The 131117-nt window shown below is 43.2% G+C and overlaps 3 long non-coding RNA genes across 9 annotated transcripts; 1 reads left to right on the top strand and 2 right to left on the bottom strand.

The window, feature by feature from the left end:
- Positions 1-26016: 26016 nt before the first annotated feature.
- Positions 26017-28575, bottom strand: LOC120100818 (uncharacterized). Its single transcript, XR_005500953.2, has 3 exons — positions 28460-28575; positions 27487-27562; positions 26017-26559 (listed from the first exon to the last, which is right to left on the bottom strand). It is a non-coding gene; the product is annotated as an uncharacterized LOC120100818 (long non-coding RNA).
- Positions 28576-31713: 3138 nt separating this feature from the next.
- LOC134485913 (uncharacterized) lies at positions 31714-32914 on the bottom strand. The gene is made up of 2 exons (XR_010064280.1): positions 32718-32914; positions 31714-32437 (listed from the first exon to the last, which is right to left on the bottom strand). It is a non-coding gene; the product is annotated as an uncharacterized LOC134485913 (long non-coding RNA).
- On the top strand, positions 32432-117945 carry LOC102547111 (uncharacterized). Of its 7 annotated transcripts, none has more exons than XR_005500948.2 (6): positions 32432-32634; positions 33340-33444; positions 50511-50606; positions 78069-78354; positions 108249-108374; positions 108626-108998. It is a non-coding gene; the product is annotated as an uncharacterized LOC102547111 (long non-coding RNA). The 7 variants fall into 7 exon arrangements; XR_005500952.2 differs by lacking the exon at positions 78069-78354 and adding an exon at positions 37950-38034; XR_591091.4 differs by lacking the exon at positions 78069-78354 and adding an exon at positions 35129-38034.
- The last annotated feature ends 13172 nt before the right edge of the window (positions 117946-131117 follow it).

The raw sequence follows: 131117 nt of genomic DNA, 5'->3' as shown, positions 1-131117 counted from the left end.
CTGCTGCTGCTGTCAGCACTGACAGATGCAGAATGTCAGAAGCCCGGGAGGAGCGTCAGATTCAAAATGGGAGCTGTGAGCTTTACTGAGGGGTAGTTTAACTTTCCCGCTGTCATAAGGCAGGGAGTTACAAGTGTTAACTACTACACACTCGGACTGTGGTTGAAATGGAATTTAGAGTTCAGATGTAGACCTATATATCTAGACACAGTTAATGTTTAAAAGGCAAATGAGGCTGCCTGGACTCTTCCGTAGAGCATTGCCCAAGTGGCTAGAACAACTGAAAATCCACCGCATCTCGAACCATATTGAAAAGTGAACTCAGTGGAGGGAAAACTATAAAGAAACAACTTGTTAGAAATCTTTTAAGAGTTTCTTTTCAAATGACATTCAATAGGAGGGGAATGGATTTTTTCAAATGTTTTTTTTAAAAGTGTGTTAAGGGCCAGGCTTGTGAAAGTTAAGCCAGAGAAAACCCAGTGTAGAAGAAGAGGTTAGCACTCAGCCTTAAGCTGATGAACTATTGGTCTGTGAGAAGAAGACAGAGTCAGGTTTCTTGAACATTGTGACCTCTTGTACTTTTTCTACACTCAAGGGCAGATCCATACCCACAATTAGCCAGCATAGCACAAGCAAGGGTTTGAGTGGGATGGAGAACCTGAAGTTGGATAGGCGACTAGGTAGATGTACAAGGAGTTGGGAGAGGGGATAAATGTGATCAAAACACATTCTATGAAATTCTCAACGAATAAACAAAATTTAAATAAAATGAAAAGCAAGCCAAGCATGGCAGTGCACACCTTTAATGCCTGCACTCAGGAGGCTGAGGCAGAAGGCATCTCTGAGTTTAAGGCTAGCCTTGTCTACATAGCAGGTTCCAGGAGAAATGTTGTGTTAGGAGGGGAGGGAGGAAGAAAGGGAATGAAGGCAATGGAGAAAACCCATTGCAGACCATGCATTTGACAAAGGCCTGTGGTGCTGGCTGTGTGTCTTCAGTGTATAGTACACAACTCCAGTAGGACCAAGTCATTACCTGTGCAGTCCGCCTAAGCATTTCCCTAAACCAAGGAGATACCGGGGGAGGGGGAGTAGAGAAAGGAGGAGAAATCACTAACAGGAAATGGCTAACACGCTATTAGTCTTTAGGAAAATGCAAGTCTTAAAGCCACAGTAAGATGCCACTTCTCACATTCGAGGGTAACATTAACAATGTCTAGAGGGAAGTGAAGAAGCTGAAATGTCATTCATGGTTGTGAGAGTGGAGAACAACTAGATGCCTTTTTAAAAAATTAAATAGGGGCTGGAGAGATGGCTCAGCAGTTAAGAGCACCATCTGCTCTTCTAGAGGTCCTGAGTTCAATTCCCAGCAACCACATGGTGGCTCACAACCATCTGTAATGGGATCTAGTGCCCTCTTCTTGTGTATCTGAAGACAGCTACAATGTACTCAGGTACATTAAATAAATAAATCTTTAAAACAAAAAAGTAGGATTGCCACATGACTTAGCCACTCAATATGCCAAGAAATCTAGAAAACCACATGTGCACACAGCTTTTATAGAAATATCCTGGCAGCATTTGTAATTGCCCTAAGTGGATAGAATCCAAAAGTTTACTGAACACTGCTATTCGCCCATTAAAAAATTGAGTGTACTACTTTTAACACATGCTATGGTATGGATGAGGTCTTGATTGAAAGGAGCCAGCACAAAATGCTGTATCTACCTTGACTTGCGAGTTTGAAGTGTGCCGGAGGGGCCCACGTGGAGATGCTCATACATTAGCAGCTTGCAAGGGGCTAAGGGACAAGACCATGGGAGCTGACTGGCGATAGATACCTTTTGGGGAAGATAAAAATATTCTGATTAGTGGTGATGGCTCTATGGTATTGAATATTCTATCAAACCACTGCATTTTACTCTTTAAAGTTATTGTTTGGTAAACTTAATTTTTTGGTACATTTTAATAAAAAAAAGTTGCAGAAGGTGAACCTGAAACATGCCAGTTTGCTCATCTTAAATTCAAATATTGACATCGTACGTGATTTTTGAAACGTAGAAACACCACCACCTGGCAACCTATTTTGAAAGCAGAAGGTAAGACATTTTTTCTCCCTGAAAACTGCCCATAGAAGTGGTATTAATTGTCCAGGTTGAGAATATTTATCTATCTAGAGTTTTATCTTCTCTATATGATGTAGGTTGAACTCTTGTGTAGAATGTACAGTCAGTGATACTGAGTTCTGGAAGTAGGTTACCTTTCTCGTGTGTGGGAGCGGTCCAAAGCCAGCGGTGCATGCCCGGGGGTGGGTCTTCCTCTCTTGCCCTCCACTTTATTTTCTCATGGAGTCTCTCATGCCTTGGAGCACACTAGTACAGCTTGGCTGGCTGGCCAGCAAGGCCAGGGATCCTCTGGACTCTTCCAGTGCTAAGATTGGCAGGCACGTGCCACTCAGCCTGGCTTTTACATGGATGATGGGGGAGCCAAATTCGATTCCTCACGCCTGTTTCACAAACTCGAAAACAACTAAGTCACCCCCCCAAGCTATTTTTTTTTAAGTTAGATATGTTGTTTAGTATTACAGCCAGACCTACATATATGGTCATTTTGGGGTCATAATTATATTTAAGGCTGATTATCAGTCATGATTATGAAAAGACTGTTTTGCTCGAATTACTTTAGAAAATAGATGCTGTCATATGGGTCCAAATATAAAATGGACATGTTAGCTGACGATATAAAACATATTAGCTGAGGATATAACAATTGCGTTAATAATGACATGCCAATCTATCAAATCCAGCTAACATTAATTCTGATGAATATTGAAAAATGAAAACATTTTGTGCTGAAAATACATAAAAACTCATCATAATACTATGCTTATAAACATGAGCTAAACTGGAAGAAATTCCAGATATGGACAAAAGCATTCACATGAAACATTTGCTTGCTTCAAGGGATATATAATTTTCTGGCAAAAAGTTGGGGATTTTTATAATTAAAACCAGCAAATTCTGAGCCTGCCTAAAATTTTCAAAAGTTTTATATTTTATATAAAGGGTATAGCTTTGACACCAGGAAAGTAATTACATACTAGTATATATCATGTTCTTAGGTATTGTAACTTACTTTTTTCTGGTAATCAAAATTAAAGCATACTAATATTTCCTAATTAAGGTAGTTTTACTGTCTTCCAAACTATTTTCTCCCTTACCGGTTAAACAGAACAGTGTGGTTTCCTCTCTATGCTGTGTACAGTGTTTAGTCTGATCTCAGGGGTGTACGCTGTCAGTGTTTGCTGCTCTGCAAGGAGAAGGAATCTGTGCATGTTGATAACACTCATGCAGGCATCTTTCTAACTGACCATGCTTCCTCTGCTTTGAGTTTTCTGCATATACATTTATACCCTTTGCCTTTACTTCTTATTTAGACTATTAAAGCTCTCTTTCTTTTTCTTTTTTTCCCCCATTTTTGTTAAATTGGGTATTTCTTACTAACATTTCAAATGTTATTCCCTTTCCTGATTTCCTGTCCATCAGTTCCCCTAACCCCTCCCCCTCCCCTTCTATATGGGTGTTCCCCTCCCCATCCTCCCTCCATTACTCCCCACACAACAGTCCCCTACACTGGAGGTCCAACCTTGGCAGGACCAAGGGCTTCCCCTTCCACTGGTGCTCTTACTAGGATATTCAATGCTACCTATGAGGTCAGAGTCCAGGATCAGTCCATGTATAGTCTTTGGGTAGTGGCTTAGTCCCTGGAAGCTCTGGTTGGTTGGCATTGTTGTTCATATGGGGTCTCAAGCACCTTCAAGCTCTTTCAGTCCTTTCTCTGATTCCTTCAACAGGGGTCCCATTCTCAGTTCAGTGGTTTGCTGCTGGCATTTGCCTCTGTATTTGCCGTATTCTGGCTGTGTCTCTCAGGAGAGATCTACATCCGGCTCCTGTCGACCTGCACTTCTTAGCTTCATCCATCTTATCTAGTTTGGTGACTGTATATGTATGGGCCACATGTGGGGCAGGCTCTGAATGGGTGTTCCTTCAGTCTCTGCTCTAAACTTTGCCTCCCTATCCCCTCCTATGAATATTTTTGTTCCTCTTTTAAAGAAGGAGTGAAGCATCTGCATTTTGGTCATCCTTCTTGAGTTTCATGTGGTCCGTGCATTGCATCGTGGGTAATTTGAGTATTTGGCCTAATATCCACTTATCAATGAATACATACCATGTGGGGTTTTTTTTGGTTTTTTTTGTTTGTTTGTTTGTTTGTTTGTTTTTTGTGATTGGGTTACCTCACTCAGGATGATATTTTCCAGTTCCATCCATTTGCCTACAAATTTCATAAAGTCATTGTTTTTGATAGCTGAGTAGTATTCCATTGTGTAGATGTTCCACATTTTCTGTATTCATTCCTCTGTTGAAGGGCATCTAGGCTCTTTCCAGCTTCTGGCTATTATAAATAAGACTGCTATGAACATAGTGGAGCATGTGTCTTTGTTATATGTTGGGGCACCCTTTGGGTATATGCCCAAGAGAGGTATAGCTGGGTCCTCAGGTAATGCGATGTCCAATTTTCTGAGGAACCTCCAGACTGATTTCCAGAGTGGTTGTACCAGTCTGCAATCCCACCAACAATAGAGGAGTGTTCCTCTTTCTCCACATCCTCGCCAGCATTTGCTGTCACCTGAGTTTTTTTATCTTAGCCATTCTGACTGGTGTGAGGTGGAATCTCAGGGTTGTTTTGATTTGCATTGCCCTGATGACTAAAGATGTTGAACATTTCTTTAGGTGCTTCTCAGCTATTCAATATTCCTCAGCTGTGAATTCTTTGTTTAGCTCTGTATCCCATTTTTCAATATGGCTATTTGGCTCTCTGGAATCTTAACTTCTTGAGTTCTTTGTGTATTTGGATATTAGCCCTTTATCAGATGTAGGATTGGTAAAGATCTTTTCCCAATCTGTTGGTTGCTGTTTTGTCCTAATGACAGTGTGCTTTGCCTTACTGAAGCTTTGCAGTTTTATTAGATCCCATTTGTCGATTCTTGATCTTAGAGCATAAGCCATTGGTGTTCTGTTCAGGAAATTTTCCCCAGTGCCCATGTATTTAAGACTCTTCCCCACTTTTTCTTCTGCTAGTTTGAGTGTATCTGGTTTGATGTGGGGGTCCTTGATCCACTTGGACTTAAGCTTTGTACAGGGTGATAAGCATGGATCGATCTGCATTCTCATACATGCTGACCTCCAGTTGAACCAGCACCATTTGTTGAAAATGCTATCTTTTTTTTTTTCCATTGGATGGTTTTGACTCCTTTGTCAAAAATCAAATGACCATAGGTGTGTGTGTTTTCATTTCTGTGTCTTCAATTCTATTCCACTGATCTATCTGCTTGTCTCTGTGCCATTGCCATACAGTTTTTATCACTATTGCTCTGTAATACTGCTTGAGGTCAGGGATAGTAATTCCCCCAGAAGTTCTTTTATTATTGAGGACAGTTTTAGCTATCCTTGGTTTTTTGTTATTCCAAATGGATTTGCAAATTGTTCTTTCTAACTCTATAAAAAATTGAATTAAAATTTTGATGGGGATTTCATTGACTCTGTAGATTGCTTTTGGTAAAAATGGCAATTTTTGCTATATTAATCCTGCCAATCCATGAGCATGGGAGATCTTTCCGTCTTCTGCATTCTTTTTCAATTTCTTTCTTCAGAGACTTGAAGTTCTTATCAAATAGATCTTTCACTTGCTTGGTTAAAGTCACATTGAGGTATTTTATATTATTTGGGACTATTATGAAGGGAGTCGTTTCCCTAATTTCTTTCTCAGCCTGTTCATCCTTTGAGTAAAAGAAGGCCACTGATTTGTTTGAGTTAATTTTATACCCAGCCACTTTGCTGAAGGTGTTTATCAGGCTTAGTAGTTCTTTGGTGGAACTTTTGGGGTCACTTAAATATACTATCATATCAGCTGCAAATAGTGATATTTTGACTTCTTCCTTTCCAATTTGTATCCCTTTGACCTCCTTTTGTTGTCTGATTGCTCTGGCTAGGACTTCTAGAAGCATATTGAATAAGTAGGGAGAGAGTGGGCAGCCTTGTCTAGTCCCTGATTTTAGTGGGATTGCTTCAAGTTTCTATCCATTTAATTTGATGTTGGCTACTGGTTTGCTGTATATGGCTCTTACTATATTTAGGTGTGGGCCTTGAATTCCTGATCTTTCTAGAACTTTTAACATGAACAGTTGTTGGATTTTGTCAAATGCTTTCTCAGCATCTAACGAAATGATCATGTGGTTTTTATCTTTGAGTTTGTTTATATAGTGGATTACTTTGATGGTTTTCTGTATATTGAACCATCCCTGCATCCCTGGGATGAAGCCTACTTGATCATGATGGATGATCATTTTGATGTGTTCTTGGAGTTGATTTGCAAGAATTTTATTGAGTATTTTTGCATCGATATTCATAAGGGAAAATGGTTTGAACTTCTCTTTCTTTGTTGGGTCTTTGTGTGGTTTAGGTATAAGAGTAATTGTGGCTTCATACAAGGAATTTGGTAGTGTTCTATCTGTTTCTATTTTATGGAATAGTTTAGACAGTATTGGTATGAGGTCTTCTATGAAGGTCTGATAGAATTCTGCACTAAACCCACCTGGTCCTGGGCTCTTTTGGTTGGGAGACTTTTAATGACTGCTTCTATTTCTTTAGGAGTTATGGGGTTATTTAGATGGTTTATCTGTTCCTGATTTAACTTTGGTACCTGGTATTTTCTAGAAAATTGTCCATTTCCTGCAGATTTTCATGTTTTTTTGAATGTAGGCTTTTGTTGTAGGATCTGATGATTTTTTTGAATTTCCTCAGATTCTGTTGTTACATCTCTCTTTTCATTTCTGATTTTGTTAATTTGGATATACTCTTTGTGCCCTCTGGTTAGTCTGGCTAAGGGTTTATCTATCTTGGTGATTTTCTCAAAGAATCAGCTTTTGGTTTTGTTGATTCTTTGTATAGATCTTTTTGTTTCTACTTGGTTGATTTCAGCTCTGAGTTTGATTATTTCCTGCCTTCTACTCCTCCTGGATGTATTTGCTTCTTTTTGTTCTAGAGCTTTTAGGTGTGCTGTCAAGCTGCTGATATATGCTGTCTCCTATTTCTTTCTGCAGGCACTCAGCGCTATGAGTTTTCTTCTTAGCACTGCTTTCATTGTGTCCCATAAGTTTGGGTATATTTTACCTTCATTTTCATTAAATTCTAAAATATCTTTAATTTCTTTCTTTATTTCTTCCTTGACCAAATTATCATTGAATAGAGCATTGTTCAACTTCCATGTATATTGGGCATTCTTTCTTTATTGTTGTTATTGAAGACCAGAAGCAACAATCACTATTTCTTAATATCTCTCAACATCAGTGGACTCAATTCCTCAATAAAAAGATACAGATTAACAGACTGGATATGTAAAGAGGACCCAGCATTTTGCTGCCCACAGGAAACACACCTCAGAGACAAAGACAAACACTATCTCAGAGTAAAAGACTGGAAAACTACTTTCCAATAAAATGGTCTAAAGAAGCAAGCTGGAGTAGCCATTCTAATATCAAATAAAATCAACTTTCAGCCAAAAGTCTTCAAAAAAGATAAGGAAGAATACTTCATACTCATCAAAGGAAAAATCCACCAACATGAACTCTCAATCCTAAATATCTATGTTCCAAGTACAAGGGCACCTACATTCATAAAAGAATCCTTCCTAAAGCTCAAAGCACACATTGCACCTCACACAATAATAATAGGAGATTTCAACACCCACTCTCATCAATGAACAGATCATGGAAACAGAAATTAAACAGAGACATAGAGAAACTAACAGAAGTTATGGACCAAATAGGTTTAACAGATATTTATAGAACACTCCATCTAAAAAGGATATACCGTCTTCTCACCACCTCATGGTACCTTCTCCAAAACAGACCATATATTCTGTCACAAAACAAGCCTCAACAGATACAGAAAGATAGAAATAATCCCATGCATCCTATCAGATCACCACGGACTAAGGCTGGTTTTCTTTTTCTTTTTAAGATGTATTTATTTATTTTATGTATTTAAGTACACTGTAGCTGTCTTCAGACACACCAGAAGAGGGCTCAGATCTCATTACAAATGGTTATGAGCCACCGTGTGGGTGCTGGGAATTGAACTCAGGACCTCTGGAAGAGCAGTCAGTGCTCTACACCTCTGAGCCACCTCTCCGGCCCTCTAAACCTTGAGAGTGTGTGTGTGTGTGTGTGTGTGTGTGTGTGTGTGTGTGTGTGTGTGTGTGTGTGTGTCCTTTTTGCTAAATTCCATTTCAAGGTGTGGCTCCTCTCATCCAAACTCAGGGCTGTGACCTCTGCTCACCCACATCCCTTTACCTCCTGATGACAGTCTGTAGCCTCTCTTTTGGTTTGTCATTTCAAAGAAAAAACTTAAATGTTTATTTTCTCTGTTGTCCTTTTCAGTTATTTTATTCACTTTTGCTCCGTCTTCATTCTTCTTTCTACTTTGCATTTTACTTGGCCTTTTTTCCTACCTTGTTGAAATGGTCCTAAAGGGATATTTTATACATATAAGAAACAATTTAACATGTTAATCTTTACTTCATCTACGTTTTCTTATATATGTTATATGTTCATTATCCTTTTTGTTCCATTCACTTTTTAATTTTTTCAAATATATTTTGAATGAAAGTAGAATTATTTTACCTGCCCCCTCCATTTTCTCTCTACGTCCCCTCCGAGCCACCCTCCCCTGAACCTCTCCCACATTCTCCACACTCTCAAGCCGGCAGCTTCTCTTTGCTTCCTATTATTACGTGTGTGTGCACAAACACATAAAAATACAGCCCATTGAGTCTGTTGTTTGTTTGTTTGTTTGTGTCTGAGCATTGAATGATCAGTAAGAGGGCTCTTCCTGGGGAGAGGCTAATTCTAGTTCTCCCTAAACTCACCAGTTTCCTGTAGTTCTTTGTCTAGGGTGGGGACTCCTACCTTCACACTAGCATGTTCATTCAGATTGCCGTTGTTCTGGTCTGGCTCATGCTGCCATTTATAGGAGAGGCTTCCTGGTATTCTGGCTTTTACAATCTTTCCACCCCATCATCTGAGCCATAGATGTGGGAGCTGTGATGGGGGAGCAAATGCATCCGTGATGCAGGAGCTGTGGTGCAGGTGCATCCGTGATTCGGGAGCTGTGGTGCAGATGTGTCCGTGATGCGGGAGCTCTGATGCAGGTGCATCTGTGATGCGGGAGCTGTGGTGCAGATGCATCTGTGATGCAGGAGCTCTGGTGCAGATGCATCCGTGATGCGGGAGCTGTGGTGCAGGTGCATCCGTGATGCGGGAACTCTGGTGCAGGTGCATCCGTGATTCGGGAGCTGTGGTGCAGATGTGTCCGTGATGCGGGAGCTCTGATGCAGGTGCATCCGTGATTCGGGAGCTGTGGTGCAGATGTGTCCGTGATGCGGGAGCTCTGATGCAGGTGCATCCGTGATGCGGGAGCTGTGGTGCAGGTGCATCCGTGATGCGGGAACTCTGGTGCAGGTGCATCCGTGATGCAGGAAGTCTGGTGCAGATGTGTACCTTTGGGGCTGGGCTCCCAACCGTCAGCTCACTTCCAGCATTTTCTAATTTCCATAGTGACCTTTTGTGTTCCCTGGATCAATTGGATGCATATTTACAAACATAAATATTTCTGTCATTTTTTTATTTCTTTGCATCAAAAATGTATCCTGTATTTCAATCCTTTGACATTTTTATGCTTACTTGTTCTGATATACAATAATTGTAGTAAATTGTCCTCTTTCAAATGAAGAAATGAAGTCTCTCCTGTAGTTACTGTGTAAAGCTCTCTACATGTTAGGATGATAATTTCTTTCATACCGCTGGTAATCATCTGTCACCTTTCTGATGTTTGATCTGTGAGCTATATAAGCTTCTGTGGCATTTATGAATTTCTGTCTTCAGTCTATTCAATGTTTGCTTTATGTGTTTTCGTCTATTTCTCCATGTTTGAGTTTGACTTATTTTCATTTCTCTGAAGTGTGATCCACTTGGAAATATGTTGTTTGCACTTTTGCCATTAATGTTTTCAACAAGGGAGCGTGGTGATGACGTGTCCTTCTTACAAAGAATGAGCAGTGAGGACAGTTGTCCAGCCCCGCTGCGTCTCGTCGCTGCGTCTCGTCTCTCTTTGCCTCAGTCCTCAGCTGTTAGATGGTGCGCTTGCCATGAAGCCAGTCACTCTGGACTACTGGCCGTGTAGCAGCTGTGACCCACTGGTAAATCAGGCCACATCCTCACAGCAAGCTGAGGTTCCAGCCATATTGGTTCTTTCTCCTTCTTTCCGTCTGTGATCAGGGGACTTGGAATCTGCTGGCTCTGACTGGATTTTACATTAGCCTGTGACCTTCATCTGTAAAAGATCCTAGGATCTTACATACTGGAGATGGGCTAGTCTTCCGCCTTATAGATGCGGTACTTCCTCCTGTAAAAAGAAGGTGCTATGGGTCATGTCGCTCTCCGGCCTCCAGGATTTTTAGATAAAAGTGGATAGTTATAGCTGGACATGCCATTTTCCTTCCAGGGGTTTGGTTTTTCTTTTTTGTTTTAACAAGTAGGGAAACCCTTTTCTTGTGTGGTAGATTTCTTGCTTATTTTAAAAACTGTCTCTAATCCTGAGCCTAAGCTTAGTGCAAAATCCTTGACTTTGATTCGTACCCAGTAGCCTGAGAAACTTTCACAGAACTTTGGTGGTTAGCAGAGGAATGAGCAGACTCCACAGCTCACTGCGGTGTGCATAGTTACTGATAGTTACTGAGTCGACTTTTTTTTTTTTTTTTTTTTAAGGAGTCACTTTCTGCTGAGCATGTATTCTGAGCAATTAGCCAGCCAGGTACCAATGCCACCGAGGCTCAAATGGCAAGTTACTGCTATGAGGATTTAACAGCCAACCCTCGCCCCATTTACCAGACGGGGGCGCCTAGGATCCCTGACAGCTGGTGGCAGCCAGGCTGAGACTCAGCAGCAGCTACCTGACTGGACTCTGCTGCACCCCTCTGCCCTCCTTGCCCATCTTCTTGCCCTTTTCCTGCCTGGTGCTTGATCTGTGGGGTCACTTTACCAGCCGAGTCACAACACGGGGCTGACGTCACACTCACCTTCCTGCGCCTTCAGCAACAGCACCCCCACCTCTTCTCTAGCCTGGCAGCTGGGAAGGAAAGGGGTGCCAACTTATTTTCTAACATTTCAGAACCTCCATTCAGAGCCTTCTGGGGTGTTCTGGCACTGAGGAAAAGCCAGAACAGGAACCCAGTTAGATCCAGCCCACCCTGGCCTGCACCAGAAAATCTGGGGGAACAAGAGCAGTCTTTGTAACTCCCACATTCCATCAAGATGGGCTGAAATCGGGTTCTGTCAGCTCCCACACCACCCCCATTTTCCCCCGCTCCAAAACCAGAACCGTTAAATAGCTCAACAGACTTTTATTCAGAACTAAGACTTTGTTAGCACCAAGTATTTGATCCAAGATTCTCTCTTTCTGTGGGAACTTGCATGGGCACCTCTTCCCCATGCTGCTGCAGCAGAAGCAGATGGCCATCTTGGAGGGGGTCAAAAGTCTGGGACTTGGACAGGTTGAGAGCTCTATTTGCCAGGCTGAATTGCTTGTAGTTAACAAGCAATTCAAATGCTTCTCTTCCTCCTCCTCCTCTTCCTCCTCCCCTTCTCCTCCTCCTCCTCCTTTTCCTCTTCTTCCTCCTTCCCCTCCTCCCTCTCCTCCCCCTCCTCCCTCTCCTCCCCCTCCTTCCCCTCACTCCTCCTCCTGAACTTATCCTAGGAATCAGCAGCATTGATTCATGCATAGAAACAGATCTGGCCAGAAAGCGAAAGTTACCCCTAAAGTCAGGGGCACCCAGTGGAGATGAAATCTAGTGGGTCTGGGGTAAGCAATTAGCCTTCCCCTTGGGCTTGATGTTTCCTGCTTTTCTGGGCAATGGACCGCAGTCAAGGTGCCATTGTGTGAGTTAGAGCTGGGGTATGCACTGTCTTCTTTCTTGCCTTTTTGACTGTTTTTTCTCCATCCCCTGGCCTGAGCCATGCCTACCATAAACATTCTACCTGTTTCGAGTCTTGCTAGTTAAACTTCTTAACGTCAGTTGGTTAATATTTATCCGCTTTCTATTACGGAAAGGAAAAGAACTCATTCATCTTGTCGCTTCGGGGGTGAGGGCTTGGAGACACAAACTAGCTTTGCGCTTTCCTGCCTGAGTTGTTCTAATTGTCAGACTGCTCTCCGGTTGGAGAACCGACAACAGAGCGAGGCCTGGCCGCTTGCTCTCCTATCTTGTGGCAATAGGGACCTCAGGAGTACTGTCAGCAATCCTGATTTATTTCAAAGCCTTCCAAAGAGGCAAACAATTGAGATTTTCCTCTTTGGGGAACTCCTAGTAGGGGCAATGGCACTTTGGGATTGAGTATGAAATTATCTGTGTAGGAACCGGTTATAGATCTCTCCTGAGAGACACAGCCAGAATACAGCAAATACATAGGCGAATGCCATCATTAAACCACTGAACTGAGAACGAGACCCCTGTTGAAGGAATCAGAGAAACGACTGAAAGAGTTTGAAGGGGCTTGAGACCCCATATGAACAACAATGCCAACCAACCAGAGCTTCCAGGGACTAAGCCACTACCTAAAGACTATACACGGACTGACCCTGGACTCTGACCTCATAGGTAGCAATGAATATCCTAGTAAGAGCACCAGTGGAAGGGGAAGCCCTTGGTCCTGCCAAGGTTCGATACCAGTGTAGGGGATTGTTGGGGAGCGGTAATGGGCATTGGATGGGGAGGGAAACATCCTTATAGAAGGGGAAGGGGAGGGGGCTGATGAACAGGAAAGCAGGAAAGGGAATAACACTTGAAATGTAAATAAGAAATACCCAATTTAATAAAAATGGAAAAAAATTATCTGTGTAGGGGGTCATGCTGGGAGCAAAGCCTGGTTCCTGTGCAAACTTCTGTGGAGGGAGAGAGGCAGGCTGCTGCTTGCAAGAGTCACTTCACAGAGTGCAAGCATAGCTCCGCTGGAGGAGCCACCAGCCGTGCTCCGGTCCTTAGATTCCCTATAGTTCCAGTTCTGAATTCTAATGTGATCAGTGCCACAGTCCGTGGGCTCACCATAGCTGGCTGGAAGAGCCGTATCTGGGTGAGCTGTGGAAGTAACAGATAGAGCATGGGTCCCCTGAACAACAGCTAAGGTTCCCCGACAGATAGAGCATGGGTCCCCTGAACAACAGCTAAGGTTCCCCGACAGATAGAGCATGGGTCCCCTGAACAACAGCTAAGGTTCCCCGGATGTAGAAGATGAGATCTGGGTTTCACATAGTGCCCAACCGAGAGGAACCAGGGTCTCTCGCCATCTAGGTGTCACCTGAGTGCCACTGGCAGGCACTCTCAGATCCCTCCCGCTCACAGTCATTCTGTGAACTTCTTGCACTGTCACAGGTGCGCCTGCCTTCTTCACACTCAGGGACAATGAGATTTAGTAACTCGTTTTAATGAGGTAATTATATTTTAGCTCTGTTATGTGCAATTATGCCCTCCCTCAAGTTGTTTCAGCCAGAACATGTGGGTGTTGACCTGTTGGTCGGTGTTGCTGACCCACTGGGCCCAGTGGCTGGTCACATGCTCATACTGAAGCTACCCCTGCTGTGGCTCTGCTAGTAGTTTAGTGCTGATACAGAGCAGGGACAAATTGTCATTTCCTGCCCCGCCCAGAGGAACTCCTGCCGGGTGTGTGGGTGGCCTGCATCTTCCTCATCAGCTTTCTGAGCTAGCAAGATTATTTATCCAGGCTCCAGAGCCCCAGGTAGTCCTTTAGTTTGCAGGGGCTGGAAAAACAGGCCTGGCTAATCATAAGCAAGCACCTGGGATGGATCCATGCCTGGGGGGTCGGGGGTAGAAGGAGGAAGCTCCTGCTACACCCATCTAGCTTTGCAGCTAAGTCTCAATGGAAATATATATATATATGTATATATATATATATATGTGTGTGTGTGTGTGTGTATAGTTATATATAGTTATTATAGTTATATATAGTTGTATATAGTTATATATAGTTATTATAGTTATATATAGTTGTATATAGTTATATATAGTTATTATAGTTATATATAGTTATTATAGTTATAATAGTTGTATATAGTTATATATATGTATCTATAGTTATATATAGTTGCATATAGTTATACATATGTATATATAGTTATAGTTATATATAGTTGTATATAGCTATATATAGTTATATAGTTATACATATAGTTATATATAGCTATATATAGTTATATATGGTTATATGTATTATTTATAGCTATATATAGTTATATAGTTATACATATAGTTATATATATAGCTATATATAGTTATATATGGTTATATGTATTATTATTTATAGCTATATATAGTTATATATATGATTATATATTATATATAGCCATATGTAGTTGTATATAGTTTTATATATAGTTGTATATAGTTATATAGTTATACATATAGTTATATATAGTTATATATATAGCTATATATAGTTATATATGGTTATATATTTTATATATAGTTATATATAGTTATATATAGTTATATATGTTATTTCATAAGTATGGGTGTCTGTCTGTTTGTATAGAAGTACATTACATACCTGCCTGGTGCCAGCAGAGGTCAGAAGAGAGTGTTGGGATTCCCTGGAACTAGACTTCAGTTGTGAGCTGAGCCATCAGTTCATTTAACCATCTCTCATGGTAACTTTTTAGAAGACAGTTTAAATTATGTGACATTTGCTTTGTTCAAAATATTATATCTAACTTATACTATGTGAACCAAAAAGCCTGACCAAGCAGGGACCAAGGCATCTCACCGCCCAACTTAATAAATGTCTTCAGTACATGTCCCTGTGTCCGTCCCACCCAACTTAATAAATGTCTTCAGTACATCTCCCTGTGTCCATCCCACCCAACTTAATAAATGTCTTCAGTACATGTCCCTGTGTCCGTCCCACCCAACTTAATAAATGTCTTCAGTACATCTCCCTGTGTCCGTCTCACCGGCCTATCTACAAGGGAGACTGCCAGGGTTCCATTCTTGTAAGCCTTTCCATGTAGGTATGTCCCTCACTGTTAGAGCTACAGACTCTTTGTAGGCTGCGTCTTTCTTGAGGTAACTTACTGTAACTTTCAGCTCATTGGCTGTTACGGGAAGGTCCATGTTTGCTGCTATGCAATATGTCATTGAGTCGCAAGTTACTTTCCTCTCCTGTCAGGCATATTTTGGGGCATTTTGTCCATTATTTTGTTTTGTGGACAGAACCTCCATAACAGCACTGCTCACACATACTTGGGTAATTGGAGCTTTTCTCTGCTTTTCTGTAGAATTTCCAGGCCCCAGAACTGAGGAGATTGTTTGCCAGAGCTGTTGAACTCCCTGCAGACAGGCAGTATGGTTTGCCATTTTCCAGAGCCCCATGGTGTTGTTCATTATCCAACACGACACAGTGACTGTGTTATTTTTTTGAACTGCATCCCACCTGTTGGCTATGGGGCCCTGGGAAAGTTGGTCAGTCTCTCAAAATATCACTTTCCTTCTTTGTAAGCTGGGGGTTAATCGATTGTAGTGAGGCATGGCAGGTTTGTTGGAAGAAAGAAAATACTCAGTGAAAGGCACACAGTGCCGGATACACTATGCTAAGTGCAGAGCTGCGAGGGGAGGGGATATTTGAACGCAGTGTTCTAATGGGTTGTGTTTGATCCCCACCCCCACTTATATGCAAAACTGAACCCTCAAGGTAATGGCATTAGAAAGGAGCCTTCTGCAGGAGATTCCACAATAAGATAGGCACCTCTGGAAGGAGATTAACGCTCTTACAAAAGAAGCCACGGGCTACCTGTTCACCCCTTCTACCTTGTGAGGAACAAATTAGAAAACCCCTCAGAGGCCTCTAATCTGCTGACACCTTAATCTGAGGATTCCTGACCGTGACAACTGTAAACGGCAAGCTCCTTTTATAAATTCCCACCGTATGATTTTGTGTTATTTTCATTTAAAAATTGATTAAATCAACGGATGTAGTAGTCCTTTGGGCAGCACATGAAACTGGAAGATAAAGAGGTTAGTGTGGCTGCTGCACAAGGGTGGCCAACAGATTCACGAAGCATCCCATAATCATGAAGAGATGGCTCAGCAGTTTAGAGCACTTGTTGCTCTTACAGAGGACCCAGGTTTGATTCTCAGCACCCACATCATCTATAACTCTTGTTCCTGGGGATCTGTGGCCATCTGCTGGCCCCAGGGCGTCTGATACCCTCTTCTGGTCTTGCCAACACTAGATGAACATGATACACATACATATATGCAGCAAAACGTACACAAAAAAAATACATAAAAAAAAGGAAAAGGATCTAACATTTACTAACTGGTCATATTAGTGAACTCGCTACATAATGAAAATGTAACATTTTACCCCAGTAATTTGTTACTGCTTGTATAACCTAAGGCAAAGAGGCCTTGCAAATCTTGTTTCAGGAACTTCCTTAGTCTTGTAAATTTCCTTTACTTCCTGAATCTGTCTACCTCTTCCCTCCAAGAAGGAATATTTCAACGCAGAGGAAATGGCTACATAAGAGGCAGATTTAGGGGTTGGGGATTTAGCTCAGTGGTAGAGCGCTTGCCTAGGAAGCGCAAGGCCCTGGGTTCGGTCCCCAGCTCCGAAAAAAAAGAACCAAAAAAAAAAAAAAAAAAAAAAAGAGGCAGATTTAAATTATTAACAGATCCCAGTAGCCAAAAACATAAGCAACTAACCAATGAATTCAAGATAGCAATTACTCAGATGAAGAGCTCTCTCACAGGCTGAGCTGCCTACAAGTCCTGCCAGAAGTTTCAGGGATGTGGCCAAGAGGCAACCATGCTGGATTTGAGTCACTCCGGCTCCTGTAAGTAACCCTAGTAAGCTTTTTCTTGGTTCACCAAGCAAGACTTGGGTGGATTAACTTCTTTGGTCTGTCTTCAGTGCCCTATATTGGGTCGGTAGACATTTGTTCATATTTACCTACGAAAAGTCACACAGCACTGTCCTAAAAAATGGAGATCCATATCATAAGATAAAAATATTTTCTGGTTTGTTATTACAGGCCGCAGTGGAGTGATTTACTTAATTAGCATGGACCACTGCTGCTGCTGTCTTCAGCATGCTCGCTCGGGCTTCCCTTGGGACTGTCAGGTCCTGTTGTTTCCTCCAGAGCCCGCAGGGCAGCCCATGTTACACTGAGGCTTTGTGACATCGATGGAGCTATCCTGCTGGGGCGCTGGGAGCAGTGCTCTTCACTCAGAACCTGTGGGAAGCGGCCATGTGTAGCCTTTCCTGATGTCCTCAAAGTTATGTGTTATTTCTAGTCTTTCACAAGTAAGGAGGCAGTGCGAGGAGTCTTCCTTTGTCCGAGGTGCCAAGCCTGATGAAGCCTGGTCTTTTATCTCTGGGTCAGTGATTTCTCTGCCTTTCCACACCTGGCTGCTCCTTGGCATTTATTTATTCCTTTCTCCTTCCCATGGTATGTAGCTTAATCCATCTTACCATATTTAAAAGAGAAGGAAATCCGTTTGCACCCCTAGTTGGCGATAGCCATTAGTCCGAATCAATGAACAAAGTTCACCCTCAATTTTGCTTACAAGGAAAGGCTCAAGAGTTAACCCTGGAAAGTCCCTGGTCGGAGGCACAGCTGTGTAAAGCAAATGGAACCATGCCTGGGTTTGCTGTTGTTGTTGCTGCTTATTCAGATAGCCATGAGTCCTCTTCTCCTGCCTGCAAAATTCACTCTTATTTATCAACACAGTACATTTCCAGTGCCCACCAGATTCCTGGCACGATAATCAGGGTTGAGGAGTATACATGGAACGAGAACAGGGAGAGGAGGCTGAAGGCTAGAATAGAGGAGAAATAAAACTTTTGCTTCCCCATTTTAACACGGCCTCCAAAATGAAGTCCCACAACCCAGTCTTCTCCCCAGGTGTTACTAGGAAAATCCCTCCATATCTTTCCTCTGGGCATGGCCTGCCTAGGCCTCTGGTCATGGCTCCAAAGATATATGTGCTCTTCGCCTGAGCCAATGCAGCTCTGTGCTGTTTCATGAAATGCCTTGCCTTGTTCTGATTTATTTAAGACCATATGGCATTTCATTTGATTTTCTCTGACTTCTTCTGTGAACCTGGTGGTGCCCCCGACCTGTATTTCATATCTACTTTACCTAATAATCCTTTACTACTTTATTTACAAAAAAGACTCTCTGAGTCCTAATTTAGGTGGGCATTTGGTATTGCACCAAGCATTGAATTCTAAACAAAACAGACATGGCTCCCACCCAGGAACTTATAGTGTTTATTTCTTAGCTCTCCATTGTTTGGTGACTGGGACTGGGGCTTACTTGACTCTGTGTTCTGGCAGGGAGCTTCCATCATCATCAAAAGTCCTCAATAAACACCCAAAATGTACTTTCTCCGGGATAGCCCCTGGTACCACAGTGTCACCTCCTGGCTCAGAGTTCTGCTCAAGTGTCCCTGCCTGGCCTGAGAGCTGCCATCTTCACTCTTAAGCAGGGTTCAAGTGCTTGGTTTACGTCTCTCTCCAGAAACCGTGTGTCCCTTTTCCACCTCAACCTCTGGCCTCAGTTGGGGCCAAAGAACTTATGAACCATTCAATCTCACACCTCTAGTCAAAGAACCATCTAGCTGGTGAAGACCTGTCTCCCGCATGTTCCCAAGGACTGTCTTTACGCACCTTCCTTGTGGGATTGCTAATCGAATGCAGACCCTTTGTATCTTAGATGGTTGTTCTCACACCAACTACCCAAGGCAGACACAGGTCTCAACAGGAACCAGGAGAGTTTGAAGGCTGGAAGGATCTCCACAGCAGGGATCAAAGCCACCTCAATGCTAGGAAAGAAAAAGGAACAAACCTGTTTCTAAAGCCACCAGAGAGGTGCCTGTAAGGGTGCAAGTCACTTGCATCTTCCTAGGAGTCTTGGACTAAGATGGGAACTTCTCTTTCTAAACTAACTGCCTGGCGTTTGGGGAGAGGATCTTATATTTGACTTCCCTCACAGTGGATTCACCAAGCTCAGGAATGTCAGGACACTGTCTGTCCCTGAGGCTTCTGATACACGAAGGGAAGTAAAATTATTCTTTTTTTTAATTTCCCCATTGAAGTTTGGTTCTGAAAACGTACCATCCTTACTGGCTTATGTTTTGTACGTTTGTTCCTTAGACTGTGGTGACATTTTGGGAGGCTGAGGGGATTGGTCACAAGGGGCAGGCCACTCTGCTTCCAGGCCCATTGTTCTGAGTGTCAGCCTTCACTTGACAGTCCCACATCCAGGGATAGAGCCGCCCACCATGCCTGCCCACTGTGATCAACCGACTGGAAGTCTCTGAGTTCACGTGCAAACGTGGATTCTCTTCCCTCCTGTTGTCTGTGCCAGGTAATTTGGTCCTGGTGATGTGAACGTTTCTGATATACCCACGGAGAGCAAAGAAGCCAGGCTACCAACATGTCGGTTACTAGGAGCTGATTACGTGTTTCTACCCCTGTCCCTGTTAGAGAAAAACAAAGGAAACACAGTGAGGTGCAGGTGGTGTGAGGTTAGAGTCACAGTGACCACTAAGTTAGAGATATGGCCCCTCTCCTCTACCTTTGCTCTCACAAGGCTGCTCCCCGAGACTCTGCAGCAGCTGTGCACATCTGTCAACAGTTCTTTCCTATGACTTCAGTCCACTCACCTCATAATTAGTTTCTTACTGCTTAGAAGTCTTAGAAAGGATGAGGTTGACTGGTGTGAAACTCTGTCACACTGGACTCTTCCTGGTCCAGATGGACGGTGGGCTAGAAAATCAGTTCACCATTCCTAACACTGCAGACGCACAAACAGCAGGAGCTGCCTAGTTTATTTATCCAGGACAGAAGCGTCCATCATCTTTGCGTCCATCATCTTTGCTGTTTTCTTTTAGAGCAGAGACACCATCTTCACTTACCCCCTCCCGAGCAACGCTCCTGATAAACACATAAACACGGTATGTGAACAGGGAAAGTTTGCTCCGCTTTGTAAAAACTCTCAGTTAGAGACTGGGGGATGGCTCAGCACCTAAGAGTACACGCTGCTCTTGCAGAGGACTCCGACTCTGTTTCCAGCACCCATGCTGGGAGGCTCAAACCACCTGTGCTCAAGCTCCTGGGGAGCCCACACCCCATCTGGCGTCTGTGGGCGCTCACACTCACACGCATAGTCTCCACACACATACAAGTACCTTGAAGGAAAGCAAATAAAGACCACATGAAATTTTAAGAATTCAGTACGAATATACATGATGAAATTAGTGTTTTGAGGCAATGCTCATTTCTGTACATCATTATGAAATAAATGTTATTGTATTGAGATAATTTCAAGGGAAGGGGTTGAAAATTCATCATTAATGAGATATCCTGATGATGTAACTCGGGCAACGACGTAGGAACATTCGACCTCAGAGATGGGGTACATATTTCATCATCTCATGACCCAAGAGAAATTATAAATTTCTTGATTATTTTTGTTTGAGCTCTTACTTTATACCCCATTAGCGCCTTAATATTAATGACACAGACTTAAACATTTATCGCACTAGGAAACATGAGAGCTGTCAGAAGTGCGTGCCGTCACATAAATAGATATATGATGTGTGCCCAGTGTGCAGGCTCAAAGCTACTCCCCAGTGCACAAGTCAGCGATGCTGAATTGTAGAAACAGCTCTGGGACACTGTTTCTTTTGCTGTTTTCAAGGATAAGTGAGAGCACGCCAATGACAGAATTCTCATCAATCAGCCTCATGTTTATGTCTTCAAAAAGAAACCTTAGTCATGACTTTCAAAGTCTTCCACATCATCTATTGTTTCCAAAACTGCATGTAATTTTAAAGCTTTATGAAGCCTTCTCTCTGCCAGTGGAAAGAGGTTTCTATAAACTGCCAGACCATTTGTTTCTGTTGTTTAGAACAGAATATCAGATACTCATTAAATTTTGTGTGTGTGGTGGGGAGGGAGTTATATTTAGATTTGATCTAATTTATATTATGCCCCAAAGATACGATCAGTGAGTTGGGATAATATGAAATTTCTTTTCACTTCCGTGTATTTTTATACAATGTGGCAGGTGCTCTTGCTTATAATTATCTAGTTTGGGGGAAGATTTTTAATAGTTTTTTTTAATACATATTGGGATAGTTTGTAAAAAGTTAAAATCATGGCAACGCTCATATTCATACATCATTATGAAAGTCAAGTTTTCATCTTGAGATAATAATTCCAAGGGAGGGAGGTTGAAAATTCATCATTAATGAGGTATTCTGATGATGAAAGGCTGTGGCTAATGTCATCGAAACACTGGCTCTTAGACATGGGGAGTAGGCATCTCTATGCTCGCATGACCCAGGGGAGAGCCTGACTTACAGAGAGGCCATCTGTTGTGATGGGTGGGTATCTGGATGCTGGAATCCTATGCCTGACACCTGACCCTTCCCGTAGATTATCCTGGCAGAGTCACACAGCTCTCTGTTGGTAAGGTGGGGATAATGATGTTCTGACCCAAATGGATTAAGACACAAAAATTATTGAACAACTCAGTTCACAAAACGAGGGTTTGCTGGATGTTGCTTGTTGGCATTTTCATTACTATTGTGTTGCTTGAGTTGGATTAGAGAAAATAAAATATAGCAGCTCTTTTGTCCCTACTAGGGTCTAAGCAATGACAGGAAAGGTCATGTGAAGGATGAGGACACAGCCGGGACTTGATTTCTTCATCAATAAAATGGATCTTTTCTCAGGATGCCTTTTTCTTCCTCTTCTCACATCCCGAGCTCCTGTTCATACAGTGTGCAAAGTCCTAGGCACACTCGTTCCTTTGGTATGGCAGTATTAAAATTAGGACAATATAAAGCACCCAGCAGGCGACTAAAATAAGTAATACCAATATCCTACATAACCTTTGGAGAGATGTTTCTGAAAGATGTTTTCTAGGCAAAATTTGGATCTACAAAGAATTGGGGGAAATGGATGTAATTGGGGGAAAGGTTTTTTTAAAAACCTTTCAAAGATCAGCTGCAGAAGACCAGAAATATCATGTTTTCATGTTCAGCTTCAATTCTAGGAATTCTTAGTTGAACATAGGCAGAGGAGGGAGGAAGGAGAGAGGGCAGCAGGGGGCAAAGAGGAACAACGTGCAGCTTGTATGTTGTGTGTAATTGTTATTTCAAGAAAATTTATTCTGACCACCTTTATTCAAAGAATAAATCAACAAATACCCAGAAGCATTCTGCCCCATTTTCTTATAGCTAGCATAGACCCAATAAAAACAACGAAGGCATGTTGTTTCCAGTAAAAATGGCTGCCTCTGTCTTCCCAGAGTTGTTGAGTACAAGCCACTCTGGTTTTGCAAAGTCCCCTGGCTTGGTAATTTTAGATACATAAGATTGATACCATATGCTATGCCCTGGGTCGGGAGGGCAGAATAAATGGGGGTGGGGAATGTAAGGAGTATTTTATGGATCTGCTATGAAGGAATATGAGAAACTGAAGACTCAAACGCCCAGCCCAGGCAGTAGTCTGATGGCTGGTCTTGCATCTGTCAAGTGGCCTGCCTGGTCTGGTCTTTAGTGACAGATTGGAGGGAATTTGCCACTTTCTTAGCAAGGAGTCCCTGGCTGCTGGGGTGGTTTGCCAGGTCCCCCTTGCCCTGTTTAATGCTCTTGTTTGCGTCGTTCGATTCGGCTCACTTGCTTTCCTGCCTCTGTTTTAGAGTCTTCATTGATTTCTATACATCTTTTCTTCTATTTCTTATCCTTCATCCTTCTTCTCTTTAATGGTTGCCCTGAATGTGTAACATTAACCATTGATTCAGCTTCAGACCAACAACAGCCAAAAGTGAGTACTTCATCAAGAGGTAGGTGGAGAATTTTGAACACATGATCTTTTTTAAAAAATGTTTTCAAAAATAGATGTTTATTATTTCTTTGAGAGTTTCATAACGCACAGTGTACTTTGATCATAATCACTTTTACTCCTCCCCTAGCTCCTCCTAGATCAACCCCCATGTCCTCACTACTTCTCAATGTCAGACACCCCCATCCCTTTGTTAAATAACCCACTGAGGCCATTCTGTACTGCTCGGATAGAGTGTGGATGTGTGGCCATCCACTGGAACAACCCACCAGGGTCCACACCTTTAAAGAAAATGTAGTCTTCTTCCCTCAGAAGCCATCAGCTAGCCATAGCTTCTCATCTAAATGTTGAGGTTCATGAGCTTCCCCCCATCCATGCTGGAATGTTGACTGGATTATGCAAGTATTGTGCAGCCAGTGCCACTTGCTTTGAGGTCACTAGTGCATCAGTGTAGCTGGATTTTTGCCTAGTTCATTATTCATTTCCCACCACCCTTATCCCTTCCAACCCCCACACTAGGTAGGAGAGAAAGGTTAGGGGGAAAGAGGGCACTGATATCATTAAATACCTCCTGCTGATTAGGGGCATTGAGTTCCTTGGGGCAAGTTTGATTGTCAGGAGAGCTCCAACCAGCAACCAGCAATCATCATCGCCGTCGTCGTCGTCGTCGTCGTCGTCATCATCATCATCATCATCATCATCATCATCATCATCATCAGCAGCAGCAGCAGCAGCAGCAGCAGCAGCAGCAGAGAAAGTAGAGAAGGCAGAGGAAAGCAGCGGCCACACCCCTCGGGGCTCTAGCATTTTATACCCTCTGAAGACTCCTCAGATTTCCAAATGTCATACACTTGCAGAAACTATCTGCAGGCAGCAAAATCACAGCCTTGCCTGAGCATGAGGTAAATCATAGTCTGCTGTTGTGGACATTCTGAAGCAGCCCCATATACCACAGAAACATTAAAACAAAAACACATTCCCATAGCATTTCTGTGTTTTTAAAGAAACAACAATTTTCACTACATAGCAACCCTGTCATGTCTAGAAGACACCATTTCAGTTCTCCCCAGTCCCTGGCTTTTATAAGGGTTGCTCCTTATAAGATACCTGAGCCTTGAAGGGAGGAGGTATCTACAGTTGTCCCTTTCCTCTCTATACTTTGACCCGTTATGAATTTCTGTATTAACTGCCATCCATGGCACAAAGAAACTTCTCTGATGAGAACTGAGTTTATTGCCTACAGGGTAAGGAAGCATTCAATCAAGACTGCCAGAACACGGACAGAGTACGTGCTGTCTGCAAAATAATACTAGGAGCTGGAGTGGGGAATCCACTCCAGCAGTGATGAGGTCCATGAGCAGAGGTCAGGTTGGGTACAGTGAGTGATATACCAGAACAGATGATCGCTTAACTGAATCCTTAAAGAGTAAGATCGACTAAGTTACAAGGGAATGTAAAACTGCAATGAATTGTGGGAAAAGGACCGATGATGGGGGATGAGAGGCGATGAAGTCATATGACGAATCCTGGGAAATCTGACTCTGAAGACCAGCATCAGGGTACAGGTATGAGTTTATTGCCCAGGGCATATACAGTGTTTGAGTCAATCTCAAGCCCCTAAATCCTCAGCCAATTGTATCTCACCACACCAATACTGTGCTCCAATGAAAGCCCTGCCTGGTGAGGTAATGCAGAAAGAGTGGGAGTGGGAGGAGCTATCATCACCTATGAGGACTTCCGTGAAGACCAGGAAGTGGCCACCGCCCTGACCTCAGTTCTTTTTTGCTATCTCACCAGCATGCAGTGTGCTGGGAGCCATCTTAGATCTAATGCAGTGTGTGGCAGAGCAGGACTCTGAGGAGTCTCAGGAGCCTGTGTGCTTTGCTTTCCATCCCACTCTCTCCTTCACAGGGTTGATTTCCACAAACCCCACAATGAATGTTTGTCAGGTGTTATTAGAGTGGAATTCATGGACGTTGTTGAGAGATAAACAAGACCAGGGTCAGGGGCAAAAAGCATTATATTACTTAGGGGACGCTGACTCTGCCTAAGATATAGGCAGCGGAGACACGTGGAGAGGTAGCAAGAATTGATATCTGTCCAGAAGATGAAACATGTTGATATGTCAGCATCAGGCTAGCACGTCTTTACTCACCTTTGTACATCATTAAAGTCATTTGCCCAGTTTAAATATGGGATTTCCCACAGGCTTAATTGTTAAAGGCTTGGTCTCCAGTGGGTGGCACTGTTTGGGGAGGTTCTGGAAACTGTAGAGTGCAGGTCCTGGCTGGGAATGTGTCTTTGGGGCTGTCCTTGCCCTGGCTCAACCCTGGCTCATTGTTCCCTGGCTACCATGGAGGAGTAGGCAGCTTCCTCTCTCAATACATTTCAGCCATGATGGTCTACTTTACCACTCAGAAACAACACAACCACCCAACAGTGGCCTATGACCCCCGAAACTATGAGCTACATAAATCCCCCCACCTTAAAATGCTTTTCTTAGATATTTGCTCCTGTGATAAAAATATCAACACACTACCATTCTCCCTTGGATCTAAGTAGTTAGGAAGCATTTCACCATGGATTTTCTGAACCCCTGAATAGATTAGGTATCTTGGTACTAAAAAGTAGGTGATGGGGAAAGTATATTGTCTATAGTCCCTGAGATTGTGTCAAATAATGGTTACTTGTTGAAAATTGTTCAACAGTTCTTAAGGAAGAATAACATACTCCTAACTGCATGTGTGGGGAGAGTCAAGAGCTATCATTGATGCAACCCAGTGTCATAAAAACATAAAACAGAGTTAACATTCTGAAAAGCTGAGTCCCAACAATTCTCAAGGAAAATAACCACTTCCTGAAATGGTTCAGTAAAAGAGATGAATTGTTTCTGTTTCAGTCCTAGCCCAAAAGTGATAGGTAGTAAAAGATAGTTTATATTTGATACCTATAGATTAACAATACATCCAGCTTGGTTAGGGTAACTGTGCTGTATTCTCTGAACAGAAAAGGCTGGGAAGAGAATCTGAGGTCTAATCAATGACATGACAGCCCTGCTTGAAATCACGTGCTGATAGGTAAAGGTGACTTTGTTTGGAGCCTTGAAAAGGAAGGGTTGGTCAAAAAGTGCCAACTGGCATTAATTCTGAATATCCAAAGGAAGGAGTAATCCCAGCTCGCTGATGTGGATCTTGTCATTGTTGAGCTGTCGAGGTTCTGGAAATAGATCATGTTTTTCTGCAGCTTGGATGAAATGTTTACCGAGTGTGCATGGATTGTCAGAGTTGCAACTTCTCAAATAATCTCCTTTGCCATCAGGAAAGGCAAAATGGTAGAGTATAATAATCTGCCTTGAAAACATGTGTGCTTCCTCCTACCCACAACTGCCAGCATTGGGAACAAAGACATTTTGTTGGTACTGTTGTTCTTATGTCAGGCAGGGGCAGAGCAGACGGCAGTCCTTTACTCACCATAGCTTGATGGCTGGCTTGGTGGCCAAAGCTGTCTTATGCCTAGGACTCAAAAATCAAATCAAATCAAATCAAATCAAATCAAATCCAGGCAATGCAGCATATGAAGAGGAAGACAGACAGAGACCTGCAGACCACCATGCCACCTACAGACCTGCCCTTCAGCACAAGGTATAGGTAAATCACAGACCCACCCCTGCCACTCAGTGCGGATGGAGGATGTCAACCAGAGGCCAGCCCCTTGGCCAGCCTTCAGCAGGAGTCACCCCAGTGTGTGAGCATGTGGTGGTCAGATGGGAGAGAAAGAGAAGTGGAGTAGCTTGGGCATTATGAAGATAGATGGAACTGGAGACTGAAGGTGGAGGGGAGTAGCCTGCTGTGAGTGTCTAGCCCTGCCACTGGGACAGCCTGAGATGCTATCGAGGGCCATGTCTGAGTCTGTGGCTGTGCAACCACAGGGATTAGTGTCAATGTCCATGGCTCATATTAGCACTAGAGGACATGTCCCATGGAGATATCCCTGAGCAGGATGTCCATATGAGACAGGGGCTGTGCAGAACTGGCCCTGCCCCTTACTGGATGCACCACTCTGGAGAGCAGGCCCTGTTCCTTGCTCAGGTAGCACAGTGGAGCTGACTGGTGGCAGGGGTGTGGATGAGCGGGTCCAAAGAACGTGAGTATGGGAGAACTGACCTCACCACTCATCTGCCACAAGGCGGTCTGGGTGCCGGGGTGATGCTGCCCCCGACTCTACCCCTTGCCACCTTCAACAGTTGGGAAAACTGCCCCACAGGGTCATGAACCTGGGAGAGCTAGCCCTGCCCCTCACTAGCTGCAGTACTCAGGAGAGTGGGGCCTGCACCTTGCCTGGACAGCACAATAGTGCTGAACCTGGTAGCAGGCTGTGCAGGGGAGCCAGGTCCAAGTGGGGAAAGTACAGGGGAGCTGGTCCTACCCAGAGGGATGATGCCTTACCCCTCCTTTGCCTCTCCCCAGGTCCTGTAGCAGCCGGAAAACAGGGACTCCACCTGGTCTTCATGTGGAGCTGGGCCTGTTGGGAGGGTGGGGATGGGTGAGCCAATCCTGAGAGCATAATCCAGGAAGAGCTGGCCCCGCCATTCCTCTGCCATGAGGTGACCTTGGGTGAGGGGGTGGTAGATGTCCTCCACCCCCTCATCCGTTGATACCTGAGGCAGTCAGGAACTCTAACTCGAAGGTCATGATGTTCCTGATCAGGATGTCCATATGAGACAGGGGCTGTGCAGAACTGTTATGACCTCGCCACTCATCTGCCATGATGTGCAGAGCTATCCCTGCCCCTCACTGGCTGTAGCACTTGAGAAAGTGGGCCCTGCACAGTACCTGGACAGCACAGTAATGCTGGCCCTGGTTGAAGGGTTGTGGATGAGCCATCCACTGATGAAAGCATGGGAACACTGGCTTTTCCAATCGTCCAGTATGAGGCGGTGTAGGTGCTGGGGTGATGTCCTCCCCCACTTCACCTTGCTGTCTACAGCAGCCTGGAGACCTGGGATCATAAGATCAGGAGAGCTAGCCCTTCCCTCTCACTGACTGTAGCACTTCGGAAGAGGGGGTCCTGTGCCTTGCTTGGGCAGCACAGTAGAGGTGGCCCTGCTGATGGGGAAGGCATGGGTGAGTCAGCCCTGAGGCTGTGAGAGCAGGAGAGCTGTCTCAGCCTCTCGGAGGATACAGCACTTGGGAGAGTGGGCCCTGCACCTTGCCTGGCAGCCCAGTGGAGCTGGCTCTGGAGGAGTGGGTGTAGGGAAGCCAGCCCGAGGGCATGGTGGCATTGGGTGGCCTAGCCAGAGCAATACTGGAGACCTTGCCCTAGTGGGCAGATAGGAGAGGGCCAGCAGGCTAAACAGCTTCCACCCAGGCCCAGATTCAGGACTCTGGATTGCCCCGACCCAAAAATCTGTCTGCGTACGGTTCGGACTGGTGAAAGGGCTGGTCCTGCTGATCCAAAGCTGCAGGATCTCCATGACACAGGGCAACAAGAGGATAATCAGGAGGAGTCCGGACAAGGATCCAACACTGATGATGTCACAGAAGCCAAAGATCTCGAACCAGACCAATGACTCGATTGCAATGAACATTTGCAAGTGAAGCTGTATGGATAGGAATCTACTGTGGGACACATTGTTACACACTACAGCTTCCGTGATGAGATGTTCTCTATGCTGTGTTTTTGGTGTGTGTGTGTGTGTGTGTGTGTGTGTGTGTGTGTGTGTGTGTGTGTTTTATTTTGCAAGCGAGATTGCAAGCTTTAGGACGGAAATGAGGAGATGGGGAGATGAGTGGAACTGGGATACATGGTGTGAAACTCACAAAGAGTCAATAAAAAGTTAAAAAACAAACAAACAAACCAAAACCCAAAACAAGCCAACCTGTGCACTGATGACTTGGCTGTAGCACTTCAAAGCCATATGCATTCCTGAGAGGGAGAAATCTGAGGGAGAACCAATTAAAATAAGGAAATAAATGTCTTGAACAGCAGCCTAGTTGAACAACATCACTCAGACAACACGGTGTTCTTTAGAATCTGGTCTACAGCTGGCTCAAACAGGACAGCAGGATAATTATATTCAAGTTTGGAAGGAGTTCCAAGGCACTCACACACATGTGAACCATCACGGTATTTGACCACTGTGACTCATTTTAAGTCCCTGTTATAGTTTCTCCACTTGTAAGACAGAAGCGACGTTGCCATCCATCTGCCTTCTAAAATAAGAATAAAAAGAATTACTGCAAGGCACTTGGCATGATAAGGGACATATAGGTAAGTGATTAATAAATGTCAGGTTTGCTGGTTACTAACTCTGCTCTGGAGCCCTTTGACCTCCGATGGAGGTTCAGGAAGCATCCGGACTCCACAGAACAATGTTAGCGTCTTCTTTGACAGGAGGCGTAGATTGATTGTTCCCATTATATAAGCAAGCTAGCCTCCACGTGGTCCAGAGCACTGTTCCTGCCTGGCCGGGGGATTCAGGCCAGACAGTGCGCAGTCTTCTTTGTAAACCTTATTACTTTTGTCCACTGAAGGAAATAGACTGGCGAGGTGGCTCCAGGCTGTGCCTTCTCAGATTCAACACCGTGGAGGTGAGAAGACACATGGAGCCTAGGGTGCCTGCAGAAATCAGAGGGATAAATCTCAGCTGAGGCCTCCAGGAGACAGCCAGGAGCCCTTGAATGGACTCTTAGGTTCCTGCTGTGGCTTCATCAAAGCAGAACCTCCTTGGGAGTCTGACCTGAAGTCTCCTTATCAGTGGCTCTCTGATGTCATAAAAAAGGGACCACCATCCTGACTTCACCCCTAATAGCTGAACTATCGTGAATGGATACTGTAAGAATGTTCTAGAATCCAATAAACAAATAGTCTATTCAGATCTAATCCTACATTAAATCAAATTAACCATTTAGTCAGCAGGATCCATGAAAAGTCTCAATATTTCCTGTTTCGGAATAAACTTTCAGGCAGCTGATAAACAAGTTTATAACCGTGTAGGGTCTCTGAGATATTGATTAGTCTGCCGTATAAGTGCACATGATATCCCAAGAATATCTCGGAAAGTTGAATGATGAGAGCTTCTGACTTTGGACTTACGGATGCACCAAGTCTGCACCAGAAATCCAAACTAAAACTTGTTTCTCCCAGATATAAACCTGGCATCAGGAAGCATTTCTCCACACACAAGACATTCGAGGGCTTCAGATATCCCACTCCAGGTAGCTAACCAAAATAAATGTGAAAGAACTTTGCTTTGGGACCACGAGGGAGCATAAATGTCACCTGCTTGCATGTGTGTCCTGGAACTGACTCTTCCTGAAAGAAACCTGCCTTTTGTCTGAAATGAAGTCATTCGTAGACAGTAACATAGCACATGAAAACTACTATTACTGGTCAGGCATCTGTATTAACACAGAAGAAACAAGAGGAGATGAAGTTTCTTATGACATCATACTTTCAGCCGACTTTGGGATAAACGTTTGGGCGTTTCATACGCACAGTTCTTTAGGGAAATCTGAAGACTTACGGTGGACATATTTTTTTTTTCAGACAAAATTTACCTTCTCTGAATGGCAACACATCCAACTTCCCCTTGTTTGTCGATGCAAAAGAATGCCACCCAAGGCAGCAGCCAGAGACAAAGAGAGGTGCTTGTACATTCACAGAACAAAAGTCTGGCAGGAAAGGCAGGGCGCAACTGCCCACACTGTGTGGAGTCGATGCTGAGAACCATGTTGCTTTCTTTTCTTCTTGGAAAATGGTCTCAAAGGAGTCGAGGGCACGGACTGCTGCTGCTAAGTAAAAGGTCCACGCTCGCCGCAGCCGTGAGTGCCATTAAGTTATACCAGTCCCGGAATAACTTTTCCTCTGAGGACCCCATGTGGCCTCCATTCTCTTCCTCAAAGTCCCAGCCCCCTCAGCCTTCTTAAAAATGTCGCCTATTCATTGCAAGGCTCTCACCCAAGGAAAATAGACAGAGGTGAAGGGGGTGGGGATGGGCGATACAGGGACCCAGAGGGGAGCTGCTTTAGAGAAAGGAGGGAAGGAGAAGGGGGCCCTCCTACAGAATACAAGGATACTTAAGAGCAGTCTGGCTGGAGGACGTTTTTATTTTTATTTTTTTAATCGAATTAGGTCTGAGAATTCATCTCTATTCGCTGGACTGTGCGAAATTAGTTGACAGGAATTAGAGAAAAAATTTTAAAAATGTACGTTTCCCTGAAAATATGAAGTGACCGTGGGCTGTAGGACTATAAACCACAGTAGTTAACGGAGAGGGCTGTTTTGGTAGTGTGAGACCCTGGCGGGCTAGGGAGGACAGTTTGGTCCTTCGATGCAGTCTGTGAAGTTGAATAACCTTATTTTGATTGCCACTTCACACAATGTGAGCTTTCAATCCACGAAGAGCCATAGCAAAGAGCAGGGGGCCATTTTGTCTTTTATTCATTCTCTAAGCCCAGCCGCTCCCCTACCCCATTCCTTGGTTTCCTCCATCTGGTTTTGAATAGCTGTCGTGTGCCAACAATATGTCCGCGCTAGAGTTATTATGCCCCTGTTACCAAAAGCACCTGGCAGTCACCTCTCCAGTGCCCCATGGAGATGGGCTTAACTCTGACTGAAAAGCATCCACTTGTATTTTTTTTTCTGATAACTTTAACAAGAACAGTCTGGTATTAGAGAAGTCTAACAAGTGATTTTTAATAAGAAGTTTTCAAGTGGAAAGAAAACAGAGCCTCTTGCGATTTTCTGGGTTGCGAAGTTGGCTTCCTCTTCCTCCCCACTTGTCCTTTCTTTGGGTTTACAGCCTCAGCAGGCGAAGTTGTCCTGTCCGGATGGACCAGTGCAGATGGGAGCTTTAATTGGTTCTACAGCGAGGCCCGGAAATACACTCTGTGGTCTAGCAACTCCCTGTGTCAGGTGATGGGGGCGGGGGTGGGGGGATCAGCTATCCATTACAGAAAAGTGTAAGAACTGGCAGGGGCTTTGTGTGGTGAGAAACTGCCTTCTCAAGAGGCAGAGAACTCTGTCAGTTTCTCCTTCTAGATAGAGAAGGGCCTAACTGTAGTATTTTGTCTGAAAGAAAATGAAACCCAAGAAAGTCACTGAAACAAGTCTCAAGCTCTGGGCACAGAAGCTCCGGGCGACCTAAAGTAGATGCAGAAACTCCAACCACGGACTTGACGGACTTGACAGACTTGACGGACCTGACGGACCTAAGGGACCCGACGGACCCGACGGACCCAACGGACTTGACGGACCTGACGTGGGTGCTGAACGTTGGTTCCCACCCAGAAGATGGTGGGAACCTGTGGGTACCTCGTTCTCGACGTGGTCAGACAAGATTCCTTCCTAAACACAGTGAGCCACAGTTCCATGAGAAATCCTTAAGGAATATATCTAGGGAGGAAAACATCGAGATTTAGTTTCCGTGTGGATGAGTCTTATGGAACAACCTCGTGTAGGTGAAGATGAAGCTAGACCCAGACTGGAGCAGAAATTCAAGCTGAGAGTATCTGGAACCATAGAAGTAACCATAGAGTAAGGAGCCATACGTGGTCAAGGGCTGACACTTTACCCCACGGAAGCTGAAGCAGGTGATTATCTTTCAGGGATAACTCATGGGTCACGGTGGTACAGGGACAAAAACATGTCTTACTGTTTCTGATCTACTACCCACCGTTCTTTCTCCTGGGATATTACTGATGGTTTGGTAAATAACTAAGAGTTTGGGTCCTTGTTAAAAGGAAGCATGGATCTTGGGAGAGCTTCTGAAGTGACGTCTTAGTCTGAGTGGCAGTTACACAGCTGTGACCATTGTCACTTGACAACTGGACTTTTCTATACATACAATATAGTTCAAGTATAGAGTTAAACATAAGGAGTTGGTGCAAAGGCTCAGCAGCTAAGAGTATATATTACTTTTGCGGAGGACCTGGGTTCTGTTCCCAGCTCCCACAAAGATGTTAACAGCCATCTACAGCTCAGTTCCAGAAGATCCAGCGCCCTCTTATGGGCTTATCAGGTACTACACACGTTTGTGCACAGATATCCGTGCAGGAAAACACCCATATACATAAAATACATTTTAATAAATAAATCTTTTTTTAAGTTATAAAAGAAGCACAATGATTGCCACCAGTTATATATTTCTTTTAACTGACCCTCTTTTGATCAATAATTTATTATAGGAAAACGAATAAGTAAATCATAAGAATGACTGGTTATACCTTGTTTTTAATGACAGTCTTCCGAGCTTTATGTATTTTTCAGCCAAGAAATAATTCTTTTCACTCCTGCAGGTGGAGACAAAGCTGTATCATTCAATCTTAGACCCTTTGTTAAGAAATGCCTACTTCTTGAATGGAACTAAATATTGCCTTTGACAAGATCCTGGTTACCACAAGGTCAGTTTGATGACGTTACTTAAGAAATGTAGTAAGTGAAGACAGTGTTTTAAAATTCTTTCACTTTCTTCTTCTCTCCCTGTTAAATTCCTAGGGTGACAACCTGTGACTACCGTTTTTAAAAGATGCTGAAGTTGGCAGCTTTCATGTGTGTAATCAGAACAGGACAAAACCTAGACTATAGGCCAGTTCAGCCAGACGGTCCTCCTTGTAAAAGTCTCCAACCCAAGCAGGTGGCCCTGTACCAGCCAAGAGCCTAGAACCTGTTGCATTTTTTAATCCCAGGACATGCCAATATCACTTGTCTATTGGCTTGCTTCATTTGTAAGCTGGGAGTAGTCACATACAGTTGTGAAACAAGTTTGACAGATATGCCTGACTTCTGGCTTTACCAAGAGGGTTTTCCGTTACTTTGGGTGAAGCCATTTTGGAAAAATTAGAAACAAAGCCAAAGCTGTACTTACAAACTTTGGGCTCAAGAAAGTGTGGGCAGGGAGGCAAGCATGAGGTAGTGTGGCTAGACCTAGGGTCAACTCAATCTAGACACAGTATGGATCATTCCAGGTAGGGGGGCTGATGTCAAGAAAGTGTATGAGATTTCAGTGCTGGCCAGGGTGTCACCACCACCTCAGTCGGCTGAGGGCATCTGTCCACGTAACTCAGGAGAGTCCTATAAGCCGGTCCCTGGCCCAATCTGCCCGCACTGAGCCTCAGGTGCAGACATAGCTTGTGGGTAACTGCAGAACTGGGTTTTGAGTGCTCTCTAAAGGCCTTTGTGGTGAGGGAGCTTTTTATGAAGTAGGCCTTTTAAATTGGGCCTTTTAAATTGAGTGGAAAGCCAGGCACCACACAGGACATGGGGGAGACACCACTGACTCTGGCCCCTTCCTCTTTCTTCTCTTCTTACCTACCATGTGCTGGTGAGCCTAGCTATACCGCGTGCGCATCCCCACTGTTAAGTTTCAAACCCAGGACGAGCAGCTGAGATGGCTGTTTAGCATATCAAGCCAGACCTGGCCTCTAGGTTCCCCAGCTCAGTGCCTACCCATTACAGGGTATGACTGGCACACCCTGCCTTCCGCCCTGAACTCTCCAGACCAGGAGCTGCGCTGCCCTTCCTCAAGAGGCTCTTCCCTACAAAATCCAGACGTTTCTCTACTTTGGTACCTCCTGACCCTCACCACAAAGGCCCTTTGAGAGCACTCAAAACTCAGTTCTGGGCAAGATGTGTCTGCATCTGAGACTTGGTACAAGCAGATTTGACCAGGGACCGGCTTATAGGACTCTCCCGAGTCACGTGGACAGATGTACTCAGCAGACTGAGGTGGTGGTGACACCCTGGCCAGCACTGAGGTCTCGTACACTTTCTTACCTCCTGACTGCTGTACTTGGCTCCCACGCCTCCTTTCCCCTCCCCATCTCCCCACATGGTTCAGGGTCATGACCACTCTGTACTTCCCAGATGTGTCTGTCACTGGCTATGCTCTCCTACTTATCTATAATAAACCTTCTCCTCCACTATACCCAGGAGCAGTCGTGTCCTGTCCTTTCCTTCCTTTCCCTTCCCTTCCCTTCCTTTCCCTTCCCTTCCTTTCTCTTCCCTTCCTTTCCCTTCCCTTCCCTTCCCTTTCCTTTTTTCTTTTCCTTTTTCATTCACTCACCATAGTCGGTGACTTTCTCACAGGACAGAAAGCAATGATGATCAGCCACTGACCGAATCTCTGAAGCCATGAGCCAGATCCAAATTAGACATCTTTAAAGTAAATCCGTTCCGTCATTGCCTGTGGTGGAATGGTGACTGACCGAGAGCTCATCCCCGGTTATTGTGGGGACTACAGCTGACAATATGAGCTGGGAGCCTTTGGGAACTTCTGAAGACGCAGGCAAGAGAAAGCCTAGGATGCTGTTAAGCCATTAAGTCTCGAGCATTCCAGTGGGAGCCCAGAGAACTGATACTGAGCTGCTCTGAGGGTCCTCTGCTCCTGGTCCGTGCCACTCACTCAGAGTCCTCTGCTACCTCTGCCAGGGGAGTACAGATGGACGCCATCTGTCCAGCACCAGGCTCTCTGTCTCACCCTCACAGACCTGCATGGTGCACAGCATGGAGATACGTGAAGATGGAAAGAGACACAAGTCCTTCTGGATTAGACACAGGCTCTTTTATTTTATGTTAGGCGTGGGAAGCCGTCTGAGGGTGGAGGTGTGGCTCCAGATGAATATGGGTCAGAGACCTAAGCTGGTGATCTCTCTAGAGGATGGCATCCGGATGGATGAAACCCTCTGTCTTTTAAAACAGGTCCCTTCAGTGCTTTGTGTCAGAGTACAGGCCTCTGTTGCTTGATCAGCAGGGTCCTCTGAAAGCTTCCTTGTGATCTGTCTTCTTTTCTCCCCATCCTATGGGCTTTTTTGGACTTTGTAACCTTGTAATTATCCAAGCTCTGTTTCCTGAGCTTTAGGCACAGCTAGGTTTAAGTTTGGAGGAGGCCCTGTTTATTACAATCAGTGACAATCACTGATTTCTGTTTTCAATGTAGAGCTTCTAACCCAGAATGACCAAAGTGTTTCCTCCCTTAGCCCACTGCACAGAGTTCTGCCATGGGAAAATCTGGTGCCTCCAGGCTCACACTCACAAACCCATCTGGAGCTTTTCCTGATGCCCCACTGTGTTCCTTGTACAGCTGTCCACCCTACTGAAAACATACTTTCATTCCCCATGGCTTTGCACACCTTTGTGTCCTCTTTCTCTTTCTTGTACACGTGACCTAAACCATATGCCATGAACCTCAAGACACTCATTTTGCCTTGGAGGGAAAATGTAGTTTCAGTTATTCAGATTTAGGTTTCCGAGTAAGTATTTTATGAGTATTAATGTACACACGAAGGTGGACTTTAGAGTATTAGATTCAGTGTTAGTTATGAGAACTTTTACTTTTAGGTGAAATTTTTATTTATTATACAGTAAGCTGCAGAGCCGCAGAGCCGTAGCAGGCAGAGAGCATTCGTCAGCCAGCCCCAAGCACCATCTGAGGCCCTCTGTCTTCTGAAGCAGGCCCTTCGATGCTGGCCAGACAGTACAGGCACCTTGTCACTAGGCCAGCAGACTCCTCTGAAACCTTCCTTATGACCTAGCTTACTTCTTCCCATACTATTTCTTTTTTTTTTTTCTGATAGATTTTCAGGACTCTGTAATCTTTTAACGACCTGAGATCTGTTTCTTGAACTTCAGGCTTGTTCAGTTTAAGTTTGGAGGGGGCCCTGTTTGTTTTGAGCCAGTAAAAGCCCAGCTGTGAAGACAAACCCTCGAGAGAGGCAAAGGTGACAGCTACAGCGTCAGCCTCTCCAGGGTGTCGATTCTCAGCGGCTGACTTGGGTTCTGGCTTCTCCTCCTTTAGTTCCCTCTTACCTTTGCTGCTCTCGTTTCTCGCTCCCTGTACCACGCATCTGTTTCGAGTTTTACCACTGCGATAAGAGTGTTTTATGCTGGCTTCTCTGAATTAAATAGAAAGTGCCGAGAGAAGTGTGGACAGTAATGGCCATGCCCAGTCCACACAGTGAGGGTGGGAGTGAGGCCTGCTGGAAACCGCACTAGAGTCCCTCCTTGTGTACCCTCCTTGGCACACACTGGCAAAGAACTTGACCGTATTCTGTCAGTGCTCGGTAAGGCTGAATGTCATGGTGGAAAGAAAAAATCAGGATAGTAGAAAATCCAGGCCACACATGCACATTGATGCTAGCTGCTTTTAGTCGGAGAGGTAGTAAAAAGCAAAAAGGAAGCAGCCAAGGGGAAGATCTGAAAACGGTACAATTTACCCCAAAAAGAAAGACATGTAACATTCCAGGCTAGTGTCACAGAACACAGCCATGACAGGCTCTCAAAGGCCTAAAAAAATTAAACCCACTTAAAATATTTTAGTTTGACAGTCTCTGGGTGACTTGCACACACAAGGAAACCTTCGGAACTGCTTCTTTACGATTCACTTCCCTCTAGTTAGGAATGCAGAACCTCATCTAGACGTGGTCTAGGGGCTCTGGTGCAACCCTAACCACTGACAGCCCTTCCTAGTGTTCATGGGATGCCGACTTTATAAGCACAGGTATGGGGGGCACGGGGCTGCCAGTGAACCACAGGGCAAAATCTGCAAGTAGCTCTGACAGGGAGATGTGAGAGTGAAGCCAAGGCTTCACGGTGGACCTCAGGCACTTACACACACCAGGATCATGGAACGATGCCAGTGGAAGCTGTAGCCACCCCCACCCCCCAGAGGTATGCGCAGGGAGACTGTACCCAGCAAGTCCACAAAGGCTGTGCTTCCAAAGCCCTTTGGAGCTCACTACTTGCTTTCCTGTACTCAGCATGATGGATGTGAAACAATATTCTTCAGTGTTTCCTCTGTGGCGGTGTTTACTTTCTTTGGTCTACACCTCTATTCCCCACCTCTGGAAATGGAGACGTTTAATTTGTGTTGTAGGGGAAGTTCATAACCTGCTCCATTAATTTTTTACAGGGGCCAAGAGCTAAGGATTTTCTTTGTTCCCCGAGGAGACCTTGCACTCAGACTTTTGACAGTGTTGGAACGGTTAAGACTCTAGGTACGTTTAGAGATGGACTGGTTTGAAGACAAACTTTCGAGAGGGGCAGAAGCTAAGGAGATGCCGTTGAGTATCTCCCTGTTTGCCTGCTGAAGACATAATTACCACATGGTGGTGCTTGGAAACCATAAGCCTTTAAGTTGTGCCTAGTAGAAGGAGCCGAGTGCCTCTGGAGAGAGTCTAGGGGCCTCGGCCGCTTCCTCTGTTTGTCACCTGCTTCTATCATAGTGTGCTATGGGATGTGACCAAACGCCCAGAGCAAGAACGCTACAGAACCACGCATGGAAGCCTCTGGAAATACCAGCTAGAATAAGCCCCTCCTCCTTCCTGCAAGTTCGTTTATACTCAGGTATTTGTGACAGAGACCACAGACAGACAGAAGAGCTATGTGTGTCTGTGGCGCTTCTATCAATAAAGGTGGAGGAAAATCCAACAGTGAGGTAGAGTAGCCCAATGCCACCGTGAAAGACAAGATGACCAAGGAGCACCAGGTCCATCCAAATGGTTTATACAAAGATTATCTCTGCACCAGATGCCATGAGTATGGGATGCAGCAGGGCGCTCACAGGGAGTTCCTACTCTAGAAAGAGGAGGCTTTTTAGTGGAAGGCGTTAGTCTCTCAAGAGGGAATGAATAATCTGCACAGGCAATGTCTGGACCCCCACAGGGAGATTCCCAAGCCCTTGCTCCCTTCAATTCAAAGTTAAGGAAACCTGTTCGGATGAAGATAAGGCCCTTAGTAAAGACCCAAGGATAAGAGGGAAGGTTGAGGGCTGTCCAATTAAGTTCCTTAAGAGGATAGAACTGGGGTCTCAGAATTGGCTCCACCCCACAGGCATCTGTCGAGGGGAGCTGGTGGCTCAGGAGCCCCCAGTGTATAAGTTCCCCTCAAGGACACTCTGGTGTTTGTGGCTGTGCCTAAGAGCAAAAGTCGATGTCGACATGTAGAACTCTGGCCCATTCACTTGCAGGAACTCCCGAGTGAATGTTACCTGGTGGACGGGTGAGCTGAACTTGATGCACTGCACAGACTAAGCTGGGATTGGAGAGAAGCCTGGCCGAGGGCTGGCGGCATTGTTAGTGACCAAGTGCAACCGCTTCAGCCTGTGACTCTGGCATGGCCATCAGAGGAGTCTCTGAGCCGTGTATCTTTGATGAGAGCATGGGTGCCATGCAGCACTGAAGGTAACTGAAGGGGCCCTTCCAAGGCTCTGGCCCAACAGTAAGGTTGGAAAGATTGACTTAAGAGTCTAGGAAACATCTGGACGTTGTCAGGATATGCAGCAGCACTTAAGCTGGTCCTACAGAACAAAAGAGCCTATACTCTTAGGCTCTTTTCATATTTTAATTATTCACTGTTTTATTAATACAAGAGGAGATTTTAGCACCACTAAACTTCATGCAATGTTTTCTTCCCTCGTTATTTACAGAAATCATTCCAATTAAAGATCAAAGCACACAAAAAGAAAAGCTTCTCGAATCAAAGCAGGGTTAGGGGTAGGTAGACGATGTCGGACTTTGTGGTTTGTTCAGCCTAGAGGAATGAAGGAAACGATATTTCAAAGTGAAGACTGAAGGGCAGAGCTCATCACCGAGGGACAGAAATATGATATATTGTACAGTGAGGAGGAGGATGCTGGTGAGGTGTGGTCAGGATAGAGCCTAACTGTGCCTCAGCCATATACATCTCCAGTCAGGAAATCCTGCATTGTGACAGCAGGAAGCTCAAGAGCACAGGGAGGTTCCAGGCCTCAGACAAACTTCTCAGGGGTGCGAGGGGCAGGGGGTGGGGACTGAGCAAAGGAAGCTCTGTGTATTCCAGTGAGAAGAAGGGAGGAAATTAGTTACCCAAAACAACTAGGCCCAGAGGCCCGGCTGCAGGGGAAAAAGCCCCCATATCCCACGAGATTTCAGGAAGCTGGTCCAGCCCTATGCAACAGCATGAATAAGGAGAGGAAGGAATGAGAAGGCAGATAAAGAGGTTTGCCGCAGCCCAAACCAGGCCGGCTTAAATACATCTGGCATGAAGCGGAAGAAGCATGAGGAGGACTGGGAAAAGGCATGTGGCTCTGCACAATAGTGGGGCCCCCTGGAGTGGGTGGGGAGTAGGAAGTAGGTCCAGGGCTTAGACGACCCCATCCCACTAGGACGAGAGGGAGCAGATGATCCGTTCACAATGAGCCTGCAGCATTCAACTGTGCAACAGTGGAAGTGAGAGTGGCTTCTGAAAGGGCTCTCAGAAAGACCCACCCCACCAGGTCGATTCTGTGGAAGCCTGCTGACTCAAGGACCCCACATTCTGGAGGTGACACTGGACTTTACCCACGGCAATACTATCCACTCTTTGTTGGAATCAAGCAGAAGCGTTTACTAGTTAATGAATTTCTATAACGCCTGTGAGATTCTAGGATGCAGGCACATAGAGAAGATTGGTTGAATCCAGAGTTTACCTGCTGCAGCCCTTAAGAAACCATCTTATTAAGAAGGCACTTAACGTTATTCATCATGATGCGAACCCTATCAGATCGTTTACTGGAAAGTATTCTGAGAAATTTACAGATGGGAAATGGCAGGCACCACAAGTCTGTTGGGTCTCTGCCCATTCTTTTCAAAGGTAGGAAATGTGCCTTTTCTTTGTGATATTGGCTCACCACGCTGTGAACCGGAGTGAGTAGACTGGGTCAGAGGTGAAGGGAGCAGAGCAAGCAAAAGTGTGTGGGTGATTACTGCACTCGGGCCTCGTTCCAGGCAAGGTGGTCAGCTTGATCTCAGCACAGTACTCTCTCGCCGTCTGCCAAGAGGATGAGGTTAATTGGATTGGCAGATGTGGGAGGAACTGATGTTAGCAGATCATTTAACCAAATGCTTTAGCGTCTAACTGGATTCTCTGTCAAGTGGTGTGCCTCTATGTGTGCATGCAATGCTCACAGCAAGCTACAAGGATTAGCCCATCTTACAGAAGAGAAACCCCCAAGTAATTTTGCTTTAGGGTACAGAGGCATTAAGACACACAGTAAGATGTATAGCAAACGCCTGATTTACTTCCCCGCTCTACACTTTAAAATATATTTACTGAAGGTCATTCATCCATGTGCATATATTGATTTAAAGATGAGAGTACTAGTCAGGAGGTAAGCTTCCTGCGGAGTTCCTAGTGTGTAGGAGGGAACTAGAGAGAAAGTACATTCATGTGGACTCTTCTCCAAGTGCCAGCTACATCCAGTCTTTTCTCCCCACACAACGGCCCTTCTAAAAACCATACAGACTGAAAATCTTACTTTCTGCCTCTACCCCGTTCCCTTCAGATGGCCCTCGGTAAAACTTTATTTCAGCTCTCTCTGTGAATACTCAGGAATGTGAACCCTTTGAAGCAGGAAATCCCACCATTGGGAAAATTGTTTTTGAATGTTGATGTGTGCTCCTGTTTGGGCCACCCCTGGCTGCCTCTGCTGTTATCATCATTGTAGTCATCATCAATGTCGTCGTCGTCGTCATCATCATCATCATCTTGTGACCTGAGCAGGACCTGTGCTTCTGGGGCTATTCCAGAGATAGGAAGTGATGATGATGTCTTGGAAACCTCTGGTCAGAAGCTTGGCTTATATAGAGTGTGGCCAGATGGCTTTGTCATCTGCCTTATCCACAAGTCTCCATTTGATAGAAATGCTGTGAAGCATAAGCCAAAAGGAAATTCAGATTAACTCTTCAGATAGTCAACACACACACACACACACACACACACACACACACACACACACACAGAGAGAGAGAGAGAGAGACAGAGAGACAGAGAGACAGAGAGACAGAGAGACAGAGAGATACAGACACAGACAGAGACAGACAAAGAGACAGAGACAGAGACACAGAGAGACACAGGGAGAGACAGAGAGAGACAGACACAGAGACAGAGAGAGACAGAGAAAGACAGAGAGAGAATATGCAGGGATACTGTGAAAGTTAAGGGAATAGATGTGCACTCAGTACTGAATGGTGTCTGGCAACATTACATGTTAGCTGTTATTGTCACTGATGTTTTTATGTGTTGCTTTCTGAAGATTTTGCTATAAATAATTAAAGGATACCTGGTCTAAAATAAGTCTCAAAGTTCCATTTACCGAACAGTTTTTCCTTTGTTGTTCTTTTCTCTTACATCTTCATTCTCTTTGTCCCTACCAAGTTAGTTACTTCTGTCAGCAAAGATACTCTCTCTCTCTCTCTTTTTTTTTTGTTGTTGTTCTTTTTTTTCGGAGCTGGGGATCGAACCCAGGGCCTTGCGCTTCCTAGGCAAGCGCTCTACTACTGAGCTAAATCCCCCAGCAAAGATACTCTCATGCAGAGGGCAATTAAAGTGTCCACACTCATGGTCGCTGATTTTAAAATGTGAAACTATGAACAGGTAATACCATGTGCACTATCAAATACTCAAGGACACCAGAGAATGGATGGCAAAAGCAAGGCATTTGAAGTAAGCGGTGAAGGGAGCCAGAGCGGCCTGTGAAATATCTTTGTGCGCATGTTCTGAATGAACAGGACTGATAGGAGAATGCTGGGGTATTTTTGAGAACCACAGTCTTTCTTGGCTCTTGGTGGACTTAACTTGGATGTGGGAGAGCTAAGCTCCCAGCAATCTGACTAAATCAATGCTAACCTGAGTGAGTGGCTTTTGGATACCTGTCTCCTGGATTTGAAGAATGAAATTCACGGAACACAGTGGGCGAGTTTTAGGAAGAAGTATCTTATTGTAAAGATCTTAAAAGAAAGAAGAAAGACAGAGCTCCAGTACATAAGAGGGGTCTCGGACCTGGGTATCATTAAAGGATGACTGTCTTAGACTTGACAAAGCTTTACCTGATGAAGAAATGGAGTCACCATGAGCTGGTCTGTCCAGTTCCTACTGTCGGTGTCCAGGCCTTCACTATGGTTCCCAGGAGCGAGGTTCCCAAGGAAGGAAGAAAGACATGAAAAAGTCATCCTGTCCTCCTGGCATCTCTGGTCTCCGTAAGTATGAAGCTACCAACCTGGGCCCAAGAATGTTTCTGGACTTCAGTTAACAGGAAAAACTATTTCAGTCTCTTTTACCATAAAGCTCCCTACACAATTTTTATCTCCTCTTCCTATCAATAAGCAGAAGGGGCAGAGCGACCATTTACAAAGAAGTAATGGCAATATCCACTCAAATGAAAATTGACATCTGTTTCGTTTCCTACCGTCCTACCACAACGTCTCTTGATCCTTATGTTTCTGCTTCGGGCTATTGACTGTGAGAAATCTTTGACCTGAAGATTTAAAATTCACAGTGATGGGGTGGGGTCAGAATGCTCATTTGTTAGAGATGTAAGTACCTTGCACATCACTTTAAATTTACACTGCAATCTTTCTCTACCTCCTTGTGGCATCCTTAAGGTAGTCAGTTTTGTGTGGGAGAGTGAAGGGAACAGAAATTGTAAGAGAGTTGTGTGGAAGGGGATCAATGCTGTGTTTCAGAATAGGAAATTTTTTATCTTGTTTTTCCTTTGGAGCTAAGGACCAAACCCAGGGACTTGAACTTGCTAAGCAAGTGCTGTACCACCGAGCTAAATCCCCAACTCCAGGAATTTTCTTAATATTTAGGGTTGTGTGTACATGTGATGAGTTATTGAATCCCTACTACTCTTTGTAACTCAACTAATTATTCAGCTGCCTAATCTCATTAACGGATTATTTCTGCAGAAGTGGCTTATTTGTATGATTCCTTTCAGTCTTTGTGGTGTGTGTGTGTGTGTGTGTGTGTGTGTGTGTAGCGCACGTGCTACAGACTGAACCTGTGCATGCCAGGCAAATGCTCTATCACTGAGTCACATCTCCAGCTTTTCTTTTTCAGTCTTAAATGTGCACTTCCTGAAGCTACCAAGAGTATTTGTTCTTGCAAACTCGAATAAGAGACTATAGACTCTTATCCCTCCAAGGCCCAAACACTGGAGAACACTGTTTTGATTTTTCTTTTAGGTCCATAACCAGTCTCTCCTGGAAACATGATTTTTACTTCCTTTTCTATTCAGCTGCTCTGTAAAACTATTCCTGTTCTCTTGGTTTTGCCACAGATAGGGCTTGCACAGCTGTTCCTTCTCTCTGTTTTCTTACTCTGCCATGTTTTCCACAATGCAACGCTAGCAAAATTCTACATAACCTCTGTGAAAGGATTAGAGGGTATGCATGTGGAAAGTTTTCATTTTAAAAATCTTTTCTCTCTTAAAATCTTTGTAGTTAAAAATGGAGATTTTTTATGGTTGGTTGGGTTGGTATAGCTTTCAATCATAGGGAAAGGTTGAAGTTACAACAAAAGATCTGGAAGATCCATTTTGAAGAGAATGGTTTAAAACAGAGAGAAAATGAAGAGGGTAGGAAGGGGAAGGGAGGAAAGGGAAGGGGAGGGGAGTGGAGAGGAGGAGAGTGGAGAGGAGGGGAGGGAAGAGGAAAGAAGGGAAAGGAAGGGAAGGAAAGGGAAGAGAGAAGAGGGGAGGGAGGGGAGGGGAAAGGAGAGGAGAGGAGAGGAGAGGAGAGGAGAGGAGAGGAGAGGAGAGGAGAGGAGAGGAGAGGAGAGGAGAGGAGAGGAGAGGAGAGGAGAGGAGAGGAGGCAAGGTTCGCCCACTTGGTCATCAGTGAGTCTCTCTAAGAACAGTTGAAACATACCTGACAGCGGACATTGGGTCTGACTGGCTGTAGTTTCTCTACTGTACCAGTCTTGCTAGATTCTGCCATTCTGCCATTCTGCTATATATTTTGAGCACTGCTACTCATCTAACCATCAAATAACTTAGTAATTATGGCTAACAAATTTGGAAGAATTCTTGAATTTTCCATACAGTCAGTTAGCTAAGTTATTTTCAATATCTAAAGTATTTCTTGGATATATAGATATAAAGCATTTTATGCCTCCGTTTTAAAATTTTTGCTTTGCAGACAAACTGATTTTGCACTGGCATTTCCTCTCACCCAAATAGTTTGCTTATGAATGGGCCCCCTAGCTCATTTGTTTTATATTATTACTAAGCCAATGTTTATATACTAAGAGTAAATGGAGCTATCATGCAGCATAGCCAGGCTGATTTGTTGTGATTTCAAGAGAGCTGAGATCTTTCCTGAAGACATGAAAACTAACTAAATGGAGAGAAACTTGAAGCAATCCCACTAAAATCAGGGACTAGACAAGGCTGCCCACTCTCTCCCTACTTATTCAATATAGTACTTGAAGTCCTAGCCAGAGCAATCAGACAGCGAAAGGAGATCAAAGGGATACAAATTGGAAGGGAAGAAATCAAAATATCACTATTTGCAGCTGATATGATAGTGTACTTAAGTGACCCCAAAAGTTCCACTACAGAACTACTAAACCTGATAAACACCTTCAGCAAAGTGGCTGGGTATAAAATTAACTCAAATAAATCAGTAGCCTTCCTCTACACAAAAGAGAAACAAGCCGAGAAAGAAATTAGGGAAATGACACCCTTCATAATAGTTCCAAATAATATAAAATACCTCAGTGTGACTTTAACCAAGCAAATGAAAGATCTGTATGAAAAGAACTTCAAGTCTCTGAAGAAAGAAATTGAGGAAGAGCTCAGAAGATGGAAAGATCTTCCATGCTCATGGATGACCATTTTGCCCAAAGCAATCTACAGATTCAATGCGATCCCCATCAACATTCCTACTCAATTCTTTATAGAGATAGAAAGAGCAATTTGCAAATTCATTTGGAATAACAAAAAACACCCTGACAGCAAAAACTATCCTCAAAAATAAAAGGACTTCTGGGGTAATCACCATCCCTGACCTCAAGCAGTATTACAGAGCAATAGTCATAAAAACTGTATGGTATTGGTACAGAGACAGGCAGATAGATCAGTGGGACGGAATTGAAGACCCAGAAGTAAACCCACACACCTATAGTCACTGGATCTTTGACAAAGGAGCTAAAACCATCTAATGGAAGGAAGAAAGCATTTTCAACAAATGATGCTGGTTCAACTGGAGGTCAGCATGTAGAAGAATGCAAATTAATCCATGCTTATCATCATGTACAAAGAGCTTAAGTCCAAGTGAATCAAGGACCTTCACATCAAACCAGATACACTCAAACTAATAGAAGAAAACGTTGGGAAGAGTCCCGAACACATGGGCACCGGGGAAAATTTCCTGAATAAAACACCAATGTCTCGGAGGCTGGAGAGATGGCTCAGTGGTTAAGAGCACTGACTGCTCTTCCAGAGGTCCTGAGTTCAATTCCCAGCAACCACATGGTGGCTCACAACCATCTGTAATGGGATCTGATGCCCTCTTCTGGCCTGCAGGCATACATGCAGGCAGAAAGCTATATGGTGTATACATAAATATAGTAAATAAATATTTAAAAAAAAAACACCAATGTCTCATGCTCTAAGATCAAGAATCGACAAATGGGACCTCAAAAAACTGCAAAGCTTTTGTAAAGCAAAGGACACTGTCATTAGGACAAAACAGCAACCAACAGATTGGGACAAGATCTTTACCAATCCTACATCTGATAGAGGTCTAATATCCAAAATATACAAAGAACTCAAGAAGTTAGACTCCAGAGAGCCAAATAACCCTATTAAAAATGGGGTACAGAGCTAAACAAAACATTCTCAGCTGAGGATTATCGAATAGCCAAAAAGCACCTAAAGAAATGTTCAACATCCTTAGTCATCAGGGAAATGCAAATCAAAACAACCCTGAGATCCCACCTCACAGCAGTCAGAATGGCTAAGATAAAAACTCAGGTGACAGCAGATGCTGGTGAGGATGTGGAGAAAGAGGAACACTCCTCCATTGTTGGTGTGATTGCAAACTGGTATAACAACTCTGGAAATCAGTCTGGAGGTTCCTCAGAAAATTGGACATCGTACTACCTTAGGACCCAGCTATACCTCTCTTGGGCATATACCCAAAAGATGCCCCAACATATAACAAAGACACATACTCCACTATGTTCATAGCAGACAGAAGCTGGAAAGAACCCAGATGCCCTTCAACAGAGGAATGGATTCAAAAGCTGTGGTACATCTTCACAATGGAATATTACTCAGCCATCAAAAACAATGACTTCATGAAATTCAGAGGCAAATGGAATGAACTAGAAAATACCATCCTGAGTGAGGTTACTCAGTCACAGAAAAACACACTTGGTATGCACTCACTGATAAGTGGATATTAGCCAAAAAGCTCGAATTACCCAAGATGCAATCCACAGACCACAGGAAGCTCAATAAGAAAGATGACCAAAATGCGGATGCTCCCACTCTTTCTTAAAAGGGAGAAAATATCCATAGGAGGGGATATGGAAGCAAAGTTTAGAGCAGCAACTCAGGGAATGGCCATTCAGAGCCTGACCCACATGTGGCCCATATATATATAGCCACCAAAACTAGAAAAGATTGACGAAGCTAGAAAATGCATGCTGAAAGGGACCGGATATAGATCTCTCCTGAGAGACACATCCAGAGCATGTCCAATACAGAGGTCAGTGCTAGCAGCAAACCACCGAAGTGAGAATAGGACCCCCTTGGGTGGAATTAGAAGAAGTATTGAAAGAGTTGAAGGAACTTGCAACCCGCTAAGAAACAACAATGCCAACAACCAGAGTTTCCAGGGACTAAACCACCACCGAAAGACATTGACTGACCTAGGGCTCCAACTGCATATGTAGCAGAGAATAGCCTTGTTGGGACACCAGGGGAAGGGAAAGCCCTTGGTCCTGCCAAGGTTAGACCCCACCCCCCCAGTGCATGGGAATATGGGGGGATGGATGTATAGGGGGAATACCCATATGGGGGAGGGGGAGGGGAAGGAATGGGGGCTTATGGACAGGAAACCGGAAAGGGGAATAACATTTGAAATGCAAGTAAAGACATATAGCTAATAAAAAATTTAAAAAAGAATGAACATGTAGGATATTAATACAAGAATTTTTTTTCTTTTTTGTGTCTATGCAATAAAGCCCATTTAAAGTTAAAAAAAAGTTCTATAGTGAGGGGGATCAATAAACCATTCTAGAACTCATCAACAGTGTACAAGAAGCTCACTTCAAGGCAATGCCTTTTATCATGGTGGCTATGTGTTTCCTCATCTGCTATTATGTGTTTCCTCATCTGCTATCATCTGAAAAGCACTGGGCTGGAGTTAGACTTATTTCTATTTGCTTGTGATTTCTGTACATATTTTTATCATATGAATAGAACAAAGCCACGTCTAGTTGTTTTTGTTTGTTTTTCTCTTTTGCTTCAAGCATCAGACCGACCCTTGTCACATCTACCTTTTTATTGACATTTATAACCAATTTTAACATCAAAACTAGATGACAAAACTTAGAAGTAAAAGGCTGGAAGGGTTTGATTGCCCCATGAGTAGGTGCAATGATTCCATTAAAGGACAGGAAAACACCCAAGCTCACAAGGAAACCCTAGGGTCTCCAAATTCTGCAATCGCAAGTGATTAAACAGTCTTGGTGAGAAGAGATCGGAAGATCTCTTCCTCTGGACATGTGGTGCTCCATGTTTTTGGTCTATTGAAGCATTGGTTAATTTGTATTGAAAAGTTTGGCTATGTATCAGTTGCCCAAGCTACAATATGATTCCAAAAAACAAACAAGGAACTTGTTTTTGGGGATTTTTTGTTTGTTTGTTTTGTTTTGATTTTTGTTTTTGCACCCTTGGCATTTAGACCAATGTGGGCATATAGAAACTGCTCAGTAAATTCTGTCCCAGCCAGCTATGGCTGTGGTGAGCACATACTAAGCACCAGGTGACTTCAACACCAAAACTTTATTTTCCCACATAGCTGGAGGCTTGAAGGCTCAGTTCAGGAAACATGTCAGGCAGTCTAGTGTCTTCTGGGGCTTGTTCCCTGGATGTGGATAGCTCCCTCTTGCTAATCCTGGTAAGCAGATGAGGGCTAGTCAGAAGGAGATAGTTAGAGAACAAGAGCTCCGTTGTATTTCTTGTAAGGACACTAGCTCAGTCTTTAGCACCCTACCATCATACCATCTAAACCCATAGATACTACATAAATTGGTAATAGATTGTTGATTGATAGATGGTAGATAGATGATAGAAGATTAAAATTAGATTTATTTATTATGTATGGAAGAATAGGGGCTAACAACTATTTATAATTCCAGTTCCAGGGGACCCTATGCCTTCATTTGACCTCAACAGGCACAAGACATACCTGAGGGCAAAAGGCTTATACACATAAAATAAATCTAACCAACACACACACACACACACACACACACACACACACACACACACACACACACACACACACACGGTAAGAGTGAAAGAAAAGGACAATAGTTCTCCCTTAAAATTTTTACATCTGAAACTTGTTTGTATTTGGCTGGAGAGGCCACTGATTTCCCCTTTTCCTAGTGACTTTCCACCCATGGCCCCCTTTCCATAATCTGAACTGGTCTGTCTCCAGGGATTTCCCTTCCCAGATCTTTTGTTGGAGCCCCTGCTTCCTTAATTTAGCTCTTGATTTATTCCCTTGTTTTTATGGATAACATTCTCTAGAAAAGGATGCCTGGGCATTAAATCTTGAGAGCCTTGAATGTTTGTAATGTCTATCTGGCCCTTACTGTTATGGCATGGCTCTCTTGTGACCACTCAGAGCACCCCCTTTCCTTCTGGTTTCCAAGTTAGCATTCAAGCTGTCTCACAGTACTTAAGTTCATATACACTTGCATCAAAGGTGACCTTTAGTCGTTACTGACGGCGATGTCTAACTTGAAGGCTATTTTTCTCCACATGTTTCCACCACAGTAGCAGGGTAGCTGATGAATACCGTGCACTGGTATTCTGTTTACCTCCTGTCCTTCCTCCTTGTGTGCAGGGAACATTGTTAAAAGTTCCAGAGCTATCAGCCAACAGCCAAAAAAGGCTCTTAGTAAGTTGTCTGTGGTCTGAAGCCTTCCCTTGAAGTTAGAATTGCTATTTACTTTCTTTAGAAATAGAAATAAATGATATCCCATATCTGTAATCCCAGTTACTTTAGAAGAATGGCAGGTACAGGGCCAGCCTGAACTATGAGCTGCAGCACTAGCTTGAAACCAAACCAACCAATCAACCAACCAATCAACCAACCAACCAACCAACCAACCAACCAACCAACCAACCAACCCAGTATATCCTCAGAAAACCAAAATAAATAAACCAGTTGTTCTCAACCTGTGGGTCATGACCCCTTTGACAAACCTCTATCTCCAAAAATATTTACATTATGATTCCTACAGTGGCAACATTTCAGTTATGGAGTAGCAATGGAATAATTTTAGGGTTTGAGGGTCACCGCAACATGAGGAAGTATATTAAAGGGTCATAGTATCAGGAAGGTTGGGAACCAATGGACTAAGCTAAGACCCTGAAATTGAAAACTTAATCTGTTAGCCACTATCTACTACCTTTCTATTTTCATTCTAGACTCTTCTAATTAACCCAGAATAATCATGCCATCTCACAGCATCTCACGGTCGTGTCGTGTCATCTCACAGAAGGGACAGTGGGAATGAAGAACAGGTATTCATATTTCGTTTTACTTTCCCTTCATGACTTTCATTCTCTCTTGTTTACTTCACAACACTTCATGTTCCCATCCCAGTGTTTTCAGTTTTAAATTCATATCTAAGACTCAGATCTATATTTGTCTGCCTGCACGATCAACATCACCTACAGTTAAACCTTCTGCATTTTGAAACTAATGGCAGAAATTGACCTTGATGTTTCCCAGGGGGACAAATTCATAAATATAAAAACAGGAAAAAAAATCCCTCACCAAGGTAGCAAATGACTCAGTACAGCTTCTGCAGCAAATGGGAGACAATCCACAAGGCCAGCACGCCACAAACAGCACAATAAATGATACAAGAGCAGGAAGGAGCATGGTGCTCACAGAGGGGCAGGAAGGAGCATGGTGCTCATTGAGTTGCTGCTGAGGCTGTTTATGTTTGTAGCACCCTTCTGGAGAAACTCAAGATGTCTATCACTTAAAACCATGCTTTGTAGTCAAAACAATACAGATATTGTTTTCACATAAAGGTGGTGTTCAGAACATTGGTAAATGGAATCTGCATAGATAACTTCTCAAAATATTGGCAATACTCAGCCCTCCTGATTCAGTACACCTCCTCGGTGGTGAGCTGTTAGACCAGCAGGTCAGTTTGAAATTTGAAGTGTCTTAATTACACTTTGACAAGCACAGAAAGGCTCCTTGGTAAGGCAGAAGGAGGAGTGGAGAAAGAGCTGCTCTTTACAGCATGTGAGCAGACATGGGTGTGGTGCAGGGCTTCCCTTAGGAGCTTGTACTGTGTTCCGGCTTTCTTAACCCGATGGGCTCTTCGGCCTCAGCCCCTTCTGCCTTCTGTCCTTGCAGAGGCCTCAGCATCCTGGGCTCATAGTCATCTCCTTGTAGCTGCTTCCGTCTTTAACCCAGGATAATTATTTCTGTTGCTAGAGATTTTAGTCTGGGCCCCAGCAGACCCCAACAGGCAATGAAGGCTAAACACTCAGTCCACAGTGTGCTTGTTAAAGAGAGTCATAACTGTGAAAACCAGAGAACGAGGATCTACTTCATGTGGCCATGATAGGAAGAGAAACAAAAGGAATCAGTGGTCCTCAAGCCTGCCTTTGAGTTAGTGACTTGAAGCTTAGAGTTAAAGAGGCCTGGATAACAGAACTGAGCAGTCCTGATCCAGGTGGAATCCCTCCCACCCATTGTCTCTTAGATCCAGTCTGTCCTGCTAGGTTGTCTGGCAATTGTTGAATCTTGGTAACATGTACCCACTATTCCAATTGTCTGTATCACAAAGGGAAGGGCATATGTCTCTTTAAGCATAACTGATTTTCTGTCAGGGCAGGTGCACTGCCTCCTCCAATCCCCTCAAGCCTCAACCTGCCCCATCTACAAGCTGTGCTATTGTTATTTAGAGTACACGTGTTTTTAAAGCAGGTTCTGAGCAGACAGGGTGTGTAGGCCAGTGTACGCCAGAGGTCTGGGCCCTGTGTCCACTCTCCCTCTTAACCACATGTATTCACAGTACTGGACCTGCATGCTCACCTCTTGGTTCTTCTAGGGCATTCACTGCAGGTTCTTGTCTCCCATGCTCCTTATGCTACGTCATGTCCCTGGCTGGCATACTGACACCTTGAATGGAGTGGCTTCTGCCAACTTCTCCTTTCTTGATCTTTCCTTCAGACCCCAATGCCACTTCCCTGTATACCAAGTCTTCCAAATCCAAAGCTTAGTCACCTTATTATCTGACCTACTTAGATTACTGTACTTGTTGTGCCCCAGTTTCTCCATGTAATGTAGGAGCCACAATAGTCTTAAAAAATAAAACAGATTTGCTGTGAGCCTTAAATAAGATCAAGATAAGGAACTCAGGCTTGTGGTTGACATCAGAGAAATCAGTCAATGTTTCGCATTGAAACAGTGATCGATTGCTAGTCTCATGGTTCTATCTAACACAAACATGATAATGACAGAAGAACCCTTTTCCTCACTTCAGGGCAGTGGGGTACTACCATCCTGTAACAATCATGGGATCATAGGTTTGCTAGCTTTCTGCATCTCTGGATAATGATTGGTTAGCTTGGAATCATGAAGAAAGAGAAGGGAAGCATAGATTCTCAGGAGCTGGCCCCAGGGTTAGTTAGTGTGGGGCTTGGTAACCATATCCCTCTCTCCTAGATATGTAATATTGTCCTTACAGCGTGGCTGTGCCATACCTGCAGACATCCTTGAACAGCTACGACATCAAGTGTTAACTCTGGTTACTTATCTGTTTTACCTGTGAGGGTAGTGAGGCTCAGAAAGAAATTTATCCTACTTCTTCGCTAAGTAAAAAGGGAGCAGAAAACAAGCAGCTCAAATTCTACAGTAGAAAATATTGTTGTTTTATTTTGTGTGTTTTCCTTTAATACCCCATTTTAATGGGCAGCATTCCCTTCTCACAACAGTTTCTTTGCATCTTGTAGATTTTCTGATGAACAAAATTCCCTCATTTGTTATTAATACCAATTACGATTTTTCAGTCATTTCAGAAGTGGTTGCTTGCATTACCCTACTTTTGTTTTTGAATGACAGAAAAATATATTCTTTAAAGAATAATGCTTCAGTGTGGAAATACATTGTTGGAGATTGGTTCTAATGCTTTGTCTTAATCCAGCTCCCAAAATCACATGAAAATCTGCCCAGATGCTAAGAGACCCTGTCCCCAGCTGGTTTTTGATTGATCAATAAAGAGTCAACGGCCAATGGTTGGGCAGGGTAAAAGAGGCAGGACTTATAGGATTCCCAGGGAAGAAACACAGAGGAGAAGGGAATTCTGCCACAAGAGGGGCGTAGGACAGACCATGCTATGATGGGAAAGCAGAGAGATTAGAATTAAGAGCCCGCTTGGGTCTGGGCCACCAAAAATAAAATATAGATTTAGAAGGCGCTAACTAAAGAATACTGGAGGTTTGGAAGTGCAAAGCTGTTGGGCTAGTCAAGACAAATCAAAATTAGGCTAGTGTGTGTGTGCACATGCACGTGCGTACATGCACAGGTGGGTGGGTGAGTGAGTGTGTGTGTGTGTGTGTGTGTGTGTGTGTGTGTGTGTGCGCGTGTGGTGTGTTTTTCATTCACGAATCCAGACAACTCTAGCAAGCTCACCCACCGGGAGCCAGAGTGGATTAATGATTCACTGCTACAATACGTAACATGTACTAGAAAGGGAGTTATCTGCTTAGAGTGGATTGTGAGCTTCTGAGATCCCTCACTGAACTTACACGATAACTCATTTTTATCAGTTGATGCGCACTTAAGTTGGTGGTAACAACTATGTAAATATTGACCAATAACTAGAAAGTTGCATGAGGAATATACACATGTGTGTATTTGTATAGGACATCTCTATTTGTATCATATAAATGCATTTATGAACAAGCACATATTCACACACTATAATAATACAAACTGCTCCAATACACTACTGCAATTCTAAATGAGTCTTCTTTTTGTTGTTGTTTAAGGTAAATGTTCAGGCTTCTTACATTTTTATAGCTGATTTCCTTCGTGTATTAAAGCACACTGCTGTGGTTTCATGCATAGCATGGTAATTTTTAGCTGTGCAAAGTCATTTTGATTGCTACCTGCAAAGCTCATAATTTTAAACCGTTTGAACTCATGATACCACTCAGATATTGCTCAAAAATGCAAATATTCACAATAGGAATGCCCACTAAAAATTATTTCCTTACAGGAATAGAACGAAAATAGAAGCGAAAAGTATGATAAAAATAAATGGGCATAAGAACTGAAACACCTTGGGGTGATAGTGAAAGGTTAAACAGGGCAAGGAAGATGGTGTTCTTATTGAAAGGCCCTACAAATTAATAGTCTAACCTTGACTGCTTCGAGCTGATTCTCATGTAAGTGCAAACTGAGAAAATATGTTCAGGTAGACCTTCAGGTTCTACTCGAACATTTTTAGAATATCCCCTGATGCTTATGATTAGGGACTCTTCCTCCTGACATACTTGGAGGCGGGCTATTTTTAAGCATCTGCACAGAATTCTGCTTCCTAGAGTTTCCACAGTTCTGATTTCTGCTCGTCAAAGTCAAGCCTCCAGCTGATTAAGTCAGAGGCAGGGGGCAGAGATGGTCCAATTACTGGAGGCAACGGAGCCTGCAGGAGTTAAAGGAGTACAAATGTAAAAAGTGTGAAGAGAATAAAAGGACAAGAGGCTTCATGTCTGTCTGTGGGAGATGAGGTGCTGAGGAGGTGACTTACCCAAAGTTGAAGTAACCCATTTTAGAGATTGTAAGACTGGTTCCTAAAAAGATTCATTGGTTTCTTCCTTCCTTCCTTCCTTCCTTCCTTCCTTCCTTCCTTCCTTCCTTCCTTCCTTCCTTCCTTCCTTCTTTCCTTCCTTCCTTCCTTCCCTTCTTCTTCCTCTTCTTCTTCCCCTCCTCCTCTTCTTTTCTCTTTCATTCTCTCTCTCTCTTTCATTCTCTCTCTCTCTCTCTCTCTCTCTCTCTCTCTCTCTCTAAAAGAGAGCAGGGTTTCAGTACTGTTGAGACTTGGGGACAGATACTCTTTTTGTTTCCTGCATATTTTAGAATGTTTAGCATCCCTGGCCTGTATGTAACCGATGTTTGTAGTTTCCCCTCATTGTGGAAAGCAAACACATTTGTAGTAAATGTCTATTGTCTACTGGGGTAAAGGGGGGTAGAAAAACCGCTGCTGGGAGAATGCCATTGAAATAAGGTCTTGTTTGATGCATATAATCAACTGGACACAGTGTTCTCTATCACCTGCTTAGTTTTATCTTCTGCTTTGTTGGTGTTTGTCTGCTTGCTTGATTGCTTGTTTATTTGTTCATTTATATATTTATTGAGAGAAGGTTTCTCTGCATAGCCCTGAGTGTCCTGGAACTCACCATGTAGACCAGGATAGCCTGGAACTCAGAGATCCACCTGTCTCTGCCTCCTGATAGTGCTGGGATTAAAGTCCTTCATCATCAGGGCCCAGCTTGTCCTCTGCTTTGAAGAAGTAAAGTGAGAGAGGAGATGGCAGATTGGAGGTTACCTCCTCCACTTCTCCAAGTGAAGAAGTGAGGATAGCAAGAACAGACTACTCCAGAGAGAAAATGATGACAGGCAACTCACTCACACAGAACACTAGGAAACTGAGCAACATACTTTTCCATTCATTTCATGTTTTGTGTGGATGTGTGAGTACACATGCACAGAGGTGTGTGTTTGTAGGTGTGAGACAGACTGTGTGTTAGTCCTGCCTTCTACCTTATTTTGACAGTCTTCCAAAGGAAGTCTGGGACTGTTGGATTAGCCGTTGAATTCCGGCAGACCTTTAAGGAAGAGCTATCTATCATTGGTGCTCCACAAACTGCTCTATGCAATAGAACGGGAAGGAATACTACCAAACTCACTCTATGAAGTGGTTATTTGTTACCATGGTACCAAAACCAGAAGAGGACACAACCAGAAAAGAAAGCTACAGACTTGTTTCCCTGATGAACATCGACATTAAATTACCCAGCAAAACAAACTGGATTCAAGTGCGCACTAAGAAGATTACATACAACAAGATTGAGGTTCACCCCAGGGATGCAAATATGGGTCAACATGCACAGATCAGTGAGTGGAACACATCACGGAAGTAGACTTAAGAGCAGAAATCATGTGATCATCTTAATAGATAAAGAGGAAACATCTAGAAAGTTCAACATCTCTACATCTCTTTATTATAAAAGCCTAGAAAAAATGAGAATATAAATAACATACTTCAACACAATAAAATAATAATAGTATTAATAACAATAATAATAATGATGATGATAATAATAAATGAATCAAACTTATAGCCAACATTGTACTTTACAGGGCAAGGGTTAGGGATGGGGTACTAAGACATTGGCTCTAAACCCTGGAATGAGACAGGAGGTGCCCACTCCCTCTCCTCTTATTCAGTGTAAGTGCTTGAACTTTTAGCTAGAGCCAAAAAGTGAGAGGAAATTAAAAAAGATACAGCAAGGAAAGGAAGAAGACAAATTATTCCTATTGGCAGATGGCATGATCTTATACCTAAGGATGTTAAAATCTATACTAGAATTACAATTAAAATAAATAATGAACTAAATTAAATCGTAACTAAAATAAAGAGCTTAGATACAATAAACACTGTCATGTAGCAATATGAAATATCAATATAAAAAGCCTGCAGTTTTTCAGAATGCCTGCAATAAATTTGCCCAGGAAGAAATTAAGACAATAATCCCATTTCAAATGAACTGAAGAAAAAAACAAACAAAACAAAAATCCTATGAATAAGCTTAACCAAGGAGGTTAAAAGTCAGAGATATTTGCACATCAATCAACTTCCACTACAAGTTATTGTAGCAGAATCTGCAATCACTGTTGTGGGACCCTATGTAGATCAGGCTAGCCTACGGGTCTAACAGCAGAGGAATGGATAAACAAAACATAGCATGTATCTGTGCAAGAGAAAACCTCAAGCCATCAGGAGAGCAAAGCACGCCCTTTGCAGGAAAATGGCTGTAACCAGCGAGAATCCTGCCAAATTAAAGCAGCCCCAGAAAGACAAATACTGTGTGCTTTCTTTCATTTCTGGTTACTAGACTTCATGTAGAAACAAAAATATACATGACACAAATGTAGACATGAAATTATCTGGGGAAAACAGGCGATTACTGGGAGGGAAAAGGAGGTGAAAACTTAGAAACATTGGACAAGAAATTTAAGAGAACACCAGAAGGTAGAAAGGACTCCCACACTTAACAATCAGAAAAATTAATATTTTTAAATGGCTATCCTTCTGAAAGCAATCTGTAGATTCAAAACCCTTTCCATCAAAATTACAATTCCATTTTCTGCAGAACTAGGGAAATACCCTAAAATGTATATGGAAGACACACAGTCAATGTGATGCTAAACAGAAATAGCCACGCTGAAAGCATCCAATGCCTGATGGTGCTACAGAGCTACACTAACAAAGATAGCATCATTCTGGTTCCCAAACAGAAACGTAACTCAGTGGAATAAAATAGTGGACCAGGAAATAAACATACACACAAACTCAAGCCACCAAATCTCTGGCAAAGACATCAAGAACATACATTGGAGAAAAGAGCCTCTTCTCAAGTGGTGCTGGGAAACTAAAGGTGCACACATCAAAGAGAGAACCTAGATTGTTCCCCACCTCATTACACACACACACACACACACACACACACACACACACACACACACACACAATTCAAAATGGACCAAAGACCTGAATGTAAGACCTGAAACGTTGAAATTGCTAGAAGAAGACATAAGGAAAGCACTCCATGGTACAACCATTGGCATGGGCTCTCCGTGAAGAACTCCAGTGGCCCAAGATAGCACAGGAAGAATAGACAAGCGGAACTGAAAGGCTGTGTAGCAAAGGCAATGGCAGAGTGGACATGGCCTTAAAGGACTCAAAAGCAAACACCCAAAAGGAAGTTGTTCAGCCAACAAAGTTGACATCTTGGAGACAGAAATATGATCGGTCAATATATACTGGAACTTACGTTTAACCTCCTTAGCGTCAGCTACCTTCCTAATCCCGTGACCACAACTCTAGGAAAGGCAGCTGCTTACTGGAGGGAAGTTTACCTGACATGGATGCTCCCAATCCTTTGTTTTCCAGACAAGGTCTTCATCAGGAACCATGCTGTCTTCGAGTCCACACTAGCCACACTATCGCCATATTTCCTCTCCTCACTGCACGAACTGGAGCCAGTGTTACCATGTGCGATCACAGAGTTAATTTATGTGTGAGCATTTTTTTTTATTTTTGGTAAAATATCTACATTTTTATATAACGGAAATGAGTAGAGAACAATGTCCTTTCATGTCAGTTAAATGTTATCGTTCAAACAGAATTGTAAGATATGGCATTGAAAATCGAAGCATTTAGCATTGTGCTCCACCCATGGGGGTGGGGGAGAGTGACTTGAGGAGATGCAACTCATCATGGAGTTGAGGGCCTGGTGGCTGGGGCGGGTTCCGTGGATGCAGGAAGCCTCTTCATGTCTTGAAGCTCACTTGCCATTCCCTTTTGGTCTCTCCAGCTCACCCCCTTACTTTATGGGATGCCGCTGTCCACATTCACGTTGAGTCTTACCCCATCTGATAATCTTCTCTATAAAAACCTCATATACATACCCAGAAGTGTACCTCCTAGGGGATTCTGAATCCTGTTAAATTGACAGTGAAAGTTAACCATCACAGCAATAAAAATTAAAACCACACCCGGGGGAGGGGTTGTTATCAAGAAAACAAGAAATAGCAAGTGCTGGTGGTGGTGTTGGGAAAGAGGAATTCTTATACACTGCTGTTGTAACTCTGTAAACTAGGCAGCCACTGTGCCGATCAGTATGGAGTGTTGAGGTTTGGTTGCTATGCATTGTAATGCTAAATTCTGTACCTTGAGCTCTAGGCCTAGGGGTGAATTTTCACATTTATAAGCTTTTGTTGTGTAAAGCTATTTCCTTGATTTAAAACTATTGGTTAAATAAAATTGTCTCCAGCCAGTTACTGGAAGCAGGTAGGTTTTGAGTTAGCTGCTTGAGGGTGGAGAAGAGAGAGAAAAGGGGACAAACAGAGATAAGTGACCATCATGAGATGAGTGGACTGTGAGCATGTGGCCAGGAGAAACGGCAAGTATCTGGGATACACCACTGGGGAGGCAGCGGGCCAGCAGTTAGAAAAGTAGACTTTTTAGAACAACTACTGGGGTTACCCACCAGTAGTTGTCAAAGTCAAGTAAAATAACCACCATCTGAATCTCACTTATTTTTAAGCTAGTTGGGGATAAGCTTAAATTGGTTGTACTGCAATAATAGGGGTTTCTCAAAATCTAAAATTAGAATAGAGCTACTAAATGATCCTGCTGCTGTACTACTGACATTAGTCTAGATGGGACACCATGCTGGATGCCCATCAACAAATGAACAGATGAGAAAATCACACACACACACACACTCACACACAACACACACATACACACACTCACACACACACTCACACTCACACATAACACACACTCACACATAACACACACAAACACACACTCACATATAACACACACTCACACACACTCACATATAACACACACACACACACACGATCTATTCAGCCATAACAGAGGATAAAATTATGTCATTTACAGGAAAATGGATGGACTTGGATATTACATTAAGTGAAATATATTGTACTCAGAGATACAAATATGGTGTGTTTTCTCTCATATGTGGGGATAGTGTATATGATAAAAATGGGGGAAGGGAATCAGCCAGAGTGGGGAGGAGGGATAAAGGAGAGTATAGCGGTGTGTCTTAGGGTTTTACTGCTGTGAACACACACCATGACCAAGGAAACTTTTATGAGGATAACATTTAACTGGGGTTGGCTTACAGGTTCAGAGATTCAGTCTGTTATCCTCAAGGCATAGCATAGCAGCATCCAGGCAGGCATGGTGCAGGAGGAGCTGAGAGTTAATCATCTTCATCTGAAGGCCGTTATGGAAGACTGGCTTCCAGGTAGACAGGATGAGGGTCTTAAGCCCACACCCACAGTGATACACCTACTCCAACAAGCCTATACCTCCTAATAATGCCTCTTCCTCGAGCCACGCATATACAAACCCTCACAAGGTGAGATACAAGAATAGAAGCAGAACATCAGCTCCGGTTCCCTGGGTGAGAATTTAATCTAATCTCTCCAAATGCAATGCCAGCTCCCTAACCTGTCAGAGGCAGTGGCCTCTCGAAAGGCTCTCTGAGTAGATGTTGAAACGGTATAGACTCTGCAAACAGTACTGTGTGCTTGAAAATGCTGGCTCAAGAATTTTCAAAGTTCCAGATTCTTGATCAGAGGGTCAGGACCTTCGCTGCCTGTGGCCAGGGGGTGGAAGAAGCAGAATTAATACACTGTAATTTTTTATTCAAGTAAGTTTTCCACCAGAATGCGCAATGAAGACTCAGGATTCCCATGCAAAAGCCAGGACATTAGGAGGGGTCTTTTAAACATGGGGATGGCATTCTTTCCTACATCTCTAGTCCCCCCTTCAAGGTTTCTGGGACTTGGGGAATCTCTTTACTTTCTCCAAGCAAGTCATTCTGCGGTCCATCTCATACTGACAAAGCAGCAAAACCAAGAACACCAGAAAAACAAACACCTCTTGAATGACATCACATTCAAGACAAACATTTTCAAACCCAACTCTACTTTAGTAAGTCTAACGGCCAATTGCAAGAAGCACCACGGTTTAATTTACTATTAAGGAAAACCTTGCACGGCCAGTGCAACCTGGGGAATTAACCATCACCGGACAATGCAGATTCAGAGGCATTGAAATGTAGGGACATTCAATTTTAGGACTGACGAGGCCATGAACCTCAACAGGTCTAAAGATATACACAAAGATAACGTTTGCACTATCTTTTTAGTACAATTTCCAACAGGTTGCTTTCTTCACGGGGACAAGCACACAAAGGCAAAGAAGTGATAACTCAGAACATGAATACGCTGGCGAGAGGAGAAGGACGTGAACTCAGGGGCTCTGGGCAGTTCTTCCATGACAAGGCTCTCTGTCTCCTGTTTACAGAAGTCTTTCACTGGGAAAGGGGCAATCAGTTGTAAAGAAAGGATAAAATGACAATGACAGAAAGCTATGCCAGATAGGCCAATGCACCCACAAGAGAAATGTTTTCTTCTACCGTGTGTGTGTGTATGTGTGTGTGTGTGTGTGTGTGTGTGTGTGTGTGTGCGAGTGTGTATACACATACACTAATATATAATGACATTTAAGAAGTAATATTTTTCATGGGAACCATAATCAATTTATGCCTCGTTTTTAATTACTTCCAAGCTGCTGATTATACATGTGTACATATTTCAAGCTGTTGATGTATGCATGCATGTGCACAGGCATTTGAAATTTTCTGATGGCATTGTAATCTCTGTGCAATAAAGATGGCCATCGGAAGCAGACCTGCGTATGACATTGTTCATTATGATGAAAGGCAAGTCAGTGAACAAGCCACAGGGTCCACCGAGATTAGGCGAGTGTCGTCATGCCTGCTGGAAAGTGATCTGGGTGCCAGCCATCTGGATTTGCAAACATACTGCTTGAGATACATCCCAGAAATGATTTCTTCTGGATTCACACTCACGTCACCAACACAGGCAATCACAAACACACGTACACACACAGTGTGTCCACCCTCCAAAGTCCTCATTTTAATAATGAGCCTTGTTTTAATCCTATAAAAAGCTCTCAACTGGAGTTCACTGGGAGACTCAAAAGCAAAAGCCATTAACATTTGCACTGGCGCTGGCCTCAGGAGAGAAGAGCTGTGGCATCAAAGACTGAAGTGTCTGGGTGGCCTCTCTCTTTCAGCTCAGCTTTGCCCTGCTTTGAGAACAGAGGGGGCAGGAGCTGTGCCAGGCTGCTGAGCTGTGGGAAATGTGTTAGCCAAGTCCAGTTTGGTTCTTCCTCTTCCTTCTCTTAATGGAGAGACAAAAGGGGGGGGGGATATCTTCCATTATTTCTTAATTTTCATATCGCAGCCCATTATCTCAATCAGCGCTCCGCAGTCGAATGAACTAATTTCTGGGGAAAATTCCAGCAGGTTCCTGAAGCTGTTGATGAGCTGAGGCTAATCGCCACAGTCAGAATTTTCTATCATTACCTGAAATGGATTATATGAGTTTGATTGGCAGGAGGGTTAAAGAACGAAGTAGCGTACAGACGTGGCGTGATGAGGGAGGGGGGAGGCAGGTGTCAGTGCACAGAAATCACCCAGAAGCAATTGAAGACCGATTTTATTTAAACTGGGCAGCATTTTAAACCATTAGTATGTATTGAGGAGACTGTAGGTGTGAGGGGGTTGGGGGTGGGGGCTTTGGAAAACAGTGTCTCCTTGTCCTCTGAGAGGCCCAACCAGCAACTGCATGGTATGCCAACTGCGACTGAGACAGACCCTACCATTGGACTGGAAGGGGATACCATCGGGCATCTGGAAGAAGCTGAGGAAGAGGGCGACCTCATAGGAAGCCCAGCAGTCTCAACTAACCCAGACCACAGGGAGCTCCCAGAGACTAAGCCACCAACCAGGAGACCATCCAGGAGCATATTCCGGCGGTCCAAGATCCCTGGCTCATAGGTAGCAGAGGTCTGGGTGGTATGGCCTCAGTGAGAGAAGATGCACTTAATCCTCGGGAGACTTGAGGCCTCAGGGAAGGGGGAGGTCTGGTGGGGGGGGAGCATTCTCTGGGAGGCAAAGGAGAGGAAGAATGGGATGAGGAACTGTGGGAGGGGGTATGGAGGGATCAACGGCTGGAATATAAATAAATAAAATAATTTTTTAAAAAGTAGAAAATACAAAGGAACACAAAATTAAGTGTTGTTGGCAGTGTGCTGTGTGGCTGTTCACAGAGGTCCAGCAGAAATCTTACAAAGGGTGAAGACAGGGAGAAACAGCCCCAAGCGAGGACAGGGCTTTGAACCCCCTCTTCCCTCTAGGTTAGTGTTCTACACAAGAGCGCTTCGCCTCTCTCTCTCTCTCTCTCTCTCTCTCTCTCTCTCTCTCTCTGCAATGCCTTTAGCTTCCCATCTGCGAAATGAGAGAAGTAGAAACTAGTTTGCCTCCTACGATGTTTTTAACACATAAAATAAAAAATACTGTTTACAAGTGTAAAAAAGAAGTGGTGGTCGATTTCAGTATGAGGGGTAGTGAGTCTTTCCAGAGTCAAAGCTAACTACGCAGGAAGTGCTAGCCTCACCCTGCCCCGCCAGCTGGCCAGTACCTCCCAGCTCTAGACTCTGAATCAAAAAGAAGGGGCGATAGGGGCTGAGGATGGGGACTATGGGGGCTAAGAGTGGGGAGTATGGGGGCTGGGGTGGGACTGGAAGGAAAGGAGGGAGGGGGCTGCGATCAGGACGTAAAGTGAATGAATAAACAAATTAAGGGCAAAAAAGAGTTAAGGGCAATCTGCTGTAGGACTCGATTTGCATCAGAAGAGAGCACAGTCTTCAGCCCTGGCAAGTCCATTAGAAGAGGCTTTGCATCCTAAACCCATAGGATAGGGAACTGGGGAAAGGTGCTATGGTAGGTGGTGAATCTCTAAAGTCCTGGCCTATGGGAGACAGAGTGCTGGCAATTCTCACAGTCAGGGATTTAAAAGCCATGGCCATGTGCCTAATCGGCCTACCAGCCATTTTTAGCTTTCTCTATGTTGGCGTCCATTTCTGCACAACTGTGTTGACTAGTTTTATGTCAACCTAAGAAAAGCTAGAGTTAACACAAGCTAGAGTTACCTGAAGGGAGGGAACTTCAAAGAAAATGCTTCCATACCATCTGGAGATAGGGCATTTTTTTAACTAGTGAGTGATGGGGTAGAGACTAACCCTTGTGGGTGAGGCCCTCCCTGGGCTGGAGGTCCTGGGCTCCATAGGAAAGCAGGCTGCACAAGCAGGGGAAGTGAGCCGAGAAGCAGCACCGTCCCTGTCCTGAGGTCTTTCGATGATGAAGTCATATGGATGCAAGGCAAAGGAACCCTCTCCTCCGAGCTTGCCTTTTTTTTTTTTTCCGGAGCTGGGGACCAAACCCAGGGCCTTGTGCTTGCTAGACAAGCACTCTACCACTGAGCTGAGCTTGCCTTTTGATCTCAGGGTTTCATCACAGCATCGGGAACTAATGCTAACCAAGCTAAGATAGCAGCTATACTATACGTGGCTTCAGTTCCATTAGCCTCTTGAATTTATTTTTACAAAGAGAGGCTCATATTTGCTATGGAGGAGACACGGATCAGTCTGGGGACATTCTGGGAGGGAGGGAGGATCAGGCCAGGGAAGAATTAAAGTCCTCAAGGCTTAGAAATGAGAAAATGCAAACTCCGAAACCTGTAATGATTCACACCAAAAGAAGGAAAGAGAATGAGAAAGGCATGGGTGGGGGGTGGGGGGAGTGGGGGGTGGGGGGGTGGGGGGGTGGGGAGGGGGGAGAAGAAATGAGCACCCAAACTGAAAGGGAATCTGGAAACATCTCTAGTCCTGTGCTGGGAAGGTCTAAGGCCTTATGAGTTTCATCGATAAGCTGAAAGAGAAAGGTACGTTGTTTGGCTATGAGCAGAGCCAGGTAAGAAAGTACACATCAGAGTAGTGTGTGGTATACGGAATAGAAGTGGGTTTGGTTAAAAAAAAAAACCTAGAGTAAAAATGATAAAATAAGCTAAACCCAAACATATTTCGAGCTCTTTAAGTTAAAATGGCAACAAGTCGGCTTGCTGCAGATGTCACCTCAACCAGCTCTCTAAAGGGTGGCTTCGGAGAGCATAGGACGAGATTCTCAGGAGGATCTGGTACAACTCAGTGAGTCACAGCTGAAAAGCATCCAAGTTGGCTCTAGTGGGTTCCGGAGCCACTGGGGGATGGTACTGGATTCTGGGAAAGTGACCAGAGGGCAGGTGTAAGAGCCAGCTCCCATCTCCCTTTTCCTGGCTCCTTGGCAGTGTGTGTGTGTGTGTGTGTGTGTGTGTGTGTGTGTGTGTGTGTGTGTGTGTGACTTTCTATTCTAAACAAAGAAATTGCCTCCCTCCACCTATGATAACACTACACACACACACACACACACACACACACACACACACACACACACACACACAGTGCTAAGAGATGGCTTAAAGGAGCAAATCGCAATAAATCACAATTTGGAAACTGACCAACATGAAACCTTCTTTTCAAGGTAATATGAATGAAAAATAAGTATTCAGGACAGAGCCTGACTTTGGTGATTAATTGCTGGTTGTCAGATTTCCAGCCACATGGGGGTGTGGGGGTGGGCAAAGAGGAAGAGAGAGAGGGAGAGGGAGAGAGGGAGGGAGCTTGCGGTCACCTAGTGTATTCTATCTGGATAAATCCTGTGCAGATGGGCGGATACACTCAGTTCACCCAGCAGCAACTTGGTCCTTCCAGGCCCTTTGTGTCAGAAAAAAGAAAACTTTGTCAGCAATCAGCCTTGGAGTAGGAGATTCAGAAATGGGAAACTGTCCCGGCTTCCGGTCCTATCTCAGAGGAAAGTGTGAGGAAGTGGGAGGCAGAGGCAGAGGCAGCCTGAGCTGGCAGTGTTCACAGCTCCATCTCCCCAGGATGCACCACCCTGCCATCAGCAAGTCAAGTCTTGATTTCTGTGGTTTTAGGACACATCGTGTTACCTGTCACTAGAGGCTCACATCTTCCAAAACATATGGACATTGAGTTCTGCCAATGAATCCGCTAGGCAAGGAAACGACTGTCAGCAAACTCATTGACAAGTGGAAAGTTATTGGACTTTCACAGGCCTCACTGAAAGAGAGAGAGAGAGAGAGAGAGAGAGAGAGAGAGAGAGAGAGAGAGAGAGAGAGAACTCGAAACTTACATTCTCTTCTGGTGTAAGACCCAACACGACAGCATCTCCTAGGAAAATGACATCGAGTGCCCAGTGGGCTACACCCATGTCCTGGATGTCTCTTTTATCCTGCACACAACCTCTAAGGTTTTGGTGCCACTTGAGATGACTTAAAACAAAAAAATATTTTTTGTGAACTTTGAACCCTTGAATCGATAAAAATCCGCCTATAGAGAGACCCACAGATGGTGGTATATCTGACTGAAAAAAACAAGCCTTGCTTCAGCATAGTCCCTGAAACAGTATTCGTCGATGACGAATTCCTAGGTAAAGGAACAATTTCCTGTAAATCAATGTACCTTACTTTAGATTTCAACTTAATGCCAATGGCCACATCTCTGTCCCTGGAAAACAAATGGCAGAAAAATTGCTCATGTCCATCACTGGAAAGGCCATGTGCTGTTTGGGGTGAGTTATTTAGACTCTCGTCCATTTTTATTGGAAGCCAGTATTTCTCAATAATGTTCCAATTAAACTAATAGAGCAGAATGCATCCAGCTACCGGTGTGATAACAGATGGAGACAGGCATATTCTTCGGGCTTTTTCTTTGTCCGATGCCTCCAGGTCAACGGACAGCAGCAGATGGTTTTAATGGAGTCATTGCTGTGTCGTAGCATGGCTTGGTTTCCCAGCTTCAGACATTCTCAGAGCTGTTTCAGCTACGAGGAGGGAGGATTGGAAAACAGGGCTGCTCACCACTGCTGAGGACAAGCACACTGGAGCCAGCTGCCAGGAAGCCGGTTTTCAACCTCAGCCATAACACCAGAAGCACTGAACTGAAGCTACTCCTTTTTCCAAATATCTTAAAACACCACATTTTAAGAATCTTTTTTGTAAAAATGTATAACATTTCTGTATGAATACACTCATCTTTTCAAACAGATACGGGCAACCCCCCTTTTCTCTTTTGCTTGTGTACGTGTGTGTGGTATGCATGTATGTGGGTGCACATGTATGCCTGTGCACGTTGAGGCCAGAGGTTGGCATTGGTTGTCTACTTCGATTGCTCTCCCTGGTGTGTACTGAGGCATGGTCTCTCACTTGAGCTCAGAGTTTGCCCATCTCGCCTGCCTAGCTAGCCAGCTTGCCTGGTGGATTCATTGTCTTCTCTTGCTAGCCACCTGCACATGGTAGGAATATATCTTTAATTCCAACAATCAGGAGGCAGAGGCAGACGTCTCTGTGAGTTAGAGGACAGCCTGGTGTATGGAATGAGTTCCACTATAGCCAGGGCTGCACATTGAGACTCTGTCTTAACAAACAAACAAACAAACAATAAAAACTAAGTAAATGAAGGTACATGCTATGTTCATAGATTGGGAATTTTGGTATAGTTAAAATGCCTGTCCTCCCTATGTTGATCAATATGTCATTGTAATTTCTTCTAAAATACCAGCAAAGATTTTTAGATGAATTTATTATAAAGTTCATATAGGAAATGGCAAACGTTAGAGTAGTTGAAACAATCCCAAGGAAGAATGATACTACAGAGTGCTACAGTTTTCCAGTTAGCAAGACTGGCATCAACTGGGAAACAATATAACCAGTGTGATGGGGCAGAGAGCAGCTCATCCACATCGATGAACCTTCAGATGCGTGAGGAGGGTGGAGTGATGGGAGTGGGGGTGCCTTTTTCAACAGGTGACAGCAGAGTGACTTGACATGGACAGGTTAAATAAATGACAAATCTTAAACTAAAGTGCAGATCTACAACGAAAATTAACTTAAAGTGGATGGTTGACTTAAGAGCCCAGTGATTAGGACACAGAAAGCTAAAACGGGATGGAGTGCTGCCACTCCACTGAGTGTCTCAAAATCAAGTGGGGACGGCAGCTGAGCACAGAGGGAGAGGTGGACTGCTCGGAGATTTCTGGTGGGAATGTATAGTTACTCTGGAAAAGCATGTGCGTTTCTTGTAAAATGAGACATTCATTTGTCACAGGTCCTGGCAAGTGCAGCCTCTCTCATTCACCTGAGAGAAAGGAAAACCTGTGCTCACATCCAAACCTGTAAAATGAGTGAGCACAGCATCTTTCTACAGAACAGTGTAGAGGTGGGAACGGACCAAACACCCCTCAGAAGGTGAAAGGTTAGACAGACCATCTTCTATTCCCACTAAAGAGCTGCTGTTTAGCCTATGAGAGAAAGTGTATTGATTCACAGGCATAGATGCCAGTCAGTGGGATTATCCTATGATTGCCTGTTTTCAGCATTTGTGACCTCGTCCTGTTGTCTCTCCTATTTATCACCGTTCTATCCATGACTGTAGCTCTCACATACTTGCCTCCTCCCCACTAGAACATTTGTGATCATATTGGAGCTGAGTAGACAATCTGGGATATCCTCTTCTCCTTCAGATCCTTAATTATACCCGCAGAGTATCTTTCACCATATAGTACAATGTATATGGGGTAGGGCACTGGTATTATTGCATGGTTAGTCTTCATAGCATCTATATTCTGCTTAGTACAATGCTACTTCTTCCATTTACAAAGATCTTATACACACAAAGTATGGAAATGGAGAACAGATTAGTGGTAACAAGGAACAAGATGGGGTACACTGTACGTGGGGTTCTGAACAAGAGTGGGAGAAACCTGAGGCACTGCAAACATAGACAGAGAAATGAAGATTCCCATCAGCAATACTTCATAGACAAATAACACTGGGTTTTATTTGTTGAAAGGAAGTAATAGACTAAAGAAACTGAATTTACTTTAATGCCTCATTAATATCTAATATTTAACATTTAGATATCCAATATGATGGTGTTGAAAAAGGTCACTTTTGACACATTGCGATCGGGCTTCTTTGTATGGGGGGTGGTTGGAGGAAGGGTCTGGGTGGGAGTCAACAGAAGTGTAAAGTCGACTCTTACAAGGTCTTCTTCTTGGGTCTCTAATGAAGGCCGGTTTAATGGTTGTAAGTGAGAAAAAGCATCTGAGCAGATCCTGTGCCACTCAATGGTCATATACAGTTGAGAAGTGGTCTTCTGTTTCTTGGCCCTCTGAGGGGGGAATGTATTAACTTTCTACCACAACAGTAAAGCATCCGAGACTATTGATTTTAAAGGGGGGAAAGGGGTAATTTGGCTGGCAGTTGTGGTTCGCGATCAAATGATTTCATTGCCTCTATTCGGTTGGTGGCAAGGCAGTGAGTGCTTCCTGACGAAGGTGTGCTGAGGTGACAACCACTCACCTGATGAGAAGGAGGAAGGGACCAGGCTCTCAAAATCATCTTCAAGGACCTCTCAGGAGGCCCCACTTCTTAAAGGTCCCACTACCTCCCTACAGCCCCATTCTAGAGACCACACTAACTCTGTCCTTATGACAATCCACTCCACTCCCTTTGCTTTCTCACACCTTTGTTGAAGCTGCATCGCTTGACTGGTCCTCAAACACTAAAGGCCACAGCCTCTCAAACCTTCGTGACCAACGCCATCTGAATCTCTACCTAACTCTTGGATCTGAAGACTTCTACGTCTCCAGACATAACTCCGTACCCATCACACCCCAATTACAACATACCAGACTGAACAGTGAACCATTAATCAGTTAAAGAGGGCAAAGAATTTGGTGCTGAGTGTGCTTACCGTTTCCTACAGGTGAGCAACCCACACAATACAGTGCTTAAGATTCTAACACTGTTCTCCCCAGGAGATTAAGAACCATTTGGGGAACTATGCCAGCATTACTCTTCCATAGCTGGCTTCTCATACCAAAGGATAAAGGCCAAGGCTGTTCCTCTCCTGCTTATTTTTTACTTTTTTTTTGGCTAGATGACAGACTTCCCTTTGGCCCAGGAGACTTAATGCAATATCAGCACCCAGTCTCACTTCCTAACCACTTGAGTATGAGATAGTTGATTCAAACCAGTGGGAAAATGGCTGTGTTCTGAATGGCTGGTGAATACAAGGATTGCGTCCCACCCATCTGGCCTTTTACTGTAGGATTAACATTTTAAACTGAGGAGGGAGATCCTATGACCACAGTCAACTTTACCAGAAACACCATAATTCATTTCTCCCTGGAGACCTTCGGTTGGTAGGCACTCTGTTGTTCCGGTGACTACCTCAGTTATAAAGGTGGAGAATTAATGGGTTTTAAGTGACATCTCAAAGCTTTAGGTAGTCCTCCCAAGCTTCTTATGGGTAGTAAATGGGTGGGTTTGGCATCACATTCCCAGGAACCTCCCTCCACAGAGTTCCATGCCCTTATACTCTGAAGCTCTTTTTCAATGTCTCTGCCAGATTTTCTTCACAAATGTCTTGTTCACTTTGGAATCACCATATGAGAGGTGTCAGGAACACCAGCCGAATGTATGCAGAATCACCCTTTCGGTTGAAATGCCTCAAGTGCACAGTATTATGTGCCCAATGGCACATGCTTTGAAAACCATTAACGGCACTTCTCTGGGACTCTAGTTGCCATGAGGCACACAGGTTGATGTCTGTTCTGCAAGACACGCAGCATCAGCTGAGAACATTGGCTTCTAGGCAGTGACATGCCATATCATCTGGTCTACTTTCTAGGGACTTCCTCACATTCTTCCTTGTCTGGATATTCTGTGTGCCCACCATGCTTGCTTCCGGTACCCAACCATCCAAGCTTGCTTCCCATGCCTAACCCAACACATTTTGCGTCTGGTTTCCACACATACCCAGCTTTCTGCTTTCTCTTATATTATTTCATCTCCACCTCCCCCCATTCACCAACTTGAACATAAACCTCTGATATCAAATGCTTTCTCCTGTAAACACCCAATTGAGGTTGCTCTCCCCTGTCCATTCAGCAAACATTTGTTGAGTATTTAGAACACAGCAATTTGTTGGCGAATAAACCAGTGTGCTTTGCCTGGAGTTCACAGACCACTGAGAGACATGGACAAGTGCAGGCAAACAAATGGGTGAGAGAGAACGAGCGAAGTGGGATAGTAACAGACAGAACCCATGCAAAGAAGGAAGGGACAATGAAGCTAAAATACAAAAAATGAAGGTGGAGTGGGTATCCTTTGGAAATGAGACAGGGCAACCAGCAGAGGAAAAGCGTCGGATGGATATTGATGCATCCTTGAAAAAAGTTTACAGTGGCTATGTATGGAGAAATCACTGGAAAGGGATGGGGGAATCAAGTGGGGCAGATGTGAATATAGCCATGGGGATAGTGCAGGGGGAAAGAGGGAAGATGGAGAGAAGTGAGAACAATGAGATGAGTACACATTAGGAGGGGCAGAAGCCAGCAACCAAGGAGCGGTCATTCCCAGGATTCTACCTTGAAAGTTGTGAAGAAAGGGTTGCCAATGAATTTGGGGCCCTGCTTGCTTCTTCCCGGCTGCTACAGTTTATGTCTGAAGTATGGCCTCCAGAGGGATGTTTTGAGAATGTGGTCCTTCATTTGCTGTGCTATTTTCCTGGTGCTGGAGGCCTGAGGAGATAGGATCTGGTTGACAGAAGTAGGTTAGAAGAGTTAGGCTTTGAAGATTGCACCCACCCTTGTTCCAGACTGCCTTACTCTGCTTTCTGTCTACAACCATTCACAAGCCACGGTCTTGCAGTCCAGGTATGAGGCTGCTCCACTGGGCTTTCTCTACCGACATGGCCTGGACTTCCTTGACACCAGGAGCCAGACAAGTCTTTTTTCCCTTAAGGTGTTTTCTCAGGTATTTTGGTCACAGCCATGTGGAAAATAAGTCACACATTAACGTAGTGCCAATCATCCAGTGAAAGCTCATGAAGTAGTTCTTAATGACATGGTTCACTTTATTTTTATTTTTGTTTGTTTCTGAGGCAGGGTCTCACTACATAGCTCCACTTGGTCTGGAACTCATTAGTACATTCAAGATCAGGCTGCTCTTGGATCCAGAAATCTGACTGCCATTGCTTCTCAAGTGCAGAGATTAAAGCCATGGGTCACCATGCCCAGATATAGTTTTCTTTATATCTTGCCTATTTGATAGTAAGTTACATACAGTCCTGAGACACTTCTCCTCCTCCTCCTCCTCTTCCTTCTTCTTCTTCTTTTTAAATCAAAGATGCTAGACTTATCAACACAGAAATAGTACATAAATCTTTCATTCATGTAATATTCTCCTGATTAAATATTCATATATTACCTAGGGCAATATTAACTTGGCATTCATTTCTAAAGAATCAGTACTGTTGCAGCCATGTTCTTTACATACGATGTAAACCAGAGGGAAAGTGGAAGAACCGTCCTGTACCCAAACACCAAGACTACACTAGAGTCATGTGTCTGGAATGTTGGGGCAAACTGACAATGGGAATTCTGGGTGGATCGCCCACACGTTGCACCACTAACAAGAGGCAGGAATCTGAACTTGCTTATCAAAAGTTGAGATGAGAGGAAGGTAAGTTGTAAATGGAAGAAACACAGTGACACCGTCTCCTGTTTTGGGTGGATGGATGTAGCTCTCAGGTCAGAATGCACAATTGTGTATAACTCTATTCCACGGGTCCTGAGAGTCTCCAAATGACATGGGGGCTTGAATGTTACTCAGTTGGAGAGTGTTCCAAGGACCTCTCTTCAGGTCCTGGGCCTGCAGATGCTTAAGCAGAAATGTTCAGAAGGATCTTATCCAATTATGCTAGGACAGATGAAAGTGACCTCACGTGAGAGAGGTGAGAAACTCCAGCTATAAATCTTCATTTTCATCAGGGGAATCCTTTATTAAAGAAAGAGTCTAGGCTGGGAGCTTAATTCAGTGGTAGAATCATTGTTGTGCATGAAAGAGGCTCGAGGTTCAGTCCCAGAAGAAAAAGGAGAAAGAGAAGGAGGAGGAGGAGGAGGAGAAAGGGGAAGAAGAAGAAGAAGAAGAAGAAGAAGAAGAAGAAGAAGAAGGAGGAGGAGGAGGAGGAGGAGGAGGAGGAGGAGGAGGAGGAGGAGGAGGAGGAGGAGGAGGAGGAGGAGGAGGAAGAGGAGGAGGAGGAGGAGGAGGAGGAGGAGGAGGAGGAAATAAACTAGTCTTTGTATAAATGCTCTATTGTATAAACATGTCCAAAAAGTTATGAAATCAACTTAGTGGTTTAACCTTCTGCTATGACTAACACAGCAAAGCAACAAACACAGGTTATTCAGTTTTTCCACTTTGGGAAAAAGAAAACACAACCTATCCAAACCATAATTTAACCCATGATCCCATGGTTCTATATGAGAAGTGGTCCAGGTTGAGGGGCTATTGACCCTCTGAGGGTGCTGCAGTCTGGTCCCTGCTGTGGGGATGGACTGTCTTAATTACTTTAGCTGAATCAATTTACAGGGGGAAAAACCCCAGTGACTAATTAGCTGCAGCATGGCTCTTTGAGGAAGTCACAGAATTGGAGCACAAACATTGGTTGGCCCTGCTACTTGTATAGCGCTGACAGATGCTTCACTGACTCCAACCACTGTGCCCTGTGCTGTCTGGAGTGGAACAGAAGATGCTTTTCTTGACCTTTCTAGGTAAATCATACGAAGCAAAAAGTACCCACTGGGAGTTCCCACTCCAGGAAGAATCAAGGCACCACGACCTTGTCTGCGTTGAAAAGCAAGCTTCGGGGAGGAGGTAGTTTTCCTTTTCTGTAGCAGTTGACAGAATTTACACACACACACACACACACACACACACACCCTTCTTTCAGGGCTTTGCTCTCCCAGTGACACTCAGACCAACCACTATTTCCAGGGTTAGGAGTTCCTAACAGAGGCACTCAGTTCTAACAGTAAATTCTGTTGCTGATTTCTTTGTACAGTTCCTAATAGGCAAACATCTAAAGCAGTGACGGCCAAACACCTAGTCAGTATAGCTCAGCTTTGTATTCAATTGGAAGGGATTCCTGAATTTATGCTTTTTCCTTGCAAAATAGCCAAATGTGGATCACCCAGATATTTTGTTTCCAAAGGAGATGCTTTTGCCTCTCCATGAGTTAGACTGGCCTTCCAAGTTCGTCTGTTGATCCTATGTGGATGAGTCTCCTGGTTGATCTTCTCCATTTCTCACAGGTACCATGCAGTTGCCAACTCCAGAGATTTATCTATCCATCTAGACCACTCCAAGGTTCTGGCAACCAATTCACAAAAGGATGTTGAAGTCAGTAGTCACTATCACACCACATGACAAAATTTATATCTACACACATATAGTACTGTATATGTGTTCATATACACTTCTCAGTTCAGGAATAGCTATCTGGGCGCCATCTGCAAGGTTCACAAAGGAACATTTTCATTCAAAATAATGTATGGCAACTAAGTTGTGGTGCCGCATTGGACAACAACAATGGAAAGTCTACAGAGCTTGCTGTTGAAAAGTCCAGTAACCTATGATTTCCCGCTTAGAACCAAGATGCTTGGTTTAACTCCAAGACTTTTTTTTTCTTTTTTTCGGAGCTGGGGACCAAACCCAGGGCATTGCAGTTGCTAGGCAAGTGCTCTACCACTGAGCTAAATCCCCAACCCCACCAAGACTTTTTAATAGGCATGGGCTTCCCCATTATTCCAGGTTGCATTTCTCTTAGAATGCATGGTGGCAGACAACTGTCAGTAACCTCGGCACTCACAGAAGCAGAGAGAGGGTCCAGACCGCATTCTCCCTTGTAGAGTTTGAGGTCAGCCTGGGATTCATGAGTTTCTGTCTCAACACCAACCCACAAACAAGTTTACTGAAGGTTTAAGAAATAAAGGAAACAGCATGCCTCTGAATCTTCTGCTGGAGTTGCACGTCAGAAATCATAAGATGCCTGCAGAAGGTCCCTAGACAAGTACCATGCTCTCCTCACCTGCAGACCTTTACGTGGGACCGTCCTTTGGAAAGGAAACCTGTATGTTTCGTTCCCTCCCTCAATCGGAAGGTTGAGAGAAAAGCAGAACCTGCCTGACTTGAGCTCCATCAAGGGCATAGTTTATTCTGGGGACAGGTTAAGCTGTATAACTTTTTCTGTGTTGAATTACTTGATTGAAAATATCAAATGATGTTGCCTCCATCAAAGTGTTGACTATGTACCTGACATTGTAAATTGGGTCTCTTAAGAAGTCAGAATGTCTATATCTAATTTTTAGAGTGTTATTTGGTTTTTAGAAACAAAGGCTTATCCCCCTGCATCTGCTCTTACGCCATGTACTTTAAATAAACATGCTAATGATTGCAGAAGAGATAAAGAGTTTTAAAGAATGACATTCTTTTCCCTGGAGTTCCTAACTCATAGACATTTCCAGGAATTTAACGTTATTATCATGGCAGCAGGTGGAATGAAGGGAAGGGTCATAGCGTTTGGGCAGTCCCTGCTTCCTTTTGTATTTGTGTCACGAGTCAGTTGAGTTATTTAGGGACCACGCTTTCTACTCAAGGCCTAGGTCCACTAAAATAGGAAGAATATGCATTGTTCACAGTGCTTGCAGAAAGCTGTGACACAAGTGTGCAGTATTTTAGAACTTGTCCCTTCCCCGGGGACAAGCTGTAGAAAGCACAGAGAGAGCTGGGTAAAGCTGGACTCCATCCCCCATACCAACTGCATCACTACAGGATTGGGTGAGCACTGTTAGGAAAAATATAGACGTATGTATTAGTTGTGCTTACCCAATTCGTTTTCCCCCTTGAAGTCATCTATTTCTTTCTGGGTGTCTTCTCTACCTGTTGCTTTGAGAGTACAAAGTGATGAAAGAGAAGGCCCTCACAGAAGATTAAAATCATTGTTTTTTTAATGAAATTTAATTTTTCATGATTAAATACAATTCAGAATAAAGGTATCGCCACAAGTTGTTTTGCTGATGTTTGCAGAGGCTGGCGCTGAAGAAAGCTAAGAGGGGGCTCACCCTGAGCTCTGAGAGGATGTGGGCTAAGGGATTCCATGTTTAGACAGATGGCTCTACGCAGTATGTGCAGCCAGAGAAAGCAAGTGTCTGCCTGGAGCTCTGGGTCACAGGGGAGCAAGAGGAAACTTTTGTGCCAACTCCGTGAGGTCATCAGGAGAACCGAGTCAGAAGACAGAACCTCAGTCATCTTCAACCACAGAGAGTCAGCAGGAAAGGAGAGTGGTTTCCGCTATAAGTTGGCTAAATGGCTTATTTTTCTGAAAGACAAGTATTTATGAGAATGAAGTCATGTTTAAAAGGTGTCAGAATATGAAGCAGTTGTGACAGATGAGTGGGAGGAAACTGCGAGGGGTGTTTATCCACGCACTTCCTCTCTATCTCCTGACCATTATGTGTTCTCAGTCTAGACCTGGTTTACTGATGAGGCTGTGCTCAAGTGTGTCAAGGAATGTGGCCATTGCTCACTGCTGCCTGGCGTAGGATTAGAAAGAGAAATGCCAGCATTGGTGCTCCCGGGTGTAGAATGAATTTCCCCGGAGCCCACTTTCTTCATCTTGAAAACAATGCTAGCTAGAGTTAAGTGAGTTATTCTAAGCATCAGGTGTAAGAGCGAGATTATTGTTCCAGGGTTAGCGCTGGGTACATTTCGTTCACTTGCTCGGAAGACCATTCTTGGAATTAGAGTCAATGAAAGCGTTCAACTTTCTCCATTCTTCAGCCCAGCATCCATTGTGCATTGGTATCTGGGGATTATATTATTGTGTTTCATTTACATAATGCATGCTATCTGATACAGTCTTACGGATTAGAGGCTTTTGCTACTAGAAGTTTTATGGTTGAGTCTCAAATACAGATACCGCATGACTTACAGAAAAGGAAAAAGTACACTTGAAAATGTCTTGCAGATATTCGATTCTATGTATACATATATATGTAGCCAACGTCCACATCTTAAGCAGCTGCCTCATAGCAAAACCAAACCAAAACAAAAGGAACCTGAAAAAACCATCACACTAAAGGAGCTGGAAGACTCTTTGAGACATTGTCTAACTTCTCAACCACGCCTGCATCCCTCGGATCCTCCTGGTCCACTTCCAGCCTCGTTGTGCAGTTTTGTACCTAACTGCTCGTGTGCAGATCTCAGTCTCCACAGATGTCCCCTGAGGAGTTTTGTGGGGACCAGCACTAGAAATTAGGGACTTCCTTTTAAAGAAAATAGATTTCCAAGGCCTCTCGATTTTTCACAGTTTACATAAGCCTTGATATAGAACACAATACGAAAACCTTAGCTGAAGTTTTGGAAGGAATTTGCAGAAAGGAACTAACCCAGAAATGTCAATTTTGCCATTTTCTTGTTTTTAGCGGTCAGTTTGTTTTTTTAAAGAATTATTTATTTTAGTTATATGACTACACTGTAGCTGTCTTCAGACACACCAGAAGAGGGCATCAGATCCCATTACAGATGGTTGTGAGCCACTATGTGGTTGCTGGGATTTGAACTCAGGAACTGTGGAAGAGCAGTCAGTGCTCTTAACCACTGAGCCATCTCCCCTGCACTGGTGTTCAATGGTTACAACTCATGTTTTAATCATCTTGGAGCTATGAAGACAGCTCTGGTCTGTGTGTGACCTCAGGTCAGTTAGAAGGGTAGCAAAGCTTGGCTTCATTTATCATACACTTTGGGGGTAAAAATCCAAATCTCAAAAACATACAAGTGGGTAAATGTTTAAAGTTTGCTTGCAAAACAGTATGCACTTGCCTGTGGAACAGGCCAGTGTAGACGTGTGTGATTACAAGACTAATAGAAAGTAGTTCTCAAAGACTAAAGTCATGGGCTCTGGAAAGGGCAAAAGGTACCACTTCCTTCCCTCTAGTCCACTCTTCCTTTCCCTCTTCCTCCCTCTGGCTTCTTTGCTCCCTTAATCAGTCTTTTTACTTTTCTTTTTCAGACTCCTCCTCCCCAACCCTAGCCCCGCCATCCCCCAACTCCTGCAATACAGGTTTCTTCCCATTTTTTCTTGCTTTCTACCATTTTCTCTTCTCTCTCCTCTGACCATATATTAAAATTTCCAAAATACTCCAGGAAAAGTGTTGACCACAGAAAAGAGATCCATTCCTTCTGTAAATCCCATTCTTAGAACAGTTACAAGAGTTATTATTTATTTTCAGTGTTTGCCTGTATGTCTGTGTACCACATGTCTGCAGTACCCAGAATGGCCAGAAGAGGGGGCAGTCCCCTGGGACTAGACAGCACAAATGCTTCTGAGCTGCGGTGTGGATGCTGGAAACCTTGCCTGGATCCTCCACCAGAGCAGCAAATGGCTGAGCATCTCTCCGAGTCCTGATGCTTAACAACTGTAAGGAGTACTGGGCAAATTTGTATTTATTAAGACTTCATAAAAAGGCCCGAAGGCCAAGGAATGACTCAAGAAGGGACAGCGTAACTGCAAATCAGGTAATAGCTCAAGTCCCAAGGCACAGACACTAAGTGTGGACATGCTTGTTAATACCCAGAATTCCACACCAGGCAGTGGTCACGAAAGCACACAGTGGAGTTACGAATTCTGTTTTTAATTTTCTTCTGGAAAGTTACCGTGTTTTGGTTTTTCTCAAACTGGGTATACAAATAGGTTTTCGAGCTTCGGGATTTTTTTCCCCTTCCATTAAAAGTCATCTTCCCATCATGGAAATTTAGAAACAATGTTTTGCTAAAAATTTTAAACCTGAAGTACTTCAAGTCTCAGGAAACTGCCTAATAGGCACCTAGAGAGTTCTGTCAATCACACGGAGCAGATTTGCTGTGTCTCTCTGGTCTCTAATCCTGTTAGAAGAATTGAATGGTTTATGTAAATAGTTAAAAGCCCTGCCGTAGACTCCTTTGTTATTTTTCCTCCTTACTGTAGAATTCAAGTTCTTGTTGAATTCATTTTGTGACTTCATGTTTATTTTCTGGGGTTGCATTTCTTGTACCCTTCTTTCACTGGAAACACATGGATAAAATGTCCTACTACTGGCCTGTTTCAGACGCAGATGTGAAGAGTATCCCAGGTTACAGAGCAAACCCTCAGAAAAGGGATTCATGGGGACAGTAATTAATCAATTACAGTTACATTTCAAAAAGATTTCCTACATTCAAAGTTTCTATTTCTTTAATAAGTGGTGGAAGATGAGTGATGGTTTTCACAGGTCTGATTCTTCTAAATTTGACACAGTCTCTCTCTCTCTCTCTCTCTCTCTCTCTCTCTCTCTCTCTCTCTCTCAATACATTTATTACTCATGGGTGCATGGGTGGCGGAGGTGTATACAGGGGTCGTGTGCTCCATGATGCTTGCAGAGACTACAACTTTCAGGGTTCTGTCCCGTAGGTCCTGGGGGTTGACCCTGAGCTGTCAGGCTTGGGTGCAGGTGACTTTACCAGCTGAGCCATCTTGCTGACCCCGTGATGTTTTTGTTAAATCACAGAATTAATGGGAACTGGGAACGAGAGCCCTGGCTCCCCAGATTTGGCTACTTGGAGAACCCAGCAGCCCCAGGTCTCCTGGGGGCATTGGAAACTGTGAAAGAAATATTTTCTTCATTCAGAGATAGGACAGATGCTAAGGAGCAGCAGACAAAATGGGGAACTTGAAGTTGAAGATAGGAAATGATATATACGTATTACTTCAGTAAGATTATGTGCTGCATTACCCAGTCATAAAGAGAAACTGAAAGCTGTACAGACTGCTGCAGCTTTAGAGCCCTGAGTATTAGTGGTCTTTCAGTTTTTATAAAAATATTCTAATGACCATGGGCTTTTGAAGGGTGAATAAAATAAGAGTGTGGTCCTAAAATTGAGGTGGCATCACCCATGAATAAATTTGCTAATTATTTCACCTTTGCTGACCTGGTTTTCTAGAGTGGGTAGCCTTTAGGATGCATCAACCTGCATCTGACACGGTTACTTGCAAACACGTCACGCCTGCGAATAGGGAGCCTCGGCACAGATCGCCTCCATCAGATTGGGCTGTGGACTGTCTGAGGGAGTATTTTTGTGATTTCTCATTGATGGAGGAGGGTCTAGACCACTGTGGGTGGTCCCACGCAGTATAAAAAGGCAGCAGAGACATCACAGGAAGCAAGGCAGCATGCAGGGGTCCTCCAAGCTGCCTCATTTCCTCCCCAGGGCTCCTTTCTTGAGGCCCAACCTTGGTTTCCCTTGGTATTGGGCTGTGTAACCTGCAGGCCAATGAACCCCTTAACCCCCTAAGTTGTTTTTGGTGACTTTCATCACAGCAACAGGAGAACAAATTAGGACAACAGGCAGAGCCAACGTGAATACACTTGGATAAAAGACAGTTAACTATGCCAAAGCGTGGGAAGAGGACCAGCATTCACTGCTGCTTTCTGATGACTAGCCTGATAATGAAAAATCACCATTTAGAATGTTTGAGAGCCAGTGTAACTTCGAATACCATTACTTTTTTTCTTTATTATTTATTGATTTTGCTAGGACTCTGCCAGGAAGGGTTTGTTTGATACATAATAATTTAAGATTGAAGAATTTTAATCTCCCCAGTAGGATACCAATTTACCACCACATGATTTGCCTTTTAAGAGTCACAATCTGTGACTCATGTTTTAAAATCTGGAATGGGTCAGAAAGTCAGATTAGGTACATCTAGGTAGACATGCTTCTGAGCCTCTTAGCTGAAATAAGAGCAGCCAGGTTAAAGTCTAGAACTGTTTTAAAGACACACACAGTCATCTTTTCAGAAACTCCCAGACTCAGATATGCCTTTTAACAGGCTGTCCTACATGATACCAAAGTTACCAGTTGACTTTGTTAGGCAAATTTATATATTGGTTGCCCAAAGGACAGAGGTAGAAAGTAAATTGTTACTTTCTTGTAAGGGTCTCATGTGTATACTTTGCTTTGCCTCTGTGTATTTAATAACACCAATCCCATTTCTTGGATATTTCAATTCACATTTTACTGATGAGAAAATTGAGAACTGGAAAGGATTAAGAAATTTTCCCAAGAACAACCACCTAGTGAAAAGTCTGAGCTCAAACTGATGCCTTTTTACTGATTTCAGAGCTTGAACATCAAACCATCACATGTCTCCAATCATCTATTGGCTGTGGAGTAGATAGCTCTCTGCAGAGTGTTTTATTTCTGTAAGATAAAATATGCTGACAAAGGACTTAGGCAAAAGGGGTTTGTTTCAGCTAACAATTCCAGGAATACTTATGGAACAAAATATTCAGAAATGTAAATGCCTTTCATTGAGGTTGTTACAATGAGAAACATTTTTATTGAAACACTCACTCAAGTTGAAACATCACAAAACTCAGTGTGAGATCATTGAGGGTAAGGGACCCCAAGTCATTTATTTATTTTTTTTTTTTTAAGATTTTATTTATTGTATATGAGTACACTGTAGCTGTCTTCAGACACCAGGAGAGGGCATCAGATCTCATTACAGATGGCTGTGAACCACCATGTGGTTGCTGGGATTTGAACTCAGGACCTCAGGAAGAGCAGTCGGTGCTCTTAACCGCTGAGCCATCTCTCCAGCCCCCAAGTCATTTATAAGATGGAACTGTAATACAAGAGTTTTTAAATCACAACATCAGCATTTGGGGATTTACAATTAAGAACCTCTGTTTAGAATATCTCCCAAAGCAATGGAGGAGCAGAGTTAAAGGCTTCACTTTAGGCAAGGGATTTTACCATCTATTCTTCATTTCTCCACTGTTAACCAGTGTTTATATTGTAGATTTGCTTGGGCATTTAATCAGTTGATACAGCCAAAACACTTGATTGGAACTCTCTGTAGACTTAGCCTCCACTGCAATCTGTTAGTATCATTAATGTAAACAGCGATGACAGAAAGACCACCGGGGTTCTTCTCTCCAGTTTTAAGCCCTTAAGACTTAACTTAGAATATATCTTTGCTTCCAGTTAAGATCTAAAACACTGAATCTCACTTTTCTGTTAGGAGGGTGTGACTGTGTCAGTGAGGACACTCAAAATTAAAGTACTGTTTCAGCAAAAAAAAAAAAAGTTGATTGACTGCCTTTTGGCTAATGGAACCTGTCTGGAATTCTTATACTTTAGAAATGAGTTAACTCCACTCTTACAGCACCCACAGACTCTAGCTTCATTACTTAGGAAAGGACTGACAGAGATCAAGATTAAAAGACAAAGAAGATACTGCTTAAAAGAGAATCCCAGGAAGCAAAGGAGGCAGTGCATGCTCACCGTGGGAGATCTGAGGTGAGATGAGGGGGTGCAGAGGAGTGCAGACGGTCTAACTTCAGATGGCCCAACCCCAACTCATAATATTTTCACTTTATTGTGTTGTGGAAGTAAAATGAATGCGATAGAAGTCATACCTTGGAGTTTTATCCTTTCCCAGGTCAGGGATACGCTGTCCCATGTGTCTTGAGATCCTGGGCTTCTGATGGTCTGGAAGGGAAACAATGACCATTGTGTGCACTGTCTTTGCTGCTAAGACTTGATGTTCACAGGTGGATTAAATGAATTTTCAATTACAATGAAAATTCAGTTACAATGGTTGTGTCCAGACACAACTGCAGTGTTAGCACAGATGTGGTCTGGTAGTGGCTCTTCAGTATTCTGGAACTAGTATCGGGCCAGTTTTAACCACCCTAGACCTGATGGTGAGGAGGCACAGAACATTATAGATACATAGATGTCTACAGCAAAGGGATCTTCTGGAACTAGAGAAGGCAGGGCGCCTGCCCTGACCTTGCAAGAGGGAGCTGGAGGAATAACAACTCCCAACTCCCAACCCCATCTGCACTGCTTTCTCATTTGCCAAACCCAGGTAGAAGTCAGGGAATATGGGGCCTATGGCCTTTCATCCTCAGGCTAATCCCTTGGGGCTAATTGACCATACAAAAGGGTAGACTAGGTCTGCAGGGCAAATGGATAAGAGTCAGACTGGCATACTGGTAATTACACAGAATGACCAATGACAGAGCTGTTACCTTTTCCTCTTCCCCTCTTCATGCTCCCGAAAGCTGGACATGCAGAAGTAAGATTGCTCTTCAGAGGTTAATCATGTAAACAACAACCCTATTTCTCAGAGGCAGATATGCCCCTTGGGTTAACATAGTTTAAGCTATTTCTAAAGAAAGAAGGTGGGGGTTGAGGAAGTAATTCAGCTGGTTAAGCTCATGGCCAAATGTAAGGACCATGTAGACTGATGCCCTGGCATGTAAAGAACCATGGATTCTGGTATGGTATTATTGCCCCAGGGCTGGACTGGCAGAAATGGGCAGATCCCTGGGCAGATCTCTTAGACTAGCCTGCTTAGTGACAGTCTGGATCAATAAACAAAATGGGAGGGCTCAGCCTTAAGCTCTCTGACTGCTCTCGCAGAGGGCTGGCGTTCAGCTCACACCACCTATTTGGTGAGTCTATAACTCCAGTTCCAATCTGGCGATCTAATGTCCTCTTTTGGTCTCCACAGACTCTTGAATATTCATGGTGAACACAAATGCATACAGGCACACACATATGCACATATATACATTAGTAAGTGAATCTTAAAGATGAAACGAAGCAGACTGTTCTGGTGGGATGGCACCTATACTGTCTTCTGCCTCACAAACGTACACAGGCATACACATGCACATTCAACACACATGCATGCACACACACACATACACACACACATACACACACACGCACACACATGCACATACACATACATACACATACACACACTCGCATACACACACATGCACATATACACACACATGCACACACACATACACCCACATACACACACACGCACACACACATGCACATATACACACACATGCACACACACATACACACACACATGCACATATACACACACATGCACACACACACACACACATGCACATACACATACACACACTCGCATACACACACACGCACACGCACACGTACACGCATGCATACATATGCACATGCACATACACATTCCCTCACACAGGCACAGAGGAAAAGAAGCTGGCCACAGCTCCTGCATTTTATTTATATTAATGATTTTATGTTCAAGTGTCTCCTGTATCTTTTACTTCGCATTGGATCATAAAAAAAAACAGAAAAATGACTCATTCCAGATACCAACACTAGCAAGCTAGAGTATGTGTGTTTTCTCTTAAGAATGTCAGGATTTCGAGTCATTTTATCATAAAATTATTATAGTCTCACATGTTTCTGAAAAAATAGCTTGTTCAATAATATAAACAACGTGGTGGAAATGTTTAGTTACTTACTGACCAATGCTTATCATTTTAAGTACATTGTACAAACAATGGTGACCTAGGGTTTGGAATGTTGTAGTGAATTCTGACTTGTTTTTGTCTCTGTGGTAAGCTGTTGATAAAGTGGTAAACATGGCTATGTTTTCCTGCCCTCACCTGCCTTGGAGAGTAATCCTGAGCAGTTAGCGCAAGTACAGCCTGGAGGTTTCAATAAATAATGTAAGAGCCCTGCTTTCACTAAAGGTCACAGTTCATAAACATTCTATTGTTATGCTTACTAAGTCCGTAGAAAATCAAAGCTGAAACTTTGTAAGGCTTTAAAACAAGTGGCAATGATTCCCTTACTCACTGGAGGAGAGGGTTATTTTGTGCTTGAGTGTAAATTTACTCCCTTAGTAGCTATAAAACACAAGATGCTGCATGAAAATATTGCCATCGGTTAACTCATGGGGAGGAGCATCTTTACAGAAGTAGCACCTGAATAGAATGAGCTCAAGCAGTGAAGGAAGAGGGCTGCTAAACGCCAGCTCCAAGTGGACTCAGGCTCCACCACTGATCCTGGAATAGTTCTAACCCATCTAACCACGGCCTACATCAGCCCTCACACAATGGCTTTGTGCTTTGCAGACCACCCGTGGGGTTAGGTTGTTTTTTGTTTTGTTTTCTTTGCTTGTTTGTTTTTTGTTGTTTTTAATTATTCGCTTTCTAAATGGAGTTTTAAAATTCTTCTTTCATGGGGTGGGTTGGGGTGGGTTGGGGTGGGGTGGGTCTTGACTTGTCGTTCTAGACTTTTCCTTCTCTATTGGCGTCAAACCTAAGGGTGTATGCTCCGTTGGCAAATTCGGCAAGGAGTTATTATTGAACCCTAGTGTCAAGTGGCTACAGCCCAAAGGGTTCATGGGAAAAGCTCTGAAAGAGTCCTTGGAGGGGTGAGTGCTTGCACACTTGGAGGAGGAGGGAGTCCGGAACGGCCGGAATAGTAAATCGCCAGGGTCTAGAAGAGAGCAACCGAGAACTGAAGGAAGATTGAAACCCCAAACCCAGAGATAAGAGGCAGTGATATGTCTCAGTGGGTGAGACCCATTCAATCCCGAGAACTCACATAGTGGAAGGAGAGAGCCAAGGACTTAGAGACTAGCCCAGCCTGCAAGTGGAATTTTAAACATAACAGCTAAGGTGACAACACCCTCAAGACAGAGCTGGCTCAGTGTTCTGGGGCTGAGAAGACTTCTTCAATACAGGCATTGTGCATCACTGGCTAACATTGACTGTGCTGGCCTGTTTCTGCCAGTCTTCACACGGGATGGTGCTAATCGAATTGCAATAGAATATAGAGTACGGACGTTGGCTATTCCATCACGGTAGCTACGGCATAAGATAGCATGCAGACTTCTCCGAACAGATAATATGACAAAGTCCAATATTATGAAGTCTATCCATGAATAAGATGATTCATATACAGATGGAAAACTATGCTTTTGGTCTGTTTTATTTTTTATTACTGTAATGATGTCATGTTTACAATGATCTATACTGATAACTACCAATCTACGAAAAGGAGGCAAGAGGAAATGTAGAACATGAAGCATTTATATCATAAAATATGAAATTGTATACTTTAAAAATTAAAGGGTGGTAACCAAAAATTATTTATAACAATTAAAAGCAAAAAAAATGAAAGAAAGAAAGAAAGAAAGAAAGAAAGAAAGAAAGAAAGAAAGAAAGAAAGGAAGGAAGGGAGAAAGAAAGAAAGAAGATAAAAGAAAAAGGAATCCACGGAAAATGTTAGGGTCACGCGGTTTTTCTTTTCCAATCATTGTACAGCATGGCATGTACAGAAAGCAAATGATAGAGACATCGGGTCACAGACTCAAGAGCTGGTGGCTGGGCTCAGTGCTTGATGTGAGCTGATGAGAACAGCCAGTTCACTCATGAAGGCACATTTTGATTAAGCTATTATTCCTAAATAAAAATGAAATGTCAGGTTAGGAAAAGCGAGAAAGCACAGAAGGTTCCTGCCTTGTGGAGTTCCATCGCCAAAGGAGATGTTAGCCATGTTGTTTCTACAAGGGTTGGCAAGGGTGGTGATGGGTAATGCACAAGAGCCCTAACACAGGCCCTGGGAGGGCTGCAGGGATGACATTCTTTGTCACACTAGGAAGAAAGGCTTTGTTAGTCTAGAGGTCTGTCTCATTTAAAAGTACAAATCAAGCCAAACAAACATAAACATCTTTGATGTCTTGTGTGTACTGGGTAGCTCTGTTAGGTATTGTAAACCTCAGGTTTTATTCACCTGACTAGGCTTCAAGTAACATTTGGATCTTTTAAAGGGACAAAGGTTTGTCATCACTGAGAATATGTGAAGTATTTTTAAACCTGAAAGTGCTCCCTTAAGAGGGGAGACAACTCTTGGAGCAGAGCAGCACCATTACGATAAATGTCAAACACCCCAAAGGGACTTAGATGAAGGGGGTGATACTCCCAGAGAGAAATCTGAGAGATGGAAATACATTCTCCTCTGAAGCAGCATCCTTTTATGGAAAAGCCAGTGTGCAGAGCTAGTTAGCCAGGATTTAGGGCTTTCTGGTACGAGTGCCTTTGTTTAAACACAAAACAATGATTCTTCTAAAATGGTCCGGTTAGGCATGGGAACTTGGATCAGATTTGGAACTGGATTTGGGTCTCAGCCCAGCCTCAAACTGTAATATCAGGATGGTCATTTAATCACACTCAGCCACCATCATATTCCTAATCATTTTATTGTGAAGGTTGCCAAACCAAAGGAAAAGCTTGCACAATGCGCATCTATAGCTCTGTCACAGAGTTGATGGATGGTTTCTACGTTCCCTATCCCATATTGTGGACCTGTGCACGTCCCGACAGAGACATCCATTCTGAGTCGACCTCCCCCACCAAATATCAGCATATAAGTGAGTATCTAGAGTTGAATAATTGTTTATACTTTTCTTCTTTTGATGGAAAAAAGGGCATATCTGAAAACACTGGCAGCTATGCAATAGAAAGCATCGTTGAAGCCCAAAAGCTCGGCTTACCCAAGATACAATCCAAGATACAGCTCAAGAAGGACAACCGAAGTGCAGATGCTTCAGTCTTTCTTAGAAGGGGGAACAAAAATATTCATAGGAGAAGATATGGAGGCAAAGTTTGGAGCAGAGACTGAAGGAAAGGCCATTCAGAGCCTGCCCCACTTGGGGATCCAGCCCCTATATAGTCACCAAACCCAGAAAATATTGATGAAGCCAAGAGGTGCATGCTGACAGGAGCCTGATATAGCTGCCTCCTGAGAGGCTCAGCCAGAGCCTGACAAATACAGAGGCAAATGCTAGCAGCAAATCATTGAACTGAGAATTGGGTCCCCATTAGAGGAGTTAGAGAAAGGATTGAAGGAGCTGAAGGGGTTTGCGACCCCATAAGAACAACAGTACCAATCAACCAGAGCTCCCAGGGACTAAATCACCATCCAAAGAGTACACATGGACTGACCCATGTCTCCAGCTGCATATGTAGCAGAGGATGGCCTTGTTGGGCACCAATGGGAGGAGAAACTGTTGGTCCTGCCAAGGCTGGACCCCCCAGTGTAGAGGAATGTCAGGCTGGGGAGGAAGGAAGGAGTGGGTGTATGGGTGGCGGAACATGCTCATAGAAGAGGGGAGGATAGAATAGGGGGGTTCTGGAGAGGAAACCGGGAAAGGGGATAACATTTGAAGTGTAAATAAAAAAATAGCCAATAAAAATGGAAAATAAAAAGGACCCTTGGAGGTCACCATAGATAATATGGGCTCATTCATAGCTGGTTATTTCTTTTTATGTATTGGATATAGCATAAGAGTTTTAAGATATTGTAGTGAGCAAGGACTAATGAACAAGTGGGAAAGACATAATTACAAATGACTAATACAATAGAGTTTTGAAGGGGGCTGTGACAGAAAGGCCAGGCTGCTCTGAGACCATGTGCACGAGGGAATTCAATTAGAGACCAGTGAAAGTGAGGGGAGCTGAGATTATGACAGGACCCTGATCCAAAACAGCAGAAGTTTATATGGTGCAGTCCTTGAAGAAACTCAGTGAGCAGCCTGTGGAAAGGGAGATTTATAAGTATGAAAGTGATTATTTCATTCTTAGGAGGCAGAAGTGAAGCCTCAGGCGGTCCTGTGGCTTCCAATGATAGTACCGTTAGGAAGGGAAGTTAGCCCAATCAAGGAACTGGACGTGTGAAACTAAACCTAGATGAGGCTCAGGATCTGGCATTGAGGAACTAAATTATGCTTATTTCTACATTATGGACCACCCTCAGAAGTTATATCAACATTTGTAGATAAAGCTACATAAAGATATTGTGTACATTCACCGACGATTAATTGCTATTTTTAATTTAACAGATTTTTGTTGAAAGCCTGGTGCACAGTAATTTTACTCAGACTAAAGGAGTAATAGCACACCCTTGGGACATCCATCCTAGTCTACGGCAAGGCGGGGCCAGCCCTTGATTTACTCTTGTTAGCCACCTGTTCCAGGAACCTCTTAGTTTTGAACAATGACTAATGATCATAAAAAGCAGTTAATATTTATGAGTGTTTACCATGTGCCAGCAAAGTCTTGAATTCCTTACTTGATTGCTTCATTTAGTAGGACGCCTAACAACTTTACTATTGTCCTGATTTACAGATGAAAGAACAGACACAATGAGTTCGTGGCTGATTCAAGCCATACCACAAGAGGAGGAGTCAGAGTTCCAGTGTAGGTGGTACTTACAAACATTGTTCCCACCACTATGCTATGTATTAGGTGACCGATTCATACGCAGCTGTGGTCCATAGAGAAGTGACATGCATCTGGCAGTGCTAAAGTCCTTATTACCCTAGAATAGACAATGCCAACATGACCTAATTTGTTAGCATCAATAAATCCATCTGCTTAAGATATGAGTATCTTGGATGAAGACACTCAATGGTCAATAATGTCAGACCTGTGACTGTAGTTTGGACGAAGTGGCAGAAGTCACCCCCTCTGTTTTGTAGTGGGCTGGCAGGTCTCTGAGGGGGTACAGTGACTTGTTTTTCTGGTGCCTCATAAACTCAGATTAATTATCATTGCATATTGTAAGTCATTTATGTTCATTCTAGGTTTTAGCCTAGAATTTTATGCAAAGCGACAGGCAAATAAAGAAAACACCCAGTATTTCTTTTAGCCCATTCTGATTTTCACATTTATTCTCTATTATTTTCCTCAACCTTTTTCTCTCTCTGGACATTGTCTCCTCTATTCTTACTCTCAACTGGTGACTTTCTTACCATTTAGTTGAGAAGATTAGAAGTGGTCAACACCCATTGCCCATAAGTACCTTTATGACATCTAACTGGCTTTGTATGTGAGGCCTGTGGTGTATGATTCCTCCTTTTAAGCAGGGTGAGGCATCTTGGCTCTTTGTCAAGATGAACCTCTGAACTCAAAGATGGAACTAAGATTCCATCCCTGAGTTCTGCGTGCAGGCCACGCCTAGCAGCTCTCTCTTCCCTTTCTTGAGTAGTTCCCCGACCTTGGGAATGGTTCCCTCCTCCCAACTTTTGGAATGGTTTCCTTTCTTTAGGTGTTATCTGCTCTGTTCTATAGCACTTCCTTGCTACCCTTCCCATCAGAGCTCTTAGTAGAGCTGGCTACTCTGGGTGTGTCCATTTTGTTGAAGGGCATCTGGGTTCTTTCCAGCTTCTGGCTATTATAAATAAGGCTGCGATGAACATAGTGGAGCACGTGTCTTTTTTATATGTTGGGGCATCTTGTGGGTGTATGCCCAAGAGGGGTATAGCTGGATCCTCAGGTAGTTCAATGTCCAATTTTCTGAGGAACCTCCAGACTGATTTCCAGAATGGTTGTACCAGTCTGCAATCCCACCAACAATGGAGGAGTGTTCCTCTTTCTCCACATCCTCGCCAGCATCTGCTGTCACCTGAGTTTTTGATCTTAGTCATTCTCACTGGTGTGAGGTGAAATCTCAGGGTTGTTTTGATTTTCATTTCCCTTATGACTAAAGATGTTGAACATTTCTTTAGGTGTTTCTCAGCCATTCGGCATTCCTCAGCTGTGAATTCTTTGTTTAGCTCTGAACCCCATTTTTTAATAGGGTTATTTGTCTCCCTGCGGTCTAACTTCTTGAGTTCTTTGTATATTTTGGATGTAAGCCCTCTATCTGTTGTAGGATTGGTAAAGGTCTTTTCCCAATCTGTTGGTTGCCGTTTTGTCCTAACCACAGTGTCCTTTGCCTTACAGAAGCTTTGCAGTTTTATGAGATTATTTATAAAAATAAAACCACAGAGAAGAGCAGCTGCCTCTTCCAATGGAGTTTGGGAAGTCTGAGTGAGATGCCTAGAGCTGTGTCAGCCAGCCACTGGCGTAGAGTTAGTTTAAAGACAAACCCATACTGAGTCAGGCCAAATGGAATGAGAGAATGGGTCCCTGATACGATCAGGAGCCTTTTCACCAGTTAACTCTGAAGTACTATACAAACAAACTGTTAGAGTGTGCAGGTTCGCCTCATTGTTTAAGGTAGTGGAGTCTGGATGTTTTTGTTTCCAGTGGCTTTTACATTAAGATCAACACAATGTGGAATTTTTTAGAGGAGGACATCTCAGTGAACATATCTACATTTAACTGGAGTGATCAAAACCGCACGTCCTCTGCTCTTTTTTGTTCTCTGATTTCTGTTTCAGCTGCCACCCAACCCCTGACCAATGGGTTGCTACTTGAATGTCTGTTGTGTGGATCACATCCCCCTTCCGCTCATTCAGCTGAGAAGCTTGACTGAAATTTCAAGAGAAACTTTGTGAAACAAGAGTATGGATTTTCCTCTTTATCTTCTGCCTTCTTTTGGTCCCCATAGTCCTACTTCTCTCATCCTGCTTGTTAGTTTAAGAACACGAAGAAGAGTGGCTCGGCCAGTCCCCTGTATCCACTGTACCCAGAGTGATAATGAGTAGGCCAGTCACATTGCAGTTCTCTAAGAGGATCCTGGAGCTCAAGTGTAAAGGTAGGGAAGCAGTCAGTTATAGAGGGCTGACCTGGGCAGCACATACAGGGGCTCTGAAGTCAGAGTGAGCTGGGCTTGTTGGATGAGTACAGAGAAAGACAGCAAGACCAGGACACCATGCAGGGTATGTGTGTAGGGAGAAAAACACCAAAAACCAAAATCCCCAAAACACCAAAACTAAAACAGAACAACAGCAACAGCAACAGCAACAGCACCCCCCCTCCAAAAAAACCAAAAAAACAAAAACAAAAACCAAACCAAACCAAAACACCTTCTAGTCGATCCTGCGAGGGCTTCATGACCATGGGAAAGTGTGGTTTAACAGAAGGGCTGGGTAGAGCAGGTTAATCTGATTTACCTTATATCATTTTTCCTTTGACTAGCTGTGGAAAAAAGATTGCAAAAAAGCAAGATAGGAAAAGGGGTGGGTTATAGTTTGGAAGCTATTTACACACTCGGCTTAGTCCAGAATGACTGTAGGAGCAATAGAGCAAAGGCATGTTCAGGAACTATGTTCAGGTCAAAGATAAATATATTGATGATTGGTTTGAGTTGGGACGTAAAAAGAAATGGGTAGGAAAGAAGGAAATAAAGGAAACTCAAGAGTTCTTGTTCTTTTGTTTTTGGTGTTTTGTTTTCTTTGTTTGTTTGTTTGTTTGATTGTTTTTAACCTGAAGAAGTAGAAGGGAGTTGGGCTGCTTACACAATATCTTCCAACAGAACACACAGAAATGTGCCTACCATCTTTCCTTTAGTAAGCATTAGATAGACAGACAGGCAGAGGGAAAGACAGGCAGATCGATATCCTAAAGTAATAAGTTACTTTCCTCTCACTGGAAGAATTTTCTTTACAAGCGGCCTATTATAAATGTAGACTTCTACCTAACATGATATTCTCTCCGAGTCTCCAAATTCTTGTCGGTGATCTTTCATTCCATCCTGCTTAGTTTTCATGAAGTAAATATTTTGCTCAATAAGTTGACTCTCTAATCAATTAAATAATTTCATACTTCACCAAGTACTCTCTCAATAGCATGTTGCCAGCCTTGATGATTAATCTGTGCCACTTGAATCTTGGCTTCCTAGGGGCCTTGCCCTTTCACCCAATACTGCGTTTGCTGTCTCCAATAATACTTTGTGTTACTAAGGATATAATGTTTGTTGGCTGATTGAGAAGATTACAGTAAAAGTGGGCATAAACTTGATTCTTGAGTTTGCCACAAAGTAGGGTTAATGAAGAGATCTTTATCTGAATGAAAGCCCAGGTTACTCCTACTTACCTGTACTTCCTTAGGCTCCTTGGAAACCTGGTACGCGTAGGTCTCTTTATTCCTGAATAGAGTAGAGCTGTTTCACAGGGCTTGTGGGAATTTTCCCCTTCAAATCACACTCCTACATGCATAAGAATTAACAGGCATTCATCAAACAAAGAGAAACACTACTTAATCACGCTTTCCTCATTTTCAGGGTCACTCTTAAAACAATCATTCTATAACTAATCCAGAAAACTCTGAGACTGGGGAGGAGGGGAGATAAAGCCTAGAATTTTCCTTTACAGTATACCTGAAAAACAAAATAAGAAAGAATGGATATTTTGGTGAAATTGAACTCAACATACATCTCAGCATTCTCAGTGTTCTCAATCTCTGCCTTGGAGCAATCAATTTAGGCTACCCAAACATCCTGATTGTTTTTGAATTGATTTCAAACATTGAAGCATTATGGCAGACATGTAAATGAGCCCATCTGTATCAACGGTGTATGAATTATTTATTTTTCAGATAAAATATCAGGCTAAGTTAAGAAAAGAGAAACACCTAGAAAGACATTATGCCATTATAGAAATGAGACATGCAGCTTCAGTGCCAGAATCTTTTAAAGGCATAAGGTCTAAAAATAGAAGAGCAGAGAAAAGAAACAGGCCAAGCAGGGCCAACTGAATGCCCGGGTGTGAATAGAATAGGAAATTAAAAAGAAAGCAGAAAAGGCATATAAATAAGCAGTAAAATCTTGCTATCAGAACAGAAATGCAAGAGACGTCATCATCAAAGATCATTAGAAACTTTGTATGTTAATAAATTAAAGTTTGCATAATCTTGAAGATAAGGATCACTCTATAAACATGATATCAGTATTGAACACAGGTCAGAAAAAGAATAATTGCAGCATAAAGTGTCTAAATAAATAAGTCAGAGCCCTGGAAAAGTATTTGTTACGTATATAACAGAGGGAATATCACAATTATAAATAATAAGCCCATTCAGATGAGGGTATCAGAATGAAAATAAAAATATCAAGAATAGGCACTGCCCAACACAGATATGACCGTGACCAATAATATTTACTTCTACCATCACCAAACCATTTTGAATTAAAAGCAAGCATAAGATATTGCTTCCCTTTTGTCAATTAGCAAAGATTAAAAATCAATAAAACCAGTGTCTACTGGAAACAAGCAAAAATCATATCACAACTATAAATTCATCTTGCCAAGATAAAATTTGGCAATATTGACTTCAAATGCTTAATATTTATTTAAAATATGTCTTTGGAAGCTAGGAAGATTGCTCAGTCATTAAGAGCAAGCCCTGCTCTTGCAGAGGATACTAAGCATGAGCTCCAACATCAGAAGCGCATATGTGTGTACATGTATGTGTGCATGCTTGTGTGCATGCGTGTGCGCATTCGTGTGTTCATGCATGTACACATGCGTGTGCATACACACAAAGTCACACATACTCACACAAAAAATCATTCACGCATGCTCACACTAATCACTTGCACCCATCATCAAAAATAAAATAAAATATTTTCTAAAACGATTCCCTTGGATACTAGAATCCTAACAATAAAAGTTAGGATGAAGTCATAAAAAAGTGGATGGAAGTATATGGCTCTTAAAAGTCATAATTCTATAGTAAAATGTATCATTGAGCTAACTTGTCCATTGTAAGTTATGTTGTAGAAGAGACTTAGTTAACAAGAGAGAATGTTCAGGTGCTGTTGTTTAAAGTCAGATCAGCAGTTTATAATCAGTTATAATGCTGCCCGTACCTACATGTTGGAAAACAAAGTTGCCTGTATGTGGAGAAGGTACGGAGGAACACACAACAAAATGTTAATGGGTCCATCTTTCCATGTTGTGGTTGTAGATGTTATTTAATAGCTGAATGTTAATGTTCTTCATGCTTTTCTCAGTTTATTTGTTGTAATTTAAATTAGCCATAGATCTTTGAGTCAATAATATCTATCACATGACAGATGGCAAAACCAAACGGAAAAGTGATTTGACAATGGCCTAAAAGTCTCCGTGTAGTCCAGGCTAAACTCGCTGAAATTGCCTTCCCCCTGCCTCTACCTCTTGACTGCTCAGATTGCAGGACTGCTCTCCCGAGATGGGCAGTGGAACCACTGTTAAGTCACTCTGTGAGCTTTAACAAAAAGATTCTGGAACAAAACAAGAATGTATGATAAATGTGGCTCGGCTGGTGACATCCACTCCTGAGACTGGGATGATCTCCTTTGCTGGCTGTTTCTGGAGATTGTTTGCAGAATGTCCCAAGCAGCCATCTGGGAAAGATCACCTCGGGGCAAGCCTGGCCCAACAGCAAACCGTCTACAGTGAGAGACTAGGTGGCTCCAAGTTATCGTGCTGCCTGTCACTCAGATGCATCTCCATACAATGCTCTCCAATTTCCTGAGTCCTGGGAAGGGAAATGGTCACGTCCGAAATTCACAGACTAGACAAAAACAAAAAAATTCAACTACACCACCACCCCTCCCCCACCATCACTATTTGGCACACAGCAGAGACACCAGTAGACATCTTTGTTTCTATTCTTGTAGAAAATAACTCCAAGGAGAGAAAGGCATTCCTTCCCAAGCATCACACTGTGAATTTTGCAAAAGCCAGCAGTGTTCTTGGAGTATACCGTCTCTTACATGGGTTGACACGGAGCTGTGTGTTCCAATGGCTGTGTGTAGTGGGTGCAGGGGTTTGTGGAGCCATTTCTGAATCTCTCTCAGTAGGGAATGCCATGAACTAAGAAATTGGAGTCTGGGATAGTATTGAGTCCCAAATTATGTCTACATTGAATGAATATCTCCACTTCGTTCAACTTTTTTTTTTCTTTTTTTCGGAGCTGGGGACCGAACCCAGGGCCTTGCGCTTCCTAGGCAAGCGCTCTACCACTGAGCTAAATCCCCAACCCCAACTTTTTTTTTAAGCTTCCTTATATTACAAGTAAGACAGATTTTGTGAATCACATACACAGTATAATCCTAAGCCCTAAACTGGTAAAGGTGGAGCTTATTGACCCAGTAATGAGGCAGCTGGTGCATAAAAACCATTACTTCGTGCAAGTTCCTCTCTAATAGAGAACTACTGGAGCTGAAAGCAAACACCTGTGTAACTTGCAGAGCTTCTCAGGGTGATTTTCTCCTGGTACTTGCTGAGAACTCCTTTTCCGGGATGCTTTTCCTACCACCTGACTTCAGTATCATTTCTAGCCCTTCTTCTAAGAACTCCTCCATGGCACTCCCATCAGAGAAAGAGGGTGCATAGCCAGAAGAGCAGAGTAGCTGACTTAGAGAAAGATGGACCCAAGGAAAAAAATACAACAAGCAATATAAAACTCAAGAGTCAAGCCTCATGCTGCCTGGACACCCGAGGCCCCTACTCCCTCCACAGCGAAGCCACATTCCTCTCTAGGGTTGTAGTTTTTGAGTCAGAAGGGACCCTGACCAGAGCATAACTTTATAGCTCTGCCCCCTGCCAGTGCTTAGCAGGAGTGACCCTCCTGGTTTTCCAAGGTCACCGTGGACCCTCTGAGAGAGCCTTTGATTTAGCATGTAAGGGAATTCCCACTGGCTGATGAAATGTTTTCATATTTTATCGTCTTCCTGCAGAGAACAGTTTTTGGCAGGCAGAGTATTTTTATGAACGTCATGGATAAATATTGTGGGTCAGTCACAGAGATGAGCACGAACTTGCTAGCTAGGAAACCTGAGAGGCAGTAAGCTTCCCCCAGCAGAGAGTGGGTATGAAAAGGTTTAAATAGTGGGAGCTTGAAAACACTCGTCAGACCATCGCAGCTGTGCGCTCACAACCTAGTGATAACAGACTGGGATGGATACAATGATGCCAGTTGCATATCTGGAGGTACATAAAGTGCGACTTTTCACTTTGAATTGAGAACATTTGCTGAAAGACAGAGGCTAAGGCTAGACTTTTGGGTCAAAAGACACCAGCCCCAGTGTTTAGACAGACATAGGCCTTTTCACAAAACCAACAGACGCTCGATATTCCAAACTGCTGTTCAGAACTTCCAGAGGTCACTCTGGTTTAAAAAAGAAATAACCCTTTGGAAATGCAAAAAATAAATACAGTGCAAGCACCACCATGACTTACCCGGCCCACTGCCCTCAGGGGCAAGGGAGTCTGGTGGAAACTGGTTCCAGAGAAGCCTTCTTGACATAGTGATTCACCACCATGATGCTTTCCTTCTTGGGAACCCACCACATGCCCATGTGGCTGCTCCCGTCTCAGCCGCAGACTTAAGAATCCGGGGAAATCCATGCATGATGTTACTAGTCAGCGGTTCACCAGGCCACCATCCCAGATCTGCTACAGAAGACCTATCCCACTTCCCTCTCACCCCTCATTGTCCCTGGCCCAGGTCAGGGTAAGAAACAGATGGCTGTGATTTTTGCCCTGTGTGTCTTATGTCACCTCTTCTCAGAGGTGTTCTCCTTGCCCATTGGTCACTTTAAGTCTAAATTACAGGAGTCCAAATAACCTCTCGACTTTTTTATTTTTTTCAAGACCACTTATCTAACACTTATTTCAAAAGTTTCCTCTCTCTAGGTATAAACTACTTAACCCTATCTGCCATTGTCTCAAATGTAAGCGCTTAGCCTAAACCCAGATAGTGGACTATTACTGCCACGCATGCACCCTAGGTAGTCACTAAATACATCAGACAGGAAGAGGAGATGAACAGGAGAGAGGAGAAAGTGCTGCTGTGGGGGGAGGGGAGGGAGAAAGCGAGAGGGAGGAGTTGATCTGGAGTTGATTAGGGAAATACGAAAAGTAAATACAGTGTAAATGCCACCATGACATCACAACCCGCTAATTCATTGCCTTCCAGGCCAATTCATTCATTCATTCATCCATCCATCCATCCATCCATCCATCCATCCATCCATTCATTGTTCTGCTATCTGAGCTCTATAGAGGTCATTATGCCAAGGTCCACAGCTCCGTCTCACAGTCTTCGGAACCCTCTGGAAAAGCCTGTTTGAGAGGCACCAGTGTGGATTAGAACATTTAACAGGAGGATCTGAATAGAATGAAGAAAACCTTCTGAAGTCTGTAGAAGAAAGTCTAGGTACCACGGGTCCTTCTACTCCCTCTTTACCTAGTGGGTGTTTCTCCAGCTTCAGGAGTAGAAGACTGGAGCCGGCTCTGTCTATGCTGAGAGGGTCCCCACTGCACTCCCCTTCCTGTGAGTAAGGCCTTCACTAGGACCTGTGACAGTAGAGGAGGATTGTGTAACATTGTAACTCTACAAACCATCTCATGTTTTTTTCCCACATTATTCTTTTCTGGGAGGAATCAGGAAGCACCAACACACCAGCAAAGCAGCCTTCCAGGGAGAAAATCTGGCTGCACTTAAGGGGGACCTACAAAGAAACATGCTAAGTTCATGTCCAGGACATGAGGCCTCCCAAGGGATCTGCCTAATGTATTAAAAAAAAAAAATAACACCAGGGAAGCAAGGAGAGAAGGGCAGCCATTTTTAAAGACTTGGTGCATTGTGTTTAATTAAGGCTGAGGGTTATTGTGTGACCACAGGAGGCAGATCTGTGATGTCAACACTAACATCTAATGAGGAAAGAGAGGAAATCCCGGCTGAGAGATGCTCCCACTGCCTTCCCAGAGCAGGGTTGCTTGCATCTGCCTGACATTTGTGCTGGGAGCCTTGAAAAAGGCGCACAGGTTTTGTTTTGTTCCTTTTGCTCTCTGTTTCACACAGTTTCTGCTCTCTTTAGAAAGAGGATTGAACATAAAAGCCCAGCCCTGGATTACAGTGGCTCACTGGGTTCCTGCATCTGTGGAAGCTGCTTTCAAAGTCTTGTCATGGAATCTGAGGAAGCTTTACTAGCGTGACAGGCAAAGCTGGCTCCAGCGTACTGCCATCCACTCCTGGTGAGAGGTCTTATCTAGACTGCCTCAAACCTCCCCTTCACTCAGGGGGTTTAACCAAGAGTTTCACAATCCAAACTGCTCATGGCGGTGCACGCCTGCAATCATAGTAACCAGGAGGTAGAGACAAGAGGATCAGGAGTTCAATGCCAGCCTCAGCTTCAACGTGAGTTGGAGAGTGGCCTGAGATGTACGAGGCTTTGCCTCAAAAAAAATGGCGAATGAATGAATGAATGAATGAATCCCCCTGAGACAGGCATATTTCTTTGATTTTCAACAATTAGCAATTCTTAACAGAAGTAATTGGATTTCATAGTTTCTTCTACTGGTAATTGCACAGAATTCAAAGTCCTCCCTAGCAAAAGTAGCACTGGAGGTTACCCGCTGTTTCCATATTCGACGCGCGCTAAAGCAATAATGAAGCTGTTTAAATCTGAAAAATCATCTCACTCCCAGACTCCACTATTGTGACTGTCTTTCCAGTTGATATTTTTAAACCTTATCACTTTTGGCCACACATCCACATACCACCCTGGGTTATTTATAAAGATAAATCCTGTGCTGAGATCAAAATCTACAATCATCTTTTTTTAAAAAAGGTTTAAATTTGTTTTTGCTGCTTTAAAAAAGATTTTGAAAATATTTTCCAGTGGGTTTTATTTTATTTTATTTTTTTTTAAGATCTTGGTAAAAGAGGAATTGCTCAGACTAAAAATCATCTCTGGGGCTGTCAACTACCACATATTTGAGATGGCTTGAATTATCCAGGAGCTAACAGCTTACTGTTTGAATGTCTTTGTACCTTAGCCTTGTTATGATATTTAAACACTTTCAGTGTGTCTGCCTAAAAATACATCTGCCGTCATTAGCGCCTGGCTTCCTGAAAACAAGAGCTTAGTCCTATATTGACCTTGCATTACCCATACTTTCTGAGCCTCAGTTTCCTTATATCTGAAGTGGAATAAATCATATCGACTTTACAGTGAAAAGTTAAAATGGATTCCCCACTGCACCCACACGAGTGCATAATAATTGGTAGCTTAAAAATGTTAACCACAGAATACAGTTGCAAAGTAGAGGTTGGGTGGTAACAATTGCAACAGTCTCTCTCTCTCTCTCTCTCTCTCTCTCTCTCTCTCTCTCTCTCTCTCCCTCTCCCACCCCCCTCTCTCTTTCTGTTTGTGTGTGTGTGTGTGTGTGTGTGTGTGTGTGTGTGTGTGTAGGTCTTCTATCCTCCAGAGCCTGCACACTTTGGGAAGAGTTTGACCTTGCCCTGACCCTGAACCATGTGGGATGAAGTTCATGTGTGTAGTAACTTCCTGAATCCTCAATGGCACCAAGAAGTCAAAGTTGTCTGTGTATAGACTCTGTTTACAGTTTGCAATTTGACTCTATTTTAAAAGACTCTGGGATTTTGTTGTTGTTCTACTACTCTTCCGGTTAGTAAACAGAGTTTGAAAATTCTAATGCAAGTGTAGTAAATGACTGTTAATAATTTTCTACCTACACAGAGCTAGCATGAGAATGGCACAGCTCACTTTCCTGGGAAGCGGGGAAACTGAGACTTCAAAGGCCAATAGGGCAATCACCTATTGTTGGCTTTGGAGCTTGATCCAGAAATAGTGAGCTCCAGTCTGGAGAGCTGGGCTCAGTTAGAAAATATTTGATCTCATGTGTGAAGGTGTTGCCTCCTCCACTGTGAGAAGACCAACACCAACAGGGCTGTGAGCTTGAAGAGTCTGGCTGAAGATGAGTTAGCTTCATGTAGCTTTTTCTCTATAAGGACTCTATGTCTCACTTTTATCTGTTAGACATGTTCTATTCTTTAAGTTGTATAAATAAATATTAAAATGTATCATACTAATTTACAAATTTTATCTGGTACAGCTGCCAACTCCAAATGGATTTGGCTCAAACTACATTCAGTTCTAAGTTTAAATGCTGCATATGCCCATGTGTAAAGAAAACTTTAAATCATAGAATTGAAATATTCGTCTAACAGATATTCCAGATTACCTAATATTTTCTAAGAAAGGTACAAAGGGATAAAGATAAGAGAATGGGAGATTTAGGGTCACTTTTGAAAATGGTAGGCCCTTGACTTTGGAATTACTGTATCTTAAAGGACAAAATTGGAAAATATGTCTACTGCTTCATTACAGCAGAGACCATTATACCTGTTGGTCACTTTGGAGCTGTGGTAAAAAGGATCCAGGATGAGGATAGCCCTGGATAAGAAGAATGCCATGGATGTGACATGGACACGGGAGTGACAGCAACTGCCTGTAGGCTAAATAGTTATCTTTGTTCTGTGGTTGAAGGTGACCTTCATCAAATCTGGCACAGAAGAGGGTGAAGTTCAGACGGATTGGTTAGCATGCTTAATGTCACCTCATAGGCAGCTCTTTACTGAATATAAGATACTCTAGCTTCTCCCTTTCTATTTCTCCTGAGCATTGGCCTTCGGAGCTTCAGGAAGACATGATGACTTGCTGCTGGGGCAGGCCACTGTGATAAAAGATGGCTTCCTTTCACTGTCTGTGGGTGAGGGGAGAAATAGTTTGCATTCTTTACATTCTCTTTGTTTATAGAAACAGAAAAGTCAATTGTTTCTGTTTCTCATGACAACCTAAGACTAAGGCTGTGATGTTTCCGTAGGGTCATGTTCTGACCCTCGTTGGGTGATCTGTGATGACAATGACGATTATTGGTGTTTGTCCCTGATAAATGCTCTAAGTTCATTCCAGAGAGCACATTCCTGTCTCTTGACCTAAAGTAGCCCCTTGAATTTGCTAGCATCTGAGCAAATTGCCATAGAACCAGAGTTACGTCCATTAGCAGGAAGTAGTGCTCTAGAGTAGTGTGCTGAGATGTTCGAGGACGCTGAAGAGCAATGGGCTGAAATGGGAGATGCTGATGATAAGGGATGAACGCTCTACTATCCCTGAGTCAGAAAGGAAATGTGTCTCTTCTGGGTTTCAAAGATGTTAGCTGGAGGAAGGTCACTGGGAGGAAACTGTGGCTTTTGCTGGAAATTTGTACGGTCAATTTGTGCGTACTTTAGGAAGGGAAATACATGCTGTTTCCTTTCCTCCTACCAGTGTAGGCTGCTAGCTGAAGCCTGAAGCCTATCAGACAGTTTCAAGGGCAGACCCTAGGTCGGAGAAAGGTGACAATGGGTCTACAGGGCAGGACAAAGGGTGAAATCCCAGCTCATGGGCATTAGGGGAATAGCAGGCCCATAAGTCCTAAACTCATTCTTTCATGCTAATATAAAAAAGAGCCTCAGGATCACAGCCTCTATTACTTGGAAGCTGAACAAGGACTGATTAAGCCTAGTAGTTCAAGGATAACCCAAGGATAGTGAGATCCTCTCTCAAAAGTTAATAACTAGGAAAAACCTCACACTTAGAACAAGTAAAGTAACCAATCAACAACAAAGTCTCCTCGAAGCAGAAGGAATGCTTGGCAGTCTTTTATCTACCTTCGTCTTTCTTTCCAGTCTTGGGTTTGAGTGGCAGCAGCCCGGTTCTCCGTTCTCTTCCTTGAACCAGAAACCAAACCAGACTTTACCTGGAAATTATTGTATATATCTGTTCTATGGTACCTTGGAGAACTAGGGGGGAGGGGTGTGGATAAAAGGCCTGTTGTTTTATATCTTGTGTGACATAGAGAACTCTAGGACTGATCCCCAAACTTATCAGTGAACAATAAATCTGAAGATGCTAGGGACAGGATTGCCCCTGGAGACATCAGTGAACTGCCTGAAGCCAGTAGGGAGAGCTGGATGAAACATCTTGCGAAATTACAACAGTTAAAAGCAACTGTTTTTAGGGTGATCTGGAAGTCCTGTGCCTGTCCTAATAAACACTCATGTTAGCAAACTTAGGAAGACCTTAGATTTCCACCTATGTCTGATCATCAGACTTAGAGCAAACCAAAATAGTGGAACCTCTAGTATAAACTCAAAGAGATGACCTCCACTCTGTGTCAGTGCGTGCATGTGTGCGTGTGCGTGTGCGTGTGCGTGTGTGTATGTGTGTGTGTGTGTGTGTGTGTGTGTGTGTGTGTGTAGGTGCACTTGCTTGTTTGTATGCAGGAAGTGAATAAAGGGGATCTAAACTTGGGTTCTCCTGTTTGCCCAGTAAGCACCTTATCCTCTGAGCCATCTCCCTACTCCTGTATTCAAGGACTTTTGATCAAAACATTACCTGTACAAAACTAAAAAAACAAAAACAGAAACAAAACAACAACAACAAAAAAAACCCCCAAAAACCCTTAGATTTCAGTGAGCATACATGATGAGGAACACTTTGTAAAGACGGCATGAAAACAGAATCCTTAAACAAAAGACTACTCTAATGTTCAACAACCAAACCAAACACAATGCAGCAAGTACCAAGGGAAGTGGAAAATATGACTTCTAGAATCATAACATTTTAATAATCAAATGATCAATGTTTAACAAGAAAAAAAATCACAAGATACAATGAGAATAAAATGTCCCCATACAGGAAACTATGAGTCATTAAAGCGGACAAAAGAATCAACGGTAAGTGTCCCCAAGAGATCCCAGACATCAGACTTTAAACCTTTTAAATGAGCTCACAGTGCTAAGATAAATGTGGACAAAGAACTAGAGGAAATCAAGACAAAAGAAAATGCCAACAACCGCAGTAGAAAGAAGACCCAGCAGTCACTCCAGGGCTAGTCAGCAACTACTAGGGTTCAGAAGCACACTGGGATTGGCCAAAGGACAAATCAGAAACATTGAAAGCAAAATATTTTAATTATTGAGTCTGAGTAGTAGAGAGGAAAAAGCATAGCATAAGTGGGCAGAGCTTGAAGGACTTCTGAGACCTCATCAGGAAGAGTGACAGATTCATTATGGAGATGCCAAAAGGAAGGGGAGAGGGGAGGTGGCAAGCTTTCATAATAGCCAAAATGTCTTCCAGTCAGTTTCATGCAAGACAGGAATCAAGCCATCTTGGGTGAGTCTGAACATAGCAGACTTGAAGAGGCTCACATGAAGACGTATTTCAGTTTGCAAAAGGCAAAGCTGAAGAGAGACTCTTAGCGATAGAGAAGCAGTGTGTCAGGCGTGGGATTTCCCAGTCAGATGACCTGTCTGTTTCTAAGCGGAAACTAGAAAGCAGGAGGCTGCAGGATGATCTGCCCAAAATTCTCAACAGCAGTCACCTGACAATTCTGTGCTTGGTGAAGTTGTCTAAAAGTGAGGGTGTGTAAGAAAACTGCTAATTAAGGTCGAAGTCCACCATGACTGGAAAGCATCTGGGCTTGGAGCAATATAGGAGACTCCCTTCATCAGGGGGACTTCTCCTTCTTTGACCTTGTCTGGGGAATTCAGAACCCCCACACATATACCTCTACCTGAAGAGTGTCATATGTCTTCAATTAGATAACAGGATCAATTTCCTTTCTCCCAATAAAATCTGTTTAGCTAGTACCTGAGATTTCTGAAATGCTTCCCCATGCTAATGAAGCATTTTGGTACCCCAAGTCATCATCCAATGACCGTAGCCCATTCTGGATGTTCCTAACTTCAGTCCCCCAAAACTTTCTAAGCCTCTAATCACCCTAAGTTGATCTGCCTCCTGATAGCTGGTCCTGGTGTGATCATTCACTATACATTGTCACAGGAACCCCCAACCACCTACATTCAACCACCTCAACCCCCCAAACCACCACACCCAGCCCCAAGCCCTTGTGGACTGTGTATGCAGATGATCACAAGGATGGGGAAAGCCACAAGGGTGAAGTTGGAAAGTGCTGACTACACAAATGCTGGAGGCTTTTCAACCCCAGACTTGTCCCACAGGCAATTGTAAAGGAAGCCATTCCTCTGAGGTACAGTAGCATATGTCTGCTGTGTCAACACTCTGGAAGCAGAGATGGGAGTTATGCCGCCGTTTCTAACCCATCCTAGGACACACAGTGAGTTCAGGACCAGCCCAGGCTACATGGTGAGACTCTAACTAACAATAACATCTAAAGGAAGTTCTTTAACCAGAAAAAAAGAGGAACAGAAACCTGAATGGAGACATGAAAATCTTTGTTAGTGGTAGATACATGAACAAACATGAAAGCCAATATTTTGAAATGCTGGTTTTATTTCTATTCTTTAGTTTTTTTATAAGATTTTTATAAAAGTATACAAAGATAATTGGAAATCTATTACTAAAAGTATAATATATGAACATTAAAATAAAATTAATAGCAAGGTAAAAGAATAGAACTTTATGGAAATAGCTTTTGTATACTGGAGGTTAATTTGATATCAATTAAAATTAGATTGCTATAACCTTAGGAGAATGTATGAAATTGACAATTGATATGGTCTCGATAAAGAAAATATCTCTAGAGTACACATAAAAGAACAATGTCATTACCAAAACTCAACAAAATACAGAAAGAAGTAGTAGAGGAAATAAGAGAGCCAAAAAATTTATTTACATAAAATATATACAAAAAACAACAAAATAAAAATAACACACAAGTGATTGCACTAACGTGGGTGTCTTAAAAGTATACATCAACAGAGTAGATTTTTTTTAAAAGTTAGATCTATGAGATATTGATAGGAGACTCACTTTAGACCTAAAGATAGAGCTGAGTTGAAGTCTGCAAAAATATATCTCTATATTAATCAAGAGAATGACAATTGAGTAGTTACACAGAAGTATTAGACAAAATCACCTTGGAAGGAAAAGCTGATACAAGAAACAAGAATATTATAGACTGTAAACAGAGTTGATTCATGAAGGATATGTACCAGGTAAGCATAAAGCAAATACTAACAGATATGAGGAGAAACAACGATAAGGGATTTCAATACAATGAAATTTCAGTACCACTCAATCAATGATATAGTTCTAAACTGAAACATTTCTAAAAGCAAATTCTAAGCTATATAATCTTACATAAAATTACCCAAACGATAATGTAACTTCATCCTTTAAATGTGTAGAAAAAGAAAAGTAACTAAACCCACAGTGTTTGAAGGTTGAATAAGTTAATCGGAACAGAGATAAACAAAATGCAGTATGGTATAATGGTGCATGCATGCCTTTAATCTCAGCCCTCAGGAGAACTGAAGCAGGAGGATTACTATGAATTCAAAGCCAGCCTGGGCTACATAGTGAGCTCCAGACTAGCCTGGGATATGATGTAAGACTCGGCCTCAAACAACCAAAAAAGTTATAGAAAAGTAATAGAGAAAATTAAAGTAACAGGTAGTTCTTTGAACAGACAAGCAATGTTGATGATTGTGTTAGACAAGCTGACTTAAAAAAATACAGGAGACTCAAATAATTAAAGCTAAAAATCAGATGTCAAATTGCCAAGATTACTACTGGCTTTATAAGGAGCACACATGTCAGAAGGTAGTGCCATCAACACTTGCGAGCCAACTGAAATTCCTAGAAATGCCAAGAACAGCTGCTCCATGTGGCATCAGGACCCAGGTACTCTTGTAACTAGTGAGGGTGTTGGATTAAAGGTCAAAACCCTCTCAATGACAGAGAAGTCTTGGGAGAGATGAATTAGTGGCTGAATTTCAGGGCTTCCAAGATTTTCTGTCAATCTCCAAATCTTCCAGAAAACCTCGACGAAGGGGAAGCTGCACCAACTCATCCTCTGAGCCAGCATTATCTGAGAGTAGAACCAGCAAAAGAAAAACAAAGCTCTACCTGAAGAGGCAGACCGGTATTTCAATCCGATGCTGGTGTAAAGGCCTGGAGGAAATGCTGCCAGAGCAAGCTCAGCACCACCCTGTAGCTTTGGTTCTGAATCCAGGAGCAGGCGAGCTGTAGTCCCAGAAGCCAGGGGTAGTTTGATACTTGAGAGACGGTCCACATAATATACCACATTAATTAACACAATGAAGTGAGCAGTTCCACACAGGTCCTTTTGGCTAGGTGTGCATGTGTCAGACGCTGCAGTAGGCATCTACTAGAGAATGTTTTGAATGTATTTTCCTTTCTTTAAATGTTTCTTAAACCTGTATTATGTGTTTTGCCAGCATATGAAAATGTGCATCACATGCATGCCCCGGAGATCAGAAGAGGGCACTGTCTTCCCTGGAGCCGGAGTTACAGATGGTTGTCAGGCACCATAAGGGTACTGGGAATCAAATCAGGGTCCTCTGCAAGAGCAGAGTGCTCTAAACAGCTGAGACATCCCCTTAGCCCCCTAGAGCATGCTTTGAATCTTCAAGATAACACTCCAGAATAAGTAATATTAGAAAATTGATTCTACAATGCATATAAACTCCAGGGCACTGAAGTAATTTCCCGAGATTATACACGCAGTAAAGGCTAGCTTTAGAAAGTATGTTCAGAGTTGAGATCACAAAGTCGAGTCCATTCCTACCGTATACGTGCGTTTTGCTTGGGCATCTAAGAAGAATGACAATGAAGGTTCCGGATGTGATTTAAGAGAAGCCACATGACTGATTTAATAAATGAATGATCTTTGGTGTCTTTGTCCCTGTCCCCATCTATCCCTGATGAAAATATAGTACAGTTTTGATTGAATGTCCCTTTGCACTGATGCAGTGTGGGCTTAGACTGACCCACTCCAGAGCGACGTTGGCCTGTTGGGCGTGGACGTGCCCCTCTTCGTAATATCTCCAGGGAAACAGTGGCACCTATGGGACCAGCAGCTCCATCATGTAGCGTCGATGTCAGTGAGAGGTAGAGAGAATTAAAAAAATAATAATAAAGTTAGTAAACCGAGAAAGCTGGAATCAATTTGTCTTTGACTCAGAGTCAGGCTCTGTTTAAAAAAAAATACACGCACACACACACAACTGAACGTTGGTGCCAGCTCACTGAGTTCAGTTATAAATAAAAATGAGAATTATGGTTTCCAATTTTTATGAGTTTTTAATGGGTACATTGTTCAGCTTCCTGACAAACTGATGCAATGCAGGCTAACTCCCCAGATGCCTGCCGCATCTGTTTACTTGGTCTGTTGCAAGGAAAGAGCTTTTGAGATCATGTTCTTTCTGTAGACTCAAAGAAAAAGGGCTTCTGTGTACTTCTGGATTTTCACGTTTTATCCTTTCAAAGCCACTTCCCTATCGCTTACCTTCAGTACCACAGGGGCTGGAACTGACTGTCAGGCAAGGTGTCCTCTCTTTACAGGTGGTATGTAGAGGCTGGTAAGCAAAAGCCCAGATAAAGGTCCGAATTCTGTGCCACGATCTGAGATGAAGGGCCTTAGCCCAGCCTAAAGGACAGACCTTTTTTTCCCCCCTCTGGGCAAGGAGCTCATGGCAGTGATGCACAACTTGATTTTTATGGGCGTATTCTAGAGATGCAACTAACTGTGAGTTTGGCTCCTTCTTGTCCTCCAGTCGTTTTCAGCTTTAAAACATCCTTTCTGGAACACTGGCCACAGTGCAGGGACCAGTAGAGTTGGTAGTAATGGAGGGCACTTAATGTTTAACAAGCAACAAAGTCCCTTTGATGGATACTGTGTGTCTGGCGAGGAGGATTTAACAACATGTTGGCCTCACACTTCAGAACCTCCTGTTGTTCTCAGAACCTGATCTGTGGAAGATAAACCCACCCCCTCACCGCACGCCCGCACGCACGCAATTCTTCAGAATCTGGATGTTTAACACTCCTCAAAGACAAATTCTGCCCTCTGTTTTTGCAAAGTTCACCCCATCCTGTGCATCCTCCCTGCCCACAGAAGTTGGGTCTACCCTGGAGTGTCCTGCCTGACTGAGTTTTGACAGTCAGTCAACTGTGGGGGAAGCATAGCCCTTACTCAGGCTCAGCTCTGGAATGGTCTTTCTCCTCAGCCTCTGTACCCCTTCAGGACCACCATAACTCCCCTCGGAAGAAGTCACAGTAGAGATCACTGCGGACTCCTGTTTTGGGGCTGTCAGCGAGCCAGGGTGGGGCGATCCTTCAGCAGCATGGATGTGGTATGTGTCCTCTACACCCTGAGGTCTGTGTTTAAAAATAACACAGACGCCCCTCCCTGTGCTGATGACACTCAGACTAACAGGGATGAATAATAGTATTGACAGTCATTTTGGGATAAGCAGGAAAGATCAGTGAGTAAAACTCACCCCAAACTACAGAAACAACATGAACTTCAAAGGGTGTTTACCTGGTAAGCTAGGGGGCTGTTTCATTCCTGTAACATTTTTATTCTTTCTTTTCTCCTGAACAGCTGCTCTCATTGAGAATGTATCTAGTGGGTGGCCAACATACAGTTCATCCATTCCCGTCCAGAGGATAAGCACTTTGCAAGCTTGCTTGGAGAGGTCTGACAGTCAAGCTGGTAGAAAAGGGTGTCTCAGTTCATCCGGGTCACCCAAGAGTGGAACAATTGTGAGTCGCATGCTTCTGGGGAAAAAAAAAAAACACTTCCCTTACACATTATCAAAGTAGCCCATCTTCATGTTATGTAATAAAAATTTTAGGGGAGTCTGTAAGCATTCATTTTTCCATTGTAACTTTAGGATTTTTTTTTTACTAGCAATGGGCTCATTTTCAATAAACGGTGAAATAAATACTCTCTAAATTGGGGTGAAAACAGCACATAACTGGATTCCTTCCTACTACTTGCGACTGGGTTCATTTCCCACTTCAGTACAGTGTATGCATAAACAATGATATAAGGGCAGTATCTTGTATTTTGGGACTGGAATGTTTTGATGATAGCAGTCCACTGAGCCCCGGAGTGGAATGTCTCAGCAGCAGTTAAAGGTTAGCAAGATGACTCGACTTGCCAGTAAATGTCTTCAAAGCAGGATCCAGTTATGCAATGTAGAGCCAAGGGTGAGGTTGTATGGCTCTCCTAGTCTCCCTCTGGAAACCTCTAGACACAACAAGGATTGCTCCAAGTTGCCTGGAGCCTAGAGGCAGAAAAACTAGGGCAGGAGTGCATTATGCCATGGGTAACAGATGCATAAACCTGAGGCCCTTAGGACCAAAGGGGCCAACGTCCTTATTATACAGACTAAGGTATGGAGAAGCTGGGTGCTGTGGCTGTGAGTGTCAGAAAGAAATCAGGAGGAGACAGAACCCTGACACCCACATTCTGCTGCCTTTTGTGGAAATCATGAGTTCTGAAAAATGTATCTTGAAATATCCCCTAGTGTATCATTGTTAATTGTTTGAACTTGAAAAGTATGCTCTGGCTATGTAAATTGTAGCTATACTTTAGTAATGAGCACTAAAATATCTAGATTAAAAAAAACCTTAAGTAACTAGTCTCTAATAGCTAGCTAGAGAATGGATAGGTGGATGGATAGATAGATGGATAGATGATAGATAGATGGATAGAGGAATAGGTAGATAATAGATGGATAGACAGACCGATAGATACATAGATAGATAGATTAGATAGGCAGACAGACACAGAGAAAGATGGATTAATGAGAACAGACAGACAGATTACAGGCAATAAAGCATAGGAATAATGTACGGACAAAGGGTTGCGGGTGTTTGTACTATTTTTATTTTCAAAGGTTACCAACATTTGAAAATATTTCCAAATTTAAAAGTTTTTTTTAATGGCAATGAATAAATAAAATTCCAAGGATCACAATAGAGGCAAGTTTCTCTGGTCCTCTGCCTTGAGTGGGGTTTGTTTATCATGGAAAACTTGTACCCTTCTTGGAGGATGCAGAGTTGAGAGGCAAGAGTTTTTAAAAACCCATTTGAGGAGAGGGACTTGTTGAAATGTTTTTTAAAAATCGCCTGAATGAGTCTACTCTTCTTGTCCATTGATATCCACGCCTGAGCATGTTTCCAGAGTCAGCTGTAATTCAGGGAAAAATGAGTGACCTGGCAAAACAGCCTGGTGCATGCTCAGTTGAGGGCATCGGACCGAGCCTGCTGATGAGACTCTCACAGAGCAACCCCAGCAGCACGTTGCTACCTTCCCTTTCGCAAATCACTGCGCACTTGCTATGGTGTTGGATTCTCCCTGCCAGATTTAAAATCCACTCCGCTTTGTAGTTAAGAGAAACCAAGGCTCAGGTCATTTCTAAATCATACAGCTAAGGAGGAAACTTCATGAATTTGTACTCTGGTCCCTTGCCATCTACGGTGAGAACAGTGCCTCCTTCAGCCATCGGTGATCCTGTGCACACTGATGGCGTCACACACTGTGAACTACTCTGAAATCCATGCCCCTGCTGTATATGACTTCTTGCTAACACGGTGATGTCATTAAGCTGAGGTGTACTTTAATTTTTGGCCAAGTCTTATTTCATTCGTTAAATAGATTCAAGGACCCAGTGGAGTTTGCTCTGATTTTCCTTAACATTCAGGTTAAGAATCTATGCTAGTGTTCCGTCATAAACGTGGTACCAAACGGGAAGACATAAACAACATTTACTCTGCCTCCTAAGGTCCCAATGACAAACCGAGGCACGATTCCACCAAGGTTTGCTTTTAGGAACCAATGAGTTTCATGGGCTTCCTTACAGAGAATAGGTGAGGGTTTCCTTACAGGGCTGTGGGTGCTTCTCCGCCCAAGGGGCAGCATGTGGAAAGCTCTTGCCCGTGGCTCATAGATGTAGGCCGTAGTCCCTAGTCTCCAGTCTGTTCATTTTAGCTTCTCCCTGGGGCCAGAGTTTCATACAGTAGATGGCACTAGGCGGTAACCCCTAGTGACCCCCCCTACTCATCCATGATGACGTCTAAATAGTCAATGAGCCCAGCTGGGATACCCTAACTCCCCAAGATGGCAGCTGTTTGGCTTGGAAGATAGTCCCACACGACAGGCAGGTACCCAGAAGACAACATAGTCTAACGTTGTCACACTTAGACATGAGAAAGCTAACACCAGAAATTTCAAGAAAAAGAAAAATCGCAGAGCTGGTTAAATGCTCAGTGGCCAGATAACTGGCCGTCAGATTGATCATTCTTCCTAGAAAACAAACCGTGTTTGGTGAAGGGGTTTAACTATTTCATATTAATACGTTTAAAGATCTAGGGCAGCTTTAAAAATTAAGTAGGCTACAAAGGCCCTTTTCAGTTTACATGTGTTGTCACTTCTAATATAAACATAGAAGTTTAACAATTAAGCACATTTTTCCAGAGGACAGTCAAGGATGGGTATCCATACCCATTCTGTAGTGTGTTGCATCTCCCTAATCAAAACCACAAAACCATGTGAGGAACTAGAAAGAACTCCAGAGCCCCGAGTGACTGCCAAAAATGAAAATGAGTTTAGAGAATAAGAGCTGGGGGGCTGGGGGGTGGAGGGGGCAGTGGGATGACTCAGAGACCCACTACCCTTCCTTGGCTTCAGCATGCAGGCCAGCTTAGCTCTTCATCAGATAAGAACAATTTACGCACAATGGGCCAATTTACGGCACACAGGAAAGCCTGTAGCTGGGTTCAGCCCACCACTTCCTGTGGGAGTCAGCAAAACAGCCTCAGCCCTTCCATGTCTTTGACCAAAATACCTCCAAGTCCTCAGATGAGCCTCTCTGCTCATCTTGCTCATTTAATGGGAGGAGCCCACAGTCAGCTCCTGACAGTCATGAGACTGGAAATGTCCAGTCTTCAGGTGTGCTTTTACAGTGTGCCCACGTAGGTGGTTACGTGTGTGCACAAACCCATGTGCACCTGTGTAGGGAGACTTAACCATTTTGGAGAATGTGGTGGGGTGGGGAAAACTCACTGCTTTATTAATGCAAGTTAATTCTTTGCAGTTACAATGTTTCCCTGCTCTGTGCAAATGCAGTTTTGGTGCCAGGAACAAACACTACACTCACTGGAGCAGATCCCCATCCTCCCTGCCCATAGCTATCCTGTCTCTTTTTTCCTGAACTCTGCTTTGCATTCTGGGATGCAGGGAAACACATTACTTTCTAATATATTTTTTCTAGGAGAAGAAAAGGTATGGGGAGGATGCTCACCAGGACTCACAGCTGTCTGGATTTGGTTCTTAGGTGAGGTTAAGTGGCAAAGTAAGACAAATGACATGGTTTCCCTTCAACTCCTCTGAAGCAGTGATCAAATAACCCAAGGCTATGATTATCTCCAGACTCAAACCCTCTCTCCCTTTCTCTGCTTCATTCACATCCTAAATATCCCTGAGTTGTTAGAAGACCTCAAGGTTTCTCTCCTAGGGGGCCACCATTCCAAACTGTGATGGTTAGTGTCAATTATTAGCTCAACACAGTCTCAGACAGCCCTGGAAGAGCCTCAGTGAAGGATTATCTAGATTTGGTTAGACTGTGGTTATGTCTATAGATTACCTTGATTATGTTAATTGATGTGGGAAGACTTTCAATGTGGGCGGCTCCATTCCCTAGGAAGGGTATTTTGAAGTGTATGAGAAGAGCTACCTGAGTACCAGCAAGCACACGAATGTGACCAGCTGCTTCAAGTACCTCTTACCTTGATTTCCTTGTCAATTAATGGAATTGTTAGTCAAATAGGTACTTTCGCCTTTACTTTGCTTTTATCAAGATATTTTATCACAGCAACAGGAAATGAAACTAAGACACAGACCATTAAGAAATTCTTTCATGCCATTGTCCTGCACAGGTCTGAGATGTGAATAGGAGAGCTGCTGTCTCCTCTCATTCAAATCCTGAATCCCAAAGCATTGGTATCCTGGCATGGCTCATCAATAAGTCTGTTCAGAGGGCTCCCTTGCCCCACGTAGGTCAGCATCACTGAGGCGAAAACCATAGTTCTAGATGCAAAGTTTATTTGGTTAACTGAGAGCCCCAGAGTTTTGTTCTTACAAAAAGGAAGTTCACCCCATGCGTGATTTGGGGCCAAGTCTAAGATTATACAGAGGATAAAGGATGGATTGTTCTAAGAATCGGGCCCAAGTGTTGAAACAGCATGACTTTTACCCACAGTGTTGGAAAGGAAAAATATCTAGGTCTATGGCTGTAGCTCTGTGTATAACAAAGGCAGATTAACAAGAGGAAAATACATGCAAGGTTTATGCGACAGCAGGACCGTTATAAAGAAATTAAGACCCAAAGAAACAGCGACATGTTTGTTTTTATGCTAAGCGTGGTAAAGGGTCCAAAATCTTGAAGAAATACAATTGAACAAAGGGAGTGTATGATCCAATGACAATAAATGGGGAATTTAGCAACCCTGGTTTGTTTGAATTCCTACCCTTGGCCTGTGTCTTCTAAGATAAGAGGTCCTCTTCCAGAAGGAAGGGTCTGCAATCTATTTTGGGGAAGGTCAGAAAATCCTTCCTAGGGTTTTATGATCTGCTTGGGGAAGAAGGGTGGAGGGAAGGTCAGAATGACCTTCCTGCTTCTGCTGTTTTCTCAAATTCTTTCAGCCTGAAGTATTTTGGGGTTGCATGTCCTGGACCCTATCAACAATTAGTGCAGAAACTAAAAAGCTTGAAAGTTATTTTCAAACCCATGTATTTTCAGGGTTACACTTCTGACAGAGCCAAGCTTGAGACCTTGGGCAGGAGGGCCAAGCAGGGTTGGCTTGTCTCTCAATGAACTCAGCTCTCTGGTTTTTTATTATATTTTTTTCTGGGAGGAGGAATTATTTATCTTTATAAGCAAAACTCAAGAAGGCCCAGAATCCTGAGGGCATCATAAACTATATGGCAGACTCCCTGAGAGCATGATAACTGAGAGAGAGAGAGAGAGAGAGAGAGAGAGAGAGAGAGAGAGAGAATCAGTCAAGACATTAAAGGAACCTAAAGATATTCTTTAAAACTATCAAATATCAAAGGCCCTGAAGATATATTTCTTTGACATTTTAAAACCTACATGTCCATGCAATGCTTATTAATAAAGCTTTTATGCCTCTTTACAACTCAGGCTAATTTTGAATAATTTCTCTTCATAAGAAATTATGGCCATGAAATTGCAGCCATAGGCTTTTCTTATGTGTCCTCACAAGGTTTAAATACCCATCTTCAATATCCACTGTGAATTCCTACAACAGTCCTGCAGATAAGGAAATATTATCCGGGAGTGAGTAGGTTAGTTCCTGCCCTAGATAAGAACACGTGTTTCTTCACGGGCACATCAAGAGCTTCCCTCATCCTCTGTAATATTTCATGTCCCTAGAGTTAAACTCTTTCAAGAATTCTAGAAGTAGTTAGACGTTTAAACTCTTTAAATTCTTCAAAGCACTCAAACTATTTCCTCAGGGGGAGTTATTCTAGGTGACTTCTGGGGGTAAAAAAAAGCACATTGTATACCCATCGACTGAGCCATCCTTTAGACAGAGGAGGAAACGCTGGTGCTAGAAGCAGGGACTGGAGCCCCAACCAAAGTTATATTCTACCTCTGAACAAAGGGGAGAGAAGCAAACGGGAATGAGAGTCACAGAAAGGTGGCACCAGTGACCAATTGAGTCTAGTACAGTAAAAAAAAAAAAAGATGAATGCACACCCCAAAACAAGATACGTACGAGGCACCATTTCTAGATTTCAATATTAAAAATAAATAAATAAATCAACCAGGAGAAACGAGAGGCAAGTGCTTGAAAGTGCCCCAAGGAGTCTTTAGGAAACTAAGCCTTTCTCTCTAATTAATACTTAAGGGATTTTAATTTTCTTTTAAGATGAGAAAAGTACAGCTGTGCAGAGAATCACAAAGGAGGAGGGAGAATTCCACCTTGAAAGATATAAAATGCATTTCCCCCTGAAACTGTGACAGAAGGTCACCTCTGACCAGAGCAATCTGGAGGACAACAGGTGATAGGAGAGAACAGAAGTCCCTTGAAGGAGTGGGTAGACACAAAGATTAGAGGAACTCAGAAGGCTTTTGTAGCAAGTCTGGCTGGTAAGAAGGGAGAAAAAAAAGATGGATTTAATGATTAATGTGACATTACTGGGGGAAAGGTTATTGTATTCTTTAAAAAGAAGAAATAAGATACAGCTTAAAGAATTTACGTTCTCTGTCTCTCTGCTTCTCTGTCTCTGTTTCTGTCTGTCTCTATCTGTCTTTCTGTCTCTCTGTTCCTGTCTCTCTCTCTGTCTCTCTCTGTGTCTCTGTCTCTGTCTCTGTCTCTGTCTCTGTCTCTCTCTCTCTGTCTCGTCTCTCTCTCTCTCTCTCTCTCTCTCTCTCTCTCTCTCTCTCTCTCTCTCTCTGTGTGTGTGTGTGTGTGTGTGTGTGTGTGTGTGTGTGTGTTGGGAGATGCAGAATCCAAGCTATTATACAGTTGCTGTACTGGCTAGTTTTATTTCAACTTGAAACAAGCTAGTATCATCAAAGAGGAGAAGCTTAAAATTGCCTCCATAAGGTTGAGGTGTACGCAAGTTTGTAGAGCATTTTCTTTTCTTTTTCTTGGATATTTTCATTTTTACATTTCAAATGTTATCCCCTTTCCCTGTTTCCCACCCATAAACCCCTTATCCCATCCCACCTTCCCTTTTTTTCTATGAGTGTTCCCCCACCCACCCACCTACCCCTTCCCACCTCCCCACCCTGACATTCCCCTACACTGGGACATGGAGTCTTTGGGGGACCAAGGGCCTCTTCTCCCATTGATGCCCAACAAGGCCATCCTCTGCTATATGCGGCTAGGGCCATGTAGGACATTTTCTTAATTAGTGACCAATGGAGGAGAGCCAAACCCATTGCAAATAAAGCCATCCCTGTGCTGGTGGTCCTGGGCTCTAGAAGAAAGCAGGCTGAGCTAATCATGAGGAGCAAGTCAGTAAGCAGCTTCCTCCATGGCCTCTGCATCAACTCCTGCCTCCAGGTTCCTGTCCTGTTTGAGTTCTTGCCCTGACTTCTTCCAGTGAAGGACTAGGATGTAGAAGTATAAACCAAATAAACCCTTTTCTCCCCAAACTTGCTTTTGGTTCTGATGTTTCATTATAGAAACAGTAACCCTGACTAGGACAGGTGCTCAGCAATGAAAAAGTTTCAAATAAGACAAGGTTCACATACTTATTCATGATGTTAAAAGTCAGGGAATAGAGAGACCCTTGGTTATGAGGGAAGGAAGCTCTGGGGTGCTGGTAATGCCAGTTTCTACACATGAATAGGGTCACACAGAAGACATGGTACTATGTACAGATACAAGGGACTGTATATGGTAAACCTAGCATGCATTTTATAAAAGTAATAACTATGAAATAAAACAAGAACTCAAGAAAGCAAGTATAAAAATTATAGTACTAAGTAAACTAAGTAAACGTTAGCTTTGCAATGGGGTAATAAATATCACATAGATTGAGAACATCATCTGAGAACTGGAGATGGAAGCAGGAGCAGTCAACCAGGTTCCAAGCACATCCTACTTCTGCAGTCGGCATTCGTATACAAACACACACACATCTTTTTTTTTTATTCCCCCATCTTTATTAACTTGGGTATTTCTTATTTACATTTCAAATGTTATTCCCTTGCCCGGTTTCCAGGCCAACATCCCCCTAGCCCCTCCCCCTCCCCTTCTTTATGGGTGTTCCCCTCTCAACCCTCCCCCCATTGCCGCCCTCCCCCCACCAGTCTAGTTCACTGGGGGTTCAGTCTTAGCAGGACCCAGGGCTTCCCCTTCCACTGGTGCTCTTACTAGGATATTCATTGCTACCTATGAGGTCAGAGTCCAGGGTCAGTCCATGTATAGTCTTTAGGTAGTGGCTTAGTCCCTGGAAGCTCTGGTTGCTTGGCATTGTTGTACATATGGGGTCTCGAGCCCCTTCAAGCTCTTCCAGTTCTTTCTCTGATTCCTTCAGCGGGGGTCCTGTTCTCAGTTCAGTGGTTTGCTGCTGGCATTAGCCTCTGTGTTTGCTGTATTCTGGCTTACACAGCACATCTTTAAGTCTTGTGGAAAGTATTTCTCATACCAGAACTCTTATAGTACTTGGAAGTCAATCTCCATACGTGAATTTTTCATTTTTTAAGTTCAGGTTCCCATTGTTTTTTGATGTAGCTAAGTACACAGAAAAGAATGAAATAATGCATCATATGTGACCTTTGAAGAAAGACTAACCAAGCAAAAATAATTACAATTGCTAATTATGCTAATTATTCCAATACTATCATTGAAAATAAGGAGAGAATAAAGAATGAATCATCTACTTAGTAGAAGAGACTAATGCTGACTAATAGCATGAAACGTGCTTTGTATGCTGCCTGGTACTCTCTTCGTGTCTAAAGTGACATCATAATAACAGCATGCATGTATTGTATGGTACAGTGTGATTCTGACCATCTCCTCTCAGACACATTTTTTTTTAGCACTGAAGAAAAGAAATACTGTATTTACAAATGTGTATAGATTTTTAACTGTAGGCTTTTTATTTTATAGGAATTCCTGGTGGAGATCAAAGTTAGATGTCATCTTATCGGAAGTTATTTGGTAACACTTTCAAAGAAATAATGTTCAGGGGGCTGGAGAGACAGCTCAGAGGTTAAGAGCACTGACTGCTCTTCCAGAGGACCTGAGTTCAATTCCCAGCAACCACATGGTGGCTCACAACCATCTGTAATGGGATCTGGTACCCTCTTCTGGTGTGTCTGAAGACAGTGACAGTGTATTTATATAAATAAAATCTTTAAAAAAAAAAAGAAATAATGTTCAGCAATGAACCTTACAGCGGACACAAGGGCATGACATTTTGTATAAACTCTACAGTCTACAAAAGGAGCGATAAGAAATAGAGACATTTTCTTGAGTTGAATGTCAGTGCCACTTGGAATCAATGACAAAGTTAATGGGTAGAAGGGAGTAGGTCAGGAACAAGAGCCAAGTGGCATTCAGGTAACTGTGTACTAAAGTACATTGGAGTTGTGGCCACGATTAGCAAGAGGTAGAGACAGTCTGTCTCTGTCTCCCTGGTAACTACTCTTGTGCCGAAAAGTAAAAAGCACCTTAGTGTCCATAATTCAGCCTCATTTCTAACCCACATTGGTGAGTGTATTAGATGTTTTTCTCCCTCCATTGAATGGGCTTCCAGCTGATGGTCAGACACTAAAACATGGTCTTGAATCCATATTCTTATCCATATTCCAGGACATTTGACCTCACGAGGCACAAAGGGACTTTTCCAAAGCGCAAAGGGCAGAGTTGCTGGATGAAGTTTTGAATAAATTAACATTTATCTTAATCTTAACAAACTGGTACCATGGATGTGTGTGTGTGTGTGTGTGTGTGTGTGTGTGTGTGTGTGTGTGTGTATTTTTAATTGAATTAGTTACAAGTATAGTCTTAGGGGAAATTCCTATGTCACACAACTATGAGGATACAGGCATGAGGAGACGCTTTGCCATCCTTGGGATGCGAGGAGAATGCTAAGGAGCTTATAGTGTCAAGGAAATAGAGAGTGTGAGACGCTCCGGATTTTCCTATCTAGTCTTCCTTCGTGACAGTGCTGAAGAGAAGTAAGTTGCCAAAATCGTTAAATGCTGGGCTGTTGCATTACTCACCTGCTACCCAACCTTCACTCTGACATTTATATGCTGAATGACAGGCCCTGTGGACAGGGATGATGTTCAATACAATTTGTCCACACCTGAAAATGACCCACCTCGTGCCTTCTCAGCACGGAAAGGCAACTTTCTAGTGAGGCATCTGAATCAGATAACATCTAAGCTCCTGATTGTGAAACTCTTGGGCTTAGCACTTTAATCTCAAGAACAGTGTTGTTCCCTAGGAAGGAATGTACTCCCCTTCTCAGGTTCTTTTGCCTCAAGTGTGTGTCTCAAGTCTTGACTTGAAGGTCTTAACACAATGAAGGGCAAAGGGCACTTCCTTTAAATCCTGTGGTTATTGGTGTTTGAAATAGACTCTTCAACTCAACACCATAACTTTGACACAGCACAATTTGTATTTAATTATACTGAAATGCTAATGGGAAGACCTGTAAACTCCTGTAAACTCCACCCAGGCCCCAGTTCCAGAATAACAACTCGGAGGCTTTTTATGTATGAATAAATGCCTGGGCCATAGCTTAGGCTTGTTCACTGACTACCAAATAACTTATTTAACTCATTTAAATCACGTTATGTTAACCCTGAGGTTAGTGACCTCTCCTCAGTTCCATGCATCCGACTTCCTTAGAGTCCAGGTGGTACATTTCCCACCACTGACTATCTCCCAGAGATTCAATCTCTACTGGAACTCTCACCGACCATTTCCTGTCATTTGTTAAAGGCCATCAGATTTTTATCGAAAGGTGATGCTTTCATACAATGCACAAGAGATTCTCTCTACAAAGATCCCCTGAAGAAAGTGACTGCTAGTGACCTTGGGGCAGCAAAGGAGCAGATGGAATTCCTCTGAAATAGAAATTCCATGAAAGAGAAAAGAGTTCTCTCATTTAGCTGGTGTTTACTGTCTTTGCTAGAAGGTGAGCACTGGGTGCTTTAAAAGGTTCACATTATATGTCCCAATGTAGACTTCAGCAGGCTATGTTTAACTCTTAATTCATGATTAACATGACTATTTTCTACTTACCACTTTGTTTTAATTAACAACTGGTGAGATTCTTTTTGGTTGTGATACTAAACTATTAATACCTCAAATCCTGAATTCAGCCTTAGAGGTTTAAGAGCCAACCATTGATGGGACAAGGCTGTGAGTGTTCTCTGGGCTAGTGACTTTAAAGTAAATTGTTTGTAAAGCCACATAAGTTATTGATCATAAAGTAGCTATGAGTGGTTCCCAGCTGCAAATGTAACTGGAGTGAGATAATAACAAAATCCACCATAGCAAACATGAGTTGCATTGCTCCATAAAACCTCACATAAAATTTAACAAGCATCCCATCCTCCAGGGTGGAAGGAGAAGCCCTCAGTAAGATTTTAAAAGATCAGTTGTTCTCTCAATTTATTCTCCTGCTTTGGACTTGTCCACTCCAACCAAAAGGCAGAGAAAGGATATTCAGAGATTTGAACTAGTTCACCTCCAATGTCCAACCACTCTTTATTCTTCTCAACTTGGAATCTTGTTACAAGGTGGGCAGGAACCTCTGGAGACATCACATTCACTACCCAAACTCACAAAAAAAGCAAAGAAGCAAAGACAAAAAAAAAAAAAAAAAAAAAAGAAAGAGAAAAGAAAAGGTATTCATTGGCATTGATATGCAGCCAAGAAATCCTAAAGAACTTTTCAAAGGAATAAACAATTTCGGAGGCAGGTGAGCATAGAGAGAACTTAGAAACCCAGAAGTTACTGCACTTCAGTTACACATACATACTTGTTTCCCAACAAAGCACTTAGCAATCTTCAATCCCCACCTGGATTTAACTAGACATACACCATTCTTCAAACATATGTGTATGGTCACCCCAAACTACAGCTCCCTAGCAACCTCTAATGACTCCCATTTTATGACTAACTATGGCCTGCACCATATCTAGGAACTAGAGATAATGAACTAGTGCAGTCTAGGCTCATTTGGGGTACATGTATAGTAAGGAAAAGTGTGTTCTCAAAGTTTTACTGAAAACCTCATCTTCACAATCCTATATCTACATAGAGTTGAGCGTGTATATTGATTAAAATCAGGTATGCCGTGGAAAAGGACAGACACAGTGAACAAAGGTTTATACAACTGAAGCCTGACAACCAAACCAAGAAAGACCTATGCTGTAACCCTTGGCAACCAACTCCTCCTCCTAGAACAAGAAGACCCTCAGTTGGTGGCCTGATGCTCCTGAGCACACTAGCTCAAGAGGCTAGTGCTGCTCTCTGAGTACAACTGCCTACAATTTTGTTTTGATTCTGAATGGCATTCCTTACTATTTTGCTACCTGTATTTCTTTTATTCTTTGAGCAAGATGCTAAGAATCTAGACCCTCTCAGTCCTGAGAGACCACCAGGAACACGTTCACCTTGTCTTTGGGCAACAATGCCCTTCTTTTGACTCCATGAATGACCGCATTTTGTGTCCTTTTCTCAAGGGTAGTCTTTAACACATTAATATAAAATTAAAATCTATAGTCATGTCATCAGTACGCCATGATAAGACCAGATCAGAGAACAACTTGGGGGAGGCAGGTCTCTCCTTCCACCGTGTGGTTCCCTAGGGTTAAACTTGGGTCTTCAGACTCAGCGGCAAGCAGTTTTACCTACTGAGCTATTTTGCCAGCTTCACTGCCTTCTTAAATAAATGCTCCCTGAGATTCGGTTCCTTCCTGAGGCTGAGCATCAGTTTTGCCCCTAACTTGAGTCTTGTGTTCCAGGCAATGTTTATCATCTTTTCCATATCTTATTCTTTAATTCATAAAACCTTGTTGCTTAACAACTCAGTCATAGCTTCTTTGAGACACCCTCTTCTCTATTACGAGGTGAAGATGGATAACCAATCCAGTTTGACATAGATACAATCAGACAAGGTTCTCAGGATGTCTGAAAGCTTTATAATTGTGGGTAAGGCTGGGGAGGCAGACTCAAGGGCACCCTCAAGGCACTTTCAGGACTTTACAAAGTTACACACAGAGATGAACAAGCTGCACCAAAAGAAAACACTGAATCTGCTGATTTGCTAGACTACCCCTGCACTGCCATCTGGGTACTGCTGTCATTCTGGCTACCTCTGTCACTATGGCTATATTCCAGGTGCATTGAACTGATCCCACCCGGCCACCATCTTGCCAACTCAAGAAAAGTACAAAGTCTCAAGATAAACCATTCACTGATTGATGGATCATGGTTTGAGCCATAGGAGTAGACACAGAGAGAGTCTAGCTAGCTCCAACAAAGGAAGGCTTTCTACCTATAGGAGTAAGAACTGGATAGTTAACAGCACAAGCCCTTTCCCCAAAAGAAATATTTATTATACACATCTTTGAAAATCTTTAAACTTTGGACTGGAGAGATGGCTCAATGGTCAAGAGCACTGACTGCTCTTCCGGAGGTCCTGAGCTCAATTCCCAGCAACCACATGATGCCTCACAACCATCTATAATGGAATCTCATGGCCTCTTCTGGTGTGTGAAGACAGCAACAGTGTACATAAAATAAATAAATCTTAAAAAGAAACTTCAAACACAAGATGAATTAAAGGAAGAGTGCCAGTTTTCCCAGAAAACTTCTGCGTGAGACGTTTGTAGCTTGCGCTCAGGGTTATGTGATCTCACTTCACCGGGCTGAACTTCCTTAGTTGTTTGTCTTTATTCACTAACCACCTTTGATTGGTGAATCAAATGTCTGATTGCCAACACTCAGTTCACTTCTTTTCTGTTTCATGTTGTCCTCACACAAATTAGAAATGATGAATGAGTGATCCGCAGGCTAGAGTGGCCATAGAGAGAGTTATCAAGGTAAGGCAAAACAAGCTTGATCTACATTCTTCCTTGTCAGCCTTTAATCCCCGTATTCAGGAAGCAGAGGCAGGCAGATCTCTGTGAGTTCAAGGTCCTCCTGGTCCACAGAGCAAGTTTCAGGACAGCGAGGGCAACATAGAGAAACCCTGTCTCAAAAAAACAAAAAAACAAAAAACAAAACAAAACAAAAACAAAAACAAAAAAACAAAATTCTTCCTCTTTTGTTCTATTGTAGGAGATGATTCTGGTGCAAAGGTCCTGTTCCTCAATTAGTTCTTGATCCACCAATAAAGATGCTAGCGGCCAATGACTCGGCAGAATAGGAAGGACTTCCAGGTTCCCACAGGCAAGTTAGCAGATGTTGGGGAGAGAGGAGGATTTTCATCATGTTTCTGAGGGAAAAACGGTGACCGGCCATGTGAGATCTCAGGCACAGCGGCCATAGACTGTTTCCCCAGGCAGGAGATTAGAAGCACCCAGCAATTTTCTGGTTGAAAGATGTGTGTGTGTGTGTGTGTGTGTGTGTGTGTGTGTGTGTGTGTGTGTGTGTGTGTCTGTGTGTCTGTGGATCTGAGGGAAGCTGGGTAGTTTGGTCCACCCAGAGCTTAAAGCTGGGTAGTAAAATCTACACACTACATTCTATGGGCATGACGGCTTTCCCTTGTAATTTTCAATGAGCCTCAATTTCCAGATAGAGCTTTCCCTACACCATGAAAGCTAACAATGGGGGCAGAACCCTCAGTGAAGGGCCTACCTTCTATTAGACAGGGACTGTGTTCACAGTCAGTGAAGTTGCTGGCCTTTTATTCCTTTAGCATGAGGCAAATCACAACACTCCTAACACTTAGGCTAATTACCCTCTGGTAACGGTATATTTAATTCAAATGTTTTAGTATTTCCATAAGTTGATGAAAGGAACACCCAGTAAATTAGTCTCACTTTGTATATATGTAGGTCTGCAGGTGAGGGGGAGGTGAGGGTCTGTCACAGCTCAAAGGGACATTTTCTTCTGCTTTGGATTGTGAAGCTCGGCACATCCCTTGCATTCACAAAACAGTATCAGAGATAATGTGTTGTTATTCGAATGTCTACAAATACCCAGAGAGGGTAACGAGCTCCTTCCCTACCTCTCAGCCCATGCGTTATGTGAATTTTCAGTGTGTGTGAGTTGTTCAGCATCCGATCACATCCTCCATGCCATTCTTCCTGAGTTCCTCCTTTGAAAATGCCAACCACCAGCTTCATTTGAAAGCAGGGCCTCCTGCTAACACCTTGGTGCTCCTGACTCCGGGATGCTACTCAGCTCTGCCTAGCTTTTTCCATAACAATTTGCCTCATTTAAGCTACTGCATAATACAAGGTTCTTTATTCTGTGGGGTTTTTTTCTCTTCCTATTAAGAGTGCTTATTATCTGCTTGGTTCTCCGATGTCCTAAGGACCTCGAGCAACACCTGGAATACCTTTATGATGCATTGCTGACCGTCTAATGAATAATCCTTCAGATTCCTCTGAGACCAGCTGTGACAGCGGAGACCCTGAGACAAGTGCAGAGGTTGGGCCGGCCTCTCCGTGTGCTGCTCAACTCCTGCTTTGTGGCCACCTTTCACCAATAAAAATCTTGCCTTTTTGAAGGCTCTAAAATTTAGTCACAGTGAGACCTCGAATGGTTCCTCCTCACAGCTTCGAATTTTCCAATTTCCTGGAGTAATTGCATCTGAACAAGGAACGAAGTCTCTAGTTAAAGAAATACAATTTTAATTGCAAAAGTCTCCAGCCCGGTTTTGCGTATACAGTCTAGCAGGAGGTAACGTTTAGCTCGTGAGACGGAGCCCTTCTGGTTATCACACAGCATTGCTAATGTGTGCCTCTGTTGAGAACAGATATCTATCCAAAGGAGGTGGTGTCCTCTTCCTGTAGGCTTTTCTGAAAATAGTGCTGTTATGTGGGAAATGAAACAAACATGTCAGTCTAGCTCAGATACCTTGTGTTTCCATCCGAGGCTCTGGACAATTTGCTCTTACTTTCTTCTTTTTGGGAAATCTGGACTCATCATTCATTGCTGTTGTTGTCATTGTCGTCGTCATCATCATCATCGTCGTCATCCCATGAAATGTGGCATTGAATTATTTCAAATTTTCTGACCAAATACAGTAAAACCGTGCCCATCTACAAGTTGTAACTGAAAACCACAGTACCCTGGAACGGAGTCAGTAAACGCATCCTAGCTGTTTCAAATCACCTTGTTAAAAGTGTCTTTTCAACCTCTTGTTTTCCTCTTTTCCTCTCTGGGTTGGGCTCTCAATGGAGAGCCTCTGGCACGGTCTGGTTCTGTGCCATCCAAGCCTTGGGTATTGAAGAGGAGAGGCAAACCAGCCTGGGAGGGAAAGGATGTGGGCAGAGAGAACAGGGCTGAGGGAAACATTTCGTGCCTGCACTATTGTTTCTAGCTAATTCTATTACTACATTAAAAAAAAAACCTGATTCATTTGAGAACATATTCACGCTACCTTTACACTGGATTTACTGTCTGGCTTTGTGTGAGACTTTAAAAATCTTTTTCTTCCTCCATGATTTAGTCCTTGGTTGTACTAAAATATTGCATAAGAATCTTTAGAAGCTGTTACATATTTTTCCATATTTATTGTCCTGAAATTTCCAATTGATGAGCTTTAATATGATGAGTTTTTCAAAACATTTTTTACGATTATTTTTTGCCAAATATGGTATCAGATACTTGTAATCTCAGGAGTCAGAGGCTCAGGCAGGAGGACTGCAAGTTCAGGCCAGCCTGGGCTACATAATAAGACTCTGTCTCTAAAACCAAACAGAAAGCCGTAAAACTCATTTGAGTGCAAATATCTGAATGGTTCTTTTAAACCTTGATTCTTCACTTGAGAAATTTTCCTGTATTTTTTTTTATTGCATTCGTTTCAAGCCTATAAATCTCTAAGGACAATTCAACCACACGGTGGGCCCTTTACCTGTTTTTAGAATATAATGATGACTCAGGCCACAAGGAAGCAGATGAGCGCCTTGCTCAGTCGCCATCAAAGGAGCTTCCTGCTGCTGCTGTACATGGTAAGAAACAGAGACCCACAGCCAGAGATCAAGCAGGGAGCGAGAGAGCTTCGAATACCCTCCTTAATCAGGATTTCTCCATCACATCCCCCCTGTTGGAACTCAGGGAGCCCACAGAAGGGAAGGTAGAAACAGAGAGAATGGAGGACATCAAGGAATTCAAGCCTCTGAATCAACATGATCAAAGCTCATGTGACCTCAGAGACAGGGCCTGCATGGGGCTGTGCCATGTGGTCCATCCTAGAGCAGAAAAGCATGGACACATGTCCCCATCCCTAACCTAGACGCAGTCTCCAATCGATAACCACTTGTAAACGTAAACTTAACTTCCTCTGAGGGAGTCTCACTGGGCAAACTACTCTACAGAGTGGGATGAAGCCCAGTAGCGATGGCCAACAGAACATCAGCTCAGGGGCATCCTTGGAGGGATTTTAAATTATATATAATATATAATTATATATAATGTATTAATGTGAGTGTATATGTGTATGATGTTTCTACTATGTCTTCCAGTTTACTGTTTTTATGGGATTCCTGAGTGTATAAATAAATAGGCCGCTGTTTCTTATGCCTTTTCTTGGGCTCTTTTCTCTTTGCTTGCCTTTCCAATTCCAATGGGCTAGTTCTTCTTATATCATATTATATTTATTGTAGTATGTTCCCATACAAACCTGCTTGTTTTCTAGTGAGAGACAGATCTGGACGAGAGGGAAGGTGAAGAGTAAGTGGGAGGAGTAGAAGAAAGGAAAACACAATCAGAAGATATTCTATGAGGAAAAAATCTGTTTTCAATAAAAAGGAAATCTATAAATATATACTTTTATTAATTATTTTGATAATTTTATGCATGTGTCCAATGTATTTTGGTCAGCTCCTTCCCTTCAGTCGTCACAGATCCTCACCTCCCACCCTTTTGATATGCATGCACATACACAGACATGTATGTAACACAGGTTCAACATTGCACTATCCACAGTTGGAGCATAGTTGACCTACTGAGGACCACACACTAAAAGCTTCTCCCTCCTCCTGAAGCCATCAATTGTCGACAGCTCCTCAGCTATGGGGGAGACTCATGGAACCCTTTCCCTCCATGCTTAAGTATGAACTGGCTTGATCTTGTGCAGATCTGTGCAGCCCCTGTAGCTGCTATGATCTCGTGAGTGAGGCAGATCCCAACCTATCCAGAAGACATTGTTTTCCTGTCTGTTCCTTTCTGGCTAACTCGTCCTGAGTATGGTTGGGTAGAGAGTGTGATGCAGATACCCCGACGTGGGTGATGCCTCCCCAGACACATTGGATATAGCATACAGCTGCCTTCTGAATTCCTGTCCCTATGGACACAGATTACTGCAGCTCTAAACCCTCAGCAGAGAAGTTCCTTTGTGCAGTGGATGGAGATTAACAAAGAAATTCACAACTGGTCAAAGAACAGGGCATAAACGTAGATATTCTTCAGTATTTCTTTGTATTTGTTAAATTGTATTTTCATATCATGTAATACCTTCATTCAGCTGTCCTTTGGAAAACATTTTGGCCCTGTTTTGAGGTTTTTTTTAATACTTATAATCACTCTTTTGAATTCTTGCATCTCAAGTTTTGTCTGAGTCATCTTGGTCAGGGGTCATTACTATTACTGTGAGGTTAGTAATTTTTGCAGGAGACAAGATGTTTTGTTTGCTCCTATTGTGTTTTTGCAATAGGATACGCCCATCTGGAGTTAGATGAATGATTAAGGCTTTTGCTATTGTTCTTTTAGTGGCTGGGTTTGACGTGTTCAGAGAGTAACACAGTTGTGATGTCACAGGCACCAGCCCCCACCTCCAGTCTGCCCCTGTGGGTTGGATCCAATCTGATAGAGGCTTATTGTGGTTTTAATCAAGCCAATTTGGGGGCTGGAGAATTATCTGATGGACTGGTAAAATCACTGCTCTCTGTGTTTTCTAAACTGTAATCTTTCTTTACAAAATCTGTTTATAACTCCTTTCATGTAAGTTATGTTTGGTTTTTTAAAAGATATATATATATATCTATCTTTAAAAGACATATATATATAATATATGGTTGTTAGCCTCCATGTAGGTGCTGGGAACTGTACCTCCATCCTTTGGATAAAATAACTGGTACTTTTAACCATTGAGCCATCCCTCCAACCATTCCTTTGTATGATTTTTTTTAAAGAAAATCTAGCATCTAAAACTTTTCTATGGTCCACTAGTCCAAATATTCTATAAGATAAATATACTATCCCAATATAAATTTCTGGTGTCTAAGGGCTGTGTCGCTTATTTACTTATTATTCAATAAGCACTTGGTCACTTTCCACTCTAGGCCCTGAGGTCCTACTTGATGTAAAGAGGTGTTTTCATTTATGCCAGTTCAAAAGATGGCAGTCCCCAGTGAGTCAGGCCAGTTCGAGAGGGCCGCTGGAAAGAAAGCCCACCAATGGAAGGATTCCAGCAATAAAGATGAACAGCCTTGAAGTCCTCGGAATTGGAAGTCAGAGGTGCAGGACTCAGCAGAATCGATGCCTTCTGAAGGTTGGAGGTGTTCTGCCCTAGATATTTCCCCATAGCTACTGTGGCTTGTTTGGTGTTGTCTGGTGCCTCCATTGTATAGGGCCCCTCTCATGTCCAGAGTCTTCCTTTATATCAAGACACGAGTGATAGTGGGCAAATGATCACACGTTAGTGATGCTTCTCATTGTTGTGGGAAGAATGATGACTTGCCTCCTGTTCTGGGGGATGGTAGTCCCTCACAGCAGGGACAAAGTGATATAGTTCTCACAGCAGCCAGAGCTGGCCACTTGTATACACTGTGACTGACTGACTCAGAATCAAAGCCAGGACTGGAAGCAGAGATGAACTTCAGCCCTTGAGGCCTGCTCTTTGTCCTATGTTACCCCCGAGGCCCTGCGTCCCAAAGGTCTCACAACCTTTCCCAAACAAAGCCAACAGCTGGAGAGAAAGTATTCAGATAATTGAATACATAGATGGCAACGCACATTAAAAATAATAACCACAACATCATTTCCACCCCATAACCCCTGTTAAAAACCCCATTTCAAAACAAGGTCACCATCCGAGGTATTTTGAGTAAGGAATCTGACATATGCCTCTGAATGAAGCAATCCAATCCATGATAGTTGGGAACCCTCATGTGGGTCATGGTACCTATCTGAGTCTTCTCTTTCCTCCTCCGGTCTCTCTGCATGCTCTGTCAGACTTGCCTTAACACTATGGTTCTAGGGGTTTCCTTCTGTTTGATCCTGACTTTTTACTCTTGTTCCTCAGCTACAGTGATAGCTTCCTCACAGGCCTCTCTTTCCACCCTGGGTCTTTCCCAATCTACTTTCCATATGCAAGCCAGAGAACTTCCAGTGAACATTTGATTCTATCTCTCTTCTTACAACATCCAGTGACTTCCCACGGCCTAAGAAGAAACTCAAAACTCCTTCATGTGGCTTGTTCACAATTTGGTTTCTATTCTCCTCTCCACCCATGTCCCCATTTTAGTCCTCTGTGCTCTGAGGTTCAGCCAAAAAGGAAGTTCCTCCATTTCACCATTCCATTGCCTCTAGGCATTGAACATGCAGTTCCCATGGACCAGAGCTCTCCCTCCTGAGCTCAGTCTCACAAATGCTTACACACCCACTAGACCTTCCAGGAGGCTAATCTGCTCCAGCAGGCTCAGTGGTAGCCCTCTAAATGAGACACCCACATTTTTATTACCTGTGGCCTATGAATGTCTCCTCTTTGGGGGTAAAAGGTGCTTTGTGCCTGTGAATGTTTTGCCTTTGCGTGTGTATATACACCACATGTGTGTGCATTGCCAGGAGAGGACATTGTAAACTGTGCAAGTGGAGTTACAGGCACTAATGGGTCATTATGTGGGTGCTGAGAGGAGAACCCAGGTAACCTGTAAGAACTGTGTTTATAACCACAGAATCATCTCTTCAGCCTCTGAGAGAAAGTGGAAAGTGAGTGAAGAACATAGAGAACACTCTGTACCAGCCTCTGGCCTCCACACATGTGCTCACACTTTATATACAAGTGACACACATGTATATCACACACACATACACACAGAGAGACACACACACAAATACAACACAGACATACAGACATGCGCGCGCACACACACACACACACACACACAGAAACGCACTCACACAGACACATATACAGAGATATACATACAGAGACACACACAGACAGATAGACACACAGAGAGACACAGAAACGCAGATACACACACACACACACACACACACACACACACACACACACACACACAGGCTCCTTATGGCTATGTATTGAGATAAGACATACAGCAAACTACGAGTGCCAGGAAGGCACGTTGTGTTTTCTGCAATTGAATCACCAATTCAAGGCCCAAGGCATGTCAATTGTTCTTGGGTTTAATATTAGCAATAAATAATAGTAGTCCTCTTGGCTGAGTGAGTGCTTCAGTCATGCTTCATTCAGTCATGCATGGATTTGAATAAGAATGTGTATAAACTGTCCATCTCCTAAGAAACATCCTGAAGAAGGGACACGTGTGAAAAGACATATTAAAAACCAATCAACCCCCCACCCCAAACCCAAAACCAGTACAACCTTTCCCTCTTATCAAGACATTTAAAAAACACAGCACCTTGTTTATTTGAAGTTGCAGAAAAATGGATGCCATGATTCTTAAACTAGACAATTATGTAATATAACGAGAGATGATTAGAACTATAGTTTCCTTTTACAAGTAAACCTCAGAAACACATAAGCCGGTGACTATTGTTACTGACTAGCAATGAGCAGGCAGTGAAGGGAAGGAAAAATAGCCAACCGTTTGATAGGTCGCACAGCTGGCTGTGTTATTTTCCTACTGTCATAACTTGACCATTTCCCTATGGCCACAGCCTTGGCCTTCAGAGATTCTTCTGTCATAACGAACTGCTGAGCAGCGATGCTCATAACCCCATCTTTTCAGCCACAAGAGGGCCGGGCTGGGGTATTCATCATTTTCAGACACACAGACCTGTTCAATGTTGAGGATGTGTACACCGTGGGACCAATCAGGTTTATTTCAGGGGCCGAGGTGGAAACTAATTCTTTTCTTCTTGCTCTAAAAGTGCTGCAACGAAAGCCCGGCCACCATGGCCAGAAAGCAGTGAGAGTCTGCCTTAGGGGGCAGTGAAGAGGAAGACAAAATCCAGCCATGTGAAGAAGACCCAAGAGTACATTTAACTCTTCTATTCATAGACATTCTATCCATCATGAAGAACTCAAAATAATGCGATTGAGCATGTGACTGCTAGAGATGGGGTTGGCCAGGGATTGCCAACGAGGGACATATGTCTCGACTTCTGTAATCTCTGTGGAGTCATATCATTGATTTGGG

Source organism: Rattus norvegicus, chromosome 2 (assembly GCF_036323735.1).
Source record: "Rattus norvegicus strain BN/NHsdMcwi chromosome 2, GRCr8, whole genome shotgun sequence".
Taxonomy (NCBI): Eukaryota; Metazoa; Chordata; class Mammalia; order Rodentia; family Muridae; genus Rattus; species Rattus norvegicus.
This window is presented reverse-complemented; position numbering and strand designations above follow the sequence as displayed.